General features: G+C 39.9%; 2 protein-coding genes and 1 long non-coding RNA gene across 3 annotated transcripts in view; 1 reads left to right on the plus strand and 2 right to left on the minus strand.

Annotated features, from left to right (window-relative positions):
* SMIM32 (small integral membrane protein 32) overlaps window positions 1–903 on the minus strand; it is a 1,035-nt gene extending 132 nt beyond the window's left edge. Inside the window, exon 1 of the mRNA XM_088536802.1 lies at window positions 1–903. This exon is cut by the window's left edge and continues 132 nt beyond it. Within this exon, the coding sequence (XP_088392928.1) occupies window positions 1–386 (386 nt within the window). The 5' untranslated portion in view covers window positions 387–903.
* A 43,773-nt stretch (window positions 904–44,676) lies between these two features.
* On the plus strand, window positions 44,677–52,087 carry LOC148591774 (uncharacterized). Its single transcript, XR_015914032.1, has 2 exons — window positions 44,677–44,810; window positions 51,857–52,087. It is a non-coding gene; the product is annotated as an uncharacterized LOC148591774 (long non-coding RNA).
* TRPC7 (transient receptor potential cation channel subfamily C member 7) lies at window positions 46,345–120,339 on the minus strand. The gene is made up of 12 exons (XM_088536963.1): window positions 120,307–120,339; window positions 112,503–113,280; window positions 91,400–91,582; window positions 76,368–76,532; window positions 70,708–70,924; window positions 65,687–65,920; window positions 63,857–64,121; window positions 56,773–56,968; window positions 53,239–53,460; window positions 51,436–51,516; window positions 47,223–47,298; window positions 46,345–46,509 (listed from the first exon to the last, which is right to left on the minus strand). Coding segments are annotated over exons 1-12 (2,562 nt in total). The 5' UTR covers window positions 120,309–120,339; the 3' UTR covers window positions 46,345–46,366.
* Between the last annotated feature and the right edge of the window lie 23,840 nt (window positions 120,340–144,179).

Genomic DNA, 144,179 nt, shown 5'->3' on the forward strand with positions numbered 1-144,179 from the left:
GGAAGAGTGGCAAAAAAAGAATTTTTCAGCTGGCAGTTTATGAAGAGCACAATGAGAGTCACAGTCAAGAGCAGAAAGAGAAACAGGACGACGTAAGTCACCAGATCGGGCTTATTTATCTCCCCTTCTTTCAGCGCCCTGGCTGTCGACACGTACAGAGCGGAGGAGCTCACGGGTCTCTGGGTGCTGCTCAGGCAGGGGGTATCGCTCTGCACGAGCAGATGCGCCTCGGTGGCTCCGGTTGAATTTAGCAGCCCACTGTACATGTTCCTGCTCAAATTCCCTCCGCCGCACAGGTAGAGGAGGAGAGCAAACACCGTCAGCCTTCGGTAGAGGGAGGGAACGTTCCCGCTCGCGATGGGCTGGAACCCGGCCGCATTTTGCATAGGAGTAAAGGGCAGTTAATCCCCGTGCCCTGCTCCGTAAGTTCCTTTTAAATCTTCCGGGCTCATATTTACAGCATTCATCCACAAATAGTAACCAAAAGGAAAGCGGTACAGGTACCTGGTGCTCTGGCAGCTCCTGTGCTGGTCACTGAGGGTGAGGATGAGGTGCCTTCCTCCCAGCGCTGCTCCGGGCTGTAAATCAGCGGAGAGGAGCGAGTGCTCCAGCTGCACTCGCTGTGCAGGGGAAGGCACAGACGCTTCTCCGGGGATTTTTTTTCTAGAGTGGGATGCACCCAAATCCTGGCTTAAAGGAGATCCGCGGAAAGAAGTAGCTGCCGCTTTGGCATCGCGCTGAATTCCTGTCAGGTTTCCCCACTTCCCGGTGTCATCCCGGCGTGGAGCGGAGCTGCCTCCCGGTTTGCAGCGCGCGGTGCACCCAGCAGCGAGAGCCTTAGCTTCTGCTCTGGCTTTTCAGATGCTCCTTGAGGTTGTTTAAGGGGAAAAAAAAAAAAAAAAGAAGAAACCAATCTGCCCAATGTCCCTTTGTGTACCAAATCGAAAGAGAAAAAGCAACTGTAGTTGGAGGGGGGTTACTCCTGTGAAGCCTCCCCTTCCCGCAGGACTCGCGTCGTCGTGTCCATGGGACGTTTTCCTCCTGTGCCGAGAAGGGCAGAGCTGAGCGCCGGTGCTGCACGTTCCCGCAGCCCCTGATATCTGGCAGTGCCGTGACGCTAAAAGGGACAAGATCCTCTGCCAAACCCCAGTGAGTGTTTCGGGCTGTGGCTGGAGCTCTGGAGAGGGGGAGGGTGACGGAGAACGGGACAGAATGGAAGAATATTGCATCAAAAGCTTGCTTTCCTCCTTAAATCTGTATTATTGAAATAGGTCGCTCCAGCACAAACAGAAAATGTCGTCTTTTTATCTTCTATATGGTCCCCAGAACCCTCTCCAGCCTGATAATTAGCATGTTAATTCTTCTTCATCAAATTGCTTTTACGCTGCTGTTAGCTGCTGGCGGCTCGCCAGCTCCCGCTCCCGTGCATCAGATAAGCGCGAGTTATACTTTATTTTAACACATTGCAACTTGAACAGGGGAAGGGGGCAGGGACAGGGGTGGGGAGGAGGCAGAAAGCGGTGGTCACGGGGGTAACTTGACAGGAGGAAGCACAAAACACTTTCAGCATGGTGATCCGAGCGAGCAGTAAAGCCACTTAGGACGAGATGTTGCAGCCAGCAGTCCTGGATGGTTGAACATTGCAATTAACATAATAAATATCTCGGCCCTGAGAGAAAAAGAGGAGAAAAAAAAATACGATCAAATCAGTTGTAAATAAAATATAAAATCTCAACCCTTCTCTGAGGCCCTGTTTAAGCATGTTCTTAATCTTCTGCAAAACTTTAAGTACCTGAATTAAACCCCTTTTGCCTTCAGTAAGTCTATTAAGATGCTTTAAAGTTATCATGTGCTTAAATCTCTTTGCTCTGCGGCTTTGGGAGCAGAGGGTCTTTGGCAGAGCCATTACCTGTGTGTTCCTCTGAGCCTGAAATGAGCCCTTCCGTTTCACAGGAAGGTGCTGTGGCTTTTGCTGTTGTTATTATTACTTATTTTATTACTATTCCTCCTCTCTTTTCCAATAACCCTTCCGCTTGTGCTGCTCTTGAAGCCTGGGTTTCCTTCCTGACCTTCCCTTAATGCTTGAGATGGGCTACCCGGGCGGCAGGGACCAGTAGGATGAAGAGCCAGCGAGGGGTCTGCTGAGAGGGGGCACAGGGAAACTGCTGCAATCTGCAGGTGTTTTGTCAGAAACCTCCATGAAATCAGAGGGAGAGTTTTGTGAGTAGCTGCAAGTCCGTGGGGTCTTCCCAGGACTGTCCCATCTTCAGCTTTCTCTTCCTTGGACTTTCTTTTCTGAGCGAAATCAAATTTTGCATCCTGTTTTTTTTTTTTTTTTTTTTTTTTTGAGTGGGTTGTTTGCTTGTTTTATGGGAAGCTATTATTTTGTAGGGAAAAGCAGACGGGCAGTTGGGGCCAGGGTTGTGTAAATAGTGTGAATAAAATTTGTTTTTCACATGCTTCATACTTTCACATACTTTCGCATACTTGTTTCTTGGAGGTTTCTAGCCGCTAATGACTTGTTTTACTGTTTTTTTTCTATATGTCCTGGAAATGATGCTGCAAGGACAGTCGTGGAGCCTCTAACACTTCTGGGGTTAGTAAGAATAAGCTTTTTGCTACTCAAGCTATGGGGTTGACATGGAAGCTGGATCAGCACCATCCCCTCCAGGATGGATGGGTTGGAAGTGAAGTTCTTGGCCCCCATCAGGCTGCTGCTGCTGTTTTTCATTTGCTTTAACAATCTTTCCACCAAGCCACAAATAAACACGATGAGATTTTTAGCAGATAAAAATTACTTTGGATTTGGTCCTCCTGTGGAAGGCTGGGGTCTTTTCCCATCTCCAAGCTGGTAAATAATATATGATCTATCTTTTATGTGCTTACACAACCCCTACCACGATATCACCCGAGGGAAATGAAAGCAGAAAGAAACATTATCGTTCTCAGTAATGTAACTATTTGCAATCTCTGTTACTAGCCTTCTGCTCTTAGGAGTAAGAGGCAGGCAGGATTCTTTTTCTTTCTATTAGTAGACCGGAATGCTACAACCCACATGCTCCTATTTTTCCAGTGCCATGTGAAAACTTAACAGGGGAAAGAAAATTAAAATGCAGAAATTATTTCCCTTTTAATCACTCTAAAGGAGAACACTTTTTGCCGAGTGTCTGAGAGATTTAAAGCTCTAGATTCAAAAACATGAACCTCAATATTTCTAAGTACTGGATCCCTAAACAGAGTCGTGTGTTTTAGGGCTTCAGTGGGGAATCTGGACGCTTGAAGAGAACAGAGAAGCCTGAACATCTTTTGCTTTATGAGGGCTTGCATGCAATATTTGAAATGAGATTCTAACATTAGATTTCTGGAGGCCTGAGCAGCTGGAGTAGAGGCGTTCGGAAGAGTCCAAGCGATCTGGGCATCTCATGCACGAGGGAGCTTCTGCGCGTGTTGTTGGGGCAGAAATTCTTCCTGGGCAGGAGATTGTTGCTCCATTCAAATCTTTCTGCTTCCTCTGGGTTGTGAGGAGTGCGAAGATGCAGCAAGATGAGCTTGCTTTAAGCTCCTTTGGGAAAAAGGTCCTCTGATAAACATCCTGCAGTCGAGCTTTCTTGGCTGCCCCTGGCTTAGGTGTGTGTGGGGAAAAGGCCAAACGGTTTTCCCACTGCATCCCAGCCTTCACATGGCCCTCCCACCTCACAGCATCTGCCAACTCAGTCCTTGGACGCACAAACGCTGCTCCTGGCCTTGGAGCTGCTCGGATGTGTGAGCACACAGCAGCAGTGGTCCTGTTTCTCCAGTGTGACACTCATCGTCTTCCCTACGGCTGGTTCATGCTCCTCCAGCTTCTCCAGTGATTGCTTCTCGCTTTGTGTTTTAACACCTGTCTTGGACGTGCGTTTTGAGGATAGTCTCTACCAACTGAGGGGGATGAGTGATTGCACCTAGATGATCTGATGGACACGGATGGAAGGTTTTTGGACAGGTTTTGGCTAATATTGTGTGAGACAACTTGCCTATTTTGCCACCAAATCTATTTGAAATATGGGTTGCATCTTCCTTGCCCTGCAGGGGTAGTGTCAGGAGGATCAGAGCCTGAAGGATGCAAGGTGGTCTGATGTTAGCTTAAAAAAGAGTGAGGAAGTATCTAAAATAGCGTGGAAGAGATGCAGCCCCGCACTGAACAACGGACCTAAAATCTTAATATATTGCAACACTTTTTGCACAGTTGAGCCTTTGTGCCTTCTGCCACGTCACCACTCCTCTAAGGCAATCCAAGTAGGGAATTTTTTCCACCGGGCAGGACAAAGGCTTTCTGCCCGCGTGCCTCCCCGCTTGCGTACACTAATAGAGAAAATCTATTGCCCCCAGGCAGTTATTTATTAGCAGTCTCAATGCAAGCAGAGGCTGCTTGCAGAGCTAGCTCGGAGCAAGAGTGTTCACATAAACAGTGCGAGCTTGGAGACGTTTGTGTATCCAGCAGCAGACCTGAGCAGAGAGCAGCACGCAGCCCTTTCCAGGGTGGGCATAAATGTTAGCATTTTAGATAAACAGGATTTCAGAAAGATGCCATGTGCTCTCTGTGGATGGCTGCTGCTTTAAGGCATATTTTCATCTCTAACTGAAAAAAAAAATGTAAGAAAATGGAACATAGAGTTTCTCAGCAGGCCAGGAAAGAGCTCTGGTGCTTAGTTGCTTGTGTGCTCCTCCTTCTTGATAAAACTTCCTTTTTATAATATCTGATTTATCATTCATAACAGTCTGACTCAAGTAATCAAATTTTCTGATTATTTCTTAACTCTTGTCAGTGTTCAGGACAGAAGCCTTGTGTAAAACCCAGAGAGCATCTATAAAAGAGCGGGTAGCTAAAGACAGAGGATGTGGCTCCTCTAAGGAGCTGAGCTGGTCTCTTGAGTGCCCAAGCTAAAGTCAGTCACCCATAGGATGACAGAACAAATTGATTTGTTTCAGTATTTTTTTAGAAAAATTCTTCCTGAAGAAAAACAACCCTTTTCTTTTCCCTCTCCAGAAAGACCTTCAGAAATACAGGAAAAGGACTGTTGAAAGCTTTAGGAAAAGATTGTAGTTTCAATTACTACAATAAAACTGTTCTGAAATACAAGAAACTTCTTTTTCCTTAGACAGGTGAATGGCTGCATGGTCTGAGTCTTGCAAGGAAATTGCAAAATTATAGCCTTGTGTATGCCACTATTAACACTCCTATATTCTGTATGGGGCAGATTTAATGGGATCAGGGATGGAACCGTGATGGGAATGCTTTGATCTCTCTGGTTTGGGAAAGGGCTGTGTCTCCTCATCCCTGTGACGGGTTGGACTCTGATGTCCTGTACAGCAGCTAGGAGGAGGTAATGGGTGTCCTGCATTCTCCTAAATTTTGAATATTTGGGGGTACTTGGGCAGGGTTGTCTGAAAGTCAAACAGGAGAGGTGGATTTTATTTGTGCTGTTCATAGAAGACATTTCCCATCCAACCAGGCAGGGGGTGAGGGGAAGGCTCATGGCTCTGTGTCAAGTGTTTGTGCCAATTTATTCCCTCTCTTGTGGCAGGTTCTCAGTTCTGGAAAAGGACTTGATATGTGTTATCACTGCTCTACATTCAGGCAATACCCCTGATTGGAGGAGGTCAAGGCTTGAATCGGAATTTTTATATTGTTCCAGATGTGTAAGGTTCCCCGTTAAAACAAGCAGAACATCCCACTGTTCCTATGTCTACTGCCTTTCAAAGCAAGCTTTGGTTTAGATTTTTTCTGTTATTATGACTATTTGTAATCTGGAAGAGAGAGAAAAGCCCAGCGGTCAAGCAGAGTTGGGAGAAGGGACCTGCTGGAAAGGAAATACCTCTTGCTTCACAATTTTCCATTAGCACAACTGAACCATTGCAAGACCTGATGTTTCACTGTCTTCATTAGCTTTGGTATCTCGCTGCCTGGTGACTCATGGGGGACGCCCTTGTGATTTTGCAGCGTGTTGGTTTTTGCTCACCACGGCCTAGAAGCAGGTGCAAGATGCCCTCGATGAAGATGGTGCAAAAGTGATGCTTACTCAATGCGCTTGGGCAGAGAGAAAATCCATGGGCATGTGACAGGGATTACTGTAATAGTCCTAAAGTCTTATTGCATCTGGAACAATTGCTCTTTCACGGAGCAAATTAAATTGGGTTCAATTTCATCGCTGTAACTTCATGGAAATGGTTTTCAAAAGCTCAATGGCTAATATTAGTTAGGATAATAATATTAGCTTATTCATATCTATAATAGTGGTCAAAAAAAGGAAAGCTGCATGAAATATAAAGCCAGGAGAAATATGTCAGCTCTCAGCTCTTTGAAATCTTTGCCACTAATGTAGAATAATAAATAAGTACTTGCCACTTAGTAGAATAAAACTTCACCTGACATTTAAACCTGAAGATGAAAGCAGACTTGTCACTGCTGTTTCTTTTTGAGACTATGCAATAAGCTATTATTATTCAGTATGTAATGTTCCTTACTAATAAGAAACATTTTCCTCTGTATAGGGAGTATAGGGAAATAAATTTCAATTGTATTTTAATTAGTTTTGAACTCATGCCTATGAAAAAAGCAGTATAGTGCCGTATAATAATTTGAATAACATTTATGCCGTATAATAATTAGCACAGGTAGAGAACGGTTAACTGCCGACTATTAACTTCAGTTTATAGCGGAATTATCAATCCTTGCTATCAGTTAAGCTATTGCTAAATTTTTAAATATATTGCGTAAAGAGGAAGGTTGTGATCATTCTCAAATTAGTTTTTTCCTCAGGCTACAGCAAGCCAGCCATTAGTTATGAATACTCATCAACTTTATCTGATTATGTCTGCTATATAATCACTTTAATTGAACTTTTTTACAGTAGGGCAATTTTGACAAATGTAGGAGGAACTGTCCCTTTAAAACCCTTTAAAATATGCGGGTTTTGTTTTGCTTTTTAATCTTTCCTGCAATGCGTATTTAAAACTGAGCAAAAATGACTAATGAAGTTTTGGAACTCATTTTTCAGATGATTCAAATCATAAAATTTTGTTGATTGCCTTTGAGACAAAAATATAAATTAGAACTGATATATTTTCCCCTATGACTTCTTTGTTTAATTTTAAAACTCTCCTATTGTTCCCCTCAATAATTTCCCTTTGTATTTTGCTTTAAATTAATTCACTGCACTTCCAGAAACCTAAAAGAAAAAAAAATCACTAAGTAGAAACCTATAATCCTACAAGAGCAGCTTTAAAAACACATATTCTTTGTAAGAACCAAAGTTCTTACTTTCTCCTATCTTTCCTAAAGCTGTTAAGAAGTCTCGAGGGCTGACTTCAGTTGAGATATTCAGTATTTACGCGAGTGTTCAAGGACGTGAAGCTGCTTTGCACACTGGTCTTCCCAAAGGCAGATTTATTGTAGTGTATCCCGGGATCACTCAGGAAGATGTTTGGGGTTGTGCCTGGCTGGCCGCTACCCCAGGCAGTGGCTGGGAGTAGTTGTGCCAGCTCCATGCCAAGAAATGCAGGATCTAACCATTTATAGTAGCTCCGAGGTGAGGATGTTCTTTTCCTGTAGTGCTCTGCAACAACTTCAGAGCCAGAAAATGCAAATAGAGCTTAAAAAAGTCCCAAAGCCACTTTAGTTTAATAGGGAGTTTTACTGACATTACGAGTATACGAAATACAAGCTCATAGAAAGGGCTAAATGAATCTAAGGAATGCATTTGCTTTATTTCTGCTTTTTTTTTTTTTCCATTTTTTGCATCTCTTCACTGAAAGTCTATGGTGTCCTTTTCGGCTGAGTCTTTCATATTTCCTAAATTTCTTCAAAGCCACCTTTCTACATTTTGGGGTCTACACCCAGCCCTGGGGTCCTGACGGATTTTAGAAGGATGCTTTTGTGACCTGGAGTATGTTTTAGTGGGCTGAAATTGTTGCATTGGGATTCTTAATGGTTATTTAGAGATCTTAAGTGTTTGAACATGGTTGCAAATACAACTGGGTACTTATTGCATGTGTAGGTGCCTAAATATCTGTAAAAAGCCCAGCCATCTGGTGTCTCTTGTCCAGATTCTCAGAAAATACGTACATTACTGATATGAATAGGATTTTAGGTACATACACTTGTTTTGATGATTTCATCAACTCTTAATTTTTTGAGCTTACAGAGATAGGGCAAGGAAGACGATATAGAGGAATGTGAGGTTCTCTGTTATTTCTGTACTGACTGCATGTTTTGGACAGATAAAATTATGAAAGACTAAAAGTAAGAAAAAAACATATATTTTGTACAAGTATTCTGCCTTCCACTTCTGAAATGCTTTTGAGCTGTTTTGGTCTTATAGAATAGATAATTGTTTGCCCACTGCCTAAATAGCATTGCCAATTGTTTCAAAGTCAATATCTTAAATAATTTTAAGCTACTTGAAGGCTGCTTTGCAAACACATTTTTATTTTCTTACATCCTTTTCTAATTTTGCTAACTAGCCTAGATGATTTCCCAAGAAACACTGTTTCCAAAACATTCCTAAGATCAGAAGCTCAAGATCCTCTAAGAAGAAGTCTTGGATAGGGAATTAGAAACATTATTTTTCATTTGAATGAATCTTAAAATACAGGACAATGTATTACTTCTGAACCTTACCATTTTTTCACAGTGTTGGTGGTATTTACTGTGGAAATTAATTAGCTACTCATTGATGCTGGGCTAATTCCCTGGTTTGCACATTGTCAGTCAGGTAGAAATCCAAATGTTCGCCCACTCCCTAAGCTATTTTTTCTTCTCTGACACTACCAGAAGCACATGACACTTCTTGTAGATCATATGCAAGAAAATCAGATATTCTCTCTTTTTGACTCCAGTGGGGGAGAAAAAATCTCAAATGTATAATCATTTCCTCTAAGATAAATTACTTTATCTGTCTTAATACTGTCACAAATGAGTTCTCCAGTGATCTACTTTTTCCATCTGTATGCATAACTGTAATCTTCTCTACACCTACTCTATGTACTTTAAAGTGTCAAAATCTAGCCTCAATCATTCCTGTCATTAGTCTCTCTTTCCTGACAGAGTAGTGGGCAAAATATCATAAGAACAGACCTCTTGGTAATTTCTATGCTTGCTTTTCAGAGCTTATTCATGCTATAAGAAACAAGATGTGTCTGAGTTTTGGTTTGGTTTTTGTCACCTGTTGTCACCCTCACTACTTTTGAAAGTTCACTGCTGGGTATTTTTGCTACGTTCCCTGTCTTGTTTCCATCGCCACTGTTGCTACAGCTAAGCAGAACTCTAGAAGATATCTACATTACCCAAATTCTATTGAAGTTGACTTACTGTTTCTTATCAAGTAATTCTACATGACTCACGCTTTGCTCTGCAATATCATCTTTTTAATGCTCTTTTGCAGGGAATTGTTCAAATGATTGAACTCGCTTACCCAAATCACCATCTCTCTGTAATGAGTGAGAGCAGCCGCTCTCCTCCTTTGTGAAGCCGCTGCCACAGCAATGGGCTGACCCATAAATTACAATTATCTTGTTTGGTTTAAAATACAGATTCTACTTGGCTAACTGATATCTGCAGGGAAAAAAAGGCACCTTCTTGGAAGATGCATGTCTTCATGGTTTAATTTGATGTATTTCTCCTGCTGATCCATGACCTATTTTGCTCACAAAATTCTCTCCTTGTTTCCGCAAGGCCGATGGTGTCACAAGAATCCTTCACCTTGGGATCTGCAATTGCCAGGTGGAAACCAGCAAAGAGGATAAGTCATTCTGCTGGGCATTGGGCTGTTTTTCGCATGTCTTTTGATATTCCCCCTTAGATTCAGATCTGGATGAACTTTTTTCCCTCTCATGAGAGATTTTAATATTATTTTTGTTTAGATTGATTTTTGACTTGGCTCAATTAAAATGTTTTGCTCTGCTAGTTCAAAACATTTCATTCTTTTTTTTGTATGCTTCTCTTTTTCTTTATTATTAAAAAGGAACCTTTTTTCTCTGCTTAATATATTATGTGCATCAAATCTTTGTAGGATTCTTGCTTGTGGAGAAGCAGCAGACGAGATTAAACATCAACAGCTGTGGGAATGACCTACAACATATGGGACATTTGGTAATTATCTGGGCTGTCTTATATAAGACATAAAATTATGCTGCTCTGCTAAAACATGTCAGTAGAGAGAAATAAAGTGATAGCAAGTGACTCTTCTCCCAAAAATAAAGGTTCTTCGTTGCATGCTCTTCATTTATGTTTTCTGGCTCTTTCAGCACAGGCCTAAGATCTTGTTGAATTCAGATTTGTCACAGAGAAAAGGCAGCATCTCTTAGAAGCTAGACTTAATATATTGGAGAGGTTGTGGTACTGAGAGGCATTTATTGATAAAGAGGTTTGGAGCATAAATATTCACAGCTAAGAGTGATTTACAGACCTGTGGCCAGAGGGACTTGCTGTAAAAGGAATCTTGTGCTGCTGTAACTCTCTTCCCTCTGAGGTTGGAAGGAAATTTCTGATGAATAGCAGGAGGCAGTAGCAGAAAGCAGTGCTGTGGACTTTCCAATGCCTGCTACTGTCAGTGTGCAGTGTTTCATGTCCAAAGGCAAGAGGCAGTTATACCTCCTTGGGGCTGAAGCCATCAGAGTAGAGCAGGCTTTCAGCAGGGAGATCTATAGAAGTTGCATATAAAGTCGCTGGGCTGCAACACAGTGAACTGAAAGGAGTTAATTTGCAGAAGTTCCCAACACCTAACAGTTTTCAGAGCCACAATTATGGTCAGTTTTTAATTTTATTTTAAGTGACAGTTGCTCAATTGTTTTGAAAATCTGTTCTGAACCCCCCAAGCGCATATTCAAATTTTTGTCCCAGTTTAGTGCCACAGCACTCACATGCAAAACACTTATTTCATGTGTGACTCACAGCTCCAGGTCCTGATTATGGCATGTAGACAAATCATTAGTACCCAGTGAGAGAAGGGTCAGGCTCATTACTTGGTGCAGATGATTAGCTTTCAATGCTACAAGGACTATTGTAATCAAAAGCTATAGAATTGTTATGTAAGCTGGAAAAAAATGTCTGAGTTTGACTGGTTGTTTTATCAATAAGAAGTTTTGAGAGGTGGCTCTACTAAACTTGTCAATACCTACATGGGAAACATCATGCGCCCTGAAGGGCTTCTTCATCTAGCAGAAAAAAAAAAAAAAGGCAGCAAGAGCTGATGACTGTTCAAGTAGATGCAAGCTTTTAAGAGCTGGTGAATTAGCAACTGGATCAAATACTAAGAAAATGGTTGATGTCTTAGGCCATGTTTTATTTTAATTGCAGCTGTGGACCTTTCAGGAGATATATTTGTATCAAACACCAGCTTTTGAGTTGTGCCAAAGGCTGGGTGAAGTAAGTCACCTGTGGCACACAGGAGATTGCATCAAAGCTGGTTTCCTTCTGCCCAGAAGAGTCTATGAACCATCCAGTCTCATCTCATACTTGATATTTTTGAACTTATGTAATGAGACATTTGCTCTATTCACTTTAAAGGTCTAACTGAATTAGTTATTGATGCTTTCTCTATTACCTGCAAGGAAAGTGGGCTCCTCAAGAAGACAGCTCAGAAGAGCTTTTGGATCTGCTTTCTTGGCTCTCTGGGGAGTTTTCAGCTCTTATTCTATACATCCAGGTGAAAAGCCTGTAGTCAGGTGAAATCACTACCCACCCCAGTGATTTCTGCAGGGAATGATTCCTCCCTGAATTATAAGCGATGCTGTAAAACATAATAATTTGTTGGAAAACTAGCTTACATCCATAGGGATTTAAGAACTCCAAATTAATTTACAAACTCCCTCTGGGACCTGTTCCAGTGTTTAATATCCTCCCAAGAACTTAGAGTTACTTTAACTATTCTTATTGCACATTTGTCTGCTCTGAGTTTGGATACTATTATCTATATTTATAGATAATTTATATGCTATCATTTAAAGAAACAAAAAAGATAAAGGTTATAATATTGCTAGCAGTAAGGTATAACTTCCAGTATTTGAAACGATCTGAAGTCACCATTTGCAGTAATCTCAGCCTCTTTACTTGCTACTTATGATTTCATTTTATGTGATGCTTTGCTGGCTTACAGTGCCGCTTTATTTGGATTTACAGAACTCATTCTTGCATATATAAAATGAGGTTATTTTCACTATAACATTTAAGAATAAAAGGCTCTAATTTGCTATGCTTAATTTAACAAACATTTTACTCTCTGCAGATTCCAATATTCTAGAGAATCTCATCAACAGCATCTTTTGAAAATTCAAGATTCAAGAATGAAAATTTGCCTCCAAGTTATGAGAAAGAAATGCAACCCAGTGCTTCTCTTCCTCAAAAAAAGTGTAAGATTTGGAGTGGATTTTTTTTTCCTTTCTTTCTTGAAAACTTTGTCTTCCTATTGCTCTGTTGTTGGTGAGGTAACGCTGAGGTATTATGGTGGAAAAAACGATAACTAGAGTCCCTTCTGCTCCAACTTTTCCATGGTTCCCAGGAGGGTGTGGGATAGATTGCAAATTTCTTCCTCGCATGATCCAGGGCCAACTTGGTCCAAACAGAGATGCTCAGGGAAATAGTTCATTTGACATGGAGTCAGATAGGATAAAAATGCAGGTGAGATGTGAAAAACCAGGGGACGGCAGAAAGGTTTAAAAAGGCTCTTGGCACTGCGATCGAGTAGTGGCTCAGCTTCTGTTTGCCTTCCTCATTTCAAATATTTTCTTGTCCTGCAGTTGATTTCACTGATTTCAGCAGGGCGACTCATTGTGACTGGTACCAAATGTTATAACTAAGGCTGAGAGAGTCATACCCTAATCCCTGAATTGTGTTTTGGATTTGTTTGTCCATCCCCTGAAATAATGTTGTGATCTAACCAGAATGGAAAAAATGATTCATCTCTAAGAGCTTAGGTGTAACTAAAAGACCTGGGAGTTAAAAAAAAAAAAAAAAAAAAAATGTTTTCATATAAATACCTCTCAGAATGCTGAAAATCACTTTCTGGATATGCAATTTTCATTCTATTGAATTTTTGACATATGGTTATGCAAAGCATGTAATCACACACCATACCCATTTACAGTCTTCCAGAAGACTGTAACTTCAGGAGTTAATGCAGAATTATTTTTAGTATGTATTCAAGTTTGTTCATGCTGAAAGGTGGTACTTATCTTTTGTACCTTTAGAGTAGCTATTTGAATAAAAGCATGAGTATAGTTCCACTTTAACTGCCATGTGACAATTGAGAGCAGGTTAAAACCTTTCCCAAGATACCAAAAATCTCTGAGTTTTTTCCCTACACTATCTCAGGCGTTCATACAGTGCCTGTCTTTGCAGTAGGACCTGTGTCTATAAATGCATAAATTGCATAATCAATCTCCTACATGATGAAAGAATGTTTCACCATAAATAACAAATAAATAATATTTGTAGGCCAGAAGGAAGCATAATTTTCAATGTTCTTTGCAGAGAATTTGAAGTTCAGAGCTTGTTGAAGTTCAGCTACCCTTTGGAGTCCAAATTCCATATTAAGTTGTCATCAGAGAAGTTCTTAGATAAAAATCTGCAGATCCCCAGCTGACTATTTTCCATAAAGCTGGGTAAATATTTCTGTTGGGCAATTAACTGAGCCCTTTCTTGGTTCATTATATATTAGTGCAAAGGTTGCGAGTTTCTCATGTTTTGAGGTCACTGGTCAGATAATACTCATGCCGTTGTTCCCACTCTCTCATGGAATAGTTAAGAAAAAGGAGCATACAGAATCAGTGTGTAATTTCATCACAAGGAGTTTGACTGTCCAAGAGGACACGCAGAAATCTGGCTGGAATGGACCAACAAGAAAGCAACAGCTAAAGGTCAGCAAAGTTTTGCAAAACTGTTACAAGATCCATTTACAAGAATTTGAATATATAAGCCTCTTATTTAGAGATAACTATGGGTCTGACACTGGAAGAAGCTATGCTGTAAAAAGAATAAGTGACTCATGATGATAATGAGGATATAGTTATGCAATAGCAAGTTATCTGTATTTCCCTTGCAACCACTGCACAATTGTACATTTTGATATTCAAGATAAGCTGGGTTGTTCCTACTTTGGGGCTTGTGCTCTTTCCTCTGTGGGGTATCATCTTGCAGAAGAAATTACATTGATATTTCCCAAAATAAAGACTTTCACAGTCTCTTTCACAAGCAAACATATCATAAAACTATTTGTCTACTGGATTCAATGACAATAATGTTCAAAGAGACATTTTAAAACCTATTTCATCTCCAATCTATCTTTCTACTTAGGGCATTTCAAAATCATTTTCCAGATTTTGAGTCTTAATGGATCAGCCCTACATGCCCTTGTATTTCTTCAACAAGGGAGTCTCTGGACTCCCAAGCAACACTTGGCAGCTTGGACTGCGCCGCTCCTGCAGGTTGGTGGAAGGCAGAGTTCACAGCAATTCCCGGTGACACCAATGATTTACAGGAACAGGAAAGTGTGCTGGGCAGCTGGTGTTTGTATTTGACTTCCCCCTGGTAGCAGCTGATATGTTCCAGACCTACTCCTGGCACGAGCACACTGTTTTCCTAGACCATTGACCGTGCTTGGCCTTAGAGTGATGTGGCCTGCGGCACAACCAGCTGCTGGGACAGATGATGTTTAACCTTGGATCTGTCCAAGCCACCGTGTCAGGTCTCCGTGTATTCACTGGTGATGGCCCAGGCCAGGGTCTTGCTTGGGTGTCCTCTGGGCAGTCGCTGGCTGGGTCCTTGCAGATGAGGAGTCCCTGCTCTTCTGTTGGTCACAAAACTTTTTACATCCAAAATCTGGCTGGGGCAGCCAGTGTGAGATCCTCCCTGGCTGCAGAACTGGAAGTTTCTTGGTGTCAGAAGGGATGAAATGGAGCTCATTAATCCTTTTGGAGGTTCTGCCAATTTCCACTTCAGGTGTTTGTATCTTTTCCTAATCCTTAGCCTGAATGGAATATTTTCCTCTCTCACTAAGGGAGCTAATTCCAGATAGCTGTAACGAACTCCTAGCTTGAGATAAATATAATAACTCACATCAAACTCAGAAATGCACACGGATGCAAAGCAAACTGGGGTAGATTCTGTTATAGCTATTTTGTCTTGAGTTTGGGATTTCCTTAGAAGAAGCTCTAAAAAACCTTCCCTCCCTCTTAGTATTACTACTGAGTAGCATCTAAACTTTGCAAAGCTGTTTATTTAAATGAAGGAACTGTTTTACGCATATAGCTTCTAGAGATCACATGGGAGCTATTGTGTTCTACTTACCTTCATTTCAGTGTTACTTGGATTGTGGTTAATGTGTTTAGAGCAGAATACTGTTTTCTATTTACCATATATTCTTAGTATACTCCTTCAGTTCAACTTTTTTTTTGAGATATTGAGGGCTTTCTTCATGAAATGTTCTTATCAAAGGTGTTTCTGAGGAGTCAGTTCGGGTCAGCCATCAGGTTCCTCATGTTCATGTAACAAGCAGGCCTGTTAAAGATGTTTTTTTCCCTGAAAATATTAGCCTAATCCTGCTGGAAGCAATTTCTCATGTGTTTTGGGTAGTGCAGGTGTCCAATAGCTCTCCCTGAGCTACTTAAAACTCGGACTCCTCAAGGGGAGGAACAGCAGTGGATATCTGATGTATCTCCCATCACTCACATCCCTCTTGGCTCCTGATCCTGCTCTGAGCAGCAGTGTTGAGCAGCGCCTCTCTCCAACCTGTTATTAGCAGCATTCATCATATGTCTTACAAGACTCCGGGCTCTCTCCTGCCAGTCTTGTTGCCCTCTCCAAAACCTTCCTGACCCATGACTGATGCGAGGCCGTTTGGGCAGGGATTTACACAGGTTCAGTGCCGCAGCCCTCTAGGTGTTATAAGCGATGTGATTTATCAAGGACACTTGCAGAAGTGGAATAAAAATATTTCTGTGCACAGCTGTTGCTGTCGCCACTGCAAAGTCAGCCTGGTGGCAGGGCAAGTAATCCCTTGGCTATGGAGGGAAATGAGGCCGTGCTTCTTCAGCTGCTTCGGGAATGCCTGGAGGTATAGTCGGAGTCTAGGGGTTTGATAGTTCTCTGCTTTTCTCTCTCCTTGTGATGTGAGCAACCAGTGATTTTGTACTTTCCCTTCCCAGAAAATGTGCTGAGGTGTCCCTTCTGCCGCTTTACTTATCAAAGACATGTTTTTATTCTCAGCCAGATAGCTTGTTGTATAAATAGGTCTACATTTTGCAGACCCCATCCACCCGATCGAGGAGGATGTGCAAGCAGTTACTCACACAGAGCCAACGAGATATCCCACTTTTCTGAGCAGCTGTACTCCTGATCCCTCCCGATATCCTCAAGGACATCTTCATTCTTCTGCCCTCTGCTCTCCTGCACGTCCTACCAGTGGTGCCCGGTGGTGGGACCCCAGCAGACCTGAGTGACCACCAGTGCCTGCGCTTGGCCGCTGCAGGAGAAATGAGATTGCTGGAAGGAAAAAAGCCTGATTTATTTACTCATTGGCACTGAAGACCTGCAGATGATTAATGTGCCTGCCTGTGCACAGTCCTGCGCTATCCTGAGCGTTCATGTTCATCTGACAGCCAGTGCAGAATATCCCTGTGTCTCTGCACCCATCCAGGTCACCCCGACCAGTCTCACCACCTCCCTTTTCCAAGCAAGGCATTTCTTATCGTGCACATGCGATCTACAACCCACTGCAGGCAAAATACCTGTCAGTGGAGTTTTGTCACCTGCCACGGGTGCAATTGGATGCTCCGCAAGAGAGCAGAGGTGGCAGCAGCTCCGCCAGCCTGCGAGCACAGTGACCTGCCAGCCCAGAGCGATCGTCACTGCAGAACCTGCCAGGGGAGCACAGTAAGAGAAATATCTCTCTGAAGGATGGTGGTGCTTAAGAAATGCTGCAGCACAGATGGTTTTTCTAATGCACAAATATAAATCAGATCTTGTTCAGTTTGCCTGGGGATAGTTTGCTTTTACTGAACTTTGAGCCAAGGGTCTATAAATTTTCATTCTACTTAAAGGGCTGGTTTGAGTTGAAGAGCTCCGAGTGCAACGTGCCACACAAACCAGCTTGCTCCCCTTAGATCCTGTACCCTGAAGAGGGGTGAGGGAATTGTAGCTTTTCTCCAGGCTTCCAAATCCTTCCTTGACTCATGAAATTTCTAATGCTTCCAATCTCCAGCACCACCACAGCGGTGGCTGCCAGGCAAGTCCCCTGTCATTTTGCTAATCCATTCATGGCACTAGTGGGTGTTAAACTGAGGTCATCTCTTTATTCTTCCCTTTCCATCTGCGTCTTTCCTTTTCCTCAAAGGCCGCGTCACTATTTGTAGTGGGCATCACAGAAACCGCTGCACTCTGGCTTTTACTGCAGCAGCGTTCAGTTTTTCCTCATTTCTGAAGAGGAGCTGTGAAAGGAATTGCCTAAATCTGGAGAAACCCCAACATGAATCAGCCCTGTGTTAGCTCCTTGATGTTTTATTCCTTTGTTCGATTTCTGTTTAAAAGTGTGTAGTGACAACTGACATGGTGAGACAGAACCAAAAGGCAAATATCTGAACTTGCCTGACTGCAGCCTTGGTGCTGCACATGAATTATATATATATACACACACAATAGGAAAGAGGCTCCTCTCCTCCCTTGTTGCTGACAATTTCAAGCCTGCCAAGGATGAGGGAGATGCAGGAGCTTGTCCCTGGCCTTGTTACAAAAGTTTCAATTAAAAAAAAATCACGTTTCTAACTCTCAATAGCCTGCAAGCACAACATAGTCAGCTGGAACTGTTGAGAGCAGGTGTACAGTGACTCTTCAGCTACATTTGAGAGCTACAAAATCTTGTTTTGTTTTTCAGCTTTGAGAAATCAAGAAAAGAACCACGCTTGTCCTTCTGCAGGGAAAATAATAGGAAGCTCCTGGTGGAGAAGGTGCCAGACTGTTTCCAAGTTGTCTTCCTCCCCTTTCCTTTTAAAGCTCTTGAATAATAAGTTGTTATAATTTGTTGTGAATTACCATATGGCAGCTGTGAAGATATAAAAGGCCTTTACTAGGCTCAGTCCATTTATGACTTATGAGCAAATAAGTTAATTATAGGGAAGCATTAATATCCTAAGTGCATGCAAAGCCTATACTGCCCAGAGTCTTACTCCACTCTGCACCACCACGGAGAGATCCAGCTCCAGGTGACGTTCATTAACGGGCCATGGGTCAAATTGTTCCTTAGATACACTGGCTTGCGCTCACCCTTTGGTGTCTGGTATGTCTGACATAACTCCAAGTTTCAAAGGTCAGGGTGACAAGTGATTTTTGTCCTTTTATAAGGCAATGTCTGCGCTGCTCTACGGGAAAGGTCTGCAAGACTGCATTGAAGGCCAAGTTGCGCATTTGGGCTTACACAAGTGTTTGGGATGTTGGTCGTGGAGTGGCCCTGGCTGGTGCTCCCCAAAGGGGTGCTGAGTGCACTGAGGTCCCCTTTCCCTGTCCCCATGCTGCTGTGAGCAACAGTTCCTTGGACTGTCCCTCCATTTTGCTCATTACCTCCCCATCTTGCTCTCCACATGCAAGACATCAGAAAGACTTTGAAGGGAAGGATCTGAAAGACACAAAGCAACTCCTCATTAATCCATTGCAGGCAGTGATTTTTCCTCTACAGAGGACTCGAGCACCTCAGAAGTTTTAAGGAATATAGTTCTTATCATTCTATTCACTTGTCTCTTTGATAAATTAAGAAGGAAAAAAACAGCCCTTGGTTTTCTGTTATCTTTGAAGCTTTATTTATGCAATCCATCAAGAGGTATCTTACCAGCTAAAATTGGAGCCTCTCTATTAGTCTTCAAAGTTCATAAGATAAACAGATTTTGATGTTTAATTTGTTGTAGCCAATGGAAAAAAATAAATTACCAAGAAAGCATTGTGCAGAAAATATTTAAGCAAAGGACAAATCAGCATGCTTTGTATGCCACCTAATACCAGCACCGTGTTTGTTTTTATATGGAGTAAGATTAAGTGTGCAGTTTGTATTGTTTGCTTAGGGAATAATTTAAATATAGCTAAAGATGGAGCATCTGTCCAACATCTCTTCGGTCAGTAAACATTATGAGATATATTTTTATTAAACATATCCCAACTCCTTTTACTTTCCTGCTGCTGTGAATGGTAGGCTCGTTAATTATCTTCAAGAGAACACACCAGACTTAGTCGTGCAAGAATAAATGGTTGCTTTGTTTCAGAGCTCTGCATGCATATAAATGATTTGCACTGCAAAGAAGAGAACTGAGGGATAGACCTAACCCAGCCAGGGTCCCGAAAAACTAATGAACATCAAACAAATGAGTGCCTGAGGTACCATTCCTCAAAAGAAAGTAGAAGTGGGATGGAACTGGTGGATAATAGGTTTTATATTACTGTCCTCAGGCCCACTGTTTCACTAGGTTGATGTCAGTGAAGCAATGAGGTTAATACTGAAAGAGACAACACATCCAATCTGAGAGGTGTGCTGCTGAAATCCAGGACTGGCAAATACAAACAGATGCTGCGCAAGACAAGGTGTTCCTCATGGAAAAAGTCAGTGTAATTGGATCTATTATAATAAGAAATGTCTTTCGTTGTGTTGTAGTTGAGACCGTAGCTGTCTTGAAGAGAATGGCAACAAGGAGTGTGAAAGGACTGTGATAGATGGAGCTGCCTAAATATGTTCCTAGAGAGTCCTCCGTTCTGAGTGTGAAGATGATCACACCAAGATGACGCAGCGACAGGCCACAAGGCCCAGCTGAGGACTGAGGGAGAGACAGTGTTGAAAAGGTAGGTGTTTGTGGTGAGTTGTGCCACAAAATCAATGCATAAAACAGAGTTTGAAAGTCTGAAGAGCTTGTGCAGGTGGTTAAAGGCAAACGAGAAGCGGGTACCATGTCAGCTTAATAGAGGTGTATGTTTCTGATTTTTTTTGAGAAATTATATTAATAGCTTATGTTAGAAAAAAAAAACTCATGCCTTATTAATCTCAAATGGGATATATGGTCTGGATCATTGAGAAGCTTTGCCTGTCTTTGCTTGCCTTGCTCCTGCTGTCCTCTGCTTGCTTGTCCAGTGTGGCCTGCAGCCCTTGCTTGGTTCTGCAGTGGAGAGATCCCAGGGTTAGCTAGATTTCTAGTTACTGTCATCATAAATGTATGACAAATAATAAATGCAATGAAAAGGCATTATGAAATGATATTTTCATGCAGAGCAGAGCTATTTTGATTCTTTTTAATAACGTATATGGACCTCTCTGATTCAATTAACAGTTAATTAATTGTACTGTTCATTTTTATCTAATGCAAACTGAGGTGCAAACAATGGAGATGAGGCTAGGTCTGAGCAGCTCTTGCTGGACACCAAATATGGAACAGCAGATGCTAGAGACTTCGATGTGAGGTTGTATTTGACTAACTCTTTTGCGTTGTAGATGCTATAAATTTGAGTGTGGGGCGGGCCAGACTGAAAAAGAAATGCAGCAGATGGAACAAGGGGAAGATGATTAGTAGAAATCTAAGCAAGTATCCTTGTATTAGCTCCTGCTGTTTGTTTTGAAATGTGTGGACTGAAAATGGGACTAGCAGGAGGTGGTACAGATGGAAAGGGGTCTACTAGCAATGCGAGCTAAGACCTAAAACAGAGATGAGCAAAAGAGTTTTGAAACTCCTCAGTTCTTCTCCAGCATCGTCTGGGTAGAGCCAGGTCCCTGGGAGAGGCATTAGTTGAAGGTGTAGATTAGAGTGAAGCTAGCTGCTCTCCTCGTGTGTTTTTGTCTGGAAGGAGAATTTCAAAGGGAGCCTGAATGGATGCTAATGAGAGTCAAGGAGGAGCTCGCATGATGTGCTAGACTGAAAAGTGTTCGCTTTGAAGTGCATAAACAGCAGGAGTGACGGAATGGGTGTTGTGAAGATGATAACTCCGGTCCAATCCACCCCTCTATGTTTCCATATCAAATGCTGGACTTCAGAAACTCTGCACCATCCTCCTTGCCTACAAAGCTGCAAAGTGGAGCAGCAAAGGAAATGAAAGACAGCAACCAGCAGAAATATAGACCCCTCATAGGTTCCGAGAAAGCGGGCAGTCCCAAGGACCACGTCAGATGCACCTCTGAACCGTTAGAAGCAAGAGGAGCTATAGAAAACCATTAAATAGGCCTCATGGGCATGATAGTGACCTTTTAGACTAGCAAGAAATCACAAGGACAGAGCTATTCAATAAAGAGCTTACGACAGGGAACTACAGTGACAGCACACACCAAATTACATCAATTATCACCCTGCTTGCTATCACGTATTATACTGTAGATCCTATTACATGCTTCTTAACTGCAAATCTGCACCCTGCTGTGTTAGGCAGAGTACAGAAAAAGAAAGAAGGATAGGAAAAAAAAGTCATTCCTTGCCCCAAGGAGTTCCTGATGGAAAGGAAGGTGTGTTGCTATGAAAAATTGCACTGCCAGTTCTGTACTTGTGGCTGTGGAAGTGTGTGACAGCTGGACAATGTGTTCCTGAGAATTCAGAGTTTGGTAGCAAGAAAAACTATATATATGAAATAGAAATGGCCATCAGTTGACTAAATTACAGCAAGAACTTTGATAGATGAAGTGGTTTCAATTTGTTGGGGAGGATAAACCCTTTTTAGTGGTGTAGAAAGCTTGGAGGAGTTTTCATTTGAGCTTAGGTTTTAGTAGACTACATATCTTAGTAGTCCTAACCTCCTAACCTAACTAGCCAGATAGGATGAGGCTCAGTAGTGTGTGTTGCTTTCATTTAAACCCTGATAAACTTGACAACCACTTTTGCTTTGAGATGATGATGTTCAGATGCAGAACTCATACCTCAGCAGGTGAATAACCCCAGAAAAGATGGATTCAGGAAAAGCCTTCTGATCCAAAATGCTCTCTTTTAAACAAGCCTGAGAAGTGTCTATGACAAAATGGCAGTCTGAGATTAAAGAAAATGCAGAAATCAGAAGAAAATCAGTGGGGAGGAAACTGTGTTGAGATATTAGATTTACCAGCAGGTGGCACTTGGAGATTCCCCTAAATTGGAGGGAAAGGCCTATTTGAGGCACTCCAGGTTATGTAGCCAATGCTCTTGGTGTTTTATTTCAGGGAAGAGTAGAGAACGTGAAGGAAACTAGCCAGAGAGAGGATAAACTAAATTGAGGATAAATGAGAGAGGTTTGTTCTCAGCCCTTGTTGGGAGACAGCTTGAAGACATGTAGTCAGTGTTAAGAAAAATTATTTGGTTCAGTTGGGAGGGAGCATTGGCTGCTAGATGTTAATACTGACACCTTTGATGCCAAAAAATTGAATCCTCATCTTTCCCTTGACATGAAGGGAAAATTGCTATCAGAAGCTGGCTTGCAGCTACAAAAGGATGCATTGCACATCTGAGATGCCCTTAACTATCCAAAATTACTCTGTAAAGTACAAACGTACCCTGAGCAAGGAAGTTTCTGCTAAATTTGTCTGCTGCAGTAAACAGGCTTTGACCACTCTTTGTAAGGAAGAAAGTACAAGGTACAAAGCTCAACATATTTCAGGGAACCAACCACTACTGTCTTCCAAGCCCTACAATTGCTCCACTGCCATGAGTGTCCCTGCTCACAGTTTCCTCTTGGAGATGCTGACTCTCAGCCAATCTTTGAAAATCCAAGCCTTGGACTCCACAGTTTATATCATAAAATACATGTTATAGTCAAACTCTGAGTGATATGAAAGCAGTTGGTGCAAATTTGATCAGACCTGTAAAGGACTGTGGTGAGAAATTCATTCCAGCTGTATATAGTCCAAAGAAACTATCTACTTGAGAGATGCAAGCTCAGACCAGGCTGAAACCCGCTGCTTAGCTCAGTCACAGGGCAATTGCACTAAGTTCCCTCAACTGAGTCTTGGTTAATTGGCTTTATTTTAGATATTTTACAGACTGGTCCTTATTCTACAGAACATACCCCTTTATTGGGTTTCCATAAAGTCCTCATCGTCTGCAGAGGTTTCCTGCTTTGTTCCATTAAGTTTAACATCAGAAGTGAAGTCTTTTCTCTCAACTGGCAGATTAACCATTTTAGTTTGTGGAAAATATTGTCCAGTAGGGTTAATTCATTCCACTTAGATGGAATTAACTTTGCTATGCCAATTATTAATTTTCATGAATTTCAAAATGTGTTTTATGCTGATAAAGCTTCTTAAATCATTTCCTCTAAACTGTATTAAAGAAAGTGGTGCTTACATAAGTCCTTTGGAATATCTAATGCACCATGGCTTTTGCTATAAATACTCACCAGTTTATTATTTTCACTAAATTTCAATAGTAGGTAGATATTGATTCTTTAACCAGTTACAAGAGGAAAAGTCACTTGGATGGTCGCATGAATTCTGAATAAGCTTGCAAAGCAATTTGTTGCTTTCATTCTGACCAGCCAGGCAGTTATCTTCCTGCTTTATTTTGCTTCATGAGTCTTCAGTTTTGGGGGTTTTTATATTTGAAGTTAATTTGCTGCCTGAGAAAGACACTTGACTGACAGGATTGACTCAGGACCCCCTCACTGCTCCCTCAGAGCTTTTCACTACAGGGAAGAACTTTTTCTTTTTTTGAAAAGAAAAGGCTGGTGCTTCTTAGACTAATATCTTGCCCCTTGAGCTTGGCTGCAGTATCCCAGAGGAACCATGAAGGTGTTTAGAGAGCCAGTTTGCCCTTGGTATTGCTGTGTCTGACTACTCCTTATAATGCTGGAAGCCCCTTGATGAAGAAATGTAGGTTGAGCCATTGCAGTGCCCCAAGTATTGCAGGGTAGCACTTAAATATTCCGACTTCTAATTGCTTCCTTGCTACCTTCTTTAATGGATTTAATAAAGGAAGCAACTGAAGAACTGTTGGTCTGGAATATTTCAAGCACCTGGGAGCAAATGTGCTGTGCTCTGTTGTTAATGAAGCGCTTGTCAGCTAAAGGACATCTTGCATGCTGCACTGGCGACATGCAGTCAGCGCTGGGGCAATTCTGTTTACTGCTTTGTTTTTTCTATCTTTTTTCACACAGGGATAATTTTCAAGGTCTTATGTTCTATTCAGTATGCAAAATCACCTTTCTCTGACAAAAAACAAAGAATACTCCAAAATCCACAACACACTGCTAATGGAATTGTCAACTCAGTCATTGCTTAGAATACGTAACTTGAGTGCATATTCCGCTTAATCCTGAAGTTTGACTCTTATATCTGAGTATCAGAAATGAGTTTGCTTATTAAGAAAAAAAATGAAGCTCTATCACCTTTGGGAAATTTGAGATCAAAATAAAAAAAAGTGTCATTCTTCTATGACAAATGACATTTAACAACACTATAAGACCTTTCATGTCAGGAAAAACATTGCTAGCTGCTGGTATTGCAGAAGTTTGGAAATTAAAAGGACTTGAAAAGCTCTTTCTACAATTTGAGCCTTAGGAGGCAACAAGAAGAAAAAGTAAAACATGTAATTTTGTTACTAAAAATAAAACAATGGTAGGAGATGAGGGAAGATGACTCTCCTACGTTCAAATGGAAATATGTCTAGAGACCAATCTGGAATATCTGAAACAACAAGCAGAGTAGATGTTGCTGAGCTGCAGCTTTTTGCACTACTTTCCACAGCAACCTTTTCATTCCTCAGTGAAATCACCCTCGTGTTGCTGGGATCAGTCCAATTGTGGGAATAAGGTTAGGGTGAACTGGGAAAAATTAATTTCAGTGGAGAACAGGACTTCTTGTGGCACTTAGACTTCACATCCTAGATGATTTGCACTATGATCTCAGCGTAGACAAGCCCTAAGGATCAGACCTTAGTTATCTGCACCAGGCAGCTCCAGACTACACTAATACTCTGCTGCCTTCATGCAGATTGCTCCTGCAGGCGAAGAGCATTAAGCAAGCACCAGGATATGGCCTTAAGGAACAGATCGGATCAGCTCCAGGTGCTCGGTGAAATCCTGGGAAATTGCGTAGTCATATGAAACTTTGCCAGAGGAGACTGGAATAGCAGCATTTGTTCATGACAGATGAGCCCTAATTTATTTCCACTGCAAGAGGTTTTGGAGTCATGTTTACCCTATAAATAATTAAATTGTAATTTCATTAAATACCATTATTCTGTAGGCAAAAAACAATTTTCTTTCTTCTTTCATTATGCCAGGGAATCAGTAACACATCTTCAAGTGTAATGGTACTATTTATTTTATATAGTATATCTGTATTTCTCTGCATAATTTTATCAAGAGAAAGATAATTCATTGCTTAATTCCTGATCCTGGCATGACTAACATCTTCAAAGGTCTGTCAGAGCCAAGGAGAGCCCTTGTGACTGCAAGGTGACATAAAGCACCCTGCTATGGGACAGCTTGTAGCATTTTGGAAAATGTGCCCTCGAGGCATTTCTTTCCAGGAATATCTCCTCCAGATCAGAAAAAGGAAAGAAATGCTCTTTTCTAGATGAGCGACAGACAAAAGGTGATTGAAATCTTACTCCAAAAATGCTCATATGAAGAAGGAGAGGAGAAAGCCCTTGTTTCCCTGGAATAAAACCAGCAGCTCTCCGAAGAGTTAGTGTGAGATTCCAGCACGCAAGAGGGTGTGCATGGGATTTGGCATCGCACATGCAGTGAGTGAATTCCTATCCAAACCTTTACCTAAAAACCCTCAAATATATATTTGGTCAGAGATTAATCAGAACAAGTCAGTAAACAGATGACTTCTTGTTTTTGACTCCATCATCTGTTCTATATCTCTTAAGAGAGGGCATGGGGACAAATTAAAAATAGGGACTATTGCTGACAGATAGTGTGGCATGTGCAGTGCCATCCCCACGATTTCCCAGAACGAGCTGTCATTTGTATTCTCTCTGTGCTGCTAATGTATATGGTTTCATTACCAAGTGGCTGACCTTTACTGAGCAGGTTGTCAGAAGCAAAAGGTTTCAGCTTGATGATTCCTGGCTCTGGAAAGGCTACGTAGCGACTTGCTGCATTCCTGAGTGAAAGGCAAGCTGCAATCGCATCCCTCAGAAATCCTATTTCTTATTCCAAAGGCATGTACCAGGGTGCTTGCAAACTTTCCTCGCTTGATGCTCGAGACTGACAAGGAGTGACTGGTTCTGTCGAATGCACCACTGTTAATACACTGACTGGCTCTTAGGTTTCCCCAGCAAAGGATGATCTTGGGATTTGTTTTAGCAGATTGTTTTTAATGGGAATTTGGCATTTGATGCTAGCATATTAATTTCCAGAATAATACATTGCGACAAGCCTGCATTAATTTTATAATAGTTATTCGACCAAAGGCCCTTCCTACCCTTTTATAACTCTGGTAGCGGGATGCAACTTCTGAACAATGAGCAAATAGTATCTGATGTTGTGTGGCAGTAGGAATTGAACAAGCAAGCCAGCCTTAGCCTGTAGGGATATGTCAGCCATCGAAGGCCAGATTGATGTCTTGAATTCAGGCTTGATCTCTTAACAAACAAAATTATTAACCTTGAACCCAGCAGATATTTAAAATAAACTTTCTTAAAAATGTGTTTATTAAAATCCTCTTTCAAGAAGTCAGATGATTCTCAGATGATCAAAAACCTTCACAAGGAAACTGAGGAGTTACTGGAGAAATGAACCAAGATGCTCACAAAGATGAGAGGAAAAAAAAAAAAAAAAGATTCATCCTATCCCAGAGAATCAAAAAAGCTATAGGTTGGGTCACACTTAGTTACTGTCTATAAAGAAAATCTGAGGTTATGCCATAGCCACCATGCCCCGTTATCAGGGAAGAACATTCATGAGTTTGTGATGTGTTCCTGACAATCAACTACTGCAAAGATGAACATTAAAAGGCCATAGCTTTTAGCTGTGGGAGATAAGATTAATTGCTGAGCTGTATGTAAGTAAAAGAAATGTATTCCTTTCTGGAGCACTGCTGCAGGTGAGACAGCTCTGCAGGAGAGCAAAGTGAAGGAGTTTTGGTTCAGCAGGTCCCATCAGGCCAAGTTAGCCTAGAAAATATTGGGTTGCAAAACAGTGGCTTAACCTTAACTACAGATGGGTTGCCATAATTATGGATGTTGTTTATTTGCAGAGCCAAGTCTGTTTGGTGACTTTTTTTCTCTGCTTGAATTAATGAAAGAACCCAGCAGCCCTGTTGACCGAGCGAATCAGCAGTCAGTTAAGTACATCCTGTTGGCAGAAGGTAATTTTAATGCTAGGCCAGTGGTCTCTCACTAATTAAAAAGCACATTTATTTGTTTTTTGGGATTCTTTCCAAGAAGGAAAATACAGTTCCAAAAGGTTTTCAGAGCCAATTGCCTTCAGCAGCCTAGTGCTGCACTTCAGCCTAACGAAAGAAAGAATGAGGAGGAGAGAGGAAGAAAAGGATGAGGAGGAACAAAAAGTGTCAAAAAACTTAGATTAATATCAACACTAGAAGAGAAATAAATCAACATCAGGAATTGGATAAAGAAATGACAAGGAGAGAGGAAAAAAAAAAAAAGGAACAGAAGTAACATGAAAAAGACAAAACCTGATGGATTGGTAGGGAGGGTAATTGGTGGATAAAAAGGTAAAGACAGAGCAGGATGAGTAGGTCTGGAGATACCATCACTGGAGAACATTTGTTGGGGTGGCACTGGTAGTCACGTACACGCTGGCCGGCACGTGCAGAGCTCAGGCCCAGCTGCAGCCAGTGCTGCTGCTGTCCAGCTGTGTTTGCTCGATGGACAGATATCTGGTAAACACATCTTTCCTTCGGGAGCGCACGAGGAACTCCCTGGTACTTCCATGGTAAGTGCAGCCAAGAGCACAGCAGCTGCTGATGAATCATCCTCGATGTTCGAGTGAGCCAGGGACTTCAGGTAAATCCTTTGAAGCCCAAAACAGCCATGCTCATCTCTGAATTCCTCCTCTAGCAGTTTCTTCTCTGCTAAGGAATGGGGTATTACACAGCCCCATGAGTATTTTTCCCACCATCTGAACTGTTGCTGAGGGGTGGAGGGAGAGAGAGGAGGTCCCAGCTTCTACATTCCTCGGCCAAGCAGTGTGTCTGCAAGTCCCGAGGCTGCTCCTGCACAGGGTGATGCTTTCAGAAGGTTTCTTTTGTTATGTTTCAGGTTCTCCCTTTCTTCCTTGTGCTTTTCTTTCTTTTTTTTTTTTCTTTTTCTTTTTTTTTGTCAATGAGGAGAGAAAGAAGCAGAGGGTGTGAGGTGCTGGCAGTGACAGTGCCTGATCTGAGGTTGTTCCTTGGTGGTTCCAGTGGCGCTGCAGCAAGTCACTGCTCTACCTGCTTTCATCGCTGTCTCCAGACCAAACGTTCTTCAACAGCACATTGACACATGAGTTTCTCCAAGCTGGACATGGCTGAGCTTGCTGAGATAAGTTCTGTGGGATACGTTTGCTCTCAGTGAAGCTCGTGTTTTTCCTGTCACTGCAGGAGATGCAAGCTCGCCTTTAGCCACAGTTTCTGATTTAAGTTTCGTTCCTAGCAGAAAAAAAGACCTTCTTCTCTTTCGTAGGAGATGGCAGGCAGGAGATTTGAGGATGGTCTGAGGGAAATGTTTTGTTTCTGAAGAAAAAAACCCCAAAACTCAATAAATTCTCAGAATTTCTTACTGCTTGATGCTACACCTATAGGAGTCAGAGGAAAATCTACCAGGGACTTCCACAGATGAAGTACTGAGGTAGGTGCTTAGATATGATATGGTCCAGCCATTGCCAATTGCTTTGTGTGACTCCCTGGGAACAGCTAGTAGCTGCCGGCTAAAATCGCAGGATATTTCACACCTTCCAATGTTCATCTGCTCATTTGCAACTTTGAGTGCAATCTTTTTTTTTCTTTTTCTTTCTCTTCCCTTTTTAAGTCAAATTTGTTCTATTTTCCATGACATGACTTGTGTAGACTAGTGACTATTCTTATATCAGAGCGTTTGATTGAATGTGCTGTTCATGTTTTCCTCCCTCCTTTAATTAGTTCACAACGGGGAAATCAAAAATCCGCTTTTGGAACAACTGCAGACAGTGCCTATTGCTGAAGGAGGCAGGTAGGGAAAGGTGCTCAGCACCTCCCACGTAGTCTGTGCTCCCATTAGAAAGGGCAGCAGGATGAGGCCCTACGTTAGCATAAGTTACCAAGGAAACCATCCTCTTCTATAGAAAGCGGCATCTGTTTCTATTAGCAACAGCAGCCCGCGCCCGCACGCAAGTGTGAGTGTGTGTGCATGCAAGCTCCTCGGTATGGGACTGTATTTGCAACCGGTGGCTTTGGTGACCCAGCATGGCCATGCCATGTGGGGTGGGAATGGACTTGCCGATGGAGAGAAAATCCCTGACAATGCCCTTGTCCACAGTGCAGACAGCCCATTCCAGATGAACTCTCACTGGAGAGTAATTGCACAGCAGTTTTGAAAATGTTACCCTGTTTTGCCAGAAGGAATTTGGTTGCATATTTCAAGGAGACTCTTTTAATTGCCTTCAGAAAATGGGTTGCAGTCACCTGAAAGAGCGATGTGTGGAAAGACTAGTGCGATGAGCGTCTAAAGTGAGGCCCAGCCTATATAAGCACATATAACTAAAGAAGTGAACATTTTGTTCTGGTGGAAAAAATTTGTTTGTACCTATAAAATATCAGTGTATTTTTGTTAAAGAAAACAAACACATGCCAGTCAGAGGATACTTGAGGCAAAAATACCTTGAGGTTTATTTCAAGTTCTGACTTTTCAGTACATGTAAGTGTTACTCCTACAAAGCGGAACTATCATTTCTGCAATAATGAAAACTGTTTTTTTCTGACTCAAACGTTTTGCACTGAAATGACTAAAACTTATCAGGTAGGGGTGTTTGGTAGCTTGTAGCTAGTCTTAAAGGCCAAACTAAGCTTATAGGAACTCAGCTAAGTAGATTAACCTTTTTGAATCTTCGAAGCTGTCAATCCCTTGTGGGGAATTTATCCTAGGCACTTTTGGATGCACCTGGCTGGTCCTTCCTGGCTGACATTGCTTGCTTACTACAAGAGTCACTAAGCTTTTCTTTTGTTCTTTTGTTTCTTTTTGTTTTATTTTTAAATTTCTTTTCTTTATTTTCCCCTTTTTAGGAACAATTTCTTTAAATAACTTCCTAAATTCCTCCAGGCAAGTCTCCTGGGAAGAAGTGTGACAAAGTACGTGGGTATTTTAAGGTGTTTCAACCATTGTTGAAGAATGGCACACAACTGTGATGCTCGATGTGAGCAGTTCTCAGTGCAGCCTGAGAAGCAGGGAGCAATAAGACCCTGTTGTCTTCCTGCTTTCCTGATGCCAGGGAGTCTCTCCATTTTGCTTGGGAGAGAACTAAGGAGCAATATTTGGTGTAGCTTCTGAAAGATTGTACTTGTATATGTTGTACCAAAGCAGTTGAGAAAAATAGGAAATGCTGCTAAGACCTCTCATTTTACATCTTCTACACTCTTGGTTTGCTTTGGTAGCTTTCAAAATAGAGTATTTCCGGTTTTCTTTTCCAGTGCTAATATTATTCCTTAATGCTACCACGTAGATAAAGTTTATAAATAACTCCTCCAATGGATGCTATTCATGATCTGCCCAGTGCAGCAGCTGGAAGATAGGAAAATACACTCCTGTGGATTCTTCCATAGAAAAATATGTTCGATACGAGTCCTCTATGTACTACCTTCCATCTGTCTTTAGTTTTCATTGAATCTGGTGAGAATGGACAATACTCAGCAACTCGGCATCAGCACGAGTGGTATCCTTCTGTTCAGATTGCATTGTCATGTTATTCATTTATAACCCCCTTTATTATCTGCAGTGAGAACACACTAGCACTGTTGAGACTCACCAGTGTGGAAATGAGCTTTCCCCGCACAACCCAATATTCCTCATCCTAAAGTAACTATTACGAATGTGTTTATAGTTATTTGCCTAATCACAGTGCCCCTGCAAATGATTTCCCTGGAACTTAGTGGGAATAAAATAACATTTGAATTTATAGTAGTGGAAATATAATACATGTTAGAAATAATAGCACCAAGACAGATCTGAATGGGATTAGTATTTCAGGAGCCCAACCACAGGCAAGGACAGTTTACAGAGCAGGAAACTACTCTAAACAGTATTCAGTGCAAACAGAAAGAGAGCTCAGGCCGAAGGACAGATCATGGGGACATTGTATAAAGGAGCAAGTAGTAAAAAGGCAGTAAGTAGTGAGGACACTTTTTAAGAAACATTATCAAGGTAGGAATTGTGAGTGGGCACAGCCAGAAAGAACCTGCAAGCTGATGTTTGTTTTCACTAGATTGCACTGTTATTCCTTCTTTACATATAGCAATAAGCCGTGTTCACTGCTGATGGAAGGGTCACTGCTTCTGGGCTGCAGAAGAGTTATTCTTGGCTGCTTGGTCCCCCGAGTGCTGCCATCTGCGTGACATGCAGAATTGCCCACAAATACACCCACCATTTTACCTAGAAGAGTATCTTTTATAGGATGAATAGTAGCTAGACTTTTAATTTATCCTCCTGAAAAACATCTTAATTCTTAAAATTGTTGTGGCCATTGCAAGTGAAGTATGCATTATTTGATACTTGGTACAAAAATTGTAAAGAAAATCTTTGTGACTTGTCTATTTTAGAGAAGTCTGGGCTGTATCCACTGGCAAGCTAAGGTACTTCAATTTTAGTAAGAATGATACGAGATAATAACAAGTATCATTTCTGTCTGGATAGTAAAGCTGAGGAACGAGGCACTTGCTAATAGCTCTCATTTAAGATTCATTAAAAGACAACAACAGGGCAAGTAACCTCAGTGGCTCCAGCTCCCTTACCTGGGGAAGTCTAAAGCATTTTAAATAGACAGCTTGGGGGGGAACAGCCTGGGTTCATGGTTTGATGATGCAATAAATCTCAGTTTAGGGCTCTGCTGGATGTGAAGCACTGATCTAATAGAAACTCACTCTGCTGCTTAAGAAATTTGGGGTTGAATAGCTTTTTCTCATGGGATACCATCTATCCTCCTCCAGCTGCTTTCAAGCCAGTGTAAACAGTGGCTAATATGGCAGAAATGCAATTATATGCTTACCCCTGCTTGGGCTCAAATTGGTGCTGTTGTATTAGTGGGGAGAGACAGCTCCAGCATTAATGGCTGTGAAACCAGCCTGAGAGCTCTGGAGAGCTACAGAAAGGACCAGGAAGGAGAGGAAACCCTAAGTTGGCTGAATGTTGCTCAAGGGACTTTGAGGCCTCAGCTATGCTGAGAAATTATGGAAGTGGTGGTAGACTTGGTCTCCATTCAAGCAGAGTACTTATTTCTGAATAAAGAGTTTCCATCTAAAATATAGTGTCCTTAGAAGGGTGCTGTAATGAGCATCTATGTAGCAAGAGTTATTCCGCATTACTGAATCCTGAATTACTGGTGAAGTAAATCCAAAGTAAACGTCTTTCCCAAATCCAAAGACAGCAGGTATGGTTGAAAGGGTGGAAGGTGCAGAAGTGACGTTAACTGGGCCAAGGGGACACTTGGCCCCTGCCTGGGAGTGCTTCTGTTTATAAATTCAGCATCCACTTCCCAGGAACATGGTTTTGATGTTGACTTACGACATCCTCTTTCTGAGAACACCCCAGCCTCCGAGCTTCAGCACCAGACAATAGAAGGAAAACAAGCACAATAGGTGCATGTGCTAAACACTTTAATGAGCACTTCCACACCATTCTCCAGTATTTCCCCACATCCCCATGAGTCAATAAGCACCTCATGCAGCTTTCTAGATAGTGTATCTTAAACTGATACAGCTAAGGACCAGCCCAAACATTAACCTTCATTTACTGAATACCTAATAGACACATGAGCTTAGTTTGTTCCATTGTGTTCTCTCTATATATTTTTGCTGGTACTGCCTCTTCCTGTGTCAGCTTTCTACCATGAGCTTATGCCCATCGACATGTGCTTAAAATATTTTAGATAGAGTTATGCAAGTATACGCAAAAAAGTATTGAGAACATTTTGCACAAGTGTGTGCCCGTGGGCACATCTGCAAATGCTCACCCCATTTAGCTGCACCTGCACACAGAGAAAGGCCCTTGAGTGAGTTGCCCTGTGGTTCTTGAGGATGAGCATCTCTCCGTTGTCTCCAGTTGGTTCTGAATAGCAAGATAATGACAGCACACAAATCTCCAGTGATTATGTTTGCATTTTCATTGTCCTCCATCATAATCTCCTTGTCCAGCAGCCTTTGTCTTGTTGTTCTGGGATGCACAGAGCATTTGGTAAGAAATTGTCTAAGTTCTGCATCAGAAATAACAATTGAAACAATCTTGCTTGCTGGAAACAACAGGGCTTTTGAATTAGAACTGATGTTATGAATCGTATCTTTCATGTCCAACTTTCTTTCAAATATTTAGTTCTGATAGACTTTATGTTATTCCCAAACCACCTAGCCTCCTCTTCTAGGCTGCTCTCCTTAGGAATAATATTTATGATATATGTAAATGGCAAGTTATCCGGTTTCAGAAATTTTATTTATTTTTTAATGTTGTTTATACACATTGAGGAACCTGTAACGGGATGTGGAACAAGGGATGTAGATCGCAAAACCTCACAAAGAACAAAGAGATAGGAGTAAGAAGTCTTAAGTCCCATTCTTTTAAACATTAGTAAATAGAGAATGTGCCATTTTGAGATGAAATTCTGCCTCCATGGTCAATGAGGCAAATCCATTGAGGCTGTTATAACAGCTTTTCAGAAGACTTCTGAAATGAGAAATGCACAAATATATGCAATATTTTTACTGGAAAAGTTGAAGGGTCATTAAAATCAGATTGCTTGGAGTGTGGGTAACCAGGATGGAGTAATGGTCATCTTTCCTCCCATCGCTGGGAAATACTTTAATGTGACTTTTTTCCACTCTGGGCTTGGTTTCTGACTCTGATGAACCTGCTGTAACCACTGTTATTGGCATGGAGGAGGGGCTTGAACCTATATCTCTTGATCTACAGCCATGCTATTAAAATCAGAAATACCTCCAGTTCTTGGGTCTGGGCTCCACGCCTCAGCAATGTCCTGTCTCCTCCTGCTGCTTGTATATTGATTTCCTTGTAAAGGAAATCCAAGACTGTGAGGGGGAGCTGTGGCTGCATTTTTCTGATCTCCAGCAAGTTCTGTGATTCTGTGATGTATCTGTGCACTCCTAAGTAATGTCCTGCAGCCTGCTGGCTTGCTTCTGCTGTTTGTTATACAGGAGGCTTCCTTTCATTTCTGTGTGGGGGTGGGAAAAAAAAAAGAGAAACATTTTTAGAAAGTTCATGACTTCATCCCTCTGCCAAATCAGACTTCTCAGAATCTGTTTGAAGGCCAGAAAATGCTGGCAGAGTGGGAGAGTTACCCATTGCCCTTTATAGCTTCAATCTGGCTGCTTTTCCCCTTTGTTTGTACAATAATCTCCAAATTGTAGCCTGGTTGGCAGCTCAGCATCTCTTTGAAACACTGGCAGCTTCCCCTATATTATTAATATTTTATTTATGTAGTATTTCATTCTGCCTCAGTCTCCATGCCAACTGTTCCTACCAGAAGCAATATGTATAACAGAATAATCTAGGTTTTCAGTGATATGAGTTTGGTGGGTTTTTTTTTTTAATAACATCACTTAAGTTCATTTTCTCCTTTGTTTCCTTTGTTTTACAGTATCTCAGAACCAAGGCTGGATGCATCCTTCTTCTAACCGTATACCAGGGCTATGACAGCATCCAAAAGGGACAACTCTTCATGCAGCAGGAATCCAGGTTCAACACCCCTGTCATCCAGGGATAGAAAGGATAATCTCCAGCTAAAGGAGTTTACAAACTCCTGCCTTCGACAGGATCAGGATCACTTCCTTCCATTTTGCCTTACCAAAGGTAAATGATCTTCCAGGCCAACCTGCTAATAGCTCCTATGGCCGGATGAGTCTCTGGGATCCATAAGTCCAATCATTGTGTTTTGCAGGGCTGTGTGAGCCACTAACACAAGCCCAAGTCTGTTCCATGGAAAGACCTGCTGCTGAGAAAGCAGAGGATGGAATTTCCTTTACACGTTCTGCTCACACTAGGACAGTGTAATTGGCAGCTGACCCAAATTCTTCAGGGAAATACAATGCCTTTTATTTAATTAATTATTTTTAGAGTGGATGATAATTCTGGGGCAAGACAAGCTTTGGGGTATAACATCCATTCCTCAGGTCATTTACAAACTCTTGCTCGTGGTATTACGATATTCCGGCTACACCACCCTTACCGGTTTCATTCCCGTGCAAGTGTAATCCACATAATTATTTAATTGTTTCCCTCTTTGTAGTATTTATCTGACCTGCAGGTTCCTATCTGCTTCACCTACTAGCAAGCAAATCCCTCTAATGTGGGATTAGTGAAGAAGCCAATGAGAAGGGAATACAGGCAACTGCTTATCTTCATTTTAGCCTTTTATGGGATTGTTGTAATTGTGATTTCTGATGCAAATTTGTTGGCATCTGTGTAAAGGGTCTTCTAAGAGACTTACTCAGCACCTGCACTGAATGCCCTACAAGGGAAAGGTTTTTGGATGTTATCCTCCTTCCCTTTTATTCTTCAGGGAAAATAGTTCTCAGCAAATAAAATCCTGCAGAGTAATGTAACCAAAATGAATTCTACAAGGAATGCTCTACCCTGGTGCTCATTGTACTCATGCATTTCCCAAATAAAGGAACGATGCAAGGGCCAATAAGAAACAAGTTAAAGACTGAGTAGAAATGCAAAGAAGTGTAAATCATTTGGGTTTAAGTAAGAAGAATTAGCAGGAAGTCTCAGCTTAAAAGAGAAGGACAACAAAAAAATGAAAAAAAAACTGAAATTATGAATAAAAAAAAGACTGTAGCAATTAGGATAGTCTATTGTCACAGAGTAAACCTATGTGACACTCAAAAAAAGACTTTAAAGACTTCTGAGGCCTGACAAATTCAAGTTTTCTTCCACCGCATTCTTCAAATCCCAAGCCCTAAGACCCAGGAACATGCAGCCAAAGGCAGAGATCCAGGAATCACAACTTTCTTTGTGAGCCTCTGTGCTAGAAGGGATTAAAGGAAAATAAGTTTACTGGAGGGATTGTGGAATTAGCACACATGATCCCAAGGAGCAATCGAGCACTGTGTGGAGACCACACAGCGACTACTAGAGCCAAAACTTCCTAGCTTGATACGACAGCCGTGTTTGCAGACTTGCAGCATCAGCCCTATTCATTTGCTTCTGTTTCTTTCATTAAAAACTCACAATGGGAAAGAAACTGGTGTCTTCCTGGCACCTGTAATCTATGTTGAAGGAAGACCCATCTATGCCAGCAAGCCAAATCTGTTATCTCTCTTGCTACGTGTTTTCGGTTACGTTCTTCATGAAATATGATGGGTGAGGGCTTTGCTTATTTTTCTCAGCTAGCCATTCCTTTACAGACCAAATTACAAAAAAGCAACTTTCTGGCATGGCAATCTGATAAAAGACCTGCAGAAGTGTTTTGCAGTCTCTGCTGTGAAATCTGTCAATTTAAAAGCTTCCATCCTGGCCCTGGCAATGATGATTTTTGAGGCCCTGCTAAAATGCACTTCTCTTTTTGCTCCGACAGGTATTGGAGAAATAAATGAAATCTGAAATCTTCTGTGCTGGTGGCAGAGCACTGAATGATTCACCGGCTTCGAGGGTGCAAGCAGCCGTCTTTACTCACGTCCTGTGTTGCTTTAAAGGATGGTTTGCAGCAGTGGGATCATAGCTATATTTTGTAGTCTTGTTCTATTATTAACTATTAAAAGAGCATTAGGCTGCAGACAGCTTTGTGTTAAACTGCCAGTTCCTGTATTTATTGGCACCACCTGGGGATTAAAACAGATGCTGCCACTCTGCGAAGTTATCCTCAAAGCAGGGGAGATTTAATGAACACTCGATCAAAGCATCCTCCGTTCATCCCATTGTGTTGTAAATTATAGGCAGAAATGTTTTCTAAACAGGAAGCCTTGGCTCCGACACCGAGGGGAAATGAGCAGCGCGGAGGCTTTCTCCGCATGGCAGGAGCAGCCTGAGGAAGGCAAAGCCCTTCCCTGAAGCTGTTCGGAGACGGGAAATGCTTGATAGTCACGACAGCCTCTTCCAAGAAGAAAAGGTAGCTGCTGGGCATGGGTTTTGCCTCTCCAAAGACCAACAGAAGCCTCTTTGCCCAATGGGGAGCATATTTATCTTGAACATAGCATGGTGCTCTTTCCCTTGGAGGAAAGCAAAGGAGAGCTTTCCAATTAGGACTCTCAGACCTATGTTGGTGGCATACAGAGCTTATCCCATACCTGTGCCCATCTCCTTACACAGATAAATTACTGGTAATTGTGCTGCCCAGCTGAAGGCCACTGCAGGCTCGTATGTGCCCACTCCATTTAAGCCAATGCATCTCAATCTGCAGCCTAAGGCAAGTTGAACCCTGGAACCAGATGGCCTTTATGGTGCTTTCAGGTCAAAGTTTGATGATAAGGGTGCGTTGTGGCTAATGATAATTTTTATGCTCCTCATTCAAAGGGTGTGGGAACTGCTAACAGAAAGCACAGTGTAGGGCTGGGAGTGAGGCAACACAAAACACCAAGGAGATCCATCCCTGCAACTCTCCTCCCTCCAGGCTCTGAGCTGCTTTTTCCCCAGCACCGTGGATCTGTTACCGGGGACCCTTTGCTGGGAAACTTCAGCCTGGCAATGGGAGGGAGGGTCAGGCAATAGCCAAGTTACAGCTGAGCAGTGGAACCACACAATAATTATGAATATAGCACGTTCTTCCAAACCACTTTATAAAACAAATCATCCAGATGGTTGTAAGTGTCATTAGGCTGCGTAAAGCTTATTTTAAATGCACTAACTAAGAAACATACATAAATGTGCTAGATTATGCATAATGCAACTCAAAGAGATACACACCCAGAGGCAGGAATATCACAACTGTTAGACACCTCTTACTGTCAGTCTTTGGGTCACTTCTGAGACCTACAGAGGGGTGTAAAACTTGTAGCTTGTGTTTAGTGAGGAAGAATATCTTTTCTCTCTTCCAGCTTTATAGGCACGTAAATCTCTCAAAAATTAAGAGGAAATTTTCCTTGCTAACTGGCTAAGATAAATGTTCTCTCTCCTGCTCATTCTGTTTCTATTTTTTTGAGAGGAGGTGGAAAGGACAGATTTTGTTAGAGCTGGTGAGAACAAGATTATCTTGCTTTTCTGCTAGTGCCAGTATCCCCACGCAAGCCCCTAAGATGTCCAGTTCCAATTTGCAAACCAAAAGAACTTTGCAGAAGAGATACTAGTAGATGAAGATCAAATCCAAGCGCTCTGCCAGGGCTACATAATATGAATTTAGAGATGTTTTCTAGCCAGCTCTGCACAGACTGACATGCTTGCTTAGTGCTCATCCCAAAAGCCTTGGCAGACACGGAGCGCTGCGCTTGGGTGGTTTTCCACTGTGTTCGCTACGTGAACGGAGAGGTAAGAACTGCAAGGCCCGTACAGCTGGGATCACCTCCACAGTCCATAGTATTGCTGAAAACCATCTCATCCGAGCATTATTACAGAGGCAAGGCTTTATATTAGCATGGCAATGAAATATCCCATAGTGCCCCCCCTTGGAAATTGCAGAAGCTTCAATCAAGAAAATTATATGAAATCTGGTTTGTCCAAATAATATCTGTGCTAAAACAGAGCTTGAGTAATGACAGTTGCTTTATGTTATTTTTTCTTTCATGGATGTAATTTTTGTTGGCTGTGAAATCAAGCCTTTTCCTTCACTGGAATTATGTGAGCAGCTTTCCCGTATAGGAGAATTATAGTGGCATAGTGGAAAAATAAAACTCTTAGAATCTCTTGAGGAATAAATTCAAACTCTCATTAATCCCTGTAGGCTGCATCTCATAACCCAATTTTTATAGAACGTGGGTGGTATTTCCAAAAGCGCCTTGTTAGAATTGGTTGGTTTAGAGGATTGACTTAGATTTTAACAATATGTTTCTAAACCACAGTCCTATGCCCAAATGAGATGCAGGCTGTGGTTTATTCTGTGTATGTCACCCATGGTGCAGGGGTGGCTCCATGTCCTGGCAATTCCAGCTTTTCTACTGTGAAACCCCAATTAAAATTGAAGGAAGTGGGGTGGATTTGTCATTCCATTAAATCTGTATCACTACTGTCGTTCATCCTGCTCTCAGAGGATTCTCTCATTAATGACAATGTGTTTCTGTATCACTGAGGATCTAAATGTCATTAACGAGGTTATGCTGGATCTGCACAGGGGAGCTGCGCTTGGCTCTAGCTATAGCCCAAATCTGAAATTGCATCTGGTAGCATGAAGTTCACTGGTTTAAGCTGTTATAACGCTAATATTTCTGACTCATCTGTGTAAGAAAGATAGCAAGAAATAAGCTGTTGTACTTTTGGAAATTTGGGTTATTAATGAAGTGGGAAGATTTTTGTGCCTAAGAGCTCTGCAGTTTCCAGCTATGAAGGCTAAATTTCAGCTCCATGGGGCTGCATGGGCGAGGGTTTCCCAGCTGGAGGTTGAAAGAAGTCCAAAGGAGACGATTGTATGGGAACAGCTGCTGGTCATCTACCATCAGGTATTTTAAAATGCTTCCTGTGGTGCCACCTACATAATATCTGTATAGCACAAGTTCAGACTATACCTCACATCTAGATATGTTATACATTTGCATCTAGATAGATTTTGGTAGTAATACTAAAGGATGGATCGAGAAAACTCTGCTTATTGTGGGAGATAATAATACTCAGAAATGTGATTTTGTTTGTAAGTTCAACACAATTTGGCTTGGGCTTATGGAGGAAGGTTCCTGTAAAGAGTTTTGTTTCCCCCTTGCCTCCCTGTAGCCTGGGTTTTAGCTGAGAGCGTTGCGGGAAGAGGCAGAGCGGCGATTGCTGGGTCTCGAGCACAGCCTGCTGGTGCTGCCCGCGAAGGACAGAAAAGCGCTGGGGAATGCACAGCCACGGCTCCTCCTCGGAGAAACACACATTAAATTGCACTCTGCGTTTAAAGCTACCTTTAAAGCTATGCTTTAAAGCTACCCCAGGCCCCTGGACAGGAGCAGAGAGATTCTGGTAGCCAGTTATGTTCAGTGAACCCTCTTTATTTAACGGGCTTCTTCAGGACCTTCTCTTAGGTCTCTGTGATGCCAGAAAGTGTCAAAAACAGGCACTTTTTTTCCTCTAAGAAAAAAAAATCTAGTTTCCTCATTCCTTTTATTCCCTTTGAAACTTTGCCATTAGTTTAATGTGTAGACCTGCTCTGCTATACGAAGTCACTCCTATTAAGTACACAGGGTTGAAAGCATTTAATAAGCACTCTCTCTCATGTTGTATCTCTGCTCAGCTGCAATTATTGCCTCTAACAAGGCATCTACTATCCACTCAGCATCACCCTTTAATCTCAGTAATGCTACTTTTTGGAAAGCAAAAGCTGCCAGGGAGCCAGTTGCTGAAGAGCTGCTCTTAGGTTTACTCAGTGCCTGCCTTGGAACGAGGCTAGTGGCCTCGCTGGGGTGACAGGCATGCCCAGGTGACTGTACCTAACAGACTCAGAACAGCACTGAGGGCTGTCACGTGGACATGGTGACACTCTTGGTCTTCAGGGGGAAAAGGAAAAGAGCAAAATGAAAATCACTCAAATGTGACAGCAGAAAATTCAGAGCTGAGAACTGCAAGGTGCTGCCTGCTCTAGGGAAGAAGAGCTTGGTTTTGCGAGCGGCTTTTTGAAGGTCTTTTGTCAGCTGGTTCAGGTATGAGTGACAAAAACAAGCAGTGTTGTATCTACGTGCAAGCGCACACCATGGTCCTTCAGAGGGTGAATGAAGTTTCCTCTGGGGTGTTGTTGGTTTGCTCTTTGGTGCAATTTGCTCTGAAGCCTTTATGCCACCCTCTTTGCTGTGCAAGATAACCCTGCCCCTCCTCACCTAGCCCAGGGCACTTCAATTTCCTTATGTAAGGATTAAAGACCTGAAATGGAGATCTCTTCCTCTTCGTTATGTGCTCACACTGCTCTGTTGTTGTGCACAGACCTAAAGCTGCTCCCAGTGGCGAGCTAAGTGCCAGAGAAGAGCCCAGAACCAAGGTCAGCTGCACCCACAGGAAATTCAGCTCAGTGCCAGAAACAACCAGCCCAACCTACACTGTGAGCCCTAATTAAGCCCTTGCAGCAGAATAATTAATAATTACTAAGAGAACCAAATATTAGTCAGTGCTATAGTAAATATTAGTTAAATATTAGCAAGGTTATTAGCTATTCATTAACCTTTTAAGCCTTTCCAAATCCTCTTTATCACACTGCAGGTTTGTGTTAAATATCTTCCTCAAAAGGCCTTGTGGGAGAACGCTTTTGCTTTCCACTACAAGCATTAGAAATTCCACAATGACTTTAGTTGTTTTGTCCCTTTGGGCATTATCTCCCTTACCATTTGGCTTTATTTTAATTAAAATATAATCTAGATTTATCTCAGTATTGATATGGTCCCATTAAAACCTTCCAGCAATTTAGGGAATCGCTTCCCAAAATGATATATGATAACTGAGGCAATGATTCTTCTTTCCTGCTGTGCTATTTGCACTGGGCATTGTAAGATCTTATCCCTCTCGGCAGAGGAAGTGACCCACAAGGAGAAAGGATGGGGAGCGGGAGATGAGGAAGCTAATGGCTAGAAAGAGCCCAGCATCTGGTTTTGGTGCCCGGCTTCCAGCTCTCTAACATGAATTTCTCTGCGCCTCCATTCTCTTGCTGTAAGCTATGGGTATTTTTTCTGCTTGGTCTTTATCTGATTTTACATCCCAGGTTATAGATTGACCTCTGTCTTTCTTGATAAAGAATGCTCCAGGTTCCTCCTCACAGTGGGCGAATGAATGGAGGTCTCTGTGGGCATAATCCATCCTGCGATGCTGCTGAGATGCTCCCCTCAGTCACTGCCCATGAGAACTGTCTCCAATACAGCCCTGGTCCAGCCTACAGGTCAAGGAGGGGAAGGACTTGCCACCAGCTCATGGATAAGTTTGAAGTCCCGTCTATGCTGCAGATGTCTCGTGGTGTTTGTGCTAATAGGCTGCTTTCCATGCCATCCTTGTGAGTCTTCCTTAATCTTGGGTGTCTTTAAATTAGGTTAGTTGGTTTGGGTTCACTGGAGGTGCATTTCTCTAGTAGATTAATTGAAAATTATGCCTCAGTGGCAATTTAATGTGCTGTAAGTTCTAATCGGGATGTAAGCAATGCTCTAAGCAATTATTCATAACACTATTCTTGATTTTTATTTACTTTAAAATGGCGTCTTGTGGGGAACTGGGGACAGTAACACTTCTCAGTAAAATTATGGGCAAAAACAGCCCAGATATGAGGTCAGAGCTATGTGTAAAACAGCACCACTATTGTGTGGGCTGCAAGGCCCTTCTGGGGTGGCTGAGAGCAATATCATGATGACTCGATGCCCTTGGCCAGCCCCTTTCCTTTGGGATTTGCACCTTTTCTCAGCAGGGGTTTATGATTTAAAACTTGGCAGTGCAGCTATTTAAAAGGACATGTTAATTCTTTGTGCTATTAGCCCCATTTCTGTTAGTGGCAGCCAACTGGTTTGGTCTTTGCAAGGCTTGGAATAATGACTGATCATATGGAGGGTCAGCGAACCAATATTGGGCTAGTTAAAACCTTACCCCTTTTACAGTTTGCTTGTTAGTTAGCTGGCCAAAAGTTAGGCTAGCAGAGTCAGGAACAAGTCTTGGAAGTATATTAACCCTTGTGTGGCTAAGTTAAGTTAATCTTTCTCTGACCCCTTTCAAGTACATCTCCCACAAAACATCACAGCTCTGTATCTACAGTCAATATGGGGAAATCCTTCATAACCTTGAAATTGTAGAAATAATATTAATTCTCTCACTTTAAGGTCAAATTCTCTCACTTTAAGGTCAAAACTATTTAGACTGGATTAAAGCTGAACTGGCAGACGGCTCTGTGTGACATTGGCCTGCTGTGGTGTCTCCCCGGGGGTGGGAGACAGTGTTTGGGTTACCTGCACACTCTATGTCTGGGACCTACATGCTCTGTTTTTTCAAACTCTCCCAGCTCTCTCAGGGACCTTTCAGCAAGGCTTTTTAATTTTAATTTCTTCTAAACAGAGCTTGGAGGATAAACCATGCAAGAAATTTAACATCATTTCTGCTGATGGAATATTAATCAGTTCTGTGCGGCTTGTGTGTGTGTGTTCCTGGGACCAGATGAAAACAAAAAAAGCCTCCAATGAACTGGGGTTTTGCTTGCCCTGAATATTTATACAAGGAGCTTCAATGCCTTGATGGTTCATGGATTGCAAATGGAAAACTGTGTGTGTGGGAAATTACTTTTTTTTTTTAAGTAATATTTTAATATTTTTCCCTTGTTTCTTTTAGTCTCCTTCTGAACTCCTAGAAAAATATTGTGGTCATTCAGAGAAAATCACTCCAAGCAGATTAGCATGCTAGCTACCTTCCTGGACAGGGCTGCATTGCTGCATTTATACACTCAATACGTGGGTGGCAGCTGGCTGGACACACGTATGACTCTGCATAGGGCATTCAGCAAAGCTATTCATGGTAAGTGTTAATTGTGCAGGTATTGATTGCAATATTCAGCATCAGGAGAACCTTGCTGGACTTTAGAGCAGGCCATCTGTTGAATTGCATATAAATATACGAAATGTAAGTAAGGGCATCGTAGCAGTTCTTACCTTTCACATACAATTTGGTGCACCATATCATCAGAAGTGGAAATTATGGGTATTCTTATTACTTGATCTACCTAGAAAAATTCTGCTTATGTTCCTAGAGTGTGTTAAAATACTGCAAGGGCCTTGATCAAGAACCAGGTTTAGAGCTGTAATGAAACACACAGATCCCTGCTACAAAACCTTTCCTTGTCAGGAACAAACTTGATGTTTTTTCCATACTCTTTTCATGGTGAAAGTCAATATTTGCTATCAATCAGCAATGTTTTTTAATTTAAGTAGAGGAAGATAATCCAAAGCGACAACCAGTTAGTTATCATTCTTGCAAACCGCTAATTTTTAACCAAAGCATGCAGTGTCTGTCGTTTGAAGGCATTTCTTCACTTTGACAGACATTGGCACCTGAGTGTTTTAACATTATATTACATTGTGAGCACTATAATGCAAAGGCAGCAGATTTCCCACTCTTGGAAACAACAGCTGTGGGAAAGGCTACTGAGCAGGAGCACTGTAAAGTAGCACTTCTCTGGACAGGGCAATGCAGAGAGAAGAGCAGTTTCATCTTTGCCCTCAGCTAAAGCCTCTAAATTTACAGCAAAAAGTTACTCATTTAACTTCTGACTGCAAACTCAGCAACAGAGGCACGCATGTACAAAGCTAGGTTAGCTGAATTTCTAGTCTCAGTTAGGTAAAAGATAATTTTACAAAAGCTCTGATAAGGACACAATAATTTCAAATTAAAAACTGGAAATAAGTAATTCTTGCTGCTATCGTTGGTCATATAACCTATAATTTTCAAGTTGTAGTGCCTTTAAATTTATTTCACATCATTTTTTTCTCTTTGTCTTTTTCAGGCTTTAGAATCCCTATAGAAAACATACTTCATACAATGATTTCATTGTTTGCACAGCACAGAAAGCTGGCAAAATATCCATGTACTGAATATGCAAAAGATCAGGCAAATATTTCACTCAGTGTACCACAAAATATTATGAGGTAATTTTATTTTTTTCCATTTTTAGGTAAAAATATTACAGTATACAAGATAATCTTATTAAAGGTAAAAATACAGTATTTTGCTTTTTCTCTAAACAGATCTACGTACAGTACACTTTTTTTGTTTAGTTTTCTGTTTATTTTTTTACAAATATAACTATTATTCTATTAGGCTATCTGTGTTCTCATCTGGCACTTAAGAACAGATCACAGGTCACGTTCTGGTTCTGCTTCTTTTTCTTAGCTGATATCTAAATGCAATGGTCATTTTATAGGTGTATCTTGTAAACAAACACTACGGTTTAGTGGTTCCCAAATATTAAGGTGTGCTTTAAATAGTAAAAATCATGAAGCTAAATTAAAAAGAAAAAAAAGCAATCCATGTTTGCAGTAGTTTTGCACAGACTGAATCGGAGTGCTCACATCACTGCAGCCTTTAAAACAGTTTTATTCCTTTCTGTTCCTCTGCAAGAGCTGAACACAGAAGACAATTTCTTTAATATTTTTTCCTTTTTTTTTGTCAATATCAGACTTTCCTTATTGATTTAAAGGTTTGAAACCCTTGGACTTTGTTCTTTGGGATGTGTCTCATCCTCTGGCTTGCTATTGGATTGCTGAAATCTGAAAGCTGAACTCAGTTGCACGGTTGCTGCTGGATTCCTCTTCTTCCTTGAACTGACCAAGTTAGCACAATGTGTAATGTTTCTGGTGGGGATATTCTTGGGAAGGGAATTTTGTTTCACTGAGAGTATCTCAATATACTGGTGTTGAAGCTGGGATCATCTAAGGAATAGAGGCAAAGTCTGTATGAAGAGATCATATCTATTAGTAGCAAATACAGCTGGAAAAGACAGACAGAAAGTTTTGGCTGGGAATCCCTTTAGCAAATTCAAGCAGGAGCATGACAGGACTGTTTACCCAGCGAGCATGGCTCATTTTTTCCAGCTGTATCATCCAGTCTAATTGAATATATGACCTCTACCTGACACACCGTCTTGCTCATCCGGGCAGATGACTTCTCATTTGCTTCCCATTATCCACAGCTCTGTTTGAAGTTGGCTTCACAGATACCCATGTAAACATAAAAAGGGAGCACACACCTAAGAACAGGAATTTAAATTTTTTTTCAAGGAATATGCATGGCACATTTCTTCTTCAGACTTCATCCAATTCTGATCAGTTCAGTCTTAGTTGCTATAAATCTGCACAGTTTTGTTGCCTTCAGCGCAGCTAGATTGGTGAAGATTTGACTTTTTTGCCTTTGATTAGAGATGCCTTCCCTAACTAGGGTAGGGGTGAGTATCTTTTGGAAGTAGTGCATCTATTTCTGATGTCAAAGGACATATATTTTTACCAGTAAGTCACTTCCATGTCATAAAGGATTAAACTGGTAATTCACCAAATGCAGGAGTAATGCTAAGTGCTCCTACCAATACTTGCTAGCTAGCAAAAGTCGAGTGTGCAGTACTCATCTTTTGCACTGTTTTGCCCTCCTAAGATGCTGGTTGAGACTGAATAACATTTATAAAGCCAGTTGTCTTTCTCTTTGTTCAACATCAAATGTCCTTATTTAAGTTCTTCCCAAATTTGTCGCTCAGCTGCTGGATTAGTCTTGCCAGCTCACCAGTGGCTTGTGACTTTTCCTCTAGAAGTTCATAGCGGAGACTGGAAATATCTTGCTTAATCTCTTTAAGTTCTCCTAGAAAGAAGAAAATGTTCTCGTTAGTAATGCTGAATCAAACAAGTCATCCCTTTAGGTGTTCTTGATCATGATGTGTGTAAAGCAGCATATAGCAGCGGAGCATTAATGGAGTTAAAATTCAGCTTATTGGAAAATAATCCTGTTTATGGTAATGGTACCAATATTAATGATGTATGGAAAGATTTTCTCAAGTCTCTTTCCTCTCCACACGTAGATCACAACATTTACAAGGCATTTCCAGGAGGCGAGCAGCCAGGAGGTGTTAGAAGAAGGTCTTTTCTATCTTTTTACAATTCCTATGTAGCAGCAGGGCCATGCATATTCTTTCTAAGTTCAAAAGAAGTCCTCAGGACAGTCAGGGAGATAAGTTAGAAATTGTTTTACAGCAATACAAGGCTAGATATTGGCAATAGTTTAGATGTTGTAAAGCCAAGATAGATAGAGCTATGGGGCAGAACAGGGCTTCATAAAGACAGATTCTACAGTACATGTGTAAAGTACATGTACAAAAGGAGGTGATGGTGACAGAATTTTAACAGCCTAAAGATGGCTTGGAGTCACCACTGCTCACCTTCATGTGACCTTGAACATTCTTTTTCCACATTATATTATCCAACCTCAGCCTTTCAGCCAACCTTTTATGTGTAATTTTGGAACTACCAAAAAACACAACATGTTCTAATCTGTGACAATTGTAAAACTCCACTTGCCTTCATTGACTTCATCATTTTCTCGATCCACCTGAGCCTTCAGTACATACCGCTTAATCAGGCGTTTCATTATTTTCTGAAAAGTGAACAGAAACCGTCATCTAAACACAAGCTCATCCACATTGCCTTAACTCTAGACCGACTATGAATAATTCAAGTAACCGATATCCCTCTGGGTGAAATCAAGCTTCAGAGGAGGGAATGGAATTGTATCATTGACTTCCCTTTGATTTTATACTTTAATGAATGCACTTTATATCACAATATATTATTTCATCTTGATTGACAGCCATTTCATAATGATCCCACATATGAGTAGCTTTGAGGTATTCTGTTAGATGCATATGAAGGCAGAGTTTGCCCCACAAACTCTGGGGCAAAAACACAACTGTCCATCAGCAAACTAAGAAATAGGATCCAGAGTCTTCATTTAGCATGTTGCTTTAATGTATCAATAACAATCTACTGGAAGAAATAAGAAATTCCTTAATCATATTAGCAAACTCGCTCATAACGATGAACTAAATATCTGATTGATACAAGCTAGCAGAAGGACTGTTTGCTTGGGAATGGGTATCTTAGAAGAAAAATGAAATGCAGTGAAGGACAGAAAAATGAGAGCATTTAAACACAAGTGAGGAACTTGGCTTAAATGAGTGAGAAGTGATTTAGAGAACTGAGGAGTTCGAGATATGCACAAGGGAAAATGGTATCATGTAGACTTACAAAATAGGACAGGGTCTTTAGTAAAGAACAGCATATATGTAGGAGACAGTTATCGATGTGGGCTTGCAATGTGATACTGTTTCAAAAATGAATAAGCTACATTGATCTAGAGACAAGAGAAAAATAACTTAGTCTTGGGCTACACACTGAAGGCCTGTGACATTTCCAGTTCTTTGCTATTAAAATGAATATCACAAATGGGGAAACAATCTTTACTGTGATAAAGGGAAAAAGTAATTGCTCTCACAGGGACAATATACGTTTCCAAACAAATATACCTGAAACTATTTTTCAGACATAACTTCTTTGGTCACCCAAGTGCTTGATAACTTCAAGTCTGTCTTGGAAGGCTTGAGGCTGATACAGAAGGACAAGCTATCTTGCTTGGGGGCAGTTTCTTGAAACAGAGCAAATTAGGAGAGTCTTTTGCCCTGTTTCCTGTTTGACTCTAGCACTTCCAGAAAGAGGCAGTATTAAATGGCATCTTCCCTCATCTTCCCTTTGAAAGAGTAATAAGTTTGACCAATGTTTCTGTGCCTCAGGGCTTTCCACATCTTCTGAAAACAGGAGAAAGCTAAGTGCACAGATAAGAACAGATGCACAAATGTCCTGCCCTTGGCCAAGAGGCCATAGGTAAAGGAAAAGCCTCTTGGCAATGCAAGCTTACCTATTCACTGAACAATCACATCTTTGCTTTGAAAAATCACCAAAAAACACTGCAAAGAGTTCGAAACATGAATTAAGGAATTAATACTCCCACTTCTTTTTCTTTCCTTAGCATCTAGGTATAAACTATAGCAGTGTAAAAGGCATGTAAATGACAAAAAAAAAAAAAAAAAAAAAAAGGGAACAGGATCCAGTCATTTCCATATAGGTCAGCCATGGCATATGGGATGCTTTGAATCAAAGAGTTATCTGGCTAACCGAGTTCATCAGGTAAACAAAACAGAGAGGAGGTACAGCGCACGTACGGTGTGTTGAAGATGACCAAGGTAGTAGAATCCAGAGGGAGGTAGGGTTGCCACCTGAGAAAACATAAATGAAGTAATGTTTGCAGAAAGGTAGGGAAATCCTGAATCAAAAAAAAAAAAAAAAAAAAAAAAAAAAAAAGAAAAAGAAAGAAAAGTCATTTCTAACTGAGATTTTTCAGATGCAGAAATCTCTGTATTTGCTGTTTGCCAACTGTCTGAACACCTTTTATAGACTGTAGCATAGTGGAAAATGAGAAGAGGACAGATTTGTGGCCAAGGCACTGGAATTGGACTCAGGTGATCTAAGCTCAGTTTCTGGTTCAACTGCTGGCTTTTTGGGTCTCATTAGTCCTGCTGGACTTTAGTTCCTTTAATTTGGGAGTCATGGTGCCTTTCTACTTCAGTCTTTATGATATCTTAGCATGCCTTCATTTACACCTGCCTTTATTGTTACAGACCTTAATACTGATATATAATTGAGAAGTTTCTTTTGAAATAAGGAGAGATGATGTGCTGTTTGTGGATACGGCAGATGTTGCTTAGCATGTGTCCAATAAAACCCAGGGCAATACTAATGGGAGAAGGGCTTTTCACCCTCATGTGCCCAGTCAAAACTGGACACAATCAGCAGTAGGAACTAGTGATCTCAGATCCACGCTATAAATTAGGTGATAAAAGAGCTCATGAATGAAGTGAACAAAAGGAATTTGCTCATTTTCTATCTCTCTGTTATTTTCTCTAAACAAGACAGAAAAATACTTCTGAGCCTTTGAAAGTACGGACTATTATTTCTTTGGTTTTTTCCCCTGACAATCCTTTTCGGAGTTTTGTAGATCAAGATGTTGTTGTTAGGAAGACACACTGTCAGCTTGGAAAGCAAGAAAAAATTGTGAGCCCAACACAATGCTCCATCTTAAAGTGCCAACTCAAGACTGTTTGGTAAAGGCTTCATGTTTTTTTCTTAGTCTAGTTTATTCTCAGATCATGACAGCTACATGTTGACCTGTTCTTACTACTTTTTAAATTACTGCACATATAAGTTATGCGTGTTTTTTTAATCCCTCTAGAGGACTGTGCTTATGTACATACACTGGAGATAGACAGACTGAAGGGGCATCGTTTTATAAATCTCACTAAAAAAAACAGGTCAGAGGAAAACCACGACTTCAAAGGTTTTCACAGTTGCAGACTAGCCAGATTATCAAGCTGTTCTTTACATTTAGATAACCAAGACCATTACACTTTTCTCGTATTATTTTGACAATTTCTTTGGGCAGCAACCAAAGCTTTCTTACATAATTTGAGGACAAGTCTAGTAGGAACATTATTAAAGCAAAAGAATATGTAGTTATCACTTTCTTTGAAAATACATCTATTTTTCACAGCTGCCTTTCCCTTTTTTTACCTACTTCCCTTGGCGATAAAGGTCTAATTTACCACAAACATTAGGCAGTCTCTTTTAGAAATAATAGCCACAAGAAGGGAATGAGTCTAGCAGAGGTTGACACAGCTTTCTGTTATCTGGGATTTGAATTTATAGGAAAATAACAAAAATGCTTAAGTGCCTTTCTAAGTGAGACATAATTATCTCTCTCTCCCCTTTGCCTTTGAGGATGCCAAATCAACTAACAATAAGTGAATGAGTGTCGTTTCAAACTGAGATTGTTCAGATGCACCTTTAACCCCTGCACAAGAGCCTAGATACCTTTTAAAAGTGATGTCAATTTATTACAGGTGTTGCTGTACAGCCTAGGAGCCCACTGTGCTGGATGATGTGCCAACAGAGAAGACGAATCAGTCCTAGAACTGCCACCGCACGTTATGTCCCATTGAGCTATTATTTTCCTCAACTCTAATGTTGATATCTTCAGACATTTCACTTATCCTCATTCTTTTTCAATTTATATAAAAATGAAAAAAAAAAAAAAGTCCAACAGGGGACATTTTGCTTATTGTTTTGAGCTTTCACACACAGAATCCACCATTTGCCCAAGAAATAACACTTCTGCTAGCACAAACACTCAAGCTGAGACAGACAGTATTAGTTCATGGGGTGGTTAAGGTAACCCCTGTCACCGTTGCCATCACAGGTATTTTTGAACCATACCACATTGCAGGTTTAGCTCAGTAAGACAAGCCACTGCCAGAGAAAGCACATGCAAATGTTAATGTAAAAGCTATAGAGATTATGATGTGTCATGATAAAATGAAATGCTGTCAATGCAAGACTGGGGAACTACAGCTTGAATGATATTTCTTATATCAAATTAAACAAACTTGATTGGACTTAATTAGCACGACAAGCATTAACACCATGTGTTTCCATAGGTGTGCTGCATTTGTCTTTAAGTGCAAGGAATGTGAAACATCCCATACCAGTCCTATGACAATGTTAAGGGACAACTTGACAGGTCACAGGAGGGCACCCACTGTCAAGAGAGCAAATACGATCCTCGCAGAACAGAGCTGCTCACTGGCAAATCTCTTCCTTGCTCCTGCTTTCATGCTGTTATTACCTGATATCTTGTGGGCTTGTTATAAGCGTTCTTCCCAGAAAAATTTTCTGTATTTCGAGTGCTAGACTGAAAACGAACTTTCTGAAATTATAAAACATCATGAAATATTAAATCAGTGATAGCGTCTCACACCCAGCCAGCCCCAAATTAAGAGACTCTTATAAAAACAGCAGGAAATTTTTCAATGTAGGGGTAGAATAAAGCTGGCACCTTCGGGTTAAAAAAAAGTGGTATCATAGACTCTTACACTTGTATGGAAGTATATGTACAGGGTAGGTCTTCATTAAGGGTTTTCCATTCCCAACAGGATTAGGGAGCCCAAGAAATAGGTGAAATTTGTTGCATCAAGATCATAATAGTGATTGGACAAATAGCAAGACGTAACTATTTTTTTGTTTTGTTTTGTTTTGTCACTCATCAGGCATGCCATGGTGTAGCAGAGACTGATTTGAACATGGTTAGCGAACAAAATCAGGAGACAAGCAAGAAATGACTGAGTTTCTTCATTGCTTAAGGCAAAGCCATGGAAACTATGAATTTGGCACATGTTTCACAAAAAAAGAGGCAAAGTAGACAGCTTCACTCAGATGGCATAGTGAAGACTTTCATACTTCGGTGTATGCTTTGAAGCCAAAAATAAATTCCAAACCAAGTGAGCTTTGTGTGGCTTGATTCAAATATATCATGAAAAATGTTATCTTTTAAAATTATTATTTGTGATAGTTAAAGGACTGGCACTTCAGCCTATCTATCTCCTCTGTCAGATTCCAGGAACTGATTCCCAGTGTGATTTTCTTGTTTCAAGTCCAGCCTGAGCTGGGAAAATTAAATAAACGCCAGGCCTCTTTTACACGAAGATGTTCTCTCATGCCTTTTAATCCATTGAATTAGATGACTGCAGCTGCAGCTGAATTATCCAAGTTGGTGTGAGCAATTTGGGCGATTTCTTCGCTAATGTAAAGCAGAAATGCTGCAAGTGGATTTGCCCTGTGAGTGTGTTCATGCATTTTATAAGTTTACCTTTTAAGAATGTTTTGGTCCAAGTGACCTGCACATTATTACAGATAATTTCCTTTGGCCACACCTTTCTCTGCAATTCTTTGTTATTTCTTTAAAGGGGAACAAAGCTAATTCTGTTGGAAAGTGTCTGACGTTTAAGCATGCTCCTGTGTGTGTCTCATGCTGTGCAGAGTGTGCTGCTGTGCAGGCAGCAGATGCTCCAGTTCCCCAAGGACATCTCAAAAGACCAAGCAGCTGGTGGCTGTGGCAGGACCTGTGTGGTGGTGGTGGCCACGCTTGTCATTAGGCAGATGCAAGTAGGAGGACTGTTAATTATAGCACCAGGTATTTAGGAGGCATCACTAATCCCTGCTTGGAAACTTGTTCACAAATCTGGAATGGCAGGATATTTATGTAATGACCGCAAAATTAGTTTGGAAATCATTTAAAGGAAAAAAGACACTTTGATGAGGCATCAGGACTCAGTAGGTAGATTAAGAATCGAACAAGATGGGATCTTATCTGTGCATCTGATTTGGACCTTGATCTTTGACATTCAGTATTCAGCCTTGGGAAACTCCCTTATAACAGTGCCTGCATTTTTAAAAATTGCTCTTTTCCTAGTGTCTGGGCCGTGAATCTTGAGGACCCTCTAGATGCTGCTCTGGTACAAGCACTGCGTAATGACGACGTCGAGCAGGCGGTTATTCTGGTCCCTTGTCTACCTGCAAGCTAAATAACCCTCCTCCCCAAAAGTCCTCAAATCCTTTCTAAAAGGAAGGTAAAATTAAAGTTGCAACCTACCCGTTGTTTGGAATTCAGCATCCCCATCTCAAGATCATTTTCACAGTTTTTGGCCTTAGATTTGCAGAGTTTTATGAGGCACATTTTTATTCTCAGTATGAGATAATAAAATGATTTAGGGCTTGGCACTAGGTTAAAAGGAGCAGGCAAAGTCCTCCCTTCGTCGAAGTAGGATAGCCAGAGCTTGGCCCGTGCAAACTTCCACTCCACATCTGCATCCTCCTTAGGGAGGGAAGAGGAAAGCAAAACAAGACAAAACCAAGTGCATAGTTAGTACATCGGAAGGATTTGGCTACCGGACTTTGTTAGCACAGAGGAAAACATAGAGAAATGGTTTAATAATAATGAAACTTCTGGTTGTCAAACCAAGACTGCTTCATACACAATGTGGCCTTCTAGGCTTCTCTATGGCGATCTCAAAGCAAGGAAGGTTTAACCAAAGTAGTGAATATTCAGAGCACAAATCCTCCACATACTCAACTGATGTCATTTCTACTTAGGAGGAGTTTTTCTACAAGCTGCTTATAAAGAATCAGTTGGAAATGGACAAACTGTTTTTGTCTTCTAAGCCAGGCAAATGTCATGAGTTTGAAAGGTCAGTGAGAACTCTGAGATGAATGAGTTTGCGCTTCTCTCCAGCAAGGGCTGCAAACACATAGCAGAGTGCCATAAAGAAAGACATGGACTGGAGGAAGGAGCATGGAGAGCCTCAAGGCCTGGAGCAGAGCCCTGCTGCAACAAGAAGGACGAATGAATAGAGTGTGCTACGGTTCAAAATCTCGTATTGATCCCCAGTTTCTCCCTGGGGAAGGCCACAGGCAGGTTGGAAGTGGTAGCCAGTAAATAGATTCACTAAAAATATTTTGGACATGATTCTTTTATGCTGAGTCAAACTCTTCCTTGACTATGAAAGGGGTTGTCTTTCATACCTAGGAAAAAAATAATGATCTGGTGTTTGTGCTGTGCTGAGAGAAGTACATACATAGAGCTGCGGAAAGCAGGAAAAGATTTAATATATGCATATATATCCAACAACAACAAAGCCTCCAGTTACGTGCAATGTCATTTAATTGCCAGGGAACCGTTATCGCTGGATTGACAGGGGATCTTTATAGGATTAAAGAAGTCAAGTCAGGTCCCTGACTTCTTTTATCATCAGCTGATTTCCTCATCAATCCTGTTTGCTTTCACCATCACGTGTCCATAGATTAGTACATCTTAGTTCTTGGCCTTCTCAACCTGTCACATAAGCAGGTAGAGGACAGGTCCATTTCTCCGTGCTGGTGAAGTCCCCTTGGGGATTGGCAAGGGCAGCCAAGATCATTCCTGAGCACAAGGTTAGCACATATTTTATGGATCTGCTTGCCATTTATATCAGAGGACCGTCAAACCCATATATCAAGACTGCTTACTAGGTCAAGGAAAACTTGAGCTACAGATGCTCTGCAGATGTTTTAATTGGATTTATATGGAAGCCAGCAGCATCAGTAGAAGCATGGTTGCCCCTACCATCAGCATCTGCTGAAATTAATAATGCATGTATCTGGCTCTCCTCTGAGAGTATAACTCTGATTAACCCTTAAGTCTGAAATGCAGTCAAAAGCAGGCATAACACTGAACAGATGGTTAGAACTTAATTCTATCACAGTGACAGCAATATGCCTTTGTCAATGTTATTCACTTCTGCCATTTGGCCTTTTCATTACTTGCAGTTGAACTTAACAAAAATCTTGAGCCTAATTACAGTATACATAACTCGTTAGCATTATTTAATGCTTTTCTGCTACATATCTAAGAACACAGTGGAAGTAGTCATGGAAGTAGTCCTGGTTCTGTCTGACAAAAGGGATTTTTTTTTCCTCTTCATAAGTGAAAAGTGTGCTGGAAGCACTGATATTTGAAAGCCAGAAATAAATAGAAGAAGATAGAAATAGTTGTAGAGATGGGTCCAATGGAAAATGCAAGAAGATGGTCTCTTAATTTCACCTATCAAGAAAGCAAGGCCCCAGTGGCCATAATGGAAATTAATTCCAAGTAATTACAGTCCTCTGTTGTCATTGATATTGTTGTCATCAGATAAACACACTGTCACAAGTGACTTTGAAATCAGCAGGAAAACTGTATTTTTTTTTATTATTCTCCCTGAACATTTAAAGGCATTAGCAGATTTCTCACATTCCTCAAATAAGGAACGTGTGGACCACACAGCTTAAAATTATTTTCTTGATATGACTATTTCTTAACAAATTTTTGAAAAATTATAGACAACTATAAAGGATGATAAAGCACATTTCCTGCAAATTCTCTGAACATCACTAAGTTTAAAATAAAAGACCAAAATAGGCCACCTAGCCAGACACTTTTCTAAAAGTTTTTTTTTTTGTAGCACTTCTGCCTACAACAATAAACTAGAAAATGCAGTAAATGCTGAGGCCCTATTTAAAAGTAAAACTTGTTTCAGTAGAAGAGGACCAGGGAAGAAGCCTGATCTTAAGTGATCTGAAGCCTTTGGGGGGAATGCCTTCTGCATGCAGGAGGGCTTCTGGGCAGAGCACAGACATAAGGTCTCACTGACATTTAGACTTAATTGCAGCACACACAAGACAGAGCTATATTTGCACTTCAGAGCATGGAGGAATTAGACATTACAGCGAGAAAATACTTTCAGCCCTGGCCTTTTGCAGTGTCAGGTTCTGAGGGAAGATTATAGCAAATAATTAATACAAACCCCACCACAGAAACTTGACATTTGAGAAATCAGGAGAAGAAAGAGGTGAATCGGCACTAACATTCCCAAATATTAATCTCTTTTCCTGGTATTAGCACAAAGTTGTATACACCCAAAGCATTTTGTGAATTTAGTCTGCGAATGCCAACAATATTGATTGGGGTTGGGTAAATCTTACACATATCTCACCTCAGAAACCTGTTCATACTCCCCTAGTGTTATGTTCATGCCCTTTAAATGTTGATTTTTGGGAATGTTCATGCAGTTATGTTTTGCTGACCCAAGCACTCCTAAAAAAATTCTATATCAAGGTTATATCCTTAGTGCATGAAAAATAGAGGATTTTAAATATGCCTACATGAGCTTCAGACCTAGATGGACCTATGCATTTAATCAGTAGAGAACAGGGGAAAAAGCCAGATGAAATGTACTATTTGTTCTTTCGTAAATAACACAGCTAAGTTAATACACATGTCTAACTGATCATAACCCATCCCCCTTTACAAAGAATAAAATATAAGGAAACCTCTTTCATTAAATGCATGTAAAGGAAATTGGCGTTTGCTCACAAACAGTCATTAAAAACAAGGAAATTAAGTTGTTACAAAACGGATTCATTGTTAATTATTAATTCAGCCTTGATTTGGGGAAAGCGACTACGCAACGCTCACATGATTCATAATTTGTGTTTTAATAAGACTCAAATATTGCCCATAGTTATTGCAATAACTTCCTTGTTCTTTTAGCATTTGCACCATCAATGATGATAATATATAGTGAGTTTGTAATCCAGCTTCTTATCTTACCTCAATTTCCTGATAGGAGTTGTTGATCATGGCTATTAGCATATTAAGCAGCACCACCACCATAGTCACATTATATACTCCATAGAGTACATATCCAATATTCTCAATGAATTTATGATCATACTTCAGCACCACAGATATCACTTCAGATAAGCCAAATATCGACCAGAATAAGGTCTTAAAACTTTCTTCCACCCTAAAAAAAATAGACAGAACAATCACTTTATAGGGTTAACGTCAGGTTAGCCAGGCCAAATGCTAATAAGAAAAGTGGTGCTCTGCCAATATAAATATGATGTCTTGGCACAGTCATTGTAAGGCATTATCCATCACCCAGGGACATGCCAAGCGATATTTCCTGACCTGATAAAGAAATTAAAATTTTGACGAATAATAGAAAGTGACAGTGTCCCCTTGTCTGCTCCATCTGCTCTTCTCAGACATATTATTTGCAAATTCTATTTTGTGTCCTTATAGAGATTAGAGGTTTCTTCTCCATGGACTACCTGTGTTTGGAAGCTTTTCTTATAGAGTTGTGTGTTTCTACTCACTCACCCATTTGCCCTTTGGAGAGATTATTCCGGAAAAGGAAGAAGGAGCCGGTCCAGCTTCCTGATAATGGAGCTTCCAATGCAGAAGGGAGGCATCACTTTCTATGCAGGTGGGGCCAGGCAAAAGCCCTGATTTATGCCAGAATTATAACCAGCATACAGTGCAAAATTGAGAGGGGGGAAAAAGCCAAAGAGAAATGAGGCAGGCAGGGATAAGCCTGGAGTGACAGGTTGAAAAGAATCTAATTCAGCAAAGCCAAAATGGCTAAAGGCAGCAGGGGAGCAGCCACAACTGGAAAGGAAGGACAAGAAGGGATCCTGATCCTTTTGGAAGCAATTTGCATAGTTTTTAATTTATAAACAAGTTTGCCTTTGTGTGGTAACAGCTGATCACCTGCCCTCTGCCTCGAGGGACGTTGACACCTTCTAAGAAAACAGCGACATTTGCAAGCCACGTTGATGCAATGTTTTTTCACTAGCGTGGCAGCTTAATCCTGCTAAACGTGTTTATAAAAACAGATTATAGACACAAAACTACTACACGCCCTAAGGGACCAATAAGCTTTGCAGCAGCTCCAGTGTCCATTACACCATGCACAGAGTAAAATAAATTGGTTGCAGTCCTTGGAAAGCACCGGGCGGTTCACGGCTGCCACAGCAAACCGGTGCCATCGCAGTTCTCCGTGTCCTTCTTCTATTTGCACGTAGCAGTGAGGCTGCAGGGAATATAGAGGCAGGCTCAGCCAGCAGAGCTGCCTTGACTTGTGGGAAGCAAACCTCAGGGGACATTTCAAATAGCTTGAAAATATATATATATATATATATATATTTTAAATGTGGTTTGCTCTTCAATATCTGTTGCTCTGAGAGTCATCGTTTCTGTGTGGACACCTCCAGGGAGCGTTACCCCTGGCTGGGATGTTTTCCAGGGACCGAGCCATGGGATGAGGCAGGACTTGGTGACAGCAGGCAGCAGCAAGTGACACTTTTAGCTCTGTGGCCTTTTCTTCTCCTGTAATGCCACCGTTCTTGCCCTCTGCCTTCATCCACGGTAAAACACGACACTTTGCTTACATGGCAGCAATCCAGCCAACATTTATTCCCTTAAACGTATGCTTAAACATTCAAGAACACACATAACACCAGAAACCTCTGCTTTTGAAACCTGTCATCTAAGTAAGTCACATATCAAACTAATAAAAACTGCAAACACTAGCCTTGATCCCGGCAGCACCCTGCTATTAACCTTCCTTTTTTAATTTGGAAAGGTTCCCTTAGTTTCTACCCTGCTGGCAGTTTTTAATACAGCATGTCAGCTCCACTCCTTTTCCGCAGCTCTAGCATTAACCTTGGCTCTGGAGCCGTGCCAGACCCTCTCGGAAAAGTTAACGACGAGCTGCATGCGGTCCTGGCTGCTGGGAATGGGACAGCAAGGTCGGGCACAGGCCAGTGTCAGGCTCCGGTGTCAACGCCACAGGTGCCCATCTCCAGCACCAGGCATGGATCTCAGTTTTGCTATTGCTGTCTGTGCAATTTACCCTCCTTTTGCAAGATCTATAGTGGCTTCATCCCCTCCTAAGGTGGCCAAATGAAGAACAAGAGGAAACCAGGGGTTATGGTCACTACCGAGAGCAGGAGCTGAACAGTGGCAGACTGACTCCAGGTCCCACTGAGATAGTCACGCTGGGGTTGATGGCTCCAGCAAGGCAGAGATGGCTGTTAGGGGGGTGACAGCACACTGGGCAAGAGAACCCTTTCCAATACCCATAGTCCTGGGCAAGTTAAGCAAAGAGCCATCAAGGAAGAAAGCTTGAGCATACTTAAGCATCTAGTTGCAGATTTGCCTTGTTTCTATAAACAGCAGCGATTTATTCATCAAGAAAAGATTGTGGCAAGGCCATGATCTCATGTCAGTCTCTCGCTTGTGTCCTCCTCTGTGACAAAGCTTAAGGCATGCTTTCAGACTGAGTTCTCCCCTGAATTGATTGGCAAGGCTTCGCACAGCCAAACAATCAATGCAGTGAATATAATCTGCAAAAACATCTAATTTTGACAAAGAGGAATGAGAAGGAAAAGAAAAAGCCTTCAAACCTCTGTGTAACATTTGTACTGAGCAATGACTCATACTTTGGGGAGAAGGAGGCAGAAAACTTGTGCTGTGGCCTTCAGCCTGATTTGCGATGCAGAAAGCAAGAAGAATGCAATCAGTCTCGCCCCCATTTCGGGTTTGTTTGCTTGGCATGTTCTTAATTACAGGCTGTTTCAAGAGCTGTGTTCTATACACAGCATACAATAAACAGATAAACACGGCTGCAGCAGTCATGAAAATTGCCTGCTTTTTGACACTGAAGAACTTCAAAAAATATTTTGAAAGTATACTATGGCTAGCTAAATAATCTCTGTATTTAACAGTGTGAAATAAGCCACTCTGCATTTTATTTCTGTTGCAGAGGGAACATATAAATTCCAGAAACAACAGAAATGCCACGTGATTGCCTCGTTTCATAAGCCACTGGGGTGCTAAGTGCCTGCTCTTTGAAAGGCAGCACAAGCAAATCTGAATGCTGAATGCTTTTCAAAGAAACACAGGAAGGTGAAAACCAAACCACAGTGGATATTCACTGATTATTATCATTAGTAGTAAGCAAACAATTTCTTCTCAATAATATTTGGACAAATATAGCCCTTTCTCTGCCTAAGTGTTGCCCTGGGAAGTGGTGGTTTTCTTGGATGTATTTTTCATTGTAAGTAATTTCCCTGAGTTGTTCTGTGCCTGTCAAATCGTTCATGGGCTCTATACAATGTGATATTCAGAGCAGGTTATCCATTCAGTGCCACAGGCTCATTAGTACACAAATCTAACTGTTCTTTTGATATCAAATTAATATCAAAAATTCAAATCATGTAGTAAGACTGTCATATTTTTGAATATAAAACTTGCATTCTATAAAATTACACTGTCTAGAATTTGCAAATGGGTCTGCCAAGAAATGCATCCAGGGAGGTCACCAAATGGTTATGAGCATAGCAAAGCAAGCATTATTTTTCTTTGCCTTGATGAATTTGTAGAACAATTGCTCTAGTTACTTATTCAGCTCTAATACTAAAACCTTCCTTCTCCTCATGAATAAGTTAATGGCAGTAGGAACCCACCACACTGAGCAGGCAGTTCAGGGAAAAAAAAAAAAAAAAAAAAAAAAAAAACAGAGAAGGAAATGTTGCTAGGATGAGCAGCTGTTCATCTGCAAATATATCCATGGCATTAGGTTATTAAGATTGGAACTGTAGGTTTCTGGCTTCCCTGAGCCAGAATTTGCTGGAGAAGGATTTTTAGGATGAATGCTGATCTCTGTATATTTTTGTCATACGACAAAAAGGTTCGTCGTTAATGATCATTTGACACACTTCTGTGTTTAGCTAGAAGAAAGTAAGTCTGTTTTAAATCTCTTTTTCAAAAGGAAAATCTATATCTGAGGAAAGTTTGTTTCATAACAACATTAAGTCCTTCCAGGATAAGTGAGTACATACTTGAGGCTAAGGAGGAAGAGCACTGACCAGAGGACCCAGGCGGACCCTATGCACCCTCTGCACCTCTCAGACACATGAACAATCTTCAGTGAATGGCCACCATTTCGGTCAGCGTTTGCTCGTCATTTCCATGAACAGAGAGTGACCACAGGAAGATCCACTCGTGTTATCTGCATTAACCAGAGAGCAGCGATACTACTGAGTCACAGTCTTGTGTTTGCTAACAGCATGATCTGGAGATGCATGGTGGAGAACCATAAATGATGGTTCCTGCGCCACCAGGCAAGAAGGGACAGTTTCCATCCAGCTTCTGATTAACGCTTGTCCTTCGAGGGCATCTTCTCTACAAATAAGAGGCAAGTTTCATCTCACATATCCAATTTGCTTCTACTTGACTACTGAAAACAGATAAACATAATTGCATCTAGCCTCATAAGTCTTTCCATTATAATGTATCCTGAGGTTAGAGGAGAAGTCTAGAAGGCATATTTGCCTTGATTAGTAAATTTAAACATGATGTTACAAGGCACAGGTCTCAATAGATGGTGGTGTGATAAAACTGGTTCCCGTGCATTTGGAAAGAAACAGCCACTTGGGGGAATGAAATGAAGCTGGAAAGGTCATTGCCTCATAGAGGAGATACAAGAAAAGCCCCCAGCTCATCGTGTGACACATTAGAGAAATGACACATCAAATGCCAGCTGCAGTCTGCTCTGGATTTGGTAAATGCCGTAGGCTCCATCATTCCAAGTCTGTAGCAGAGTTGCCTTAAAGTTACATCAGAGTAAGGTGGAAACATTATGGCACATTTTCCTCTTCTTTCCCAGATGGGAAAATGAGAAAGAAAAGTCCCCACCGTTTCTCAAAGGCAAGGCACGGTGATCTAACGAGACATCCAAATGTCACTTATGGAGAATTTCTCAGTGGAGGCTGCTGCATGTGAGCGAAAAGATTCTCCTGCATTTGGGACACATCCCTCAAGTGCAGCTGAGCAACAGGAGAGCTCCTGCCCTGAAACCTTATGTCCTGGTTGTGTTACCCATCAGATGGGTCAGGGAGCAGAAGAGGGGCCGCTACCGCGCAGTACTGTTATTTGAGATACAACCCTCATGGCACAGAGGTGGGAGACAGGTCTCATACCCTGTACCTAGGATTTGACAGCCACAAGTTCCCATCTCGTTTTGGGGTCGTGTCAGGGAAGAGCAATGCTCCAGACCTGATGCTTTTCTGGCTTGAGCTACATGTTGGAATGAATTATACCCAACCTGCTATGAACGTGCTGCACAGCAAGCCCTCATGGCCTGTGCTGCTGCAGAATGTACTCGAATTGCTCGGCTGTCACCTGCCTGGTTGGGGCTGGGGCTCCCGGGCTGCCTCCAAAAGCTTCTTGCCTTGCCCACTTTGGAAATAGCATCAGCCTGAACCTCCTGAAGCATTTGCCAGCTTCTCCCTGCCTTCCTGATTGCCCTGATGGGGTAAAGGGTGTGATTCATTCACTAGTATTGATCTATGTGCATATGGCCATGCTCAGCACAATCGTTTACCCTGAATGAGGACAAATGCCAATGCTTTTTAATTATTTCCTCATGTAGAGTGGTATTGCTCTGGAGAGCCAGCTGACTACTGTAGAGCAGCCACAAACGCTGTTCTCCATCAGCACAAGCATTATTCAAGCAAGGGCCTGCTGCTCCAATGCCTTGTAATTGTGGCCGCTCTCAAGCAGCATCCTCAAAACAGTTCACACATACGGAAAATCCTTCCTTATTTTGCATTTGCTTTACCTTGCAGTTTTATAAACACTAGTCGTATGTTCAGCCTCTGCTGTGATGCTTCTCTTGAGTCATTAGCTGAATTCCCTTATACCTCTAGCCCATGCCACAAAACATGTTCTTAATCAGTTACTTTGGTTTTCAGAAATAACCATTTCTGACCTAGTCATCTCCCTTCCTTCAGGCCTTGAGCTGATTGCCAGGGCTTGTGGCTTGATGCAAGCTTCCCAGACAAAGCTTTGATGTGCCCTCCCTGCGTAGCTGGAGTAGAAACTCTAGGCATAGCTCTACAAGGTGAAAAGTGCCTACGTTTATATCAACTTTCCAGGTCCTGCCTGAACCCACGCGAAGGAAAAAATACATGCATTCAAGTTTTGTTTCTTACCACAGCAAATTCACTGTGTCTCATGTCTGAAAATTCGCAAGTGGCAGAATTGTTATTAAGTTTAAGAGTCTCTTATCCACTGCCATTAATTATGTGCAATGAGATCAAGCCCATATGCAAATAAGAATGAGAGGGAGGGTAAAATATATTAGTTAATTCACTTTCAGCCTTCTTTGTAATTACTCACAGAAGAACAACTTTCCTTCTGCCTTGCATATGGGCCTCCACGTTTCATAGCTCTCCCCGTGTGCAAGGTCAGAAGCAGCCAGCCCAGCAAACACAGACCCTGCATGTTCCTGCAGATGTGCCGTGGGTTCATGTCTGGCTGAGATGAAAGCTAATGAAATGAAAGGATCAGGCTTGAAAAGGAAAGTGGGAAACTCAGGCTGCAGTAGGAAGGGAGAAGCTGCTGAAAGGAGGGTTAAGATGGCTGATATCTTATAAGGAGGGAAGAGGAAACACAGAGGACTCCAGCATGCTTCAGGAAAGGACCTATACTTTGTATATAAAAGTACTAGCTATATGCATTTCTCTGCTTTTAGCCAAGGATCTCTCATGGCCTTTACAGGATCCAAAATATCAGCATTTTTGCACCATCCTGAATATCTGAACAGACCTTGCAGCAGCAATGCAGTACAAACAGTATTCTAGCTGTGTCGGGCAGATACTCAGAGCAGGCAGGAGCAGAACTAAGCTAGAATGGGACGCCCAAGTCGTCTGGGAAGGATGGGGCTTGGAAAAGGGATCGACCCATATGCCTGGGTATAACCTATCCGTGTTCCCATGGGGTTTGTGCCAGACGAGATTGGATTGAGCTCTGCAAGAGAAGCCACCTTTTCTTGGGTACTCACGTTGTAAACGCGGGGTTATATTTTGCACCAAGGTAGTAAGAGTAAAGGTTGAACATTCCGATCATGAAGGCCAGGAACACCATGATGAAGATGACCATGAACTTGAAGATATCCTTCACAGTCCTCCCCAAAGAGATCTGGAGGGGGCCGAAGCTTTCGTTGGCTGGAAGAATGTAAGCAATGCGGGAGAAGCTGAGTACCACAGCTATTGCATACAGTCCTTCTGAAATGATCTGAGGATCCGAGGGAAGCCACTTGTTCCTGGCTAAAACAATACATGTACATGAGGTATTAGTAACAAAAAATGTTAATTGGAAGTTATCATGAAAAATGACCCATTGTCAAGACTATATCTCACTTTTGTCCAGGAGCTAAGGAAAAATATTTAAAACGATTGGTCACTGAAGTCCTCTGCATGCTTTACAAGGATGGGTGAGAAGGATTAGTTGTATATTTCACATGGAAATGAGGAGAGAAATAGGCAGATCACAGTAATTTCCTAAGTGGTCACAACAAATAAACAACATAGCTTTAAACCAAGTACATTCTTTGTTTCATCAACTGCATGAGCCATACATCTAAAACTCTTGAGATGGAGCACTGAAAACATGAATTGGAGCTTGCCTATAGCTTTAGATATGTGACACTGTGTCAGTATATGGAAAGGAAACATTAACAAGGTTGAAATCTTTACCCTACCACCTACCACTAAACAAGGGGTTTGGATAAAGCATATATAATCACCAAGTGTACCATCTTCATGTTACCTTTAAATTAAAGCCAATTCTTGTAATATGGTCACTCATATATCTTTTAAGAAGCTCTTGTTGATACCAGACCTACATCTATTTAATCTCCTGAAAATGTGAATATTTTAATTAATACAGATTATAAACATTTTTGCATCAACCGAGATTCTTGATATAGGTTTTGCAACTCAGGGCTAAAACATAACATCTCTTAAAGCACAGCATTAAATTTAATTATTATTTGCAATGAACTAAGCCAAATGAAAAGGAATGGAAGGAGTAATTCGTAGGATACGGTTGTGACATTTTGTTCTGGATCCTCGCGCTGAACGCAGCAGCCTGCATGTGACATTCTGGCACTATGGGAGAAGTGCTGCATGGTGAACTCAAAATGGGCCAGCAACAAACCAGAGAGAGGAAAAGCACAGATCAGAGGCAGCCATGTGGTTAATCCAGTCCCTACACTTCGGTGCAAAGCTCCGTTCGTTTGCAGAGCAAAGGAAAAAGAATTTCAGCCATGAAAAACAATGTTGTCAAGACTGCTGCTACTTGCATTTCCTAATGCAATCTATCCCTTATAGAAGACACAAGCTCTCCAAAACAAAGAGTCTCTCATAAAGAAGGAGCTTCTCCTGGGTGTACTCTGTGTCTGTGTCTGCCATTTTCCTGGCATTGAACATGATACAGATGCAGAGCAAACTGCCGGGTAGAAGTGCAATTCTAGTTTCTATATTTGTTCACATATCTCCTCCCTCTCACATCTGGAAAACCAAGATGCTTCATTCATCTGTCATTTAAATCAAATTCTGCTCACTCTCATTCATGATTATTTGTTTCTTCAGCTATTTTGCCAGTATTCGATAGACCTGAATGTAGCCTCAGTAGACATAATCAGGCTCATATATCAGTTCCTCTCTAGCTGCTTATGAAGATGGCTGGAATGGCTAGATATGTGAGGAATAATTTGCTTTAGTTCGCAAAAGCTTCAAAGAAGGCAGAAAAAAGCAAAGCTGCTGCTTTTCAGCACTACCATGCATTAGTCTGCAAGAACAGGAAGAATTAACAGCAAAAAGCATCTTACCATAAGTAAAATAAGCAACTTCAGGGGGGAGGGTGGCATTATTGAGGTCATCATCTTGAACGTACTGATCTACGTACTGTTGTGCTTCAGTTGCCTTGAGGAAGGCCATGAACCTGGCTGTGAATGATGCCACGAAGATAGACAGCATCCCGAAGTCCAGCAGGTTCCAGAGGTGCAGGACATATTCGCGCGGACCCTCTTCCCAGATCTCCTTGCACTCTGACCATATCATGCCTGCGGGAAGATCAGAGCACACGAAGTAGCAAATATGAAAGCTGTTTTCTATAGTCACCCTTAGCCCACCCTGTGGCTAAGAGTGAATTGTAAGACAAACCCAATAATCTTATGTTGGCACACCCACTCTTCAATTCCAATGGCCTCTCCAGAGAATGCTTTTATCATCTTAAAAACAATTCAAAACCTTAGTTTGGTATATCCTGTTGAGCGTATGAGTTAGCATTTTCAAAGGTTTACTGTCTGACTCAACAGTAACGTTGAGTTCTGGTGATTACAGAGAAAGCATGGTTCAGAAACACTGAACACATTAGGAAAACTTGCATATTCTTGGAAAAGTTGAAAAATACAGGGGACCAATATAATCAGAGAAAAGGAAAGACTGAATTTCTGCCCTTGCAGATGTTTTCTATAAAGTTTTGTTTATTAGGTATAACAAATTTCCACATATTTAAATATAATCTATCACTTTGAAAATATTGACTTCAGTCCGAATTGATCCTACTAACAACAGACTTACAGATAAACCTAAATGCCAAACCAAGACAATTCAAAAATGCTGATATTTGTGTTCTGCCCTGGGAGTGCTGGGGAAGAGAGGTGAACTCGTTGGGCAGAGAGGAGCTGAGAGCTCAAGTCAGATTTACCACCATGCTCTACTTTCAGTCATAGTAGAGCTCCAGAGCCAAAATATTTTTTCTGGATAGCTAAAAGATGGGAATGCTTAACCTACTGATAAATAGAAATATTTCCTGAACTCTGTCCAGATTGCAACCACATCTCTAGGTGACCAATCTTGTTTCCATAGCAGCAGCAAAATTCACATTTAATCAAGTAGGAGCAGTATCTGCCAATTTCCAAGTGGCCTCCTGAGATTTTGTCCTCTTTGTGAACTCTTCTTCATCCTCTTTTGTGGTGTGGCATGAAAATGTATTTGCCTGTCTGCTTTAGAGACTCTGGGAAGCACGTGGCATCCCAAGAGGTATAGTCGGAGGTTGGGTTGTAAGAAAGGAAACAAGTCACGGTGAATCTAGCCGGAGGGTGGAGGAATAAAGAACTGCTAACCTGTCAGTCATCCTGCACTGGGAAGGCTTTGTAAGAAAAAGAAAAGCTAAAGTCCCCGTGACACCTGGTGTGAAGACACCGCTAGTGGGTCATATCAGGAACTGGAGAACTGTCTTCTGGGGAAGGTCTTTGGCCACCTCTTTATACACCTTGGACCTCTGTCTCATATATGATGCCAAGGTAAAGGGTTTGCTTGCAAAGGGACCCCTCTCACTGCTGTACAGCGTGGCACTCAGGCAGCTCCTCTGCTAAAATCTGTAAGTGTTTGGCTGTGTTAAAGCAAGAACTTTATCCCTCAGCCGTCATTCACAAGCAGTAAAATTTAATAATAAATAGCCAAAGGGAGAGATGGAAGAATTGGTTTCTCAGGTACTGTCCCAGCACGAGGATGAAATATTAAAGAAATACAATTCTAGTTTAAAAAAAAAATCCCAAAAGAAATAGGTAGGAGGCATTAGCCCAATGTATTATGAGTCCATATTGTGTAAAAAGTACTAAAGCGCTTGAAGAACTACGATGTACAAGGCATTGCCAAGCAGATCACTCATTCACAGAGGCCCATAAATGTCTTTCCTGGTTTAAATATTAACTCTCCCACCCAAATTTATTTGTAATCTAAGTCACTTAATGTACCAAAATCATAGATTAATGAAGTAGGAAAAGTCTAAATCTGAGTAGACTGACTAATATTATGATCACTCAGTGAAAGTATTACATTATTGGCCTATAATTTACATCGTTCTTTTTGCCAACTATGTGACAATCATTTTTTATCCATCTATATGGAAAAATGTCTATTCAAGACATGCAGAAGAGTTACAGCAATTATGTGGTCAGTACTGCTGGGTGATTGTAGATGCACTGTGAGAGAGTAACTCAAAGCATCTCCTCAAGTAAAAGTACTATATAGAAAGAAAGCAGCTAAATTTGGAAGACAGGATACAGGATGAGATATCCGAAAGGAAATAATGAGGACCAACACAAGATAAGGGCAGAACAGGCTTGCAGGGATTTGTTTATATTTCGCTGTCCTGTTTTTGAGGTTGTCTCCAACGACTGTGTGACCTATAGGCTCTGGAAGAAGCTGTTTCCTGCCTCTGGATGCCCGAAAGGTAGGGATATGGAGAGAAGAAAGATCAGAAATGCAACCTTGATGGGCGCTTCCGGCTTTAGCAGGGACAAGAGTCGGTCACAGGCAGAGCGGGTTGGGAAGGAAGATGGGAGAACGCAAGAACTGTTCACCACCTGCACACACAAGGGACTGGTTTGTCAGATTTTTATATCCTCTGGCCTAATACATAAATCACAAGCCGCTGATGTTAGTGAGATGACTTTGAGCCTTCCCCGAGCCGCCAAAGGCTGTCAGATTAACTGTGACAGTTGTGCTCTGACTGCGTCCCCTCAAGCTCACCAGCTGCCTCAGCTGTTTTTGCAGCAGGAATTGTGTCTCTCCAGATGAAACTTCTCTGCTTCCAGTGTGCGTTTCTGGCCACGGCACTCGTGCAGAAAATCCCGGCCTTTCTGTGTGATGTGCATGTGGCTCGGGCTTTACATCTGTAGCAAGATTAATTGCAGGCAGTGCTATCACAGGCTGTGCTCACGCCAGGCCACAGCACACTGTTCAAGTATCACGTTATCCTCAAATAAAGCTATTCTGAACGTGGCTCTTAATTTTACGATTGACAGCCAGATAACTCAGACAATCCATCTTCTCCCCCAAAAACGAACTAAGACCAGGGACCCGTAAACTAATTACTCAGGAATGGTTGACTCTGAGTCAAAAGGAGTCGTGTGTCATCACCATTCATCATTGCTGCCACAATATGAAGAAGAAAAGAGAAGATACGGAAACCGAAAAAAAAGGGATTTCCAAGCCAAGAATAAGTAAAACTGTTCTTTTTGATTGTGCTATGAGCAAGAATATAGGCAGCACACCTACCCAGTCAAGTCTGAAACTATCAGTTGCAGATGTTGCCATGCAAGCTTAATACAGATGTGTAGATTTAGTACATAATGCTAGATTCACTGTTTTTAACATATGCACAGCATATACTCACCTCTCTATTTTTGCGAAAGCTTGTCTTTGTAACTTTGCTTGTGACATCTCTCTAAGAGTGTTTGCTCTTATTTGTTTATATTTGCACTTTAGTATAGATACCAGTGATTTAATTTTTTTTCCACTCAAAGGCTGGGCAATTCATTTTCCATTCTCCTTTTATAGCCCTTAAAATTCTGGGTTACATGCAGGGCCCAGCAAGTGCCCAAGCCCTGAGCCAGCTCTCAGCAGGCTGCAGGCACCAAACTTTCACTTTACTGATGCCGAAACAATATTTGAAGCAGCAGGTAGGGAGAGAGGTAACATGGCCAGAGAGTACTTGTCAGTGCTGATGTAGGCAGTCATTAGAAAATCTCATTATATTCGGAAGCCTGTACAATGAATCACCTTTCTTCTCCCGGAAAACTGAAAACCTTCATTTTAAATGAAATGTTTTCTCCTTCATCTCTCAGGAACTCACCCAGGCAGGAAGATACCTACTGTCTATGAGAACATAATACCTGGTCTAAAATCTAATCATCTTGTCCCAGCTGCTTTAATATCATTTTAAAAATGTATCTTATAGGCTTACTCAATCTAGTCTGGCATCTATTCAGGTTTTTTTTTTTCTTGCCTAATATCCTGTATAGGATTCTGCTTATTGCAAGGACAGGGAACAAAGAAAGAGTGGCCAGCAGGTCATCAGGCAGACCAGCCATACCCTATTTTTCAGTGGGCTTTAATGCCATCAGCACTCGTGAAACCATTATTTGACTTGCTGCAAGAAAAGAACCCAAATCATGGTGATGAGTAAAAATAGATGCAGCAAAGGTAGATAAAGTTTCTGTAGAGCTGATCAGCTCAATTTCCCAATAAATCCTTCTAAGCTTGTTTAGATCAGTGGTTCGAGGTGGCAGACCTGCCAGGAATAAAACGTGTCTACAGGAAAAGGCATACGTCTCAATTTGCCTTAAACTCCTTGGCAGTTTGACTTGTGCCTCTGACATACTTCTGTGCTTAGCAGAACTCATTCAACTGAAACAGTACTTTATAATTTTCAGAGATCTTCATTTCTTTTGAAAGAATTGAGCACTGTGCTGTCATCTCACCAGCAATAATTTTCTACTGTGGATTTCAAAAAATCCATCTTTTACTTAGCGCTTTTCACCACTAGGTCTCATGCTGCTTTACAAAAAAGTAAATGACAGTACACACATTTTGCAGATGAGGAAAATGAGATTCAGTAAGTTACAGTAGGATCCCAGGGCAGTAAATCCTATTGCAGTCTAAGACAGGTTAGTCATCCATGTCGCGGTGGACATATTTTTCCTACCTACTTTAGATGGACTTGAAAGGAGTTATATCCTATGGAGAAACAACAATTTCCTATGAATGCACTCCCTTCTTTAAGATACAATGATTAAACTGAGGCAAGCAGGCAGCATCTATAGCATTCATCACAGGAAGTGAGAAACCTGGAAAGTGGGAATTTGCGAAGCATAATTGAGTATTTTCAAAAGCAGTAACCAAGTGTTCTTGCTTAAATCAATCAAAACACTTCCATCAATCCAAAATTTAGACCCATGGGTTTTTTTTTCTTTGACATATCACCACCTATAAAACTACAGTTATTCCCAGTCATTCTGAACATCTCTGGAGGACTAAAGAACATTTGGGTTTTACTTACCCAACACCCACTTCATGATCAGCAATTCTGTCCATGAGAACTGGGTTGTTTTTACTCTAAATATTTGTTTAGGATGATCCGTGATAGTCTCATTGGGAAGATTTTTTACTCCTTCAAACCGGTCTGAAGCATTCACTACTAAGAGTCCAAGGAAGATTGTAAAAGAAACTGCATGTGCCACAAACTTCATAAAAGGACTTCGGAGGGTCCGTCCCAGCTGAAATGAAACATACACAGGAAATAAGATATTTTTTTCTTATCCATTCCCTGCAAGATTTTTCCTGTAAAATTTTTAACAACTTGCCCAAAGCGGAAATTATTTAAATTTTAGCAGAAACTTCGGACATTAATTATAGATCATGAAACAACCTGGGTTCGTTCAAGTTGTTCTTTGCTACTAGCAGCTCTTATGAACTGCATTACAAATTATGCCTTTTGGATAATTTTCTATGCATGTTAGTATCTTATACGGCACCACTATGGTTTCTGTTCTACTATAATTACTACAAAGGTGTGAGATGCTCTGATTAGAACCCAGGGCTTGACTTCAATACAATAAGCCAAGTGGAGTAGCAGTGACCTGAGCCAAGATCTCTTCACTATAATTAATATTTGTTCCTTGTTGAAAAGTATTGCTTGCTAATTAATTTCAATAGCATCTCATTTCATATTTTCCGTGACCTAAGAAAATATTTCTCCATGTATGTCAGACCTAGCTGCTTTCTTTATGAATGCAGGCACCAGCATGCATGGCACTGGACACAATACTCATCAAGAAGAATGCAGTTCCATATGAGCCTTTTCCTCAAAATCTGATTCAATGTGTATGGGATTTTTTTTTTTTGGTTTTTATTACTCATTGATTAATCTCCCTTGATGATATGTCTATCTTCTGACTTGATCATAAATTTTCATAGGAGATATGAAAAAAGGAATGAAAAGTTATATTCCTTTTTCTCTTGAGTATCTGCAGCAGCAGCTTTGTTCAAAGCCCATTTCTAAGGGGCCCAGGTTTCTAGTCATTACACAGCAGTAAATATTTTAAAACCAGGGCATAGTTATGCCAGGGTCTTTAGGTCTAACAGAAATTTAATTCAAGCTTTATGATTCTGCTTCTTATCTATTTTTCTTCTCTGAATTTTTAAAATGTCAAATAAATTCTTTATGAGATTGACAGAATGGAAAAACCTACTGGAAAATTTGCATGTTTCTAAATCCCAGTAAGACTTTTCAGAAATGAAAATGGAAAAAATCTCATTTACTCTTGAAGCCTTAGTAACATGTTTATATCTCAATGAAGTCAGTGAGGAAATATTTCTACAGGTAGATATTCACTGAATTGGAGTCTGTGTTTCCTTAGTTTTGTCTGTGAATGCCAGGGTGGATGCAAGGCTTTCTTCAGATCAAGAGTGTTAAAAATATTCCCATCATCTGTGACACCGACTTTCTCTTCAGTGATAGGGGTACTGTACATCTTGGTGTGGTGTAAATTTTCGGAAGTTCTTATGACTGGTGTTGACTAGATATATATTTTATAGTACAGATCCTTGTATTTCTAGCACAGGTTTGATGGAGTGATAGGTGTTTGAAAAATGTTATGATAGAAGGGAAGTCCCACATGATAATGGCCTCAGATACCCTCCCCATATGACCTGGCCAAGAGAACTCATAGAGAAGTAAAGCAACATAACTATGGGCATGGGGTCATTACTGGGAAGGTTTTAGGAAGAAGCATTTGCAGTCTACCGAAGGCTCATTTCTAGTCTGAGTTCACTCAAAAGGAAAAAGTGTTCTCCTGGGAGCCATGAATTCCCTTCAAATAACTAGGCATTTTCTCTTGCCTATAGAAATCTAAAAAATAGAGAGCTGAGGTTAAACTTGTACAGCACGGGTTACCAGAGAAATAATGCTGACTGTTCCAGAATTATATGGATAATTTCACTTAATTATCTACTAATTTAACAGAAGTTTGCATTTATTCAGTGTTACATCAATGCTTTATCCCTTTTATTACTGAGAAAAGCCTCTGTTTTTTTTTCTTGAGCTGATGTTTTTCATATCTTCTCAGAAATCCGATTTTAGCCAAGTGTTACAGGAGGTGAAAGTGTTGACTAGAATATTCTGTGAAAAATTAATGAAGCTTGAATTGCTTCAGTCAGCTTAATGCCTTATGACAACACCATATTTTTAAAGCAATCTGATAAAGTTAAATTCAAGGTGTATAACTGCTTGGATGTATCACTTTCTCAATTGTTTTATTAAATCAAAATATTATGTTTAATCAAAACAGGTTTGCAGGAGTACAAGTGTGAGTATTCTTAGGAGAACAGTTTATTTCATGAATTAATATCCTATCTGTATTATTGGAAAATATTAAATCACACAGACATGTCAAAAAGAAAATATATAAAGTGTGATAGTGAAATAAAAATGTCCAAATGCAAATTTGTCTTCAATCCAAGAGATAGGAACAAATAGTGATAGAAACAACTTTAAAGCTATTATTATTTTTATTATTATGCTCATGGCATGAAGAATATCATGTTAGAAATCATATGTTGATTAACTGGAGAGGAAAATATCTCGAGTGAGAAGGTAGGGGTATGTATTTAAGTGGAGTGAACAAATGAAGTTCCAGTGGTCAATAAGTGCAAGGTCTGTGCCAACTGGAACTCTGGATCATCAATCCCCAGCATGGCCAAATGAAAGCAAGGGCTCTGCCCAAGCAATGCGAGCGGTTTGGAAATGATCTTTGTTGGCATTATACTATTTGACTGTATACTTCAACATTTTGGAGAAGAAAGAAAACACTTCTTGAAGTCCTGCAAACAGTCTAAATCTTCTTTGCTCTTGACAACATGAAATTGGATGGTAGATTGTGCAGCTTTTTCATCTTGTCCCTAACTTTCCTGTGGACACCAACATATAAACGAACAGTTAATTTGAGAGTCATGATTGCCGTGGGGTGGATGAGCTGATGCAGTGCTTTCAGCATAGAATAGGCTTACACTTGGGGAGTTTTATTAGCAGTCTGTGCAGCCACATGTAAATGAATAAAATTGCACCAAAATTGTTTTAATAAGAATGGCTCTGTATATCTAAGGGCAAGAGAAGACTTAAGAGTCCAGTGACAAAATCAGCTAAATACTATATACTAAACTTTCAAGGGCAGGGAATGTATGGCATATTCAAATATGACAGAGCATTTATTAAAGAAAACTTTCCATCAAAGAGTAACGGCATGAAAATACATTCTTTGCCGAGACACGCTAGCAAAGGAACTATTTGGAGATATGAATTACTCTGTTATTCTGTATTGCACTACTAAATTTGTCCTATGTATCTTAAGGCTGTGATGCACCACAATATTGGTCAGGACAGCAGATATTCTTTCTTTAGTGCATAAGCAGAGAAGGTGGCTAAACCCACATCAAGAAACTCCCTCTTTTCTGCCTATCTCATAACACAGACCCTTCCTCATTTCCTGCAGCAGAGGTTGAACACAACAGCAGCCTCAGAGCAGCCAGCATCACATATAAACCTTCTCTTGAGATCATAATTCATTTTAGAGAATTTACTGCGCATGTAGTGATCTACAATAACAGTGACATGATACAAGGTTCATATCTCAATCTTGAGCCCTTACGTCTAATAGTCCCAATTTTGGGTAGAGTGCCAATACATTGGGGGAATCTGTGTCCATTATTCCAGTAGTCAGTTATCTATATCAGAGACCCCAATCAAAAATCAAGCCCACATTGTTCTTCCTGGTTCAAAATTGTGCACTAAAAGACAATTCTTGCCTAAAAGAACTTATAATTTAAATTTGATAGAAAGATACGTATATTTTCACATTTTAAACCAGAGAGAAAGAGAGGAAAGATTTTCTATGAAATACTTAGTGCAATATCAGGATCACTGAAAAATTAAGGGGGGCCCTTCCCCTGTCCCACTTTTTTTTTTTTTTCCCTCCACTTCCAGTACTTCTGCCTCAAGGATTTTTTTTTAAATGATCATTTCTCAGTCATTTTTTTTTCTGCTGCAAAAATTTGCCTTGAAATGATTTCTAAGTTTAGTTCACATTTTAAGTTTTTTTTTCTTTGAATTCTCCATTTATTTCTAGTCTAGCTGTGTTCCCCAGCTATTGCTATACTCAACTCCTCTAATTTTGACAATATACCATAAATGTTGCTGTTGGCATGCTGTCAGCACACTAAAGAGAGGTGAAAGCAGTTAAACAGCTTCCTAAATCCCCCCTGGCATGAGCTCTGAAATGCAGGAGTCAACATAGTAATTCCATACACAAATTCCTGCTAAGACCTAGCCAAAACCACCCACCAAACAGCTCTGGTTTCGCTTCTCTGTTCTGTGGGATATTTTAGAGTCCTGTTCAGTATTCATAAAAGCTGCTGACTTTCGTGCTGATACAAATGTTGAGAAAATAAAGTTATGTCTCAAGTACTCTGAGAGAAAGCACCAGGGATGTTTTGGAAGACACCAAGCTTTAAATGTGTTTTATTACATGAGGTTTTCTGGAGGGCTATTTGTTTTCAGAGTTTTACCTGGATGTACTAACGGATAACTCTTTTGAAATTGTAGTCTTTCCTTAAAACTTATCAGTGGATTCATAGTTTCTGACAAATTTAGAATGTAGTCCTTACTGTCTTTTAAAGGAAACGGAAGAAAATGCCTTCAGGACGGAATAAACTACCCTTGTCAGTGGCCATTTCTATCAGATTTAAGTAGCTTGGATAAGTCTCTGCTGAAGACACTCTAAGCAGTAATGGACGATTTGGACCGTGTTGTACCAGGAGAAATGACCCTCCACACACACACACACACACACACACCTTTTCTCTTAGCAAGAGTAGAGAAATAGCTCTTAATCAGCCAGCCACACACGTATTCATCTCCCTTTAACTGAATAGTCTCAGGATGGAAATCTCATGACAGAAACCAAACCACAGACAGCTTGAGGTTTACCACAAGCTAATGGCTGGCTCTTTGGCCTGCTAGGTCTTAGCAAGACTTTTCTGCTCCATCTGACGCTATGAGACAGCACAACCATAGTTAGGTACATAGCAATTTTTCAAGTTTCCCCCAGCACTGTCAAGGTTGCAGGGTTAAGTCTCGTCTTCTCTGTGGCATTCAACAGTTCCCCCAAGGCTTCACAGAGCCTCAGATACAAGTGCCATAATAACACTCCACTAAGTAAAACTAAAAGATCAGCAAGAAGTAGATGGAAAGGGAAACAAAAAGCCTTGAAGAGAAGAACCTGCAATACACGGTACAGAAAAGAGAATGAAATCAGAGTGAGCTAAAGGGTTTTTGAGCCTTTTTCCTTTGTTATTCTCCATTTTTGTTGTTTTTCATCCCAGTCACATATGGTCATCTCTTTTCTATTTCTTGTTCCTATTCTTTTCTTTGCACTTGCTGTCTTAGCGTTTCATTCCCCCACCCCGTCTTTTTTATTTTAAGGGATGAACTTTGGAACATGCCCAATGGGTCCATTTGTGCACATCAAGAAACATCTGAGTTTGCGATAATCCTGGAGGCTAGAATTAATCATTTTGCTGCAGAATTACAGAAACATTTGTGACTTCAACCCCGGCCATGGATAGAAATGACCATAAACAAGATGCACCTTAATCAGTTTGTACCTTGCTGCAGGGAGCGATCCAGTACGCTATGGCGAGGAACGGCAGGCCAATGGACACTCCAAAGACAGCCAAGAATTTCACAGCTATAGATTGCTGCCGTAAGCCTGAGAGGTTTTCGTACCACATGGTGAGCAATTGCTGCTGGCAGTTGGGATGAGCAACAAACTGAAAGAGAAATGAAAGTATCAGTAACATTGCCTGAGAGGGCTAGATTTCCAGCAGTGTGAGAAAGGGACTTTGCAGGCCAAGTGGCTTACGGTGCCGCAAATTGAAAAGTTCACATGAAGCCCTTAACCTTCCCACTTTACAGTAGAGTATGTTTTACTTCTTTGCTTCACGTCATTTCTAGATGCAAGCTTTGCTAAATCTCTAGTCTAGCTAAAACTTGATGTCTACAAAGCACCTCTGTGGGGTTGGGTTTTGCAGTTCCATCTTCTGACTACCAACTGAGCTTGTGGTCAGCGCTGTCCTCATCAGTGAAATGAGGGACAAATCTAAAAGATTTTGCACCGTATTAAAACCTCTGGGCTGCTGCAGAGTAGGTCTACAGAGTGGATTGAGTAGCACTTGTGTAGGTCTACTGGAGCAGTTATACAGAAAGCCCGTATTTTCACACAGAAGTATTTGTCTGGGGAGGGTTGTATGTCAGCAGATATGTAATTGTTTTACTAAATAGAGACATTTTTCTTTTTTCTTAATAACAGTTCAGCTAATGACCTTACAAATCAAAAGCTTTGTATTGGAGAAAGGCAATAGAAAGGCAAATCTGCTTTTCCATGTACTTTCTACATGTACCATAATTAAATGTCTTTGATTTATGAAAAGGATCCTATCAGAAAATTCATAGACCAAAGATTTTTTAATAACACAAAATCACTTTCATTCTTTTCAATATTTAACTATTAGCAAAACTGACAGGAGGAAGGGGTGAATCAAACCTGTGCAAACTTCTGACATGGTAGGTACACATAAAGACTGAGAAAAGAAATGTAAAGAACCTTGATGCTAAGCTGAAAAAATCACTGATAATTTGCTACAGACAGACAACTAAAGTATTAGGGTCGCTCAAACAAATTCGTTCTTCGGCACTAATCTTATATATTCTTCACTGCATGTGGACCAGAATGAGCCACTCTGCATGGTTCTCCTTTCCCTATAAACTATAAAATACCTGGCTGGTATTTTGCAGGGAGCAACTTAAAATGACGTAACTGAGATTATCTTTCAAAAAAATGACAGCTCATTCTTCACTGATGGGACAAATAATAGACAAGTTTAAAAGCAAAGAGAAGAGCTGTGGTGCTCTGGTACAGAAAGTACATGTTTTGTATCCTGTAGCTGAGGCTCTTCTTCAGTTTATTGTTCAGAGGGAAAAAAGGGGGCTAACAGCAGACAATTGAAAAGGGCAATTCCTTAATGACAAAATTACAGCATCACCGGAGTCTGCAGAAGAATTCTGTTGTAAAGATTAAGCTTCTTTATTTCATATTGTTCTTCAGCATGATTGAATTTAGAATGTGAGCTTCTTTAATCACAAAGAAGGATAATTAAAATGTAAAATATCTAAGGGAAAAAATGAAAAATAAATATTTTGTTAAAGTAGTTGATTGCATTAGTGGAGTGGAGTGTTTCATTTATGAGCTTTCGTGCTGAATACATGTAAATGTAAAAATGTAAAAACCTCAACTGTTTCAAAACGCAGAACTTTCTAGAGGTGAGGAGGGGGGTGAGGGAGTGGAGAGAAACAGAGAGGAGGAAAGGGGAGGTTTTATAGGGCTTTGCAGCTGATGGTGAACATGGCCCAGATCTAGCAACTGCCCTGTTGCTCCACTTTTGACTGCAACCAACTGCCATTTCAACAGTCATGATAAAACTGAGACTCCAGACACTTCCAGTGCCCTCAAGAAGGGTCTTTCAAAAGCGAGTCATAAAGCTGGAGCGTGGAGAAGCCTCCTCTCATGTCTGCATCTTCACTAGCTTTGAGGCAGTGATCGCATGGGAAATTTAATGGACTCTTTTCTAGATGTTTGCATAATAACAAAGTGGTTATTGTGAGCTTTAATGATCAGTTCATTGCTAGCACAGATTGAAATACAGTCATACGGTAATTAGGATTGCTATGGAATAGTGTGTTTTGTTCTCTAACAGCACATTACTGGCCATTTAAAATGTACTTCAGATAGATTAGTTCTGCACTTAAAAAAAAAAACAACAACAAACAAACAAACAGAAAGCCTCCCACTTCTGAGTGCAGGAGGTTATTTGACCCTCTCTTCTCTTTGAGACATGGCCCCCAGAAGGATTACTATTTTATTGTACTTTCTTTTAAGTTATTTAGCGGAAGGGGAAAATTTATCAAAAGATAGGCGTATAAATCATTAGTCGTAATCATTCTGAGCATTTAAAGCTTTAGCTTAAAGCAATGTCAGCAGTGTTTCAATTAGGAATTTCCGAATGTTCAGTATTTACATTTGTGCTAATGCTGCTGCTTCTTGGGGTTATTATTTCTTTTGGCAATTGAAAAAAAAAATAACTGTTAGGAAAGCAGAAAATGCCTTCCTAAATTTCGTTTTCAGATTTGACGAAGCCAACAGCAGTTGTAGCAGCCACCAGGGATACGGAGAACCGTGGACACTGGTCCATGTGTGGCATCCAAAGCCGCAGCCAGGTTCCCTCGGCTCTTGCTATTGCTCACCATGTAATGGGAATCGACTTGGACAAAGAAATCCAGTTGTCCTTGGCAATGAGACAGTCAAAGTCTCCTGCTGGTTGGCACTTCAGAGAATTCATCAGACATTTTAATCGGCTCACTGTTTCCCTGCGTCTGGGAACAGCCACAATGAAAATACAAGGATGAGAAAATTGAGGTGGAATTGCCATGAAGCTGAATTTATTGGAACAATTTCTTTTGTATGAGACAATGAGGACTGGCAATGTGCCACAGAGCCCTGGTGGTGTTCCTCTTTGATTATTACCAAAAATCAGGGGAAAATAAGATCAGCAAAAGGAAGATAGCAGGGTGAAATTCAGTCATGCTCCTATTTGCTTACAGGAAGCAGCACAGTTTTTCATTACACTTGCTCCACCAGATACTAATGACACATGCAGTGACCCTTGGACAGTGTTGACTGGCCCTCTATCAACATTTCAGAAATTAATCTTAGATCCTCATCAAATCCATCACAGAGCTGTTTAACTTTCTCTTTTCCCTGGGAGTGGGCACCAACACCAAGTTAAAGATTATACCAACAGTTTGCTTAATATCATTAAGGAAAAAACACAGGAAAGAACAGAGTTTGAAAGAAAAGCCTCAAGGAAGAGTGCTTTAAAATGTCATGAAAAAACAGTAGTATGATTACAGAGCCCTACATACAGCAATGTTTCTTTCAAACAAAGTTCCTATTAAATACTATTTTTCTTTACTTATTCCTGAAAAACGGTCCATCTAAGGGACAAGCTGAGACCACTATTGTGCTATATTCCTGCAAGAAGGAAAGGCAGAAAGTGCTGAAATGAGCCTGATGTGGCTGGGGTTTTGCAGGAGGATGGGATATCCCTGTCTGAAAGGGACACGCTGGCCATGGAGGGGATTGCATGAGTCCAAAGAGAGCTACTTAAAATTATAAATTGCTTATTCATATGGGCAAATTGAAGACTTCAGCTGAGATTAAAAGTGCCCAAAGGAACAGCTTTTCACACCAAAATGAAGAGCAGCTTCTTGGATGCAGCTGCAGACATCGCATGAAACACTAACTTTTCCACGCTGCTGTCTAATCTGATGCATGACAGCTCTCTCCTGAGCTGATCTTGTATATGCATTGTGCGAAAGTACTTTACAGCTCTTGTGACAGCAAGTGAATTTTCTCCTCAGAACACTTATTCAAAAATGCATGAGCTTCTCTGCACAGACAATAAAGTACCTTTATACTTTTATAACTGTAGAGGAAATTCCATGAAATACTAATACAGACACTTTCATTTCTTATTTACTGTACATTATATTGAAGAGGGAAGGGATCCACTGAGATTAACCCACTTATTGGTGCAATTTAATATTAACATTGCAGGTGAGTACAGCATCAGTGGGTTAGGTAGCACGAAAATATCCGATCCCAAACCACCTTGGTCCCTAGCTGGACAGCGTCTCTCCTGTCCTGCGGCATGCACTTAAGGAGCTACACCCAGAAAATAGAGGCAGAAATTGAGGAAACTAAGAGCATAAGCCAGTTCTCAAACATTAAACACAGGAAAAAAAAAAGTTAGATATTTTAGATAAATGAATGCTAACTTGCCTTATATTTTCCTATTTCTGCAAGTAAATGCAAGAGATCAGTTTCAGGTGACTGGAACTAATCACACAGAAACAACAACATCCCCCTATTGCTGAGATAAATTTTAATTCTCTTGAAAGTAGAAATCTAGCATCACTGCAAAAAGAATTAACCCCACCAGACAGGATTATCCTGGTCACCCAAAGCACCTTGTACTAAGTAGCCAGGAACTGAGAAAGGAAGGAAAAGCTCATCAGTGAACCAGTGAAAATACCAAAAAGCTTCACATCAGAACAGATAGTGCAAACTTCTAGCTTTAATATTCTGCTTCCAGCCAGGCATTCCCGTCACGCTCCCGCCAACTCATCCCTTTGCCATAAGCTGCAAACAAAAGCTCTAACTCAGGTGAACCGTGGTATGTTTAATCAGTGAATGAGAGCCAGAAATGGAGCTATATAAACAGATTTTCAGGAGAACATTTGTAATGTCAAGAAATGCTGCGAGGGGCAAGGACGAGCCATTTTTCTTTTCGTCGTGCAGTTGTGTTCATGCCCTTAGAACAATCTTGCTGGGCTCATTATTAAACATTTATCTTTCTGTGTAGCTCTTTGCTCCTGTAGGCCTTCCATAACACCAAATAACACAATTTAAACTGCAGCACCTGCTCATGGGAACCCTTACTTGTCTGCGCAATACTTCAAGTGTCAGAGATCCAAGCAGAAATGAGGAAAACTCTGGTGACTCCTTGGAACCTATAGTCATGCTGGACCCCTAAGTGAAGGGAGCATCGAGGGGTTTTTTTCTACATGAATTTTTTCCTATTTTGACTGATGTATTGTCAGGGACTGGCATCATGAAGACAACTTGATGGCACATGATGGCACTTGATGGCATTCTCTGCAGAGAAAGGCAGATGGAGCTGGATCTTGTTCCTGGGCTTGTTCCTGCATCGCTCCTCAGCATCGCTGGGCTGGAGCCAACACGCAGCAGGGCAAGGACCAAACCCCTCCATTTCTGCAGGGCAGTATTGTGTTTCCCCCATCAAATCATGCAACAAAAACATCTTTGGGTTGCTGGGAATGGCCTGAAAGTCTTGGCAAAGGCAGGGAAAGAAGAAACTCAGAGAAAGAGGAGAGTAGAATATTGCTGCCATGTTCCTGCCTTCTCCATTCAAAAGATTAGAATTTTTCTGATATTTCAGCAAAGAAAATCAGCTGAAATCAGCTGAAACTGGGTCCTGTATGTGCACACAGACAGGCTGAGAGAAAGTACAAGGAAAATATCAAACCAGAATACTGCTGGTTTTTGCTTCTGAAGCATTTTTCAGTTTCAAAGATTCCTTTGGTACTTTAAATATTTTTAAGGACCAAAGCCTAAATGAAGCAGCTTTATTTGTCCTGAACAAAATATTTTCTCTGAAAAAATCTTGAAAAAAAAATAATAATAATAGAAAAAAACATAACAGTTTTTGATCTGGGTAAGACCCACTGCTTGCACTGTGGTTTCACCCAATGCAGAGCAGGAGACGAGACAGCTTGGAGGAGATTGCTGGAGTTCTTGCTGAGTGAAGGAAAAGGCCCATATATAAATAATTCTTTTTTTTCCTTTCATTTTTTACTCTGTGTTCTGTGTACCTTGAGTGAACAAATAGTCCTTTGATTTGAAGAAAGTACTTTGAGGCATTAAAAAAAAAAAAAACATGATATAATATAGTATATTTGCTTTGTGATCTGGAGTGTGAAAGGGACACACATTTGTCTTTTGTGCTGCTTGCACTACTAAATTACAGCAAATGAGATTGTTAGAGGGTAAATGGGATGGAAGTTGGCTCATAGATTGCTGCAGGCTCTGATAACAGGTTTAAGGGATACTCTAGATAAAGTTTAAGAGTGAAACAAAACTACTTGGACTTAAAATCATTGCTCTCCTTTTTATAAATTAAAAGTAATAAGTAAAATGAAGTTCCAAACCAAGTATACGTTCTCTAGGACCTTTTCACAGAAGAGACCTGCTCTAACTACAGACAAATTCTACCTGTGGCTCCAGACCCAGCTTATAAAACATTTTATACATGTGGAACTTTACAAGGGGCAGTCAATCAGACAAAGAGAAATACTATGTGACCACTCTTTCTCTGTTGCTGGGGTTCGTTTGACCATCTAACGGCACCACACATTTTTAGGAGATTTTTGTTCACCTTGTAGAAGATCTTTGCTATATTTCTGATGAATAGATGAATATTCAAACTTTGTATCTAGAATCTAAGATCCAAATTTACAAAACAAAAGGAAAACAGTTTTACTTTGAGTGGAGTGCAGATGACCTGGAATTACCAGGACAAAATAAAAATGAACTATGCAGTGTCAGACTCTGAATTACTTTCAAAGGCTCTTACTTAGGAAAAATATTATCATGAGCTTAGTAGCAAGTTACTACCTTTTGTAAAACCTTTCAAAAGCCCCTTCCTTAACCAAGAGAGTTTTCTTCTTAAAGACATTTTACAGTGGAAAAATACATTCTTCCATCACATGCCAAGAGAACTGTACACTCTCCAGCTTTATCTAGTCTCTGGGTCTGCTTGCTAGTTGACTTGAGTCATCTAAACCAAATTTCTGGTTTTGAACCCTTTGCATCTTAGAGTTTATAACCACATATTCTGTCACGCAGTAAACAAGGATGCTGTTTGGGATAGATCTGCTATAGCAATGGCTGGGTAAGAGGATCAGGATGTCACTTTACAAAGGTGACAAGAAGACAGAGCTGAGGGAATGGAGGTGAGCCCAGCACCCCAGTGCCACCCCTGCATCACAGAGCTAGAAATGAGACCACATGGTTCCTACAGAATTAGTAACATGGAGGGGAAACAGCGTCCAACCAGGCTTACAATGTTAAGCAGACAGAAAATAAAGCCAAATAAAACAAATCAGTTTAACAGAAAACAAAAATAATGGAGTAAGTGAAACTGCCAGAACCATTTCAAATGCAATTTGCCTATTGACAGAAAGTGTCTGTAGTGCTGAGTGAAATCACTATTAACAAACCCCTTGGTAATGGAAGCGATAGAGGGAAGGTCTTTTTGTTGCTGCTGTTGTTCTTTGTTACGTTTTAAATTCATATTATAAAATGATGTTTGTTATATTTGAGATGCATAACTAGAAAACGTAAAGTATACAGGAGTTCTATAATGAGTTGAGCTTAAAATTTGTTATTTCTGAAGCTTTTTTTTTATAACATCACTTCACTGAGATAAGAACATGTTCTCTTTTGTGCTAAACATTTTTTTTTATAGTTGGGTAAATAAGGTGTTTGGCTTTCAAACAAATTCCAGATTCATATTTTAGTGGGCTGCATGTTTTACAAAAAGATTTGTTGCTGCTGTCTATTTTCTCCTCTTTTTAACATGTATGCATAAACCCTGTCACTGAATTATTTATCTGAAAACAAGAAAATGAATTGGAAATCCCAGACTGTACCATTCCATTGTTTTACATATCTCTTCAAAATCAAGGCCACTTGGAAATCATTATTATTTAATCATTCATCTACTTCCCATCCCACAAAATAAAGAAAAAAGACCAGAAAAGAAAGCCAGTGAACAACAAGCTCCCTGTGGTGCATATACACACACACACACACACAAATCACAGAAACAAATCCATGCAGGGGGCATGGAAAAAAGAAATTTTAAAAACTATGGCCTATTGACCCCCACAAAAGAGACAGAGTTATGGACAGTGTATCCTGAACACCACAGAGCTGGTAAAGAGGAAGGACTGCTCGTAGGACAAGATTTTTCTCCATATAGTTATGAAAACTGAGCCAAAAAGTAGACATCTAAAGCAGGTGATGAGAAACCCATGTAGGAGAGCTGCAAAATGGGTCTCAGCCCATGGAGACACCCAAATTTGAGCATCTCTTGGTAAAATGCTTTCAATAACCTAAAATACTGATTCTTAGTCTCTGCTTGAAGCTCTGCACTCATCTTCCTCTGGCCTTCCATCCAATGCACAGTAGCGGATCTGTATCTGGGGAGATGATGAAGCCAAATTGGGAGCAGCTAAGGTCAGGTTGGTAAAAGATCATATTAATTGCTATTTTCTTAGATGATTTTAATATTAATAATGTGAATTTTAAGTTCTTTTATCTGTGACGGGATCTACACAAAAGGCCCAGTGCATGCCCCTGCCCTCTTGTCATTGTCTTGATGGATCCTGTGGCAGTTTGCAAATGAATATAATTAAGTCTGCATATTAGAGTAAATGGAGAATATTGCAAACACCAGTCAGGATGGAGAAATGATTCATTCAAGCTTTGAGGGGATGGATGTATGAGCAGGAAATAACAAAAATGAGATTCGTCTTGAATAAGAAAAGAAATTAAAACATCTGGGTAAAAGGAAATCATCAGATCCACAGACTTTAGTGGGAGGCAGGAACCTTGTTAATGAAATAACCAGAGACATAGAAACACTTTCTGTGAGCGAAGGAAGTAGCTGCTTCCTTTTCCAATTTCTGCCCGTAATACATGATTAAAAATGCAAAAAGGGGGTGAAAAATTACATGGACAACTCTAGTGTTCCAGATGACCAGCATATTTCTACAATTCACAAAGTAGACTACATTTATACTTTATTAACTAGTTTTTCAGTGTCAGAAATAGGAGACACTTTGCATCCCTCTACTAGAATCCAGGTTAGTAATGAAGACACTTGACCTGTTAAATACTCCTAAAACTAGAGGTGTGAAAACACTGTTAATCAAGGATTAGAAAAAGAGAACAAAAAAAAAAAAAAAAAAAACAACCCAGCTTCCTGAAACCATTTGCTCTTAAGAAGTTCTTCTGGCCTCACATTTGAACAGTCAAGCCTAAACCTTTCCTGCTCCAAGGCATATGTGCAAGATGTTAGAGAAGATCAGAAGTCGCCCTCTAGGAAATTTCTAAAATTCATTTTTTTCCAAAGCAGGACAAACAACCACGAGAGAGATTTTCTGTGACCCAGACAGCTCCAAAAGCTACCAGCTGGAGCTGAAACATTTCATTTTTATTGCAGCAATGTGGCTTTCCGATGGCAGCAAGACAAGTGGCTGGGTGAGGTCCCTTCTTCTCTCGCTTTCCCTGCAGTGGTTCATCCTCAGGACATGACACTGCAGGATAACTGCAAATTCAGAGAGCAAAGAGCCCACAGCAAAACACTACAGCACGGCATGGATGTACTCTTAGCTCTTACAAGGGACAAGCATCCTTGTTGGCTCTGAGCTTTTCGAGCCCTCTGTTCCCTGGTGTGCTTTCTCCTGCTCCATTCGCAAGCACGGAGCTTTTCCAGTTGCACTTGCAGCTGATGTGTTAATCAAGCCCTGCTCCAGCCTGTTATTGCACATTTCTCAGTGGGGTCGGAGCTGATTCATCAGCAGGAGCTGAAGCTTTTGTCCTTTGCAGGACAACCCCAATGCTCCTCTAGCTCCTAGGACGAGAGCTAGGACTTCATACACCCTTGAGTACATGAGTCGCATGACCAATGCAGTGAAAAATTATAATTTAATGCAGCCAGGAGTATTGTGTTTGGACCATCATCCATATGTTAATTATTAATAATACAGTTATGAGAAAAGTTCCTGTTCCAGCTCTCTATTAAATAGGATTTACACAGCCATCTGGTGTTCTGTTTAATTCTTATTAATTTTTTCCCTCAAACTCAATTTGCGTGTCTTACTGTTAATTAAATTAAGACTCGTGAAAGCGAAAGGTGCCCTGGCTTTGTGATGGCCGTGAGCTGAGCTGCTGACTGAGGAAATAGAGCTGGGCACTCGACATTTGCAATTAAAAAGAACACAGCAACAATGAATCTGACATTGGGAATAAAGGGGAATAGGCATCACCTCCTGCAGAGAAGCTCCGACTTTCAACCTAAAGGTAAATGTCAGTATAGAAGCACCCTGCTAACATGAAAGATGACAAGGGAAGAGTGCAGCAGTAAGGACAAAAATGAGAACAGAAATATTTAAATGTTCTGTAAAGCTATTACGCACCAACAAAATGGTTTTGTAGAAGTGTATTAAAACCTCTGCATTTCCTCACTATTGGGACTCCACACTGTGGCCAAATCTCTAGCCTAACTCTTCATTAGCCCCATGTTTGGGCAAATGTCCCGTGATGAAAGGACAGTGGGGCTCAGAAAGAGGAAGGGAAAGTCTTCCCTGCTGCTCTTTGGTGGAAGGCTGCTTCCCTTCACTGGGAGAAATCACCCTCTGCTCTAAGAAGAGATGTATTCACTCATAAGGAAAATCTGTGCCGCCTTTTGTATTTCCAGTATCCAAATGGAATCAAAATTGTTTAATTGCTTCAAGAAAAGGCATTGCAGTGCAATTTCCAGTTAAGAACATGAAGTTACTCTCACTTAGATGTTGCACGCCTACGCAGCGAATAACTGAAAGTGTCCTCGGCTGAAGGAGATTTCACAGCAAAGTTATGTGAAAAGTGTTTGACATTACTTCCCTAGAGAGACAAGGGATGCTATATTCCTTCAGGACAGATGAACTTTTCAAGTGTGAGAGCTGTGCTGGAGTTCTCCAATCTGGGGTTAATGTGGTTCCTGCAGAACTCAAGTGAAAAATCATAGAAGTGTGCTGTGCTATGTGCAAAGATCAATATTAGCATAGCGAGTGCTATGGCTAAGACCAATTTTGCTTCTCTTTCCTCTGGGCCAGAACTCAAATTTGGCAACTCCAACCTCCCTTGGCTACTGTCCATCGGGAACAGCCATCCTAAATGATTCTTGCTTCACTTTAACATCACTTTAAATTTCACCATTTCTATGCATTCTAAGTGCTGGAGCCCTTCCTGGCATTTGCTCACACGCTCTGACGAACCATCTCTTACATTATCTGAAAAATTCACATGAACAGCCTGGCTCTTCTGCTCTCCTTCCCACATCCAGCCTTCCTGCAGAATCCAGGTGCCTTCTGCCTTCCCCGGGGGTCTGCACAGAAATCCCTTCTCAATCAAAACACAAAGCATGGAAAATAATGCCGGGGAGACAACAGTGAATCTGCTGCAATCCCATAACAGAGTCCATTTCTTGGAAAGGATCCAGGACTTATTAAATGCCCAAATGTTTGCAAATTGTTTATTTCGCTCTTGACAAAATGTTCCCATTGTAACATTTGGGCTCGTTTTAGAGGAATCATGAATCATTAAGACAGCTAATTTGTAGAGAGCCTGGAAGGCTTGAATGTGAGGACTTCTGAAAGCAGTTTTCCAAGAATCCCGGGGTACAGAGTGATTACTCAGTTCATAAGATTTTAAAGACCGTTTTGTAAAATACAACAATATGGAATGCAATATGTGCGAACAGAGCTTCTTAATTCTTCAGTGACCTTCTATGTAAAGTGCTTCAATTATGCTGCAGAAAGACAAAGTTGTTCTCTTGCCAGTATCTTATACGAGCTATTAGCTTGTATTGCACAAAGAAAAAAGAAATGAGCTAAAGATGTGAAGTTAGAATTCATTCTTGAATAACTTCCCGTAGTTCATCTCAATCATTCTAAGGTACTATTAGAAATAAAAGATACTGACCAATAAAACCATCTCCTTTCTTTTAAATTGTGGATTGCTTTTTTTAAAGAATAGAGGGATAAAGTATTAGAGAATGCCAATGGGAAGTGCAAAGGGAAAAAATGGAGAGAAACATCATTGACCACTTGATGTTCTCCATTACAGATTTCCTAGGGAGAGGAAGGATAGAGGCAACAAGGATCAACTGTGCATATCACATTAACTGTGTCCCTAAAATTTTTGTGTGGGTATATAGGAAGAAAAAATGGAAGATCTGGTTTAGATCTATTAAATGCAAACTTTGTGATGAGCCTCAACTTCCATGTGGCCCATCTCTGTGATTGAGGTGGAGAACACACCCAGGTGGTCTGTGAGCTGGGCAGAGGATAGGAGAAGCCAGGAGACTACCTGTGATGATTAAAGGACACTGCAGCTTCTGCTGACTGCACTAAACGCAAGCTGAGAAGTAATAACACAAAGGAGTTGGAGAGGAAAAAAAAAAGAAAAAAAGGGGGATTTTAAAAGTTTGTGCAAAGACTTGATGAAGGCTGATAGATGCAGTTGCTATCCTGCCTGAGGATGGGAGCCTTTAGCATCTTTCCCAGACTCCAGAAATAATGATGTGATAAAATGTGGATTGGAGCAGCAACAGGAAAAGTAAATTCATGATATTAAATAATAATTTTCAATATAAATTGTGCTCTGGAAGCTTTCATCAAATGAAGTCTACCCCAGGCACTTAGAGTACTAATAAGAAAATGTGAATTAAGAAGCATAATGGTAGAATTAAATATCAAACATTTATTAAAACTTTCTATACAAGTGCATGTATTGAAAATGGACACTGACTTAATGAAAAAATGATAACAAAAAAGAAAAAAGCTAGCATCTATCATTGTGTTTTATTTTTTCAGCCCATTGTGAAATCTATAAGGACATGCTGAATTTCTTGATAGTGAGGGTGCCAGAGCACTGGAACAGGTTGCCCAGAGAGGTTGTGGAGTCTCCTTCTCTGGAGATCTTCCAAACCCGCTTGGACGCAGTCCTGTGCCACGTGCTCTAGGTGACCCTGCATGTGCAGGGGGGTTGGACTAGATGATCCCTAGAGGTCCCTTCCAACCTTAACAATTCTATACTAGCTTATAAGCTTCTTGTGGCTCATGGAAAGGACCGAGTATAAAGTATTTCATGCTCTGTATTCATCTCTCTATACTCGCTTACCTAAGAACATTTTTATTTCTTAATATAGAAATTGTATCTAATAAAATGTGAAGGACAGAAATGCAAACACTGTTATTCCTGTATCATTCCAGGGCCAGAGCACTGCTAAAAAAAATATGGGAAGGAGAAGCACACCCAGCCTATGTGCCTCTGGTACAGATTTGGGCACGATGCAGCCATCTGCATGTTGGCACCCTGGTTTTTGTGCTGCAAGGGGGAAGTCACTCAGTGTGCCTTTCTCAGTCTGCCTTGGAGGGCCACGTCTTGCTATGCCTATGAATCATTTCATTTTCTTTGCAAAGCAGATGGAATTTACAGAATCAGCCCCCAAATTAATTTATTAAATATCTATAATAACTCCCCCTCCCTTTCTCCCTTCAATATTATCTAAAAATGAAAATATAAATCAGAGCACCAATTTCATACACATAAACATAGCTGTCTCTCAAATAGATATAAAACCTGTACATAAATCCATTGCCACTTAAGGAAACCATTACTGTCTTACCATAACACAATCTCTTTGTTCAACAAGTATGTGTGATAAATATCAGTCTATTACCATAAGTCACTGCCAATAACCAAAGCCATTTGTCTGAGTGTGTCTCTGTCTCCCAGAAATGAAACCATCTTCCTCTGGAGTTAGCGATTAAATGCTCATCTTAAACATAGACACACACTGCCTGCCGAAAAGAATATGCTGAGAAGAGCCAACCTGAGAGTCAATACAGGATTGACCAATGTTCGTATTTATGTTCTGCAATTAGTTTAACAGTTAGTATCTGTGGACAAGAAGCTGCTGCAATTGAGAAAGGATGCTGAAGGAAGTTATTTAAAGATGAAGACAGCAACTGCTTGTGACTTGTCACAGACATTGTGGGTCTTCAAACTAGTGATCACATATGAAAAACTGCACTAATGTAACATGGAGAAATAGAGGAAAGTTCCTCTTAAAATCAATAGCTTTCAGCAAGCCAGCTCAGATACAGCTATCTGAGATGTTAAGCTCCATGCTGGGGATGAGGCAGTGCCGGGACTGGCATCTCTGCTTGGTGAAGAAACATACTGGTCTTGATGCCATGCATTCCTGCATGAAAGCAATTCATCTTCAATAAGAGCTTTAAGATTCTCTTTAATTAATGGCTTTCATAACAGGAAGAGACCTTCTCTGGCCAGCACAGTAGCACTATTGAGAGATGGATCAAAGCAGGTGGCGGGTTTGTGAGGGGAAAGCAGGAGCAGATGTTAGCTGGAAAATTTGGAAAGCTCTCCCAGCCCAGTTGCAGAGCCCAGTTTCCATCAATGCATATTGTAGGAGCAATTAATTGGGACCACCCAGACCCAGGGTTTGCCAGAATTAAATTTGCCATTCATAGAACACACTTCCTTAAAGCCAGTTAAAAAAAAAAAAAAAAGTACTTCCCAAAACCAAAACAAAATACCCTAAACTCCCCCAAAACAAAATAAAACTACAAGTCAAACAGTATGCTTTCCTTTAAAACCCGTATTTCTTTTATTAGTAGAGGAGCTTTGAGTATCTTTCATATGAAACACCCCTATGTAGCTGGTGAATTAATAACATTAAAAATAAAAAGCAGATTTGCTGGAAACCTGAGCTCCTAGAATATGGGTCTGGAGCTTTGCAAGAGAGGGAAAATGGAGATTTATTTTTTTTAAACCAATCATTATCTATTTTCCACATGCTTCTGCAAAAAACTAATAATCAAGATTAGAACATCAGAATATTCACCAAACCTTGATTTTCAAGGTTTTGATATAGTTATGAACAAAAAGCCAACAATGCCTTCTTTTAATTTTGAATTCTGTTTTCCATCAAACTGCTGTAAGGGCTCTCGCTTATGACAAAATTGCTGCTTTCTGCAGAAGTTCACTCTTTAACATCACACAAAAGGTAAGACTTGATGGCTGCAAGTGGCTGTGAAGCATAAATACTATGAGATATGCCAGGCACCCAAAGAAAAAGCTTACCTTTTTGACCTCATATTTAATAGCAAGCCTAATTCTGCTCAGACTTGGCCGGTGGTGGTCAGGGCACAAGTGTATGTTCACATCTCCGTTCAGAATTGCCTCCACTTCTTCAGTGTCTCTGCAGAGGTCCAGCACCCCCACCACGAAGTCCTTGCATTGCATAGATAGCTTCCTGTAGTCGTTCTAGGAAAAAACAGACATGTGCACTTGCAAACATCCCTCAGAAAAGCACATGGAATCAAAAAGCAAGAGAGAGCAGCTGTGAGCAAGGATCTCTCTGCAAACCCCCCTGGCTAGAATATTAAGAAGCATCTCTTTCACCTAGCACATAGCTTGCTTTTCACAAATACACACAAACTGCTCTCAGAACGGCTCAGCAGTTTCTCCTATCAGCATTGTAATAAAACACACTTCGCAGAACATTAAGTTTGGTAAGATATTTTACAGTGAAACTCTGAAATATGATATTTTAAACAATCACCTCACCTTTCCTCACTGTGCAGCATATCTCCCAGGAACATGAAGAGATGGTCAAAGAGTTCTGTGACTTAGATTCTTTCTTAGTAACACTAACTCTTTCTTCAGGAACTTTGGAAGAATTCCAAATTGTTTCATCAAACTGTGTCGTCTTACCCGAAAGGGTTCAAATTAATTATATAGTTGTAATACCAATTTCACTTTAAATTTTATTACCTAGCAGTTTGGTTAACCAGTTCCAAAAGCATATCCAGAAAATAATTTCTATCGTAGTGTTTCTCTAGGAAACATGACCCCAGAAACTCAACATGATTTCTTAAGAAATAATTTCACCTTGAAAAAAAAAAAGAACTCCTACTTTACAAGACCAAATTATACTTATGGGAAAAGGGTTGGTATGTAGCTTACTTGATGGAAAGCTGCAAGAGCAATTTCACTGCCTTAAATTGAGTCATGATTTTCACATGCAAGCTCTTAGAAAAAAGGGAACAAAATGGCATCATCTGAGTAAATGCAATAAATTAAAACACAATTAAGGCTACTGTTAATACACTAACAAAATGATGATATTAAAGACCTGGTGCAACAAATAGAAATGATAAGCATAAGACAAGCTCTTACTGACTTGAGAGGTCTTTTCAAATTAGGTTGATGAGTTAATTAAATTCAGCAGCTTATCTAATTAAGCAAGCAACCAAAAAAGAAGATCACCAAACCTGGCTTTGATTAAATGATACTCATTTGTACTCCTATATTTTCTAAATTATTAGTTCTAACATTTACACATAGCTACGTGCCTTCCTTGTTAGCCAAAGATCTCAAAGCACTCTGCAAACAGCAGTTAATTAGGCAGTCTAGTGCTGTCTAAAAGATGATGTTGTTCTTAGAGGTGGCTAAATTTCTTCAGACAATTATTCCCCCTCAGAAATAAGGTGTTTTTGACAATGAAATATTTTCTTACGCAAGTTAGTTTGAGGACATTTTCTTACAGCTTTTTTCAGTCGTTGGTTAACCCTTTCCTTCCCCCTCCTCAAACTTTGTTTACATTTAATCTTTCACTGAGTACTCACGTATAGGCTGTCACATGCTGCCCTGATGCAGCAGACTTTTCCTTCCTAAGTCAGATCAGGATAACACAACGCTATTATTGCACATATTATTTAAGGCCAACTATTTCAAAAGCAAGTCAGGATAACACAATAATTTTATTGCAACAATATTATTTGGTGTTATTTGACATATTATTTAACAGCATTTAGTGTTCTCTTAGAAAGAGGAAGATCCTGTCTCAGATGAGTATTGAGAAGAGGCTGAGATGGAGAGATGAGGAAGAGCCTCCCTGCAGTGTTTCTGGGAGCTGGAATTTGTACTTTCACATCCTTTTACCTGTCCAAAAGGTTGAAATTTGGAGTTTCCTTTTCTTTTTTGAGCAGTGAAATCAGAATGTCCTGATTGTAGTGTTTTTAAATAGTAATTAGCAAAAGCTCAAAATCATAATTAGGAGGAGTCTTAATGTACCAACAAACAAGTACTTATCTCTGGCAGAGCAGCTGCATGTCCCATAGCAGAAACTGGAACACTGAGACTGCTGTAAAAGTGCCCATTTAAGGGACGAGAATTTAAGAAGCCTTCACAAAAAGGCAGAAAGTGATCATACATTTGCATCTAAATCTAGTTACTAAATATTTTGTGAAGATAGAGTTTGTAGGGTGAATGTTATCAAATATAGGGTGAAGTGAGGCCTGAAATGTAAACGAAAGACAAATTGTACTTTATGGATTCAAAGCGCTCCTCTCTAATCAATTCTGTGCTTTAATCTTCACCATGCCAATATGAATTTCAATAAATAGAGAGGTCTGTTCAGTGAAAAAATAGATGCCCAAGCACAAATTGCACCCTGGAAGTAACTGCAGGAATTGTGAAGGATGATGAATACAGATAGATCTGAAAAGAGATGTAGGCTGGGAAGGAAATACCCACTTTCTGCAGGTAATGGAGACATTTAATTAGTCCAGAAGGTTATAAAATTAAGGGTGATAACTTTTCAAAGCTTTAATACCATTCTCTATTCATACACTGTTTGCAAAGCTCACAAGCTTATCTCTTAGCCAGAATATTTTAGGTAATTCTCATCACCATTTCCACATCATCTGCATAGTGAATATGTATTAACTCAAATTATTTTTCTTCTACTCCTTTCTTTAAGGAAAGTAATTCAGTTAGGAATGAGGAAAGTGCCTCTGAAGCGACTGTAAATGACAGGCTGGTACACTCAGTCAGGACCCAGCTTCATTCTCCTCCAAGCTTAAATTTTCCACTGGCTTTACACATTTTCAGAAATTGTTGTGTTCAGACAGTTTTGTGTTCAAAATCATTTTTACATTTTCAAAAGCAGTAACCCAATCTACCCAAGATACGTAAGGTAAAATGGATAAAATTAAGTAAATAACCTTCCAGTGAACGTGCAAATGGTCAGGCCAGCAGCTTATTACTGCTGGAAGAGTCCTTGCCTGTGTTGAGATGCCTTCAGGATCACTGAACTTGCTGCATCTTTTCACTAGATCCCACTTGCAAAAGCAGCTGTCATAGAGCTCTTTGCACTGACTGACTTGGTGCTCACAGTTAGCACAAAAAGCTTATTCTGTCTGACGTTGAGAATACAGATTCAGTGATTCTCCTAACGTATCTTTTCCTTTACAAGTGCATGTAAAGGGCTTCACTAAAATCTGAGATTACCAGGAGACCACCAGGCCATCTTCTCATGTCTCTAGCTTCCGTACAATAGCTCTGGCAATGCAAGCAGGATAAATGACCTGCTTGTGTTTAAAATAATGACTTGGGAGTCATAGTAAAAGGTAAAAAGTAGAGAGAAGCCTAAATATAAGCAAAATGTGAGCTGGATGTACCGATGTGCTGTTTTCTGTGCCAATGCTGTACAGATCATACACATTTCACACACTTGGGAGCATCCAAGACCTGGCATAGACTGCATTGAACGAAGGAGCACTGTGAGCACGGTGTGACTGGCTTTGGATGGGACCTCTTGTCCTATGTGTTTTATTTCTAGACAGTGACAGTAACGCAGACATTCTTAATTATTCTGATTAAAACCCACAGTATGAAAACTTTAGGACTGTGAGTTTCATAGAGAAGATCAATCTATGCTGTAATGAAAACCCACAAATCATACATGAAGCGCACTGGGGCCTCATCCTGACACACTGAGTGTTGGCAAGCAAAGATGAAGGGAGCCAGCATGCACACAAGAGAGCTGGCCTACTTCAAATAACAAGTGGCTATATGAACACAGGTTTTATTGTCCTTAGGGACTGAGTAGGGAAGGATCAGGATTATGTTCGAGAATGCTACAATATCATTTTTTTAAAACTAGAATAAAAGGATTCCAAATTAGTCATTTCCTGCTTCTTCTGACACTCTCGTGCATGTGGAGTTAAAAATGTCTAATTTGGCTGTTTTGAAAAGGCTGATGGTACTTGTCATTCACTGCAATTTCTCTGAGTACCCTATTATTATCTGTTGATTATGTTCTAAATGAACTCTGTCATGTCTCTACATCTGTTCAAAATCACCCAGATTTCTTCTGAAAGGAGTTGTTTGAGGTCAAAGGGATAGACAGGCAGTAAGAAGTTAAAGGAAATGAGAAAAAATTAAGACCAGTCACCTATTTAGTGAATGAAAAAAAAAAAAAGAAAGAAAAGAAAAAAAGACCCACTATTTGAAAAGCAATTGAAAAGCGATTATGGTCAAGGATTGAAGAGGAACTTCTTTATCCATGGGAGTCTCGTTCTGAAATGCCAGCATTTTTTTCAGGAGCATTTTGAATGGCAAGTTGCAAAATCTGGCCTTGATGCTGCAGCATATTGTGAGCAGGTCTGTGATTTGCTGAACTTCTCTGTGCAGACGAGCTTCACCAGAAACTGAAGTGGTGCCAGTGGTTCAGAAATGAAAAGGATCAAACCACTTTATATGCAGTTACAAACATCCTCCAGCTCCCTTAAAATTTCTTTTAAGCCTTCTGTCTTCCCAGGCCCAGATTTATGAATACACTTGGGTTTATGTTTAAGACTTACTGATGTTGAAGAAATAATTGTAAGCATGCATTTTTGTGCTTTGTTGGAGCAATCTTTTTTCAGACTTCAGGAATTTGGAAGTAAGATGAGTCTGTCTAGGTCACTGAGCTTGCAGTTTTCTTGGTTGTAATTGCTGTAGGAAATTATTCACTGTACAGTTGCTGCATTAGATAGCACAATAGACACACAGGAAGGTGCATGACACACGAGTACGAGCACCCTGCACAAGTGCACTATTCATGAAAATCACTCCATATGACATCATTTAGCACAATTAATTAAACTCACTCTAGTAACTGCTTCCAAATAACAGGCATAAAAAAAAAGAACAGGAACCACAGCCTGATCACTAGATAACCGCAGATAGTTCCAAGATTTCTAGTCTATACTGCTACCTTGTATACGGCTAAATGTTCCCTTAGTCTTTGCTAAAGCTACAAGATCACCCTTGTGATCAGGAAACTTTGTACCACAGATTATTTTCCTTTCCAGTATATGACCACATATTTATCTCAGAATGCTTTCATCTGTAGACTCTATATACGTTATACATAAAGTCTACAGGAATTTGAGGGTTTCCGCAACAATCCAAGACTTCTCCATCTGATGGAGATCAATGTCCAGCATCTGTGGCTGGGGTTATCACTGCACCAGAAAATCTCTGCATGTTTTCAGCACATTCACAGACTAGTTGTATGACATAGGTCTGCTGAATCCAGCTTCCTCTCTGTGAGCAGCAAAGTAGCTGTGTATGCGGCAGTAAATCTGGCACTCCTGGGTAGTGTGAAATCTACTGTGCAAATGAACACCACAAGCAGGTTGCATAGACCGTCTCTTTGCGTTTCCTTGAAGCTCATGGCTCTTTGTATTAAATCTACATCACACATGCACATATATCATGGATATGCATATACCATGCAGAATAAGGCATTGCTTAGAATACCACTTCAAGGACAAAGAGGAGAAAGGAAATAAGATGGACGAGTAATTCTGTGAAAATGAACAGAAAGTTCCTGAAATGAAAAGGCTTGTAAAGGGAAAATAAAAATGAGAATAAGAGATAGAGGGGGAAGGAAAAAGCATAGCATTGCATGCTGTATTTGAAATGCACTTTGAATTAATCATCATTTCAAATATTCAGCGCACTTAGAAATATTTACTAATTAGATTTCAGATGAAATATGAAGTTGTTAGACCAATTTCCTTCTGGGTATTTACATCGCCTCTGACCGTATCCCTAGCAAGGAAAAACAACACAAGGTCTGTGGGAGGAGATGCTAAGAATCCACCTAGCACTGTTTGAGCTTGTGTAATTGTGCTCCATCCTGAAGCACGGAGCACCCTGGCATCTGGTAGCGGGACAGTGCTGATCCCACACTGCTTCCAAGGGCTCTGCCAAACGTGCACATTGCTGCTGATAGCTGTGAACACAGCTTTATTTCCAAACTAAATGCCTCTATGCATAGATGATGCCAGGGCTGTAGAGTTAATTCCAGAAAGCACGACATCAAGTTGATTTATGTTCTCTTGCTTCGCAAGTGGCAGCACATCGGTGTTTCTTTGGAATTTCAGGTGTACTGAAGGTAGACATGCCTCTGAGAATAAAGCCAAGTGCTCATCTAAAACGTGTGCCTACTCAGGTGCATGATGCTAAGCACGTCTAGAGGTAGCAACAGATGCCACTGCATCTTTCTTTCAGTCATACAGAACTTGACTTCTTCACCCCAATGGGTATAATATAATAAACAAGCTACTCACATACAACAGTTTGACATTTCAGAAATGTGTTTCTGTTGCCTTCCAAACAATCTGGACCTTGCTAAAGGGAGCCAAGATAAGCGTGACAACTGTTTGCTCTCTGAGGAGTGCCAGGCTGCAGAATGGCTGTGCAGAGGGGGAATGCCTTCTAGGCAGAGAGTGCTTTTAAAACCTACTAGGAAGAATCAGGAGACACCAAAAGATGCATGCAATAAAGAAGCCCAAGGGCAAAGCAGACAGTGCTGTTTGTGCTCACATCATTATTTTTGATCAAAGGAGTCCAGAGAACAAGTATGAGTTGTCCGAAGACCAAAAATTGTACAGCTTCCAATGAGCCATGAAAATACCATCCTGCATCATTATAGGGATTTCAGTGACAGATACATTAAAGCTGGTTTGCCATAAGAATTGTTTTTGCATGCCTGTTTTCTCCTCAAATGTTTAGGCTTCCTACCTGCAACTCATCTCTTAATGGGAGCCGCAGAAGCTGGTTGCTAAAGAGGGTGGAAGAAATCCCCTACCTATGGACTTTGCATCTCCTGTTATTCCACCCTGCATATGACCTCAGTAAAGAGGCTAGCCAAAACCAAGTTAAGGATTTCTCTGGTGAACTTAGGAAATCCCTTAAATTTTGTAATTACACTTTTATAGCATCATCCACAGGTCCAGGATGTTCAAGTAACTTTCTACAATAATGTATCATTTGTCGAATGATTGGTTTGAAGGGAAATGTAAATTCTGTTTATCAGGAGGTTGTTTCTCTCTCATTTTTCAATATAAAACTCATTGTGCAGTATAATTTATATCCATTGTCAGTTCATAATAGTGAATGCAGCATAAAAAATGTTTAAAGAGATAGATATAAGAAACAGATCTCATAAACTTATTGCTGAATGTTCCAAGAACTTCAGTGGGGGAACTATCAAAAGCAGCAGAAAAGATAAGTTTGTACCCACCCATTCTGTTTCTATCTATTTTGCACTCCACCTATTACTTTTCTACCAGTCCAGTTTATATTTGCTTCTGGCAGATTGTTCTCTTTTTCTGTGAAACACAATTTCTGTTGGACCCAAATAAACAAATAAATTTGGGGAGCTGTTTCCAAATATAACAACATTGGAAACAACATTTTCTTTTTACATTAAAACTTCTTTTTTAAACAAAATTCTTAAAAATTGCTTTTTCTTTTCTTTTTTTCAATGTAAAGATTAATACAAAAAAAAAAGATTGTTTGGGGCAGTAAAGACAGCAATCTTTTCACCTAACCTAAGAAAGAGCTAAGGTCTGAAGGGGAAGGCTCCTGGCATGCATGTGAACAGAACCAGGAATGCTATTCAGCATAGAGCTACTGCTCTGTTGGAAGGCTCTGGAGATATGGAGATACTTAAACACCCAGAGAATAGAAATTATTCTGGCTGACAATATTTTTTAAAAAAATTAGAATATTTAAAATCTCAAGGTTGGCATAGCAGCTTCTCAGCATAAGAAGGCATTTATTTGATGCTTGATGTACTTCTCTTTCATATAATCACAGCTGGTTTTCAAAGCCACATCACAAGTAAAGCACATGCTTTTGATTGCTCAGCTAATTAAAATGGGGGATTTTTTTTTTCCTTCGTGCAGATTTTCTCAAGCTTATTTGAATGCTTTTGCCGAAACACCTGTCTCTAGAAGATAAACTATAGAGTCCCTGGATGTCATGCAAACAAAACAGTCTATACAGAGGTATTAGGTAAATGCTTTGGCATGCAAAGTGCAGGCAGTACACACACTCAGTGAAGGAGGGAGGCTTCTCCCTATGCCCTGTCAACAGCTCCTCTGGAGCACAGACTACGTACTTCAAAATAATACCCTGCTAATTCTCCTGATGAAGAAGAATTTAAGATCTGTTAATGCCAGAGGCAAAACCAAGTTCATCAACATGCAATGCAAAACTCCGAGTGCCTTTATATTATCTTCAAATATTTGCTTGCTCCTTGGGTGGGGACGTGAAACTGAGATGACTTTTTATTATTATTTTAAAGAAAACAGAACAGACAAACAAGAAAACAAATGTCCTTTGCATTTGAAGAACCTTTATCTTAGCCTTAATATCTGTCTCTCTTTAGGGAGAATTCCACTTTTATCCCATTTGCATTTCAAAAGACAGGAGTCTGATGCAGTATTGAGGTTAACTTATTTTGTTTTCCATTCTGTTTTTAATAGACCACTTAAAATCAGCAGGAGAATTCGCAGCAAATCTGCAGGTGTGATGTGGCAGATGTACTAGAGCAAAAATGTTACCCCTGAGCCATAGTCCTCCTTTCACCTGCTACCCAGGCTTTTCTTGCTCTAGTGTCTGATCATGTTTATTACCTTCCTGATCATTCTACTGCGTTCTTCTCTGGGGAATATCCGAATTTCCCATGCAGCTTGAGCCTGGGTACATAGTTTCATTGCTCTAAATGCATTAGCTACCCTCCTTCAAACTCTGTGGCTCTTTTCTCCTCAGCTGCTTGAAAACCATGCAGGATGACAGTGCCCCTGAAAACCAGATAGGAAAAACAGGGAAGAAATAATGGATTTAAATTTATAGGAATTGTTTGCTAAAGACACCTTTGTTTATCTTCTCAGCGGAGCTAACTTTGACACGATCAACTTGCTTAATGCTTATACATCCAAAGGCTCTGCAAGTCCTATCTCTCATTGGGGTTTTTGCATCTGTGTCTTAGGAGAGAGATTCCTCCTAAATCCCACCTGCAAATGAATGATAGTTTAGCTGTGAGTAATGATATCCCCCCATCCATAATTAAAACTAACATGATCCTAATTAGCTCCTAAACAGCCAATTGGCAGAATTGGCAGAAGTTCCCTATGTCCAAAAACAGGAGCACTTTGGAAAACTAGCTGCTAGCAAGTGACAAGCAGGGTGCAAAATGCTGACAGTCCAAATTCAGGTCCCCACAGCTCTAACTAGCCAGGGAGCACTTCTGCTGGCCCAGTTCCCAGCCACAAATGCTGGATTGCGGGCACAGAGCACGGAGCTCTTGACCTTAAGGAGGGACATCAGAGACATCTCTAGGAAGCACAGACTGAAAGGTGAAACCGTAGTGCTTTCTTAAGCAGAAATGGAAATTTTAAAAGGGTATAATTACATTTCTCCGTTCTGAAATGAGTCCAACTCCTGAGGCTTGGATGGTGACAACAAAATGAAGCACTTGGCAATGAATAATTTCCACGCCCTACTGGTGTAAAATTATCTGCAACAAATTATATTCCAGGAAACTGCCATTTTTGATCATATAACTGTCAACATCCATAAACACTAAAGTACCTACTACCATTTTGTGGCAGCATAAAATTGTTTGTATACCATTCCTGTTTATCCACAATCCAGTGGATAGTCTGTCTGGATGCAGTGCAGATGAGTTCATTATAATTATCTACAATAACAACAATTAACAATACAATGAGGGATAAACTAAATCACTTCCCTCCTGCATCCGCTTTAATGCCAGACTTGAGATCCTCAGAATATCTTAGTCTGTTTACATTCATTAATGCGATATTAATTCTCTGCAGTGTCTTGGATAAATGTACCTGCCTCCATTCTCCCATCTGCCGACTAAGTATTATTATTCTATTCAGAGCAATAGTCCTAATTATGCTTATTTGTAGTCGCAGTAGATATCCTTGCCCAATGTGAATAACAAACAGTAGTTCTTGGAATCCAGTTATCTTGGTCATAATAAACCTTCTGGCTCCTAACTATTCCCTAAAAAACAGTGCTGCTGTTAGATGAAAGCTTGGGCGTTTGACATTACTAATTAAGCACAAAGCTTATCAACATTTCCTTTAATATTACAATAGTGATAGCATCATTTTCTATCTGTTTTCCTCACCAGTAATTCCATTTTGTCTTGTTGAAAAATCACCTGGTCATTGGTGTTCTGGAGTAAACTCTCTTGGTATCATTTACTGCCAAGGGGAGGAGAAAGGGTAATTCTATTACGACATAATTTTAAATCAGCAAGTGCACTGAGAAAACCCTCTGAAATGGATGGGGAGCCTGCTAATAAGGGGAAGTCCAAGTCACATAAGCCCTGGCTTTTTGCAGGAAGGTCTGGTGACTAATCTAAATTACTGGAAAAGGCAGAGCTAAAGCATAAATACTATCCACAGCTCTCATATCTCTGGGTAAATAACAATATTTTAATGTTTGAATTAAATATTTAGCTAAATCTGTACCTTTGAACTTGGCTGTATTTCTGATTGATTAAACCTGAACCATAATAGATTTCCAATAACTTACAATCCCCACTTTTAATCTTTCTCTTCCTAAGATCCATGTATTGGTCAAGAAGTGCAGCTTATCGCAGTGTCGAGTCTAAGGTTGATTAGGTTGCTATGATGGATCTTTTAATCAAAGCCATGGCAGGTTTTTCCTCATTTCCACACAGGCAGCCAATGTGAGCCTGTCACCATCTTCACATATGAAGCACAGATCATTGCACTGGCCTCGCATCTTTGCCCTGGGTACTGGGGCTTTTCTCCCATGTTAAAGCTGTTATAACATACCAACTATCAAAGTGTTAATTAATCATGAGGAAATAAAGTCAGAGTGGAAAGATGAAGTTTTTAAGTCTAATTAAATACCAAAATTATTTCTAACATTTTATTGTCAATCTGTTAGACTTGTGCCAGTCACTATGTCTGTTAGATTCCTTCTTTCAACCATCTGCACTCAAAACGCTCTTGTAGAAAGCTATGTTTGCACACAAAGCACTAACACAATATGAACAAGTTTTCTTCATTCCTAAAACCAAAAATCAGCTCTAAAACCAAACCATTTTCTTAGCACAGTCTCAGAGAGGCAGGAATGAGTTGAAGAAGAGACATCATAGCATCACTTGGGGCAAAAGACCTCCCAAAAGCTACTTAAACCAGCTAACTTGCTTTGCTCAGTCTCAGCAAACTTAATACTACATACAATTATATTTTTTATTAAATAATTTTTAGTTCCTCGGTTGCACCCCATGTTTAAAATGTGTGGACTTTGTGCAACCGCCATGCCAGGCAAAAAGAGGGGGGAATAAAAAAAAGATCACTAGCGCTTTACACAGCACAATGGTGCAAAGTGCCCATTCTTGTGTGGGCAGTAGCCTTTTGCCAGAATATTGAACCTTCAGATTCAGAAATTAAATGCTAAATTTTCCTGGCAGGGGAGAAACATAGCCATTAAAATCGCTGTTTTGTTCCCCCTGTTGCTATACATTTTTTCCTGCTGTGATTACCTGTATGCATGGGAATCAAATGTATTCTGATAGAGGATGAGCTGCATTTATTTATAAGGCAAAAGTGAAATTCCAGGAGAAAAGTGACCTTAAAGCACTGCACTCAGTTCCTAATCAACAATTTACTTCTACAGCTGTCTAAAAAAAAAAAAAAAAAATCACTTTATTCTCCTTAAAACTTATCTGCATGAAAATACTTGTAAAATGCTTGATATTAGTGAGAAGCTTCTGTGCTACAACCACTTTCTGGCTACTTTAATAATTTCCATTGCTGCTTATTCATACCCAGCTCACTAGATTCACCTGTTGCTTCCCATTAAAGCTTATAAGAGGATGGCATTTTATTTTGCGTTTATATGATCGTGTCTGGTGCTTATCAAAGGTGGAATCCTGATCTACTATTAAGGCTTTTATGTGCAATCAAAATGGAAAGAGAAATCTGTGAGTGCCACAATTGCCATCCTGCTCATTCTTAAATGAGGAGAACTAGAAATTGCTTCCCGGAAGAGCTGTAAAAGGTAATACACATTGCCTTGATGGTGGGCAAGTACCATTGCCAAAACGCTCATCTACAGTAGCATCAGGGGAAGTAAAGATGTTTTCAAGTTGTTTCTGGTTTGCCATCTCCCTGCGCAAAAGTTTTATCCAAATAATCTTTTGAGGGGGCGTAATCTTTGGGTATCGGTGAAAAGATTCCATTTTCTGATTTGAAAAAGTGTCTCTGATTTGACATGATGAAAGAATCTTTTATCTCCTCCATTCTTTTCCAAAATAAAGACATGGGTTAATTTCTCTGGCAAAATCAGGAGACCATTTTCCTGCAGAAAATATTTTTTCAACATCAAGACTTGTTTCTTAGGGGTTTTTTTTTGTTTTGTTTTGACCAAAGTTTGCTAGGAGATTTAGCCACAGTGTCACACAATCATCCAAAGGTTGGTTAAAGGAACCCTGGAGATGGTAGTCAACATTCAATTTTACACAACTGCACAGTGGTTAATATTGTTGTTAGACAACCCTCACAAATTACAGTCTTATTTTTTCCAGGTGTAGATGCAGGTTTCAGATGGCTAAATTATACTCTTAACTATGAATCACAGTGTATACCACTCTGCCATGCTGTGAGTAACATACCTTCATATTCACAGACACAAATATACTTTTCAAGGCAGCACCAGGCATCATTGTTTTGGCAATGACTTTAAACCACTCTGAAAAGCTTTGGAGAATTTTTTCACATGCAACATTTTAAAACCATTTCACTTGGGCAACGTGCCAGGCACAAAATAATTTAATCACAGAACAGGCATAGAAGAAGCACTTACAATAATGGCTCTCAAAATAAAGAGAATATTTTTTAATTTATGAATACTTAAAGAGAACAATAAAAGAGTCAAAAGTTTGTTTCTAAGGTCAGAAAGATTCCCTACATTTATTTGCCACAGTCTCCTGCACATCATGCAAAACATAACTACAATTAATTTAGCTATCAAGACGAACACAATTTAACATCTATTAGTAATGCATTTGTCTTTGAATGATGAAGAGCATGGAGAATGAGTTCTTCGTATGTGATGCCCCAATTAGTGATCCAAACACAAATTTCACTACAAGGTTTAAAAATATTATTCCCCCCCAGGCCATTTCCAAAATTCATTTTTACCTTTCTCTCTTATTTTAAAATCTGCATAGCTCCAAAAAAATGGTAAAATATTAATAATGGGAAACATACTTTCCTGCTTTACTGGGAGGGTGTCAAAAAACTTTCCTCATTGAAGGCTGACAGGAATCACTCAGATCCCCCAAAAGCAACTGAAAAACAGACTGCAGATTATTAGTGTATATTTAAAATTATCATTTTTCATAATTTCCACAGACTGCAATATAGAACTCCTCTGCTTGGGCTCCAGAGTGCAAATGCATACATTTTTCTTCTTTTGCAGGGATTATGATTGTTTGGATTACTGATTAAGTAAGGCGTGCTTTTGACATTGGGTATCCAGATGATTTCAAAGGCATCTCAGATTTCTGCTAGAGCAGCTGAAGATACTGGTGCCAAGAGTGGGAGCAGAGAGCAAGCGAATTGGACCATGGATTGCAGCACAAAATGGGACTGAAAGGAAAGTTATGGCCCAGGCACATCAAAGCCTAGGGCTATCAGGCATTAATTTGGGAGAGAGCTGAATATCCTTCTCTCTCAAATGGAAAATGTGTGAGATATAAGAGGTAGTAAGAGCTACAAGAGGTAATAGAGGAAAGGGATGCACCCTAAAGTGGTAGCTTTCATCCCTGAGGAGTAAGGGGAGACATGAAGGTTACATTGACCTCAACTGTTAGTACAAGTTCAGTTTACATGTACCGTGTGCTCCAACTGCATCAAAATATAAAACATTAGACAGAACTGTTAATTACTCTGTCATACACAGTAATTTTTTTAAAGCAAATTTTATCTGATGTGGCCTAAAATGATTAGCATGTGTCTGAAAAGTGTTTGGAGTGCATGAAGTACTTAATTTCTTCACATCGAGTCCAAATATTCAAATACTGATTTTAAAGCAAACAATGAATGCCTTTTGGAACAAAAGACATGATATACAATACATCTAATTGGGAACTAGCTGTATTTATCAACTTAGTAACATGGATGCCACAAAATATTCATCAAAAATGACTGGATGAAAAGTACTGCAGAATAGCTGAGTAATAAAACATGCATGGCGTTACAAGTATAGTCAAGCCCTAGTGTTTTCCAAAACTGAATTATCTGGGGACATCATACGGTGATGCAGATAATGTTGAAGCCAAAAGCTTAGTGGGTGAAGTGAAGGGAACAGAGTACAAATCATATGTGATTGAATCAAAAGTTACATTTTCAGACAATTTCATACTTGCTTTACAGCTGTGCAGGGGATCTGGCTCAAGACATAATCACTTGGTAAGAGTGGTCATTCATATGTGCCAGACAGTTTACAATGGCTATGCTTAGTTTTTAAAATAGGAGCTATGTAAGACCAAAAATACTTGTGAAAGAAAAAATAATAGAAAAAAGAATATACTCCACCTATCAGAAAAGACTGTAGAGGAAGAAACTCTGTTTGCCCAAGCCCAGCAAAGTTAAACTGCACAAGGGAAAAGACATCTTTTTAAAAAAGTGCAAGCCTTGTCTGGATGAGAAAAATAAAAAGGAACAGAAATACTGGAAAATTAAATGAAAAATTAAAGTAAGACCAGATGAATGGAACCGATAGAGCTCCAAAGAACATCTTGCTTAGGTAATAGTTATGACTCATAAAACCTGTTCCCAAAGATATCAGAAGGAAGATTCCTTCCAGGGAGTACGCTGAGGCAACAAATTATGTCGGGATAAAAGGATCATTCAAGGAAGAGCAGGCCAGAGCAGAAAAATTAAGGGAGTTATTTACAAGAGTGTTTGTGAGGTTAATTACGGAGGTTCCCACAACTGTGTCTCTCTTTATGGGTGAATGAATCTCAGGAGCTGCCTCCAATCAGATAGTCAATACGTACAGAGAGCAAACAAGAGCAAGAGTTTGTATTTCCTTCTAATTTTTACTATTTTACATCCTGAAATTGTTCACTATTTTTTCTGGCTTTCTAAGCTCACTGATGTCATTTAGTCTCACAAAATATTTTCCCTTATTTCTTCCCAATATTCTGTGCTCATTTCTCTTTTCTTAAGCATTCGTTTCAAGAAGCAATAGCCTGATTATGAATTTAATTCCATGAAGCTTGTATTTTTCATTGCAAAATGCTTCCCAGCCAGGACAACAGTCTTATATCTGCAGTTAGCTCTTTTCAAGTTTTCTTAAGATGTTCTGGATTCTCTGTATTTATTACCATGACAATTATTTTTTCACAAGTTTAAAAATTAAAAATAATCTACTTTATTTTCTGTTTGACAAGTTACTCTTATTCTATTAAAGCAAATGGTACCAATTTATTTTAGCAATCAATATGGATTTCCTTACTGGAAAAACAAAGCAGCTTGCAATCTCTAATATATTTATCCTTGACATTGTCCATGATTTGCAGATGTCCTGATAAACTGAGAGGTTAGGAGCTTTTACTCAACACTGTGAAGCCGGGATTCCTCAGAACATTATAAGCAGCCATTCCAATACTTACTACTCTGCAACAGCATTACAGTGCTACCTTAAAGGGCAGAATCTGGCCCCAATTCCTCTTTTGCAGAGATAAGGTCAGAAATATTGAGAATTTTTACAAGACCATTTCTATTAAATTATATCAAGCAAGTGCTAGGAAGTTAAAAATTTACATTTGGGTAGGAAAGCAGTGGGGTCGACTTACTGGAATCAGAGTTTCATTGCAGGAATGCCAAATCATCACCAACTGCTGCGGGTCATCGTGTCTCCTGGACTCTTTTGCCAGTCTTTTTGTAGTTGCATTTAGGTATTTGAGCCTCAGCTGTGCTACATTACTGCAGCCCCACTGAGATGACAAGCAGCTCCTCACAGGCATCTCTCTAGGCATCTACACACTTGACTTGGTGCCACCCAAGCCATCAGTGCCTGCAAATAGCCAGGCAGGCAGCTGTGGTCCATCAGCTGACTCTGGAAATGACCCTGTGCCCAGCAGAGCAGGCTCCCTGTGAACCTGTGCTTTTGAATCCCTTCATTGAGACACATCCCAGCATTTCTTTAAGGGGTAGTGGGCAAAAGCAGAGTGACAGCGAGAGGCATTTCATTTAAAAGCAAAACATGTCATGCCTTAGTAAATGAACTGACGATGTTGGTAAGATGGAGAAACAAAGACCACACACCATATGTCTTCCAGGTGGTGGTTTTGATTGGGCCTTCAGTAATGTTTTAATCAGCATGAGCTGAGATCTTATTTACTGCTTATGACTTTTGAGATCTTTTCATAGCTGTCTTTGCAATTCTGTAATTTAATTTGTCCAAATTGCTAAATGGAATGAATTGGCTGATTGTCTTCATCACAAGGACATTCTCTGATCTTGAAGCGTGTAGTCAGGCTGCTATTTTGGGAATGTGTGAGGCTCTAAAACTAACCTATGTGTAGAGTGGGATCAGACCAGAAACAGGAACATGCACAGTTGCAGCTTTAGGAAAGACTGAATTGAGCTACTATTCACTATTTCATTCACTGTTTTCAAACCACACATAGCAATATTAAGTCTCCTATAAAAGACAGTTGCAAATGCATTTTCTGCAGCCTGTTTGCTAGAAAAGTAACATCCTACGGGGATCAAAGGGCATATAAAATGATTCTGTTGACTTTGTTTTTAATATTCCAGTCTTTGAAACGAGTCACCTGGCTGCAAACAGCTGGCGCTCAGGCAGACATCTGCATGCAGCTTCACACCAAGGTGACACTAGGGAGATGATTGATTTCCCTGGGTCAAAGTCTGTTCCAAATCAGAGAGCAACTCTCACCATCCGGATTCCTGGGCAGTAGCTTGTTCTCGTGGATAAATCCTGCCTATGTTATTGACACTGGGAGTGACTTCAGGCTGAGTAAAACCAGAGGGATACAACTGGTAGATGAGTGAAGGACTCGGTTCCAGGGTTTGCTAGCTTTGAAAGAAGCGGAAGCTTTCCTGGATTTTTCAATTCAAGTAAATGCACAGCCTGCCCTTGTAGCTTCACATACTTAGCATCTCCCTTTATAGTCGGCTGTGTTTAACACTCAGATCTAGTACAAGCCACAAAATGTCTTTACACAATGTGGGATATATACACATTGACTGGGAGGTATTAAGTTATAATTTACTTAAAATCCAGGATGGGAGGGAAGGGGGTTGTTAATTCCAACCTTATTCCTAAGCCAATTGCTAAATCATTCAATGGAGATCCTCATCTGCTGCAGACTCTTCTAAACTTCAGTGGAAAAGCACTGCTTCACCCCGCTGTACTCTCTGCTCCAGTAAAACTAGCAGTATTGATCAGTTCTGTCAACTTCCATCTTTCTTCCAGCTCCAAGCCTCCACCTTTATTATTCTCTTCAGCGTGTGGGAAACCACACAGTAGCAGACTATCTCAATCTTGCTTTTGAGCCAAAATCAACACACCAGAAGGGGAGTTCAATAAGGCTGTACATTCACCGCAGAATGACAGCTAGGAAGTCTACATGTGGCTCTTAAAGACCCTATTGACTGATCCATGGAAAGGCTGTGGAGGGCCAGCAGTGGGACTTAGCATATGGACAGACTCCCATTTTCTCCTTAATTTTACTCCCATATTACTTTGTGATGTGTGATGCTTATGCAAAGAAATTGAATTAAAACTGTATGATAAATCTTGAGACCTAGGAATTTAGGGTGAGAACAACTTATTCAGCTTCTACCTCGTTAAAAAAGAACCAATAAAGTGATTGTTACTCAGTGATCTTCATTGGAGTCTATCAAACTGTGGCCCACCACCACAGCTGATTCAACTTTTGCCCTGGCTGCTTTATTTCATGTTTGTACAGAAAACCTTAATTTTAATTAAAAAAATATATATATTCACCGAAAAACATAGTGCATGTACCGGCCTCTCAGATAGTCTTACGTGCTGAATGATGTTATTACATAGAGATTTAGGGCAGCACGCAGCAGGTGAGAGGCACCGCATTTATATTTTAATTAGCTCATGCTAGGAGTTTCTTCAGAGGAAGGTTATCTAACCACTTTAATTACTATTTGTCCACCTACATTATTAAAACCGTACTCATGTCCTTCAGCTTCAAGGACTCTTTATACCTCCTGCAAATGGTATTGCTAAGCTTGCGCAGAAATAACTATTCTCCACAATCAGAAGTGCTAATTTTTTAAATCTATTGAGCACTGATGTTAATTACAGAACTTTAGCAACCAAAAGTAAAAGTTGGAGAAAGTATTATTTAAGACACAAAGTACCCTCCAGTGCTTGTCTGATTTCATTAATTTTTCATTATTTGCAGGCTTCTTAAATACATTTTCAGTTACTGCATTCTTTTTCTGGCCAGAAAATCATGAAATGTCATATTCAGTGAAAAAAATCTGCTGTACTCCTACCCTATTCTGTGCCACACTGATTACGTTAATAAGAATTAATATTTTTGAATAAGTATATACATCTCATTTTCCCTGCAGCAAGAATACATTATAATACTTCAGATGTTTATTTCTTGAAACATTAATATATTGAAAGAACATGACAAATTTGAAATAAACTGTTGGTATGGGTTTAACTTCTGAGCTCCTTTATTAACATAGGTAGACGCATACTGCAGAGGACCTTCTGTAAAGCTATGGAATAGGAAGACTTACCTAAAAATGCAATAAATTGTCAGAGGATTCCTGGTAATTTTCTTGATTTACTTGTACCCATTTGTTAACGCCAGGGAGGTGCAGGGTAATCCTCATGAGGCTGTTTAACATTCGTTGCTTTATTTGCCTCTGGAGGATTCATGTACCTGCCAATGCTGGTCTGGACCATGCTGGCAGCTTGACGAACAAAAAGAGGGATTCTGGTAGGAGTATATTTACATTTATGCAGCAAGACACTTATCAGAGTTGACAAGCATGTAATACTGAAGCTGCTGATGCTCCACCTAAAAACACATTTCTACTACAAAGAAACTGGAACATTAGTGAGATATTAATGCTGTTAACAGTGGATGTGAGCACTTCCACGCTGGAGTAAGTCTCGCTCAAGCAGCCAGTCTCAGTGAACTCAGTTAGGCTGCTTCCCTAGGGGTAGTCCCAAAGCCAGAATTGAATGCTATGTGACACAAAATCCCATTTAAATTTTCATTTTTTTTGGATCTTTCCAGTTCTTATTCAGATGAGTAAAAAAGAATTTGCAATATTTTTTTCCTGATCTTAATTCTAAATCAGCATTTCTTTTCCCTGTTACAGAGTTTCAAAATAAATAGCTTCAGAATATGCTTCTTATTACTTTTCAATTGGAGAGGGTATAGTTATAACTTGTGAAAACAATGCTTGAACACTTGAATAGTTTTCCAGATCAAAAATAATGGATTCCTGCAGGCATCCTATCCCAGTTTTCTCAGAGTGTGGACTTTATTATTCCAATGTCACTGATCATGATTGTATTGACACAGCAATCATAAGTCAGAAAACAGTTTTAGGGTGATGACTGAGCCACTGAAAATGATTTTTTTCATGACTAATTTATTTTAGAAAGGGAGACGATGCTATTTATGCCATGTAAATGACTTGAAGAAATAATGCAAATGACATTAGACATTTAAAAACCTATTATAATAATGTAAATCTTGAATAACTTGTAAGAGAGAGTTCTGCAAGATCCAATATTACGCTTGGCATGACTATAAATATTATAACTATCTCCTGATAAATTCTCCCCTCCTTTTTCATAAAACTCATCACACAGAGAAGCAATAATCAGCCACTAAGATGCACTGTACCATATTTAAGTTATTTTGCAGAGCACCAGAATTACTTAATTTGTACCTTTTGTAATTATAATTAGTCTAGATTACTGGATTCCTAATGCAATAAAGTCAGCCCCTCTCTACACCTCTGCTTTTGGAGCAGATTGAGAGATGAAAAAGCTTTGCCTTATAAGAAATAAAAGTCTCTGCTTTGGGGAGAAAATAAGCTAGGTTTTATTCCTGCTGCAAAGATATACATTCTAAGCAATCACAGTGTGTAATGTAAAAATTCCAAGATCGGATGGCTCTGTTATAACATGGAATACTCAGTCTCAAATATTTATTAACTGAAGAAGGTACAGTGATCTGGATCTATGTACAACTAACGTTTGAAATGCTAAGTGATGAATTTTGCCTGGAACATTTCTTAGACTTTTTATGCTCCTTTCTCCAAAGGGCTGACACATTTTATGTTCATAATGCATATAGACGTTTGCAGCAGAAGCAGTAAGATTTGAAACAGGCTATTGCAAAAATGTAAGCCAGAAAAACCAAAGGCTTTAACATGCAGCTTTGTTAATACCTTGCTTTGCTTCTCACCAGTTGCTCTAAATGGCTGTGGATTTGGGGAATAGCATGACATTTCTCTGGTAGCATATACATAACTATAAATCTCTCTTTTACATACGAAATGGAGGATAAAGATGAGGAAAATCTGATATATCCCTTTTTAAAATGTTAAAAATCACAATGACTGTGTTTGCTTTTCAATGCCTCACAGAAGGAAACAATATTTGTTAAACTCCTACAAAATATCAGTTAGAAAAAAGGGAAAATCATCTTTGTTTTGCCCTCCTCCTCATCAAAGATTGCAGTGGGAGTAATTTATTCCCAAGCATACCTTTTCACTTACAATAAAAGCCTTCACAAGGTCAAAATATAGATCAAAGCCTCCCCTCACCTGGCTATATTGGAATCTGATTTCTTGCTTTGAATTCCTAAGGTTGGTTCTGTAGCTCCCATTTCCTCCCTCCCTCAAAACCATGAGCAAAGACTTGGTTACACACGTAGAATATAGAGAACCCTGAACACATTCAGCCCCAGGAAAAAGGCACAGTGGTGAATTACCTTAAATTCAGTTTCAATGTTGGCTAGTCTGGCCAATTCATTGCTTAGCTCTAAAGCAGTAAGGACAGGATCTTCACTGGACAGAGACAAATAAGCAGCACTGGCTAATCCTTTATAGGCGTTCATTCTTGATCGAGAGTGACTAAAGGAATCTTTCCTCTGTTTCTCAATACATTCATTGCACTTGCAAAAATAGTCATGTGGCCTTTCAATCCGTGCGCCTTTTAAAAGTAAGATGTGGACGATTTCATACTCTTGGCAATGGGCAGCAAGTATGATAGGGGTAATGTCATGGGAGAACCGAGTTCCATCTTCATCATAGGCGTAAAAATCATCATCTCTCAGTTCCTGCTCAAGGGGACTAAGTGTGAGACGCTGTCCTTGTGCAAAGGCTGGGTGGTTCAATATCGCTTCCACAATGCGCACGTATCCTTTACTGATGGCTAACAAAAGTGCATCCCCAACCCGAGCTAGATTCTCCTTTTTAAGGAGGAGTTCCGTCACTTCCAAATGCTCGTTCCCCACTGCCAACTGTAGGGCATTTTGTCCCATGTAATCAACACAGTTGAAGTTCAATGTTTTGGATTCCTCCAGCATTTTTCGCACAACAGGAATGTTGCCATATTCTGCGGAATCCAGAAAGCGTTCCTCTTCTGCAGTCAGGTTGGTGCCTTTCTCATTGAACATATAGGCTGGGCCACGGATGGCCTGCCTCCGGCCCTTCTCCCGAAGGGTTGTGTGCCTTCGATGCATGTTTTTATAGTTGCTGTTCCTCAACCTGCAGAAAACCAGAAAGGATGGATGGTTAAATACTTAGAAATTCATAGTCTCACATAACCTGAAGTAATATCTCATTAAAATCTGATCTGGCCAGCTTTACATGATCTGAACCACATTTTAAAAATCACTTAGGATACCATGGGGAATAAAGAAGAGTTTTGCTTAACAGGCACGTTCTTTTCTGATTTTTGAATTCTTGTGGATTTTGTCAGAGATACTCAGAAGACTGGAGAAAAAAATAGCGGGCAGAAAAAAAATGCATAAACACCTTGTTTTCCATTGTTGTCTGTTACAACTTCATTATGTAGTATTTAGAAATAGTGTCTACACCATAATATGTCTCCTAATTACTATTACTTGGATTTTATCCTTGAGGACATGAGGAAAACTCAAGAAAGTTGAGGACCATGCATTTCAATAGATTTTCAATCAGGCCCCTAAACTATGTTTAAAAAAAAGCACACATACTTTAAATAACTAGGTTTAATGGTATCATTCATGCAGTTAAATTCAACAGTATTGAATCGTGGCTGTGGACATATCTTAGGTGCTATTCATCTGTGAAAGGCAGGGGGGATTCTGATGTTAAATACAACAGGGATAAATGTATTACAAATTCTGCTAAGTTTCAGCTGCTACATAGACACAAGCACATTCACATCTTGTTCTCATGCTACATAATACCATTTTCCTGTTTCCTGATCCAGAACAGTTTAATTAGAGACTGTCTAATTTTCTCATTGAAATATATTTGGCAGCTACTCTAAAGATAAGTACTCAAATCCAGGGGCTACTCTTACAAAACACTGGTGTAACTCCTGATTTGGGCTCATGCCACTTCTAAGCTAGCAGCTTTTGGAGAGCTCCTGCATAAAGACTTGATGATATATATCTGACCACAAGCAGAAGAACAAAGTATGAATGGATCAGAAAGACTCACTTAGTTTCAGCACTGATCATGAGGGTGCAATACTTTTTCCTCCACCTAGTAGAGACAAATAATTCCTCCCATTCCATCTTCTCTGGAGTCCCCAAAGAAGACTTAAGCCATGTGCAACTGAGCTCACATGAGAACTAGACACTCAGTTGTATGAAATTAACTGAAATCCTAAAACCCTCAGTGTTATTGAAAGATTCATATTTGCATTTATTGACTGTTCCTTCTTGCTCTTTATTATTATTATTATTATTATTACTTTGTTCCTGCAGCATCTCAACAAAGTCATCGTCCTTCTGTGTTAGCCCTTAAGCACAAACCTTCCAAGCCCAAAGAATATACAGCCTGAGTAAAAAAGTAAAAACAATTACCCATTTTTACAAGGCACTTGTACTAAGTCCAGTGACAAGTTCTAAATCACTTGGGTGAAAACTTTAGTAGCCTCTAAGCTGCCGTGGGCACATGTAACAAATAAGCAGGTGCTAATGCTTAGTGGGTGGCAAAGGTTCGTTCTTCGACACTCCATCTGTTCTCCAAGTGAGATTTGACCTTCAGTCAATGAAAAGTTCATGTGTTGTTCTGCAAAAATACTGTGGGAGTTTGAAAATGTTGTCATGAATAACAAGAGGTAAAGGTGCCAAGACACAAATGGAAAAGATACAGTGCCTTCACAGATATGCTCTTAGGACAAGAGTGTAAGGAAAATAGCAAAAAAATCAGAAAACTGTCCCAGAAGGAATAAAATACTCAGAGTTTCATGGCACAGGAATTCTCAAGATACATATACATATATACATCTTTTTAATGCATCCCCTTTTCATTGATCTACAGAAGAAACTCATCCTGAAGAGAGGTTTTTTTTTTAATACAAATTTTACAGCAGCTTTTTAGCAGTTACATTAAAACCTAAATAAATATAAAGAAAGCAATTTTGTGACAGGACAAATTTGAAAGCAAGGTTGAAGTAAGAACGTCTCCACTAAGCTCTAATGGATCCATAGATCATCATCATAATAATATCTCTGCTCAGAGATAGAGTGCTACATGACTCTCAAAACTGATCCATTCCAGTCAGAAGGAAAGTTCAGGAAACAGGCAGAGATTGGAGATGGAAGGATGATGAAGGAGTTATATTAAGTAAATTCATTTCTAAGTTTGCATGAAGTTTTGTGTAAGAGAAAACAATAACAGCTAGAAAACTTGGATCATTAACTTATCTAACACCAAGATGGAGACTAAGTTCTCCAGAGCAGCAGAATGCCTGGGGTAAAACTGGGACCCTTTGAAGTCCCAGAAATCCCATTTATTTCAGTGGAGCCCACATTTTACACGCACACACACAACCTTGCACACTCATGCACTCACACATCGCCCCCAGGAGTTAATTTTCATCTCCCAAGCAGTCTCAGTGAGGTCAACAGGACTAACACACGCTTAAAATTAAATATTTAACCATATGCAAATGCCCTCAACTAAACTAGGGCTCATTTCCTTAGCTATTCAGGGTAGCATTTAAGTTTTAGACCTGTGCTGAAGTTTTACTGAATTCAAGAAAGGACAAAACCTAGAGATAAAAACTTTTACTCTGAACCACGGCTTTGTTCTGATACTTATGGTACCAGAAAGGACTTTAAAGCCTTTCTTGGACATTAAATGAGACCTCTAAAAATATTAAGCACCTCAAAAAAAGAAGTGGTGCCAACCCAAAGCTATTCTTGAAGGGATCAAGTGGAAACTGATCTAGCTCCAATAATTGCTCAGTGATTGCACCTGAGAGTAGCAAATATGCATGGCTAAATATTGTATGGCTATTAATTGAAATCAGGAGGAATTCCGCTTGGCTTTCTGAAGTTCAAAAATAAAATCTTTTTATGTTATTGAAATGTTGTATGGTAAGATATTTGAAAAGTTTATATTTGTTTTTAAATTTAAAGGTAAGTACTAGAAGCTGCCCAGAAATATAGAATATTTCTAGCAGAGAGTATATTAGATATTTTGTTGTAAAATGCCTGGTCTCTAAGCTAAGATTGTAGCATTTTTATTTTTTAGAAAGCTTTTTCTCCTGACCTGTTACCATCTATAAATGAGAATGCAGATAGGTGGAATGGATAATCTTTTACTCATAACCCACTTGCCTCAACAGAGTTAAAATAATGTAATATATAATATGATTAAACTATATAAAATTTTACCATTGAGTTCTAAGAGCTCTGCCTGAGAAAGGAGGTTAGAGTTTGCCCCAAGGCTAATTCACACCCATCTGTTGTATATGTAACAACATGCCAGAACAAGGACCTTCACTTCACTTTCCCCAAATTAGGGAGCATGCAGGTTTCATGTGTTGTTTCTAGCATCATAAAGTGCGTCAGGAAAAGAGGCACGTGAAAATACAACTTCTCTCAAAAAAGCTAATATAAAACAATGTGAAAATTATAAATATTCTGTGGGGATGCCTTGAAAGCATTGACTTAATCTCCACTGCCTGAAGATAAGGGCAACAGCATCCTAATTCGGAGGGCTTCACCTCAGATGAGTTATGACCCTCGGTCTTTTGCATGAGCAGGGAAGATCAGTATCTCAGCCACTGTACTCTATCATCTTTATAGAAAGTAGGAGATGAATAAAAAATTATACTCTTAACTTTGAATAATTTCATGAGAAATGTTCAGCTATCAACTCCTGTTCTGAAAAGAAAGTTATAATTACGTTTGACCTGAACACTGAGTCGTGATAGAGAAGCGGCAGTGCAAAGAGTAATATATGCAGTAGCTGAAGATCTTAGAAATTCAGCCCTTCTTTAATGTCATGACTGTACTCGGTACCTTTTTCTGTTCTTCTTTTCAGTTATGTGCAGGCAATTTTAGAACTAATCATATTTACTGAACTTGTGTAATGTGTCCTCTTAAAAAAATGTAATTGTAACTTGATTGCATTTATCTTACCATTTTTGTTTAAAGGTACTTTGCATTTAAATGGCTCTATATTTGCATATTTTATTGAGACAGCTAGTGATCAAACTCATCAACTGCAATTAAATATTGTGGTTTTCTAGAAAAGAATGCCAACGTATGCAGTCATCAAAGAGAATATGTTCCGGGAAAAGGAAACCAAAAAAACTCAAGGTTGAGGTACTCTTCCCAGAAATGTGTGTCCAGCTGAGGTGGCCACAAATTGATGGACTCTGCTGATGACTGGAGAAGGAAGTGAAGAATTTTGAATCAGAATCTTAAAAGCATATAGGACAGGTTTGAATAATGTCTGCTTGAGCTCTTAAAACATATAAAGTCTGAATATGCACAGAAATATGTATGAACATTAGGTACTGTGGCAAATCTGGAAGTGTCAGGATATATCAATCTTTACATGCCTAAAAGGCTAAACATTGAGCAGGACATTTACAAATGCAGTTTTGGAAGTTGTGTTCTCTGCCAGCTTCCCGGGATTGCTGCCACAATCTGTGGGGAAAGGCTGGCAGGAGGCTCCCTTGAGTCCTTCGGCTGCCCCCTGCATAAGCAGAAGGCACCTGGGCAAAGGAACCTCCTGACTTTGTTGTGTCTACCCTGGGGAAAGTGAAAATCACACTTAACTTCTGCCTTGTTGAAAATGAAATTTAAGTTTCTGAAAGCCATTTTGAATACACTATCCTTGGTTCCTGCAGAGCCTCAGAAACTGTTAGATTATTGCTTTTTACTTTTTGTTTTTCTTTCTACTTACATCAGTATTTCTAAAAAGAATCAAGGCACAAAAGGCTGCAAGATTTCCCAAGGCCTCTTTGGATTTGCCATAGCTTTTATACATCAAATGGACCTTTTTCCTTTTCTTTCTATTAACTTTTCCACATGGAAGACATGATCACCTAAGACATATAATAAAAATGAACAAAAATAAGGAAATAAAACTCTACAAGCAGACACAAATAGACATAAAAACAATTTAAACAGTAAATCAAATTGTTCAGGGCAAAAAGAGTAGGACGTTGTGCTTTTTGGTTAAGAAAAGGGCAACGTATTTTATAGCAGACTGCAGGTCAGAAGCACAGACTGAACACACACTCCACATATTTAATTATCTTGTACTCAATAGGCTATTGTGGCATTCTAAGCACTGGTCAGGCATAAATTACCAGAGCTCTCTGATACCCACATTTTCTCCACTTTCTTAAATAGCTTTTAAAGAAATCTCATCTTAAGACAAGACATCAACCCTTAATCAAAAAGAAATTTAAGACAAATATTTTACCAGAGTCAATTTTCTGGTGTTTCCTGCTTAGTCTATATGGAGTCTGAATATCATTTAAGATGATAGCTTTCGATTAAGCAACTTATTCTGAAATTTACCATGCTTTCAAGTGAGTAAATACCATCTTACTTAGTCTTATGATGTGCAAGTTACAATTTAAATGATGCTAGCCCTGTGGTACGACTGCAACATGAAAAGTTGCATAAATAACCAGGATTAATTAATAGATTTTTTTTTCTTTAGTTTACATTGAGGGAGGAGTGCTATGTACTCCAGGCATTCATTCATTTTCAGAGCAGTCTTACAAACCAGTTGCAGGAAGCAATCCCTCCTCCTCATCCCCCAGTCTCACTGGTCAGATAGATAAAAGAAAATGATATTTCAAGGTCAAGTTTTGAAAATAGGCTTCCCTTGTACAAAGAATCAGTGCAAGCAGCAAAGCCACACCTTTCCTTATCCCTGTAAGAAAAGGCTGGGTGAGAAATACTCAGGCAGAAAAAAAAATCTTTCATGTCATTAATCTGATGAACAGATATAGAAGCACACTTCCGTAGTCCTGTTATCATAAGACATGAGTTTGAGGTCATGGCCAATAAAACATTCAGGACAGACCACTACATCTTTATCAGCATCTAGTTTTCAGCTCATCCTTGAGAATAGGAGAACATCTGTAGAAAGACTAGGAGGCAGTTCTCACCACTGCTTTGAAGAAGGAAATGGATTTTTTTTCCACACATGCACACACACACACAAAAACCTTCTGAAAAACCCCTACACTGTTTTCTTGTTGTCTAAGCATCAGCATTTCTTTTCCCATTCAAGGCAGCATCACTCACCAATGAACACGAGCAAGAGAGACTAAAACAATCACCTTGGTTCCTCTATTCAATTATTGCACTTATCTATTGTTCTCATTTTGCACTTATCTATTGTTCCTTCCTCCAATTTCTCTTTACATATAATTCGAAAGATAATCAAAAATCAAAATATTATCATTGAACACATACAAGATATAAAGAAATCAAGACTATTCTTACATTCTCCCCCACTGTCCATTCAATAACTTGCTTGGCCACCCAATGTACTGGCTCTTTTGGGGGAAAAAAACCTGACTTGAAAATCCTTTCTTAAATCTGGCCTTGACAACTAATAGTATTTCATTCTTGCCATGAAGCATTTCAAAAGCAGGTCTTAGACCGTATCCAGAACACAACAGAGGAATACTTGTTCATTCATAAATTTTTACTACTAAAGACGGCAACTAAGAATGTTTTTAATTGCGCAAGCAGGGGGCAGTGTAACGCTGAATTACAATGAACAAATCTATTAAAAAGAGAAAGAAAAAAGCTCTGAAAAGAACCGGAAATCTCCGTTCTTGGTCTATATCATTTTCCCATTTGCTGCACTACTCTTCGCTGATCACCTTATAGTTATTACAAGAAAAAAAAAAGAAAAAAGAAAAAAAAAAAGAAAACAAGCACAGAGAAGGACTCTTTAAACCCATTAGAACCAGCAAGCACAACAAAGCACGAAGCCGTGTCCCGTATTTACACCTGCCTCTCTGTCTCCCTTTGCCTTGGCCATGCTCCCGTCTCCAGCTCGCACAACCCTTCCAAGAATTCACCCAGGGTACCAGAGCAGACACCCGCGCGGCTCCAGGGCATGTGGCCGCCAGCAACCGCGGAGCCCTTCGAGGAGCAACGCGCTCCGCGGGGGCTCCCGCCGCGAGCTGCTTGCGCTCCCCGCTAGCCCTGACCCCGTCGCGCAGCGAGACCCTCCCAGCCCCGCAGGAAACTTCCCGCGCGCAAGTGGGCACCGGCGCTGGCCGGGGGGCTCCGCGGCTCTTACATGTGCGCGGCGGGGCCGGGCGCTGCTCTAGAGGCGCGGGGCGCGGCGCGGCGCTGCGCGGGGCCCCATGGCGGCGCTGTCCGCGGTGCTGAAGGGCGGCTCCGCGGAGCCGCGCGGGCCCGGGCGCTGTCCGCGGTGCTGAAGGGCCGCTCAGCGGCGCGGGACGGGGCGGGCGCTGTCCGCGGTGCTGCTGGAGCCACCGGCGCGGTGGAGGCGGCGCCGCATCCTCATCCCCTCCGCGCGCCCGAGCGAGAGCTCCCGGGGAGCGGCGGAGCTTCGGTGCCCGCAGGAAGAGCCTGCTGCGAGGCTGACATGTGCACTGCGTTGTCCTGCCCGTCTTCCCTCCCTCCCTCCTTCCCTTCCCACACGCCGTTCTCCTCCTCTAGGTGTGGGCTTGGTTCTTCTGGCTGCACCCCCTTCCCGGCCGTAGCTCTCCGAGTGCCCTGCGTCCGCTCGAGCCCTGCCCCGAGCAGAGAGGGGGAAAACGGAGTCCTCACGGAGTAGAGAGGATGTCCAGCGGCGCGAGGGGGCTCAGCCCCTCGCTCACCACGGGTTTGCCTGAGCCAGCAGTGCCGCCCCTCCGCTGGGAGTGGATAGAGCTGCTGCTGCTGCCAGCCTGCCGTGCTCACGCTCACGTTGTTTGTTGCCTTCCCTGGGAAAGCTTGATTCTTGTGGGGTGGCCCAAGGCGGTGTGTGCTTGCAGGGGGTGACGGGGGAGGGAGGAAAAGAAGCAACATGAGAAAAAGCCATCAGTGCAATTAACCTCCTCTTGCTTGACAGAGAAGAGCTGCCAGTAGTAGTGCATTCGTTGCACAGGTGCCCCAATGCACCCTTTCCTGCTCCATCCTGAGTGGGAAGTGAAAGTGTCCATCGTGTGACCTCTGCCCTAGCTCTCATCACTCAGGGATGCTCCCACCACACACATCCCTCCAAGCCTATGACCTTTCTTGTCCTTCCCCATCTCCACAGTTATCTTCCCCACGCGCTTGTCCTTACCTGAACAGAGGAAGCTCCACCACCTCATGCACTCTGATGTAATTACCAGACAAACTCAGTTCACCTCACATTGCTGATCCCCTGAAGTTTATGCCTGAAAAGCAATCCCCTCCTTGGAGAGGGAACAGGGAAGACAGCTTAGAGCTCTCTGAGCTGCGTGCACAAGAGAGTGGCAGGGTGTGGACTTGCCACCAAATTCTCCCTCTCCAGCCCACTCATAGCACTGACTGAAGTGAGGACATTGATTAAGAGATTTTTTTTTCCATCAGCTTTCAGACATGATGACACTTAGATTTGGGACTGAGAAGACTATTTCACGGAAACTTGTGAAGAAAATTAAAAAGAAATATGGAGCAGGCACTCCGCTGAGACAAGCTCCGTGTGACTTCTCTAGCCACAATAAAAGGGCATCCCCTACTGTGCATTCCCAGAGGTCACTCAGAGACAGCCACTGCAGGGCTTTCATCTGCCATCCCCAGACTGCTAAGGTGCTTTCAGCAGCCTCAGCCATACTCACAAGACTGAGGAAAGGGGCCTTTTTATAGCTCAGTGAAGGGGTGGAATACATTAACTCATAACTATCGAGAGAGGGACCCATACCTGCAGGATTCATTGCACTCGGGTCTGACTCTGACACTTTTTTTCCTGTACTGACCCCTCCTATTCTCTGAAGTACATTCCCTGTCTTGTCCTGGACATACCTGGGAGAATGACTAGTTGTTTCTTTCAACAAACTGATCACATACTCAGGCCTAAGACCACCTTAGTTCAAATTCAAGTAGGAAATATTCACCACACATTTTCAAACAGATCCTTTATCTAATGATATATTAAATTGCAGCAGTGTCTAGCACTCACACATATCAAGAGAACCTTCTTAGAGAACACACTTCAGAAATTAATCAACAGCTTACCCTCTCCATAAATCTGTAGCTGATAAAATACTGAAAACCCTCCCAACAGCAACTAGTTTTGTTAGAAATTAGTTTCACATATGAAACTATACAGTGGAAGGGAAAATTGTTTGTGAAAGAAAAAGGATGGAATGAAGAAATTTATGGTCTGTCATTCTCAGTGGAATGAGGAACATTTCATATTACCACTGTAATACGTTTCAGGTAAGGCGTTTCTCAGCCTGAGACAAAGAGTCAAGCTATCTTACACTTGGCCATCTGGGTAAGCCACCTAGCCTGGATTTCGAATTTCTCCAAGCTACCATTCTTCTGAATTAACTTTGAATTTTGCTATTCCAAAAGTTTCTATTTACATGAAAAGGGTTAACTCAGAAAATCTATTTCTGCTGTTATGCAGAAGCCTCCTGACTCCAGTCTTACTAACTAAACAATCACACAAAGGATGGCTTCACCCTGTGCATGCACAGCATTTGATCTTGTAAACTGAACTAATAAAGAGTTTGCCTCACTGGGGACATGGTAAAGTGACTTGTCTTAAAGGCCCGAGGTACTGTGTTTTTTTATTATTTTTTCCCCAACTGTATGTTTAAGATTGAAGAAAACACATAGCAATGTTTCCCACCAAACACAAACACACACATACCTTTCTCTGTAGGATTACAAATGTTAAAACAATTAGGCAATTCAAATTGTACTCTCAAGGTTTACTCTTTAAAACTGTTTAATTCATATGAGCTCATTATTTCTTATCCCAAAGGAATGGTTATTGTGTGTGAATACAACATTGCAGAAAGAGAATAGAATGGGGAAGACTTAAAACAAATGTAAATTTCAACTTTTGTTTGCTCAGCTCTAATGTTTCAAATAGCTACTATATACCCCAAAAGAGATTGAAGATTTGAGGAAAAAAAAAGTTTAAATTAAATCCATCAAGAAGACTCAAAAAATCATTGTGCAGATTTTTTTTCTTTCATTTTCCTAGTAGTTAATTCAGCAGTAACTCAGCAGAATCCTCACTGCCCTCTCTTAATCATTTCCATTGTTCAGCTCTTTTATTGCTGTCACAACTAATACCAGCCAGAACACAGATGGGAGGTAAGCAGTGATTTGCCTGAAGAATGTTTGTTTCTGCTGATGAACACTACAGATCCCCTGTGTGTCCAGAGACTACTGCTTCATTTAGTTACTACTTGACTCTTCCTCCAAATACATCTGTTCATTAAGCACCAACATTTCAAACTAACCATCACAGCTAAAATAGAAATAATAAAGCAAAAGCATTAACAGTACAAAGCTTGCTAGGCTTCCATCTTGCACATCCTTTTCACACTGTTTCTTTTTCCAAGAAAATAAAGAACATCAATAGCTTACTGGTTTATAACACTCGATCAGCTTTTCCCTCTTCTGATTCTCACTTCCAGCCTCTGCTTTGCTCCAACCACCAGCCTACACATCTACTTCTCTACTTCTGTTTCATCTTGCATGGACTGCAGCTGACATGACCAGAAGACTGAAGCTGAGGAGTAAATAAATTAAATTGAACAGAAATTATAACCCTAAAATCTGGATGAAAAAGCAGCAGGCAACTTAAAGGTGGTGAGAATTTAGGGAATTGGGATGACACAAAAAGATGCTGATCTTGATATGGTAATGAAAGGACTAGTAGAAAAGAAGCAAAGAAGTTCTGCTAGGATTTCAGCGACACCAAGAAAAAGCGGGAAAGGAAGAAAGGCTCAAACAAACTAGCACTTTTGAACTTCTTGAAACATGGGTAACTAATAGCACGTGTCATCTCCTACCAAGCCCACATTGAACTAGCTATACTACTCATCTTATTACATATAGCTAGGCATTAGCACATAGATCTTGTATAATCTGCAGTACTTCAAGGAAATAATTATATAGAGCATGTATTTCTAATTATTTCTGAAATGTTGTCCATCTGAATCAGCCTTAACCTAAGTATGAAATGAAAATATTATTTTACATCTGTATATTGCTTTTGCCATTGCATTTTCATTCTCCAGAACTTTTGGTCATGATGACTGCTTACACGGAATCTATGAATAGTAACCCCACTGGTTGTGCTATGAAAAAAAAAAAAAAAAGCACTCTCATACTATCATTTCATTTTAATTGCTTACTGTCTGTGAAGCATTGTATTCAAAAGGGTTTTATTCACTTTAATGGTATTTTCTATTCTTCTAACTACATTTCCCATTGAGTTACTTTAAGGTAACTTTACTAGGACTAGCATCTTTCTGCTACCAACAGAAGTAAATTTGGTGAAAAGTAAGTGACCCCCTACAGTAAGGAGAGCATCAGGAGAATTAAAGTGATGGGTTGATTTAAGATTTTACTAGCAACAGAACTGGCCTGACTTGTGGCTATTTCTTTTAACTCATTTTATTTCAAGAACAATTTATATGATAATCAGATTCAATGCAATTTTTCCCCATTAAAAGTAAATGATCCTTTCATGTCAAAAAAAAAAAAAAAGTTTTCTGATAATGAATGGGAGAGCTAATGTTTGAATCAGAAGACATTCTGGCATTCAAATAAATGTGCTGAACTTCTTACAGAACTTAATTTCCATTGTAGATTAGAGTCCCAAATACAGAGAAAAGAAATCCAATTATTTATTTACAGCTTCAAAAGCTAGTAAAATTTAAACTGGAAAGGAAGAAATTCTATTCTTGTTTTTTAATAAATACAACACATGTCCTTTTTTGTAATTTTCTTTTAGAAGGTATAACCAGTCTATGTCAAGGTCATATTATAGACAGTGATATTGCTGTATATATTGTGGTACTTATGGCTGCAAAGGGGATTCTACCTATCTACTTTTGATGTTATTTTTTACAGCACAGGATGTTGTTTGTTCACTATGCAAGACATGATCTGCTGTATATCCTCATTGCTGCTTACAGAAAAGGTATGTGCACATCATATTCAAGTTTTTGATGCAGTTTCCCACTAGACACAGTGATCTTTAACCTCTGCATGCCTCAGACATCACTTTATGAAAAAAATTAAAGTCTAAATTTTCCCATGTTTGCTTAGATTCTCATTCAATATAAAAATTAAACAGGTGCTTAACTTTAAGCACATGTTCAAACTCATGCTCATCCATTGCACCCCTTTAAGGCAGTATTCAAAGCCACAAATACACACATATGTGACTGAATCATAAGCATGATTTCAGATGCCAGTGCAAAGATTTCCTCTGCATTGGCATTTGTTCTTTGGTCTCTAAATTGCTGGTGATTCTGTAGGTCAGGGTCACATCAGGAGTCTGAAAATAACATTGCACAACTCCATGTTCTACATTTTATTTCTATACGACAGCGGATGGCGAGATGGCCCTGCAGGTTTGTTGAAGTGTTCTGGACAGAAGCGCACGAAAGGCTGTGCCATGACAAAAGTCTTTTTAATCCCTGTACAACAGTCTGCTTGTTTTCCTGAGCTTCATTGCTTTGCTTCTTTAAAAACTTTGCTAAGCTAGTGACAGCTTTCCAGAGCCCTTCTAATTTTCTTTATGTTACTTTAATTTTTTAAAGTGGAAAATTATTTTTGCTCTTCTTTTCTGGATATAAACGATTGTTTCCTTTCTCCTTAGGGTACAGATTAGGGATGAATTGCCAGATGGCCACTCTTACACTTGAGCATATATTAATTTAGCTTTGAACACTTCCCATTTCCCTTCTGCATCCTTTCCTTCTGTTGTATTTTCTAATCAGATTTTATGCAACACTTCCTGCATTCTTTCAAAATATGTTAGGTCACAAAGCCCCATGGCCCTTTTTCCCCATGACACCTTATCCTTTTGGATTCCACTCTAATTGCAAAAGTCAGAATATATATTTTTTTCTCACAATGATGTCTCCTGAATCTTTTCTAATACAGTAATATTTAATTGAGATATAAGTGCTAAAGATACATGACAAATTTGGAAGGATTTAGGCAAGCAAAGATCTTCTTAGTGTAAGTAGGAAAAATATAAAACCTAAGAAGCAATACAAGAATTTCTATCTCCTCTTTAAAAATTATATTCTTTCATTGTGTCCAGGTACAATTACTTATCTGTTCTACTATTTTATTTCTCTCTCAAAACTCCTCATTTTTTATAACATTTTGTTCGTTTTTTGCTCTTCTGCTCCGTTTACTGTAAATTGGTATAATTTAAAGGAAAATGATTTTATTCTAATTGCACAGTCAATAACTTTTATATTTGTTAATGCCAAAGAGTCCTCTCAGTGAAATAAAATAACAACCTATGGGAGAGGAACTTCACAAGCTGCAAAATTGCATACAGTTGTGTGATTATTACAAAGAACATTCACAATAATCATTTCGTTTTCTCTTATTTTTATTTCTTTACAAGTATTCAAATGGGCGAGACTATTGACAGGATTCTCCCCTAAAACTTTGCGCATAATAGAGAAAATTGACGTAAAACTAAGACTCAAGATTTCATTTTCATGAGAATTCAAACACAGGATGAACAACAGAAACAAGAGCCCTGTTTTTCATCCTTTGGAGTAAAAATCTCTACTGAATATTGGAGAGGGAAAATTTAAAATAAAAGAGGATACTCTATGAAAGAATCAAAACATAATGGCAGTTTCTGTTTACAGAAATTGTTTCCTTAAAAATCAAAAGAAAAATAGAGAATTATAAGGTTTCAACTGTTTTTTACATGAACTTAATTATAGGTCAAAAGAAATGCTCTTGCTTGTATGTAGTAAAATGCTTTATATCTACTTTCCCTATATGATTTTAGAGTATAATGTGTAAATATGAAATCATTTAGAACTAGGGGAAAATAGCTTTTGATGTCATAATGTGCTTTTAAAATGAACTCTTTCTTCAAAACATGTTTTAAAGAAATGGTCATTTTGCAGGAAAATTTTTAATCTGCTTTATGTCTGCATAGCATCCTTTACAGTGCCTAGTGCAAAATATTAGATGAATCCTGTGAATCTTACCACGGCTTTTAAGTATGAATTATTTTGATCATGGAAGGAAACATCCATTTTTATAAGGGAGAAACATTCTCTTATCATTGAAAAAAGTAAATAAAAAGGTATTTTTCATTTCCAAATGCTTCATTGTGGAAAGAAGAAGAAGAAGAAAAAAAAAAAGGTCTTAGTCTAGAAATGAAAGATTTATTTCAAACTCACATGCCAGAGATTTTTCTGTATTTGGTGTCTACTGCTACTTTGCAGCTAATCAGTGCTAAGTGTTTCCTTCTGGTTCTAGTTCTGGGCACAAATACGCTCTCTGAGTTTTCCATCAAGCAAAATATGTACTGGTTCAGGCCATTCTAAAACACTGGATTTTTGATGATATTTTTGATGATACTTAGGAGATAAACAGAAACTACCAATAGCAGGCCAGTCTCTCATGCTTGCTCCACAGGGAGCTGGAACAATAAGAGATTAGAAAGGGATGATTTAAACCTGCTTTTGTATACCCTCACTTTTGATATTGGCTAATTTAGAGTAACTTAGTACTATAGAGTAATGAAGAGTAAGAGATTGATCTTCCACGAGACACTCTCAGAGGCTGCAGACCAGAGGGACATAAGTCTAAGTGTCCTGATGGACCTCTAATGCAGAGATCAAGGTCTTGAAAGCCAGCTACACTTCATTATTTCTGCTTTTCACAGAATAAATTAGATAACACTTTGGGATAACTGTTCATCTCTTTCAAACATTTGAAGAAGCCAAGAAACAGAAATGAGATTAATTTGTCTAAAATAAGTTTTTATATGCAAACTTTTGTGCATGGAAACCATACACAATGTAGGACAGATGATGACCCAATTCATTTGGTTTTACTGTGCTAGAATAGTCTTAAGTAAACCTAGGATATAAAATGGAAAACTTTATCCCTTGAAACCAGCATTTCTGTTAAATTACAACTTCAGTACTTGTGAACACAGAAGGTTCAGACTAAATTGGTACACTTTAGCACTAATTCTGTGAACTGCTAGCTTGCAGCTAGCAGGCTCTATGTCCTAAAGCACCCTCTTGTGTGTCCTGGGCCTGAAGGACATCATATGAAAAAAACTGCACTAAACCTAACCTGTTTTTCTCTCTAGAGCATTACTGTAAACAGTGTTATCACCAGACCAAGCTTGTCTAAAGCACATCCTCTTACAGATGCTGACGTGGTGCCAGTGCTCTTGGAGTTATCAGTTAAAGCAAGCTATCTCAAGGTGAACCTTCTAGCAGTACTCAAAAATCTTTTAATCTCGGGAAAAAAAAATCCAAGAGGCATTTAAGGTATTTCAGAAACAAGAAAGTTGTTAAAAATGTTCTGCAGTACTGTCAGCAACCAATCAAATCAGTTACACTTTGAAATAGCACAATGTGCTCAGCAGTTTTTGAGAGAAAGATCATTCAATGGCCTTTTTCTGGCTTTAATGCAGTGACTATGGTGAAGGATCAGTTCATACACACATCAATGTCTTCCCAGCAAAACATGGAGAAATCTCTTGATCCTGGCAATGGGTTTCAGTATCTGGATTAACAAATTGCAACCTTAATCAGAGCATTTTCCCTGCATTCTCTCATCCAAGCAGGACTGCACCAAGCAAAGTCATGCCCTACAGTACCAATATTACCATATCTATTTCTCTCTCATCCAAAAAACTATGAGAAATTCTATCACATGTTAAGTCAAGAATTAGAAAAGCGAACCCAAAGCACATATCGCAGTATGCCACAGAATACTCTCAAGAATAGGAAGCATCAGATTCAGTAAAAGGATTTACTGGACCCTGTTAGCATAACAGTTAAGAAACTATTTTGTACACATCAGGAATATTAATTCTGAAACCTGACAACTCTAAAAGGTTGTGATCCTTAGTACTAATGCACACACTGGTAACACTGGAGTTCTTGCTTGATGCTCAAGTAAATCACAGATAAGGCAGCTATTCAGCATCTATTTAACAACCTGGGGATGAAGCAGTTACATATTGCAGGAATTCCTTCAACGTTTGTTCAACAGGGGACCACTGTAATCTAACTAATATTGCTAGACCAAGGCATGAACTGCAGTAAATCAATGTGTATGCCAATTGAGATCAAATAAGTCTCTATTCTGTCGTAGTTACTATGTCTAATGGGCTTTCTGCTTTTTTTTCTTGTGCCTAGATCACACTTCTTTTGCTGCTTACTATTCTAGAAAATCAGCTTTTTGAATGACCCTTTCAGAGCATTTGAAATGTAAAATGCACTTCATTTAAAAGGCAGTAGCATTTGAGCATCATTGAAACTGCATGTTTTGTTCCATGATGAAAACAAAATGTCACTACTGTCATCTTTGGGAGTCAGAGGAAACAGGTCTTTCATTTCATCTTGTCAAGTGCAGCTGTAATTCACTTAAAAATATACTTGACATGCTTCTACTTAGCAAGGAAAGATGCAAGAAAATCAGATTTATGTACAATATAAACAGACCATTCATGCTACCTCATTGCAAGAAAATAGCAAAAACATCACATACCTTTTCAAAAAAATGTTGAAGTTCTCTGAAATCTGTTGTCTCTTTCACAGTCTTGATTTCCTCATCACATCTTTTGTAATCCGAACTGGATGTGATAACAGGTAGTACTTCATGCTTGTATTCTGTTTTTCAATCTATGTACTAATCAGCTGTGACATTTAACAATTTTATATGAGATGACTGAGCTTTGAGTTTTGACTCCACTGAGTATAGATGGGAAATAAACAAATATTCTGAGAAAAAGCAGTTTTTCACACTAAGGAAAAACAGAAATTTTGTCACTAACTTTCACTGCATGCTGAGTATATGCAATATAGAGTATTACACACTGAGTTTAGAATAGTAATTCATTCCAGAAAACTTGTGCTGTTATGTAATATCACTGCTACATAAGACTGTCTTCGTCCTTCAGAATGAGATGACACTAGCTGAAGGACCCAGAGGAAAGAACATTTTCTTTTATTTTACCTAGACGTTTATTTGAGGAAAAAATGTGATCAATGAAACAGCAGTGAAAAGAAGGTTCCCTCTGTCCCTGCTCTGGTTCCCCTGTTACACTATGGGGCTTGGAGTCAGACACCTGATAAACTGCTAGTTCTTCAGATTCTACCAAAATGACACAAGGAAGTTAGCAAGCTGATCCATACATGGTAAGAATAGAAGATGATGGAAGATGACCTCTTTTATTGAACCCCGAGGTCACGCTGATGACCTGGCACGATCTGTACATTAGTTTGCCAGTGCAAATTTCTGAAATGCAAAAATTTCAAGAAATCATAATTACTGATTTTAGGTAACCTAGGCTTTCTTCTTCTAACTCTTTTTGTTATAAATGAGCCTTCCCATTACACCCCACATGATAATTTGTTCCCAGAATCAAAGCTACAAGCTCAAGAAGTGAGATTTGTGGGTTTGCATGCATTCCATACTGAAGTACACTTAAGAGGCTTACACAACTATAAATCTCTGCTCTCTAAAAGTATTCACTGAAAAAATCATCTAGATCTAATTACTGTAGATTCTGCGCTTGTATTTAGCAACAGGCATTTATTAATTAGCAGGTTTGCATTGCTTAATAGATAATATTTGGTTGTATTACCATGGTCCCATGGTACTTACTGAAATAAAGAGTATTAAGTAGAAAGTCCTCTTTCCAGTGATCATTTAAACAAACAGGCAGGTCACATTTTCCCAGTCTTTACAAGGCCTCTCTGTGTTTTCACTGAAACCAGTGGAGGCTTTGTGATGAAGTCCCCTAGAATCAGTAAACTTTCATACTAACCCAGATTTTTTTTTTTTTAATCTTCCTACAAACAGGAAGTAACAGAACACAGATTGATCTAACACTATGAAGTAGCTTTCAGTTTAGTAGGTCCTAATGTGCCCAGCATGCGAAGATAAGCCAGTACTTTTCAGGAGAAACAAAGCAGACCTGTCTCATCCTCACAGAACAGAGCTGAAGCAATGCTCAGCAAACAGCACCAACCATGTTAGCAACATCAGTGAAAGAAAGCTGATGCCATCAGCAGTTCAATTCGGATGAGGCAAGTGGGACTCAGATCAGAAATGTGATTTTCTAAAGAAATAGCAGCATATGCATACAATTCTGCATGTAAATTTAAGCAGATTTTATGTGCAACGTGTTCTCAAAAATCTTAAGGTTTGCTTGCACACGAAACACAATTTGTTTTGCAAGTATGAGTTAGGAGCAAATGTTGATTCCAGATCATATTTTCCAGTCTCAACGGCAAGCTGCACTCGGTCTGCTCTTTTACAGAGCATAGAGCTGCAAGTGGTGCAGAAAATCAGCATCAGATTTTGGGAGAGCCTTTACTGTACTAAGGCAAAGTCTGTGACTGAAATAATAAATAAAGCAATGAACTATAACATTAAATAAATCATCTTTCCCTGATTAATTTTATTTTTATATTTATTTTTTTCTTAAAGCAGTAGAAAAAGAATACTGTCTAGGTATTTCCTATGTGCATTCAGTCCACAACAGCTTTTGAAAACCAGGTAAAAAGACCTTATCTTCCCAAAACACAGGTAGACACTCCTGTCAATAAAAAGTGATTCATGGAAGTCATTCGTCTTTTAGAGTTCTTTGAGAAACTTGGAAGGGCAAAAGGCGTATCTTAGAGAGATTTGTCAAGGAGATAAGGAGAGAGGAGAAAAATCTTTCTTTTTCAAAGCTCTAATGGAAACCTAACATCATTTCCTTAGCCAGTTCAGAATTTTAAGAGAATACTCGAGGGATCATGTGTGGGTTTTATCTGTCGGTTGCAGTACGTATAGTACGTACATAAGAAACCCAGGGGAGTATTTAGTGCTATCTCTAGTTCAGTGGCACCAGAATATGACCAAAGGTCTAAAATAAACCTAAACCCAGCAGACAGAAAGACCACTGAGTTTACAGGGCTTCCCTTGGGGCCTATTATCCAGTGTTCATTCAGACAGTGTGAATGATGTCCCTCCTAAGGCTTTTCAGTCTACCTTTTTCTCTTATTAAAAAAAAAGAAAAAGAAAAAAGATGCTCAGGAGTTAACTGGAGAAAGACTTATGGATCCCAATTCACTTTTCTGAACTTCTCTTTTTCTTCATTTTTTCTTGATTATTTTTAAAGACACTAACAACAGTGGAAGTACTTACTACTTTCTCTCCTAAGAGTTTCCTATAGAAGTCTTCAGAAAGTAATAAAAATTATTCATAAGATCAGTTCTTCCAGAAGGCTGGTATCCCATACACACAAACTCAGAGAGAAAGGGAGAAAACCAGAGCAAGCAGGTGATATTTTTTTGAGTGAGACCACATAAAGCTGCCTAGATAACCCCATCCCATCAAGGAGCAGAAGGGCTGTACCTCCTGGGTACTTACTGGTGCTTCTCCCACATCCCAGCCTGCTCCACATGTCAGAAATTGGTTCTGTCCTGACTCTCCAGGAAAGTGCAAAATAAGGATGTGAACCTTCTTTATCCCATCCCACAGAAAATTCTCCTGCTTTCACTCTCCTTGTCTTCAGCAAGCTCTTTGCTAGAATAATCTGCACTGTCAATCTCTTTATCAATTCTTTGTAAATGCTTGTTCATTTAGATCTACTTTAAAAGGTCAAGATACAATTGAGGGTCTTGCTGGGACTTGCACCAGGAAAACACAGAATATTTTCAGAATGATACTTCCTTCAGGAAGATGGAGCATTTCTGCGTAAACTTGTGTAATTTGTTCAGTCAGAGGTCACTGCGGCAACTTCATGTTTTCACATTTCTTTTAGCATTTAGAATGTCAGCCTGGTGTTTGCTTCTGCTTCTTCAGTCTGCAGCTTTAAATACAAGAGGGTGAGGACCTCTTGTCCCTTCTGACTTTGGATACTGAAATAAACAAGGAAGATTACACTTTTTTTTTTTGCTGCCGAGGCTATAAAACATTGTTGTATCCTTTTGGATCCATTAGCATAAGCATAGCTACAAAGTCTGTCTTTTAAGCAGAAATTCTGAGTAAACCTGCAATGTTGCCAGCTTGCCTGAAGCTGCCAGCTTCATGTTCCTGTCCACCAATGGGAGTCCAAAATATAGCTACTACAACATTATTGACTCCCGAAACTAAAATCTGCATTCTTCAGTACATTCTCTATTGAGCAGAGAACCAGTTCTCCAACTATAGAAGAGTGTCCTTCTGTAGATAAGGTGTCCCTCCATCCCAGTGTCCCTGTGCACGTGCCTAGGAAAACAACGATGCTGCTATGGGATCATCTCTAAGCTAAGGTCTATGTTTCCCTGGGACTGATCCTCTGTAGAGAGATAAGAATCAAACATCGATTATCATTTTTAAATGGTTTGCTAAAATGACCAGAAAGCAAAACCAGCCTTGGAATATTTTTGCAAAACTTAAGGGAAGGATACAGCTGCAGCCCCTTGTAAGCCTAATGGAAGAGAAAAAAAAAAAAAAAAAAAAAAAGTAGATGAATTGAAGAGTGGATAATTATGTGTTGCCTAAGAAAAATAAAACTGTTCCCTCTTTCAGCTTATTTTGTTTTGAACTTAAGTGCTGTTGGTGAATTTCTGTCTATGCTAAATGATTGGAGCAGAGAGAAGTGGTTAGAAGAAGCTGCGGAAGTCTGCACACAAGAGCCAGAAACTCTAAATGAATTTGACTTTTTCATCTCGAATCATGGGAACCTTGAAGAAGGTGAAGTAATTAAATAAAAGAGAAAACAGCATTACTAAAAGAGAGATTTACAATGTTATACATGAATCTGTGAATTTCTGTTCTTTAAAAGAAAACATTAACTCTTTAAAGGAGGTCAGGGGAAGAAACCCGCTGTTTCCTTAACATGATTCAAAGAATATTTCAATCACAGAGGAAACAATAAATCAACAGCAGTAGATACTCAGAGAGATGAGGCCAAACTGCAGGAAGTTTCTTAATGGCACTTGAAACTAAAAGAGAAAAAAGGTACCCTTCGAAATGACCCTTTGAACACATACATCCTCTTAAACAGCCTCTATAGTGACAGGAAGATTTTTCTAGGACAAGTTCAGTGGTCAGATCTTGAGGCTGAAGTGTACAAGCCAGAGAGTGTTTCAGTGCAGACAGACACTAGCTGGCTCCAGGTATGAAAACCCCAAGGCAGCTCAGGGCAAAAATTCATATAAATAGTTCAGCATCAGCCTGGATGAAAAACAAAAAAATTTTTTTGGCTGAAGGAAAAATGAACCACGCTACATCCAGCTAGGAGAGACTAGTCAAAATAGCTATGCAATTAATTAAATATTTCAACAAGCATTACTAAGTTCATTTGAGGTAGCATATTTTGCATTACAAAAGATTGCCTATAATAGACAATACCTAATATATGAGGGAAGCTAAACAAATGTCTTATAAAACCATAAGAAACGACTACCAAACGTTTTATTCTTTTCAAGACCTATTTCAGCAAGGTCCACTGTTTTCCTCGGTCTCATCAGAGGAACTGTCTTCAAGATCTATTCATTGGTTGGAGTAAAGAGAGTTTTACTGTATTTACAATTCTAAGGTGAGCCTATTTTCATAAATACTTGACTTGCCTGTTTAGAGGTTTGACATTTCATTGACAGCCCTACAAGTTAGGTTATGCAGATGGAACAGACGCTGCCATTTTTAGGAGTAATTAGCATTTCATTTCCTTTCAGACAATTTCCCCATCACGTTAAGCACCATCAGGGCAACGGGAAAGTTCGAAAGAACACTTTGGCGCTGTTTTGCGCTATTAAAGAAAAAACTCTTAGCATCCCCTTCCAAAATTAGAGGGGATTTTTGTGTCTGTGTGTGGCAAAAATGCTCATAGAATGGCAAAAGATGATCAACATATGATAGTAATTTCCAAGGCTTTCCCTGGCAAGATTTATCTATGATTTGCCACCAACAACAGTCTCTACTTTAATAGACCTTGTGTGTCATTTATGCTATACTTGCCTCCCACCCATCTTCTGCAAAGCATGAGTAATATTCCTTTTGCTGTTCTCTTCAGCGGCAGCAGAAAGGTTTCCCAACAGCATGTGTGCCATGTGTCAGCCCAATTGTGAAGATAAATACATCCAAAAAAAAAAAAAAAAAAAGCCAATCCGTTTAGGGTCTGTGATACTTGCATTTAATGCTCAATAAAGGTGCACTGCATTACAGTGGAAACATAGGATCCTTGCAAGGTCCCAGTAGCTGAAGTGAGTCATAATACAAAAGTCAACAGCATTTAACAGATCTATCTACCAGATGTGCTAAAATAAGGTTCTAGAAAGTCCTTGTTTAACCTTGTTGGTCCTTTACAAAATAACTTACCCTACTGAAAAGGAAAAACAATATTTATGGACTCTAAACATTTTATTTTTCCTTCTAATCACATTAAGCATTTTGCAATTTAGATTTTCTGATAATGACTTCGTTAGAAGAGAGAGTGGAATATTATCCTTCCCCTTGCAAACAGAAATTTCTACATTTGACAAGAGCATACTTCTCATACTATAGATAGTGTGGTCGGAAAGATTCTGCAAGACTGACTACTTACGGCCAGTTAGGTAGTTTTAAATACTTGCTTGTAGAACAATCATTTGCTTGCTACTTTAATAAATAATATCAAATGATCAACAAACAATATTATGTGTGCCAAGTCATCAATGAAAATAAATTTTAAAGAGACAATTTATTAATACTTAAGAAGCATGAGTTCTTGCATTCCAACTGTTAACCAAGCTAGAAGTATTATTTTAAGTTGAAAAATGAAGTGTGAAAGATTCTAACAGCAGGGTTTCAGTTTTCATGTGGATCTGCTGTACACAATAGGATTGTACTTGTGAAAGAAATTGCCTGTAGGATCATGGCTTTGGTGCTAGATACATGCTTGATTACTCATATAAGTAGTCCTTAGGCAGAAGTACAAAAATCAAAGGGCTTTCATATGTACCTGCTACCTTCAAATGAATAGCTAAATCCAACTTATTTCAAAGGGAGATAGACTGAGCCTAAAAGCGACAGCAATAAAACCAGAGGCATCGGGTAAGTGTTCCTATTTATTGAAAGAGTAAAAAAAGATTAATTTTCTCTATAATGACATCCACACGTGAGCATACATTTCTACTATTGCAGTCCAATAAAAGTAAATGAAACTGTGTTAAAATTGATGGCTTCTTCTAAAGCTTTTGCTTGTGAGAGAGATAACAGTCACAAATGAGCCTATGGAATGAATCAAACTATAGGTGCACTTCACATCATTTACAGATACTGGTACCCGTTTAGGAACAAACTGTACAAAAGTAATTGGAGAGAAACAAAGACAGTAAAATTAACACTAGAAAGTAAGCTTGAATTCTCTTATTTGGTCTTCCTGGGTGTTAAAGGATTAGGAATGATGACCTAATGACAGCTCCAAAGGAAAGTGGGGAAAAAGAAGTCTCTCCTGTAGGGAAAAAACACTGACAAATCTCTGTCAGCTGTATATACCAAATGGATTTTTAAATTGGGCTGTTGCTTTGTGCTGAGCTGCCAGATGAGTCACAAATAGATGGAAGAGTTTGCAGTGCAGCAGACATGAAAACTGTTCCTTATTATAAACCAATATAGGAAAATGCACAGAAACCTATATTTAAAGACAGCCACACAAGAGAGTTTAATGACAGAACCTAAGATGTTCTGCAATCTCACCTTGGCCTGCCTAGGCAGAGATATTTCCGCTTTCCCCGCAGCATCACAGGGAAGCTATTTTTCAGTATTCTCTATTTCAGTTGCTTTTCAACTTTTACCCTGAAAGACAAGAACTTTAGGACAAGATAGACCACTATCCCATGCAAGACTTACAACAAGTTATGACACTTGCATAGACTTTGGCATTGCCTTAAGGCATTTCTTAAACTTCAATTCCTTGACTTTGTATTCCAAAGCTCTTAAAACAGAAGTCAGCACAAATTCTTCAAAAGAGGAAAAAAAAAAATCTCCAAACTTTTTATCCTATTTGGTCCAGTCAGCCATTAATTGACTCCATAAAAAGAGATGAAATTCAAGATCTAATCAACTAGCAACAGATGCCAAACTTTAAAAAGCCAGGTTTTCACTCTAGTCTTTAATTCAAGTCCACCATAACATGTGAGTTTAATAGGTAAGTGACAGCAGGGATTTTCATCCACTGCAAGCACTAGGCACAGAAAGGGAGCAGCAAAGTGGACTCAGCCAATGCTTCTTTCAGCTCTTTGCCAGAAAGCAGAGGTGGCCTCTGGAGCCACACTGCAGCTTGGGACAAGGGCATTGACCATGCCTTTGGAGGCAGCCCTATGTGCCTACCAAAGTCCTCCTTAACATGCAGTCAGGGTGTCCTTCTGAAGAGCATCACTCTCACCCCAGAGATCAATCTCCCAGCTACTCATTTCTGACAGCATATTTCCACCAGGCATACAATATTTAGGAAAACTAGCGCACAAGACTGCTGTTCCTCATTTTGGAGGTGAAGTAAAAAAAGAACAAAAGTCAGATCTTCCTCTTCTGTTATTGCAACAGTGAGAAGTTTAAGCTTTTAAGATGGGATTCATCTATCAGATGCAGATATCATAAACAGTCAATATATCCCTAATTAAAGGTGATGGTGATGGTTTCCATCTCAGCACCTTTCCAGGATGGTTTCCAGGATCAGCCACATGTCAGAGGTGCCCATTTTTCCCCTGTAACTAATTGAGCTGGAACTTTTCAGCTCGGCTCCTGTTTGGGCATGTGAATGTCTCTGAGATGCATAGACAGGCGTAAGAGCCAGAGGACTTTGGCTGGAGGGATGTACTTGGTTAAGCCTACAGGAAAGCAGAGACTTGACTCCAGACCTCAGTAATTCAGGACATCCAGTTCCAACAATCTGTCTTCAATACTTGGCTCAGTAAAATGGCCCGTGCAGTGCTCAGGAGGAGCAGCTGTCAGTGGAAGAGCCAAGGCCTGATGGAGACTCTGGAAAACGGATAAAAGATCAGAGCTGCTGCTTGCTACTTCTGCCAGACCAGTGTTGAGGTTCCAGACATGCAGAGAAAAAAAAACAGGATCTTCAACATGCAAACATTTTAAAACCTTAAAGTGAGGCAGATACCATCAGTTTTACTCTTATTTTTGGAGGGACTTGCTCCCAGTGTAGTACTTGACCTAGAGGAAAGGACTGGGCCTCTGCCTTCCTTTCTGTCTTCCTGCTACAGTGTCAACAATCAGAAGCAAATGGACAAGGTGTTTAAATCTATGTCTGAAATTACCTTAGAGATATTCACTGAGCTACAAGGGCACTAGTTATGCTTTAATCAAATAAGACTAGCCTTATGACAGTTTTTAATAAACCCTTCAAATTTAGAAATACAGTAGCATTCATTTACCCTTTCAAGACTCCTGAAACAGAAGAAATAATGTCAAGGCTACTGTAATAGTTGTATAAAAACAAGAGCGAGCTCAATTTCAGCTCAAACTGAAATTAGTAGTCAAGTCAAAACACAAATATGCCTGCAGTGCCAAAACACAGTCTTTTCTCTAAATAGTTAATTATCTTGCTTTTCATATTAAGAACCAAGCACTAACTCAATACAATAAAGCAAAGCATCTCACAGTAAATTACTTGCAAGTGGAAAAGAATCTGATCCAAAGTTTTCTTCTACCCAACACAAGTTAATAAATGAAACAGCTACAAAAAGCAATAAAGGGAAAATATTTCTAATTTATGCATTGTTACAAAAGCTATATCCATCAAGTTTCACTTGGGAAATGGATTGTATTAATAGAATCCCTTTAAATATAGCCAAGAAGGAAATTAAAACTGGCTTAAAATAGAAATTGAAACCCTCAGTATAACGATGAAAAATAGATTGCTGAACTACAGTATCCAGAGCCAAAAAAAAAAAAAAAATCTAAGTCCCTATGAACTCATTGAAACAGCACTTCACCCAAGCCATTTTATAAACTTAGAAGAACAGCTCCATCCACAAATATAAGTTCTCCACAGCACTATGTAGTCTCTTCTACATATTTCTGAGCTTTGAAAATGTCACACACATAGCTTTGTTTAAGGAATAATTATTGTACTACTACTACCTATTAATTTAAATATTTGTGGTGCTTGAGTTACAGGACAAGAAGCAGCACATCAGATTACAACCTGAGTCTAGCAGAGGTAGAAATAATAGTCAGAAGCCTCACACTAGCTCTCATAAACTCTGCTACCAGGGCTTGCCCTTTCCAAGGCCAGCAAAGCTTTCAGGTACTGAACATTTTGAAATGCAGAGTATGAGCCCTCAGCAACAACTGCTTCACTGAACAGATCTGCCTTCGTGGACCTCATGCTTGCTGAGGTAGACACATACTCATTCCTAAGCTGGAGGCAAAGGACTTTTTTTTCACTGTGAAAAAGAGACTATCCAGTTTTCATCACTTCTCTCACACCATGAGGCTCTTGCAGCAAGGTTTTGGGGAGGTGTGTTCTATATTAAGAGAAAGAGACATCACTGGAGTGACTTGTAGGTGATAGTTTGAATAGCTTTGCAGTTAACACTATCTAGGGCATATATGGCCTGCATAAGTGAAAAGAAGACAGACAAGAAAATTAAAGAAAGGAAAAAGAAATGGAATAGGAGAAAGAAGGAAGAGAACAGGAGAACAAGAGAATGTAAGAACTAGAAGATAGATGTTATCCACATGTCTCCATTTCATATACACAAGCTGAAGTCAGCTAAAAGTAAGAAATTTAAAATAACTTTTAGGCTATGTCCTTAAAACAGTTAGGAAGATGTGTTTTTCTAATCATCAACCAAGGCATCACACAGTACATTTGAACTAGCACAGTAGTAGGCAAGAAGTTGATTCAGTACCCAAGAACAGAATAATTTAGAGAGCTAATCATTGCTTTTCTTCCCTAACATGGAAGTCCATAAGTCCATAGGAAGAGTCCTTGCAGAAGTACCTCACCCAGCTTCAAATCAGAGCCTCTGAGCCACTATAGCGTTAGACTCATGTCCAGCTGTACCTTCTGGGCAACTATCTGCAGCTTCTTCTGGGAAAGCTCTATCTTGCTCTTTTTTCTCTTCACCTACTCCACCAAATCCAGACATCACCTCACATAGCTGCCTCTCTACTGCATTTTTTCACATGCCCATAAAACTGTTATAGACTTTTTTCTCCTTTTTTTTTTCTTTTCAATCATCTATTTCAAAACAAGCTAAAAAAAAAAAAATTGATAATCTTCCCAAAGTCTCCAATTTTGTATTGCTGCAAACAATAGTCATCCAACTCAATATCCCAGGTTACACCTCCAATCCTCCTTCCAGGTCACAGAGCTTGTTCTACATGTCCTCTCCAAAGTAAAGCTTTTCTTAGTCATTGCTGAGGCCGAAGCTCTTTCTCAAGTTCTTATCCCTTGATTACCAATATTTTTTTTCTCTGTCTATTCTGAATTCTAATGCTAAGATCATTTTCTTTCTGTCTGGTGGCCATGACATCTATATTTTCACATGTTATACTACCTTCCTCCCTTTAAACTCTACTAAACATAAGCCCTTCCATGTTCCTTCATGGCCCAACTCACATATGCAGCACTGAGCAGATAACACAACTCCAAACAGTCCATAAGCCCTCATTTCACCATCTGAGCATCCAATTTAAGAGGTATCTTCTTACCATATTGCATCCTCATCTATTTTCCCAATAATTTGCCAGACTAGCTTGTTATTTTTCTCCAAAAGCTTTTTTTTTTTCTCCACCATGAACCTTTCAAGAAGCCTTAACAATATTAGGTCTATTGGTGAGCAAAGATGACTCCCTACCATGAGGACAAATATATTGTTATCTTGTTTTCTCTCATCTGTCTGCAAATATTCACCTTAACCAGCTCTGATGTCCTTAAACTGTAACCTTTTTGCAGCAGGTGCTGCCTTTTCATGTTCAAGAGGGCCACAGAGCTGTGCTTTTTAGCAGCTCTTTCTCTTCCCAAAAGAGTCAATTAAGTTCACAGTATGTCAATATGGTGACTTTAGTTGCTCTCATTAGAAAAGGGAACATAAAAGCTTCAAAGATTTTCGTTATTGAGGATTACAGAATCAAAACTTCTGCTTAAGTTGTAAATATAAGGAATGATGTTGGGGAAACACAGCTTAGAACTGAGAGACAAGAAATGTTCTTTTACAAGGAACTCTTGACTACCAAATCTAGGGGCTGCTTTGTCGACCCCAGAATACATGCAGATGGGAAATACAGGTCACGTATCATCTGAAAAGTTATACTTTTATGCACGTACAGCTTTTCTTGTTTCATTTCCTGTAGTGTACAATTAACACTTCAAACTAGATAAAGCATTACCATTTTGATAAAAGGCTAGATCAAATGCATAAAATATGTATTTTAATTCTAAGTTTTGTTCAAGTTATGTTTTTATTCATGACTTCCTTTTAATTACTTCTGATTGCTGGACCAATAAGATATCATGTATCAATCCCTAGAGTTTACTCACTGGAAATCTGAGTGTGTATCTCAAAAAGCAAAGAGCTGAACGAACCCACATTTGTTATACTGTAAGCTGAAGAGCAACACTTTTTGTTAAAAAAAGTTGAACTTCACACAGAAGCAATATTTTTGCTCCTTCTCAGAGTTCACATCCCTGCAAACTCACATGATGCTCTTATCACCATTGAGTGTAGGCTATAGAGTTAAGTCAGTGAACCATAGTTGTGGGTGCTGCATAATCACAAAAAATAAAAATAAAAACCACACCACTTTAATGCAATCCAACTCTCTAGTGGGGCCATTTGTGAGCGAGCATCCCAGCTCCTTAAAAACCTCAGAGTGCTTAATCACTGTTACTTTCCAATAATTAGTAGGAGCATTACTTAATTAAGAGTGGTTTTAAGTGATAAGGAAAACTTTTGCTTCAACTCCCGAGGTCTAGTTAGAAGTTTGATTGTTTGATTTCACACAGTAGAAGCTTTTTTGTTTGTTTTTTTGCTTTTTTTAAAGACTGAGCTCCTGCCTCAAAATCAAGCAGGTCCAGCACACTGTTATGAAAATGAACACTCTAAAGTATTTGTGTGGAGAGGGAATTTTAAAAACATTTCTTTTTCTGCAACTGCTCTCCTACACCCCTTTATCTACACCCCCAGAGAAGACAGTTCAACAGCAATAGGACTCCCTTGACAACTAGTAATGCACTCCTGCCAGCTGAGTGAAAATTTAGAAAGGAACCAGTTCATATTCAAACAGCTTTGACAGACTGCATCTGGAATTACACTATCCAGGCCAAACAACTGGATTGTTCATTAAAATCATCTGATTGCAATGCACTTATCTTTGTGCTCACAACAAAAGAGAGACAGAGAATGAAGAGATGCTTTTTTCAATCCTTTGTACGATAATCTCTTTCTATTAGACTCTAACTATTGGGCAGAGATTTTGCCATGATTGGTTTCTTTGATGTGTATTTCTATTGCTTTTCATCTGAAAGGAGAAGGTGGCTAAAAATTAGGTGAATTGTTCATTAAATAGCCACCTCTGCTTCGAGAGAAGGTTATTTTGCCTTTGGATTCTTTCATACCGTGTTAGCGATGTCTTTCCTTCCAGATGCTTTGTACATAAAAGGCAAGCTCTTGGAGAAAAATTTGGAAAATAATGCCTCTCTCCTCTTCCTTTACATAGCAGTAATTTAGAAGATAACTGGTTTGAAGATAAAGTTGATTTTTGATGACAAAAGACCTATTGCTTAAAACAGGATGATGGCACTTTTAGCACATGATTGACATGGAAAAAATTGTCCAGCAATAGAAATGGCCAGATTGGCTGGTGAAGACTTGCAACAATGAGAAGCAAAGTAACAATAATAAGTCAACGTGACTCCATCAAAATATTATGAGATAGAAATACAAACAAAATACAGTTCCATTTAATTCAAAATATTGAGGCACTTAGATACAGCAGGAATATAGGTCATTCCATGTGAAATAATGTCCTAAATACATATTCATACATATATATATATATATATCACTTCATACCTCACGCATCCTTAGCTTGTTTGTAGTGCAGAAATTCCTGATTATGGGAGCATGAGCCATGTGGACTGCATGGTGTTCTTTTTTTTTTTTTTTTCCCCCCTTCTCTTTCTTCCAATACTCTTAAATATGACCAAGTTTACTTCTTCTTATGAAAAAAAAAAAAAAGGAGGGGGAGAAGATAGAAGATCAAATATACAACAAATGTGAAATATCAGTACTTACAGTCACATAGCAAAGGAGTAGAAAAATGATGCACAACCAAATTCTTTGCCTTAAAGGAAAGAACATATGCCAGCTTTTTTATTATTATTATTCTGCAGTACTTTTCACCGACTATGAACACATTGCACAAAGAAGATGCAGTAACCCAAATGCATAACCCAAACCTCCAAAATCACCACTGGCGTTAAATAGGCAGTCAGTAACATGCAGGTTTATAGCTGAACACAACAGACCTTCAGTAGGTTTTCTAAGCACTAAAAAGCACTCCTAAAAAGGCACTAGGAATTGAACATTTAGTCCTTATTCATATAAGTCATCATATTAGCAGCAATAACAACATAGATATGAGAAAGGCCACCCAGAAAAAGCTCTTAACTATACAGGGGCAAGGCATTTGAATGAACCTCATTAATTATCATTCTGGTTCCACTACTTGACTGTTCTTGTCCTCAAAGTGATTTTGCTTCTTTGTCTGGGCAGAAAGGATGTACACAACATCTAACTTCTTACCACAGCCTTGATTGCCAGAAAGATGTTTCATATATATACATATATTTATTAAAAAAAAAAAAAAAAGCATCAAAAGAAAGGGCAGCAAGGCTTTATGCATTCTAGTATTGCTGCAAGCTGAAAGCTTAGGAAAAGCAGCAATGGCACCAGCTACACAGCCATGTTCAGCTGCTACCTGGAATAAGCACTGGGGACAGGGTAGGTA

Source organism: Tinamus guttatus, unplaced genomic scaffold (genome assembly GCF_059628265.1).
Source record: "Tinamus guttatus ecotype Peru unplaced genomic scaffold, ASM5962826v1 Tinamus_guttatus_pri_ptg000710l, whole genome shotgun sequence".
Lineage (NCBI taxonomy): Eukaryota > Metazoa > Chordata > Aves > Tinamiformes > Tinamidae > Tinamus > Tinamus guttatus.

What these genes read in the sequence shown, in the direction of transcription:
- TRPC7 (XM_088536963.1), bottom strand. An exon ending in GGATCGCTCCCTGCAGCAAG is followed by an intron (nt 70,925 to 76,367) that starts GTACAAACTGAT and finishes GTTTCATTTCAG; the next exon opens with CTGGGACGGACCCTCCGAAG. An exon ending in ACTCCTATCAGGAAATTGAG is followed by an intron (nt 53,461 to 56,772) that starts GTAAGATAAGAA and finishes TCCCTCCCTAAG; the next exon opens with GAGGATGCAGATGTGGAGTG.